We start from the raw sequence: 138,770 nt of genomic DNA, 5'->3' as shown, positions 1-138,770 counted from the left end.
CAGCACCTACTCTTGATAATCTTAAGACAAGGGCTCTCTTTCCTCAGTAGAAAGCTGATCTTTCTCTGCTCCACCTTTTGCCTTGTTGGGCCTCTCCAGTACCTTCTCCATATTATATGTTTGAACTCTTCCTGAGGTACCAAGGCTTACCGTCCAACCTCCAGATTGCCCTGTGCATGCTACTTGGCTGTACCCCCAAGCTACTTTGGATGTTTTGGACTATAAAAGCAATGAAACCCACCGCTGGGTTACTACTGGTGATCTGGAAAAGAGTCCTTAATACCCAGAGAGGGCACCTGGGGACACGACACCACAGGTGACGCAGAATTCCTAGGTCCAGAGAACAGCAATGATAATTAGCTATTTGGGGTTTCTATAGGCCAGAACTGACTGAATGTCTGCAGCTCTTCTAATGAGTATTAACATCACCTGTGGAAGGAAGAATTCTGTTTTCTGGAGGTTGTGACTGTGTTTTTGAAGTTTTTGGCTAGTGCAACTTTTGGCTTAGTTAAAATGGTGTCTCGCATATACTAGAGCTTCCCCTCCTGACAGTGAAGATCTTAGGAACAGCATAGTGCTCTATGCCAGCAGCATCCATCTGTGGTTAGTTGTTTATTTTTCACTGCTTTACCTGTTTGGAAATACCGGTTGTTATTGGAGGGTTGTAAAGAACTGTTTGCCTTATTGTTTCTTAAGAAAGCAAGCTCTGCTTCTCGCTGTGTTAGCTTCTTTGGTGCCCATAAGCTGTAGTGGTCTGCTGCAGATATCTGTTATTGAGGGTTTTAAGATATTTATGGTGCAGTACTCCAAATGTCTATGTGAGGACTATGTGAGGACCCTGCAAGACTACATCTCTTGCTCAACAAATTTGTGAGGCATTTTATGTAATACATATGGTGTCTGTGATTAAAGCTCTTCCTGATTCCCAGCTTATCTTGCGCTCTTGAGTACTTTGGTCGTTTGGAGGACTGAATAGCAAGCTATTGTCAAAGGTGCAACTGGATTCTTGAAGTAGCTATACTGTCTCTATGAATATCTGTTATTTCTTCTGTTTAGAACTAACTGTAAGAATCACTGTGGGGACTGCTTGTGCCCCCTCACATACAGTGAGGTACCCACAGAAAGGAGTGTGACCTGTCTGGGGAGAATTAACAAGTATATGCATCTCTACTATTGACTAGTAACTGGGGAGGAGGTAAGCACATTAAACACCTATAACTCGAATGGAAAAAGTCCAACTCTTCTATTGACTAGTTTATCAACAGCAAACATGGAAATAGGTTCCCTGGTGTTCTTTCTCTTCAGTCAAATCTCTTTTAAATGCGATTATATGGTCCTGAAATACATGCCCAAGTTCCTGAAAGAGCAGCCCCATAAGGAGAGGAAAGTATAAGGTATCAGGAAAGGGAAGGGCAAGGTATCTACAAAGTATCTTGTAGGATGGTGAGGTAAACCACTGCGTTTAAAACCTATGATCTACATGGCAGTTTCATAGGACAACTAACTGGGAAAGGTATTGGGAAGAAAATCACAGAATCACAGGTTGGAAGGGACCTCAGGGATCATCTAGTCCAACCTTTCTAGGAAGAGCGCAGTCTAGACAAGACGGCCCAGTACCCTGTCCAGACGACTCTCGAAGGTGTCCAACGTGGCCGAGTCAACCACTTCCCTGGGGAGATTATTCCAATGGTTGACTGTCCTCAGTGTGAAAAATTTTCCTCTGGTGCCCAATCGGAATCTCTCCAAGAGTAACTTGTGTCCATTCCCCCTTGTCCTCTCCATGTGACTCTGTGTAAAAAGGGAGTCTCCATCTTCTTCGTAGCTACCCCTTAAGTACCGGTACATGGAGATGAGATCCCCTCTGAGCCTCCTTTTCTCAAGGCCGAACACACCGAGCTCTCCCAGCCTACCCTCATATGGCAGGCTTCCCAGTCCTTTGATCATCTTGGTGGCCCTTCTCTGGACCCCTTCCAACCTGTCAACATCTTTTTTTCTATAGCAGGGACCAGAACTGCACACAGTACTCCAGGTGCGGCCTGACCAGCGCTGAGTAGAGCAGGATAATGACTTCTTTCTCTCTGCTGGTGATGCCCTTTTTGATGCAACCCAGCATCCTGTTGGCCTTCTTGGCCACAGCAGCACACTGTTCGCTCATGTTGAGCTTCCTGTCCACCAGGACCCCCAGGTCCCTTTCCACAGAGCTGCTCTCCAGCCAGGTGGATCCCAGTCTGTGCTGCACTCCTGGATTATGTTTTCCCAGGTGCGTGACCTTACACTTCTCCTTGTTGAACTTCATAAGGTTCTTGCTGGCCCCTTCTTCCAGCCTATCCAGATCTCCCTGCAGAGCAGCTCTCCCTTCTGGAGTGTCTACTTCCCCACTCAACTTGGTGTCATCAGCAAACTTCATCAGGCTACACTTAATGCCATTATCCAGATCACTTATAAAGATATTGAATAACATTGGGCCCAATATCAATCCCTGGGGGACCCCGCTTGTGACAGGTTGCTACTTGGAAAAGGAGTTATTTACCACCACCCTTTGGGTGCGGCCCATCAGCCAGTTCCCCACTCACTGCACAGACCACTTGTCTAGGCCATAACGCATTAATTTCTCCAGCAGGAGGCTGTGGGGAACCGTATCAAAGGCCTTGGAGAAGTCCAGGTAGACAATGTCCACTGCCTGCCCCATGTCAACCAAGCCAGTCACTTTGTCATAGAAGGCCACCAGGTTTGTCAAGCACGATCTGCCTTTAGTGAAGTCCTGTTGGCTTTTCCCAATCATGTGCTTCATTTGACTTGTGATGGCCCCCAGGAGGATTCGTTCCATAACTTTCCCAGGGATTGAAGTAAGGCTGATGGGCCTATAGTTACCCGCGTCCTCCCTTGAGCCTTTCTTGTAGGTAGGGGTAACATTTGCCTTCCTCCAGTCCTTTGGGACATCCCCTGTTCTCCGCGTCTTCTCAAAGATTATGGAGAGTGGCCTTGCGATGATGTCAGCCAGCTCTCTCAACACCCTCGGGTGGATGGTGTCAGGGCCCATCGATTTGTAGGGGTCAAGTTCCTGTAGTAATTCATGTACTAACTCTTCCTTCACCGATGGTGGGTCGGTGTGTGGATCAACCGGCTATTTCTTTCCCAAAGCCTGGGACCCAACAGTGTTGGTAAAGCCAGAGGTGAAGAAGGTGTTGAGGACCTCTGCCTATTCAGCATTTTTGGTGACAGATTCTCTTATTCTGTTTAACAGTGGGCCTATGTTTTCCTCTTTTTCTGCTTGTGGTTGACATACCCGAAGAAACCTTTCTTGTTATTTTTGACATCTACAGCCAGTTTCAATTCGAGCTGGGCTTTTGCTTTTCTAACTGCGTCTCTGCACACTCTGGCAATGCCCTTGTAGCTCTTGACAGATAATCCTCCACTTCTCCATCTCTGGTATGCTTCCCTTTTAGATTTGAGTAGACCCAGGAGGTCATGGTTGAGCCAAGGGGGCCTCTTGCTCTGCTTACTTCCCTTTCCTTTATGGGGGATAAAATGGTTTTGTGCTTCCAACAGAGAGTTCTTGAAGAACTCCCAGCACTCACTAGCTCCTTTTTCTTCCATGGAAGCATCCCATGGAATCCCTCCCAAATGAACCCTAAGTGAACTGAAGTTTGCTCTTCTAAAATCCAGAACCCTTGTCTTAGAACTGACCGTCAGTGTGCTCAGCAGGAACTCAAAGCCTCTAAAGTAATCTATCAAAAACTCTTCCTACTGAGAGAGAGATGTGAGAAGCAGTTTGGCTACTTAATCCCATTGTTTTGGCTGCATTGGTTGGGGGTTACCTGAAATACTGACACCAAATCCTGATTTGGGTGCAAAACCTGGCTAATCTATTGGAAAACTGCTGTGACTTATCTTGGGAAATGCTCAGAGCGGTGTGGTGAACAAGTACTACTTTAGTGTCTAAGTTGTGGGATAAAAAAGAAGAAATGGTAGTACCCTGCAGTGAGCAGTCAATTTGGCTTTTCAGTTATGAAATTCATTCTGAAACCACCATTACTGGGTATTGACCTTGAAGTTTCTCAGGTTGGGAAGGGGAGGGGAGAGAAAAAGAGTTGTAATTGTGATTTGTAAGAGTTTGTTGTAACACTACAGTTTTACATGGGTCACAAACAGTGCACTGTGTTGACAAAGCATGTCACAGAACAGGTGAAACTGCCAGTTCAGAAAGGTCCCATGTTGTGTTCAATCCTATGTGTGCTATTGTAGAGTAAGCCCTTATTTTTGAGCCTTTTAATGTGTAAAATAGAACTGGTCTCTTTATCTCAGTCTCAATGGCCTATATATAACCTACTGCAAGAGATGTTAAGTCTTAAAAGCTGCAATATAGTTATTAAGCCTTGAAAGCTCCAGTGAGATTTGCTAGTTATTGTAAACTGAACACCTGTCCTATTTACTTTTCTCTAGCTTAACATTTGTAAACTTCTATTAAGACGGCTTTCAAGGAAGGAGGGAGTATGCTGCTGACTAGTCCTCTTCAGCGACATCTCCCTGGATGTTCCAGAGACTGCACTAATTTATGAGCCTTTCAGGATAAATGAGATTTGTATCAAAATGTGAAGAAACTAACTTAAGGAGAACTGATTAAATGTCGGGAGGAGTTCTTTGATGTGGTGACATTATTTCAAATAGCCTAGTTCCTACATTTTCTGTGGTTATGACAGCAAAAGTCTGCAACGACATTTACTAACAAGAGTCTAGTAATGGAAATATCCTTGACTGTGGACAAATTCTCCTTTCAGGAGTTCAAACTGGGGACCATTCACTCTGAATAGTGAAGAACCCACACACTACAACAGAAATGAGGCGTAGCACTTTAGCAGAAACTCTAGCCTGCAGTAATGGTCTTGAAATGGTATTAAAGGCAACCTGTATGAAATCTAAGGTTTGTCTCAACTGTTGTAAAAAGTTCCAAAGAGTGAAGAAAGGAGCTAATGTCTTCCCTCTCACTGAAAGATATTATAGACGGTCTTGTCTAAAGTTACTCTGAAACACTGTTTCTAGAATTGGACCCCACTCAATAATGTCCAGGTTGTCACCTCTTAATGACTGCAAACTGCTCTAGAGTTTGCGCTGCTTTCCACTTTTTTCGAAGAACTGATGTTAGTACTACTTGTCTGTGTGGGAGGAGGAGTACAAGTATGATTTCTTTTGCTGTCACCTGCTCTTCTAATGCTTTTAGAGGTTGTCTTCTTTTTGCTTCTATGAGACAAAGTTAGCAAGGGATGGACAGCGTTGCTGCTCTGGAAAAAGCAATTCAGCTAGAATTGCCTTTGTTTATTCTCCTGCTTTCCTGTGCCCTCCAAATATGAACTATTGCAGTAGTTCTTTATGTGGCTATGTTGCAACAGCAAGGGTTGCAAGTGCACAAGGAAGGGCTCCTACACAGCTCCTTTTCCATTATGGAGTATGGAAAATACCCTTTTTTCCCCCAGTGCGCCATGATGATCTAAGAGCTGTACTCTTGCTGTCCTATAATACAGGAAAAGATATGTGGAGCCAAATGGCTTACATGTAGAGCTTTTATTATAGTATTTTTCGTTGGCCAATCAAATAGTTAGCTGGATGTTATGGCTTAGAGAAGTAGTTCCTCTGTTGAAAATACATATTACTAGTAAACAAACTAGTTCAGAGTGGCGTGAAGGCTGTCACAGAGCTGTGAGCTATCAGCAGTTGTGCCCCCTACTGTCACTGCATCTGCTCATGACTGTACTTAAAAAAAAAAAGTTTGGGTATCCTTAGCATACACTTCTGTTTGAAATATTTATTTTGTTTTACTTATATACTTTATACCTATACTCTATACCTATATGCTTTAAGTATGTATATTTTTCTAGATGGACAGCTGTAGGAAATAGTGGTATGCATGATTCGAGTTTACCTAGATTTTTTCTGCCATTGAAGCAATAGGAAAAAATCTTACAGTTCAAAAGGACAGACAATGAATTTAGGGTGGAGCTGGGACAGCTCAAGCGAGCAGAATTCTAGTTTCTTTATACTTGGAAGACAGTAATTTTGCCCCTGTCAAAATACATATTTATGCTATATTTAGTGTGAGAACCATAATCAGAGTTGGCTGAGAGACAAAATTTCCACATCATGCCAAAAAACTTCTACAAAAGCATCTCCCAAATAGAGACAAAGTAAAAAAAAATAAGACCTTTTGTATGATGAAACATGAAGATTAACAACCTGAAATGAAGTAAATTTGACAGCATCCTTGCCTATCAAATTTGTGTTGCCCTGTTCCAGATGTGTACATTGTACCTATGTAAGTTGTCAGAGAACAAAGTAGATATTTGCAAAAAGATTTTATGTGGAGTTTTTGTTCCACAGGATCATCACTTTGACAGTCATCGTATCAGAATAAATGATTCTATCTGCATCTTTTCTTCAAGAAAGGTGTCAAAGAGCTTGCTGGACCTGTATAGATGAAGAGTAGCAATGTTTTGGGAATGCTGGTACCCATGTGACTGACAGCACCCATCTCTACTGTTGCTCTGAAAGTTTGTTATAAAACTGGGACCAGTTGTATTTCTTCCATGAAAGCTGCAAAGCAAATACATAGATGTGAAGTAATGAATGTTAAAGGTGTCCTGTGAGCTGGTAGTACGTCTGATTTGGGAAGAATGTACTGCTGAAAGCTGTATGGCTGAAAAATTTGAGTGGGGAGACAACTGCTAATTTGATTGAAATTAAAGATATTAAATCTAAGAGAGCAAAAAGGAAGAAGGCAAATTCTGTCTTCCCCTCTACCCAAACAGCCTACCTTTTATTAATTCTCTTAGCTGCTGTCAGTGAGCTGCAGTCAGAATGTGGCTAGTAGGTAGTGTGCTTCTACTGGGTAGGAACAACTGTCAGTTATGGCGGATGCTGGTATTGATCGGAATTACAGGGCAGGTAGGGGAAAGGAAGGCTGTATTTCCATATAGTTTCTGTATAGTGTTTATTTTGTCTCATTAGATCTGTTTGGGGTGAGAAATGGATTTTACCCAACTAGGGGATGAGATGTGATGAAGTTTCTGTGGTAATCACAAGCCTGTTGTGAACTTGGGTTTATAAACTAATATCTATCATCTATGGAGAATGCTCCTGACTGTATTAAGAAATGAAGATTTAAGTTAGATGTTCTAAAATTAGTCATGTTTTTGACAGAGCAGGAGGAAGCACTAAGCAAACTCTAGTTTTGCTCGAATACTAAGTTGCCTCCAGGAGCCTGTGGATTTTTGTTTTGAGTGGCCATATTGCAGTCCCCAGTTCTTCCTGAATCCCTGCTTTAGATGAGAACTTGGAATTTTCTGCTTCAGAAGGGCAGGGTCTGCTCAAGGCTACTGCCAGCAATGGAAGCAAGGTAAAACCTCAGTAGTGTGACTTCCTAAACAATAACAGAACCCAAGAGACCTGTGAGAGTTCTCATCCTGGAAACCTAGCACAGCAGGTGAGGGTACCTCTTTAATGAAGTCCACAGGAAGAACAATTAAGATCAGTTCTGTTATTGTTTTTAGGAGTCCAGCCTCAGCTGTTTCACTTTTAGCAAAGTCTGGGTCTTGCAGTAAATACTAAACTATTATACCTCATTTGGCAGCCTTGTTAATGTGGTATTGCGTTGTTTTCTTTCAGCTGATGGAGGGAAGAATGTATGGAGAAGTTGTGAAAAGTAAAGTAACTTATATAAGGCCAATAGCGTTTTTGCAGTAATGCTTTGTGGTGAAGAAAGGAAGTAAGTGTGAGGCAAGGAAGGAGCATGTTATGACAGACAACAAAAGGGTGAAATTTGTCACACAGTAAAGAACTTATTCCCAAACTATGCTTGCCTTACCCTCTTCCCTAAATATCAAAATATTCCCAGGGTACCTTGTGTCAGCCATTGTGACTTTTGTTCAGGCTTAGCCCATTTGTGATGTTCAGTCAATAGTACTATTATCTATCCAAGACAACACTGTTACATTAACTTTAGTGTTAATGTGATTATTGAAGAAGTAGGTAAGATAAAATGGCGCTCTTGTTCCTTGCCATTAGGAACTGTCTACTACAAACAGTGGAGAATTGCAGGAGGAATGCTGGCAGGACAAAATGCAAAGCAGTAGCTGAAGTCTGAAGAACCTCATGGAATAGGATTTACATTCAGTGCATATGTATGATTGCACTGATGACTTGTTCTATACTTTTCATTACTAGCAAAATACCCCATTACTTCTCCTAATAGGAGTGTTTTCATTTCACCTGGAAGATCTCAGCTTGTGCACTGAATTGGCTAGATACAATTTCTGATATTTTAGACCTGCACGACTGTTACTTTCTTTAGCCGGGGAATGCACTGTAAACATCCACAGTTCTCAGAACAGCAGAGGTAAAATAACTGGTTCATATATTGAGTTTAGGGCAGCATATTGGCTTGCTCAGATGTTAGTAAGCTGTAAATGATGATAGGACTGAACTAAATCTAATTATCTTGTGAATCTGGGAAAACAGGATGCACTCCTTTCAAACTGGAGTTGTACATTTCAAATAGCTAGGATATTAGCCTAGCTACTAAGATATGAGGTCTAGTTCAAGAACTCTTCTCAAGCCTTCTAATTTCTAACCTTGGTTTATTCCCAGCTTACAGCCACTTGCTGTCCTAACAAAACTGCCCTTTAGCTTAAATAACTCTTCACCCTCACAAGCATTTTTGTTTCTGGTAATATGTATAGATGACAACAGAGTCCCATTGTTTAGCTTTAGTTCAGCTGTCTTTTCTAGGCTGGCAGAGGACAGTTTATGGTCTGTATCAGCTTAAAAAAAATTAACAACAAAAATGGGAATACTGACTTTACTGAGATCCTAACAATTGACTAGATTAACCTGGTGTGCTGTCTGGCATAACACTGCAACATGCAAAAGCAGTAAGCAACGAATCTGAGCTTGCAGAAGCTGACAAGATGGAAAGTTAAATGTTTATGTAAATGTCAAACTTGTTGATACACAAGTAGTCACCCAGCAAAGAGATCTGCTACAACCTTAAAAGGTAGAGTGCTCAAGAGTATGTCTTTGTGCCTCATTTATAGTGGAAAAAATTGCTTATACATAATTTTAGCCTGTTCAGTAAAAGCTATTGTTATTTGTATTGCAAATTGTGTGACATGCCATTGCTTTCCCCACATCCTCTATAACTGTCATAGAAGAATCATTGGAGGGGCCCAAAGGTGTCCCAGTTAAAAATTAACTTCTCAAATTCTGGGTATTCCTACAGATCTTTATATAGGCAGCGTGTGGGTCTTCCCATTCCACCAACTGTACGAAGCAAGATGTAATGAATAAAGGAGAAAAGAGGACAAGAGAAGTAAGAGATCTGGGTCCTAACAGTCAATGTGGTTTTTGTAAATGTTCCTGTCTAACCAGTTGCTGTAAGTACTAGAGGTCAACATCTACTATCTATTTAAATATCTGGAATTAGACTCACAGGTGACATGCCTATAGGAAATACCATTTATCAGTCCAAAAGAAAACTGAAAGGCAGTAGGGGTGCCCTAAAAATGAGACTTCTCAACTGCTTTTTGTATTTCATTTAGTTTTACTTCTGAGATCTTTTACTGCCTTGAGAATTGGTCTCGTGCTTAGGAGTTACTTGGCAGTTTGGAATGTCTCCATTGCTACTTGGGTAACATGGTTTGAATCTGACATACTACTGTTACCTCTTATTCCTCCAAAACCAGTTTTTCTTCCCCTAACAGTATTTACTTGGCTCCTGACATTTTCCTAACTTAAAATGTACCCCTGAAGCTCTAACTAATGCTTGTTTGGTCTTGTGTTTTGAAAGTGAAATGACCTAGAAATGTATTACCAGCCAGGTACTTCACATGCCACATTGTCCCAGAGAACTGTATGAAGAATAGGTGTGGCTGGAATGTATCCTAGCTAGACATTGGAAAGGAGAATACCGTATCCCATCTGAACTCAGGGAGAATCTCTAGAAAGGCAAGAAGCAGCCGCAGTTCCAGCCAAATTAAAATCAGGAAAAACAGCATCAGAAAACTGACCAATTAAAGAAATGAAAGCATTTCTGATGCGTTTGAAAATGCTTAAGGAAGAACTTTACCCAAAATTACCCAAAATTTAAGTGAAAATGCAGTTTTCTACCAAAAGTTTGTCAGGGAATTATTTATCATCCCTCAAAGATACATACATAATACTTGCCAAGTAAGTAAATGGATAAGTAAAATTAGACTGAAATTATGATGCTGCTGTATGTGGGGAGTGTTTGGAGTCCCTGTAAGAGCTTGTATTCTTGAATAATATAGTTAGGCAGAAGTAAAATAGAAATGAATTTTTTTCATTTTCACAATTTTTGAATTGTGGCTTTTTTTCCAAAGAACATAAAGGGAGACAAAGGTTTTAAATAAATCATTCCAGAACACCCAGCATTAGAATTTTGACTGTGGACATGGATTCAAATTTCTGCTTTTCTAGATTTGGAACAAAGAGAGGAGTAACTGTAAAATGACAGCCCTGCTGCTGGTTATCGTTGCTGAGTTAGTTTTGGCTTCTTTAATTTTCCTGTCTTTTAAAATTTATTTTTGAAGTTTTAAATTTTGGTTTGGATGCAGAGCAAAACTGTAGAAACTGCAACATTTTTGGTTAGAGGCATTATTATTTTTTGGGCCAGGCCTCATTCAACAAACTTGTTAGAATGTTCTTTTTCCTTTTTTACTGTATCACATTTTAGCGTTCTCTTCTAGATTTCATCCAGGCCATGAGATACTGTAAGAGAAGGTGCTTTTTTTTTCTTTTCCTCATTTTCTTTCACCATCCATGCCCTACCTTGTGAGATATTAGAAAGCTCATGAAAATGCCTGCTCTCCTGAGATTTCTAGTTGCTCAGATAAGCAGCAAAAAGTTCAAGCTTATGTGTTAAGTCAGATCCAGACTTTTTGAAGCTCACCTTCACAAATTGAAAACTGAACTGACTTTGCCATCAAAAAATTAACCTTTTTCCCCCCTTTATTTTAATAGTATTAGGGAATGTTTGAAGTTACTGAATCTTTTTCCCTGCTTTATTATGTACTATTTACCAGTTTCACTGTGTATTGGGCACTAGATTTGTGCCTTTTCTGCCTCACAGGAAAAAACGACATATTTAATACTAAAACTGTGATTATCTTCATTGTCTTCAGCCAGCTCACTTGCTAAGAAAAAAGTAGTGTTTCCCTGGACTAAAAAAGGTACTTATTAAGATACCTTGAAAATCCTGTAAAACTTCATAATGTCTTACAGGTGTTTTACAGTGAGATGCTGTCCATTTCTTCAACTTCTTAAAGTACAGCTGCTTTCAAACAACTTTGAAACAAGGAGTCTTGTCTACCAGTGGAAAATGGATATTTATTTCAGGTCATTGTTTTGGGAGAAAGGAAACTAGCAACTTTGGTATGGTTGCATAGTGACATTTCATTATATCTTGGTGTTCCATTGCTTGAAATCAAACCAGTCTCTGATATACTCACTTGTTACCCATAATATAATTTTTTCTTTCAAGAAAAAGAATGAAATTGGAGAACATGTCAGGTGGTGCAAACTAACATGATCCTAGGTCCTCTAAGGGAGGAAGTATTATCACAGTGATTAGGAGATCAGTCATTATTGAAATGGGATGTTAGAATGCTTTATGGTCAGTCTTGCCTGGGAGATGTGCAAGACCAGTGCTTGTAAAAATAAAATTCTCCTCCTTTCTGCTCTGTTGGTGGCAATCTAGAGTCTGTCTCTCTCCCCCAAACTGTTCACAGCTCTGTGAGAGTAAGGCAGTGGTAAGTTAGATTTTGAAGAAATAAAATCCTCTAGAAAGGACAAGGTGTAACCATGATGCAGAACCATTAAATGTGGTCTAAGATCTGGAGCATTTGAGACTCTGTCAGGCTTAGTTCCATGGCTGAAGATATTTCATGTTAGTTTATGAGGAAGTTGACTAGTATTCAGTAAAGGAAAAATTAAACAACCAAAAGTGAAAGCATTAAAGCTGTGATAGCAGCTATGATTATTCATGGATGAATGCTCTGAGCTTGCACGTGACAGGTGCTGTGTTGAGACACGGTCTTTTCCTTCACTGAGTGGTTTGTTGGTAACTCTCCCTATTGCTTTTTAGCTGGGAAGAGAGGGATAAGCTGTATCCTCCTCTAGAGTTCTTTTTTTATGGTGTAGTCGGACTGAAGATTGAGGAAATAGGATAGAAAGGGCAGTTAGAAGACAGTGCAGAGGAAGGTCAGATGCGTGTGAGACAGTGGGACTCCCTGCGTTAATTTTCCTGCTTGCTGAGCAGGGGTGATGGTGGGGCTCAAGACCTCCTCCTGAAAGAACCTCTTTTGAGGAAAGCATTTTCTCTGTGTCAGATTGAACACAGGTTTCGTTTGTTGACAATGCACAAGCTTGTGGCTTTTGTCAGTAGGCCTCTTTTTTTTAGCTAATACCAGTGCTTGTAACTTTCACTGTGTTTGAATAGTTGAGCTCAGAGTCAACCTTCATGCCTCATTTGTTATGGGACAACAGTTCCTGATAAGCTCATTTCAAATATTAAGTTATGTGGCTTTAAATACTAGCTGTGTGCCATGAAAAGCTTATATTATTAATCTATATTATGCTGTGCTGTCTTTGGTGCTTTAATTTCTGGAATGATCAGAAGTAACACAGAAGCATCTTGTAGTGACTTGGGCTAATTTTTAATAAATTTCTGCTGTGTTGATGTGGTAACTTCAATAGTTTAGAAAACTAGCTTGTGAAATGCTGCCATGTCCCCACTCCCCCGCACGCTGCAAGTTCCTACCCCTGCATTTCACCACCGCCACAGTTTTCCATTGAGGCTATTTTTCTGGGAACACCCTTGAAGCCAGATCACTAAAGTCATCAGAGTTAAACAAAAACTGAAATTTTTGTAGGACTGCAATCTGTGGAGGATACGTGAGACAATGACCTGCAAGCTTGCTTTACAGAAATAACAAATCCTGGAATGTGGCCTAGATTCCCCACTGTGTACTGACGGAGATGCTTCCAGTATAGTTGTTTCATTTGTTCTAAGGCACTGGATAAGGTTATCCTTATTATGACTGCAACTATGGTAAGAAGGCATAGCTACAAGCCTCAAACTTGTGTTCTATATCCAAACAAATATTTTAACTGCCAATCTGTGGAACTCAATGCAGTAAGGTGTAGAAGTTGGTTTGGTTTGGAGGTAAGTGTTCCACTGAGTTGCAGTATGTGCAGGGACATGTAAATTAGATGGATACAAGAAAAATCACATCCTCTTACAGCAAAAAGAAACTAGTAGATGATAGAGGTTAGTGGGAAGAAACAAGGCCCCTAACTGCTTATGTGACATATCCTGTGCTTCTTGCTGTTGATCAGATGGCAAGGGGTATCCTACTGTTGAAAGGCAGTTTGTTTTCTGTTGGAATGAATGCATCTCTCACTTTTTTTTTTCCCTCTCTCTCTCCTTAAGTGATATCAATAGTTTTTGCTGGCAGTAATATATTATCTAATATTGATCATGGTCCAGCTAAGGAGTTGGTTCTTTAAACATGTCCCAAACTTCAAATTATTTTCTAAGGTTTTGTTTAAAATTTTTGTTTCAAGTTCATATTTGGACATGTAAAAATGACAGTTACTTAGAAATTACATTACTAAAAACAATAAATGGGGCAATTATTTATTCTGAACAGGAGTTTATTATACTACTAAAAATTTTCAAATGCTTTTTTCAAATTGCTGATGGAATTTGGCTGCAGCCTGAAGTGTAGCTGCTATGGAAAATTCCAGGAAAAGGTGTAAAACAATGAGTGAAAAATGTCAAGGGTAATATTTGTTTAATGTGATTTCATTCATACGTTTATATCCAAAAATGTCTCTTTAGACCATCTGGGAGTTTTACTTTTGAGTCATGTTAGTCCTTTCCTTTTTCACATTTACTCCATTTTGTTTGTACTTCCCAAATCTATTTTATTTTTCTCATTTTCTTTTACCCTGCTGTTTGTTCTTTCTTGGCTTTATGTTTAATTAGTCAAACATAAGTGGCCTTTGACATAGCAAAGATTATGAAAACAGTGGGATGCTGGTTACTGCTTTGAAAGAGAAAGGCAAATATTTTTCTGTGTTTGTTCTCCTTTGTCTGTTACCTCTCTCCTGGGGTTGTACTGTCAGTGAGTGAAGTAAAGGAGCCACTTGAAGGGGGGAAAGGGAGTATATTTCGAATCTTACTTAGTTTTCTGTCTATTATGGGTTAGAGGCCCTAATAAATCTTAGTTCCATTGTGCTATACAAAGCTACAAATACGTCATGAGAGACTCTGAACTTTACAGCGTGAAGCATGATGACAGACCAGACCTGGCAGGGAGATGAAATTTTAATTTTGTGCATACAGAACATCAACCAAAGATTCGAGCAAGCATCTAATCATGTTTAAGATATCTTGAAAATCTGTCCTCCTACAATGGAAGCTTCTATAGGGGAGCTAGCCTAATGGAAATTTCTCCCTCTTTTATAGCAATTTCAGGGTCACCCGAGATGGCTGATTCTGTTGCAAATGGGCAGTGCAGCTCCCTGAATACTGAAGGCGTGCATACTGTTCCCTTGCCTGACTTAAAACAAAAGTTGTTATTGAGATTCTGCTAGTGAAGTAAAACTAAAATTTTGTCAAAAGGAACATGCAAAATAGTCACAGAATCCTGCATCTGTCTGTACCTGGGAACTGTCTCTGTGATGGGAACCAGTTAGCCTCAGAATGGTTCATGGGTATTTCCTTAGAGATTTATGAAAAGATGGAAGATCTCTACTTGTGTTGCCTTGCTAGAGAAAGTTGTTTGGGAATGAACCATTGCTACTTGTCCCAGGGGAGAGAAGTACTAAGTGCCTTGTGACTTGCGTAAAGGGCTCTTTTGAGGTTGCCCAGAGAGGTTGTAGCTGGCAACATTCGAGGTCCGGCTGGAAGAAGCTCTGAGCAACACTGCTCTAGTTGGAGATGTCCCTGCTCATTGCAGGGGAGTTGGACTAAATGACCATTAAAGGTCCCTTCCAACCCAAACTATCCTATGATTCTATGATCTTCTGAATTCTATCTGCTAAAACCAAACAGGTCTGTTTCAGGTGACCACAAAAAGACCATTTTTCTTTATACTACCTGTAAATCCCTCAGCTCTGAGAGGTATTACATTTTAAGCATTACTAATGGCCTTCCACAGTTTGAATACAGTGCAGCATGATCTATGAAATACTGGAAAAGTGCACATGCCTCAGAAAATAACAGGATTCACATGCTGTGTATGTGAAAACATGCATGAAATGTACAATGGATTGCTGAACTCTGAGTTTTTCATTCATGGTCAGCAATACATCCTAATCAGTTTTGTACTCAGTCACAGTAGTCATACCTGTTAATGTGGACCCTACTCTCTGGGACTCAAAAATCAAGGATGGAATTGGTGTTCTACTTTTGGGAAGGCCTTGAATCGTCAATGAACCAATAAATCCTCAGGTTCCTGCAGCTAGTCAGGAAGTTGAATTTGAAAAGCAGGAAACAGTCTGCTCTGCCACTGTAGGTAAGAGCTAGGTGGTGGTACACAGAAGTGGAGCAGTCCATGTTCAGCTCCATGGAAATATTGATATTCTTAAAAAGCATCATATCCTCCATGAAAGAAGGCTGCTAACAGAAGCACTGGTTTGACTGTAACAAAGCCACTACAAAGTTTCCCCTGTTATAGAAGCAGAGTTCTTAACAAATGCCAACCTTTAAGTTGTTTAAATAATTTTAGAATTTATAAAGCCCCAGACTTTGAAGATTACAGAGATCAGAGCTAAAAACAACATAAATACTGTCAGTAGGAAATTATCTGGGTTTTTTTTAGCAATGACCAACCACAATCACTGACACAATTTTTAGTGTATTCTAAGGTACTTGACAATGTGGGCTATGAAGACTGTAAACAAGGATTCAGAGATAATGAGCTGCTTTACCAGCCCTGTTCATGGTAGAACCTTTACCCAATTCACATACCTGAATTTCAGTATTTCAGCAGGATGACTTTTTTTGCTTCCGCTTTACAACTAGTAGCAGGGAGAAGTGCCAGTTTATCTTACTGAACTGGCAGAGGAGGCCCCCATTCAGTCTCTGTGAAAACATGATCCGTTCTTGCCCTAAACACGTATCAGTCATAAGAGAAAAGGTGGGTGAAGCTCAGGGGAAATAAGGCCAGAAAGACTGTTCCGGAGAACAATGTCTTGTCATCCAACTCTGAATGTACTGGACAAACAGGAAGAGGGGACACAGAAAAAGAGCTGGAGTACAAAAAGGTAGATTGTATACTATGTGTAACTGTGATCCATGCTTCAAAATCCAGTATTTCTGCTCAATATTTTATTAACTGCTTGAGTAAATTAACTCTGAAATTATCTGGAATGTGATTAATTTTTTAGTCTAAATGCGGGCCTGAAAGCGTGAAGTTTGAGCAGTGGAAAAGCATTGTTTAAAGTAGGGTAGTAAAACTACTGTGACTTGGTGTCTGTACTTTCTTTACATGATATAGTTGGATATTGGGAAGAAAGTTGGAATCTCTTTTTCTATAACTCAATGACATGCAGAAACTATCGTATTTCTTCTGTGGTGAGGGAATTACGTTTGTATGTTTATCTATTTCTGATGCCCAAATATGTAGCTCCTTGGAGTTAAAGCAAGCAAATGTGCCATGTGCATTTTTAACTGTCCACTCTAATGTTTTTGTCCACTGTTACCAGGAAATCCTAAATCCTTCTACATCTGCATCTAAAATATCATCTGGCCCTTGTTTGTTTAAACAGTGCTATTTTCCCCATTATTCTCCAGCCTAGTTTTGTTATAATCTGTTTAAAGGTGAATAAAATGTCAGCTTTGTAGACAGAAGCAAATCCTAATTACTACCTGGAGATTTGAATTAAGCATTACAGAAATGAAGGTAAAGATCGAGGCAGTGGGGGAGTTGCCAGAAACATGAAAGTGAAGGAGAGAGTTTGGAAGTAGCACTGGAAAGACGGAATGCAGCCTATAGCATTTGCCTATAACTTAACCTCACACCGAGCCACTGCAACTGAGGATGATCTTAAAGCTGCTCATTTAATGACGGTAGTTACTCCTGGAAATTAAGTTTAAGGCATTGTTTGTTACAGTCGAGAAATGGGGGAAACTAAGAAATGAACCTGATGCTGACGATTAATGTGGAACAGGAAAAATCTTCTAGTGCCTCTGTTCAGCAGCATTTATCCAATATGGGTTGGGCTTCACATTCTTACTCCTGGAAGATTTATTTTCCATTTTGGGTAGGAAGCACTTCTCTCAGGGAGTGCCTGTAAGCATATAGCTCCAATGTGTCCAACTGCCAGACGTGCCTTGTTCCATTTTTTTAGCAGGGGTTGAGCAAGGGCTGCTAGCTAGAAGCAGAGTGGGGAGAGAGAGGAAGAGCTTTAATGCAGTCAGCTGTCACTGAATTTTGTGAGATTGCAGATCTGTGCTAAAGGTACTTCTGAACTCTCAGAAAACTACATTTCCTTTGCATAGGAAGTGTTTTTTATTTTGTTGTTTTTGTTTTTAAGATAAGCAAAAATCACTAATTTTGGCTAATGTTACAGGTAGTTTGAGCACTCTTCTTGGAGGCCTATGGACTTCCTTCTATTCCACGAAACATATGCAAGAAGAGCTGCTTGTACGACCATAAGAATTAATTTGTGTAGTATTTCCAAGAGCTGTGCGTTGCTATTTCCCAAACTACCTACTTCAGACTGGTGCAGTTTTCAAGCATGGTTAGTATTGTCCTGTTTCTTCCATTGAAATGAACTGAAGGAAAAGAGAGGCTGAATTTGGAATGAATCCTTTTGGAAAAGTGGTGACAGCATGGTAAAAGGTACCAGAGGGGCTTTGTCTTGATTTGGTGTGGCTACAGTAAAAGGGGAAATGAAATAACCTATGTTTGGGGACATCTGTGCTTGAATTAAATTGTGTGTAATGTCTTGAATGAAATGATGAAAACTAAAGAAATTCCACAAATATGAAGTTTTTTAAAAAAAAAGACAATGCCTTTGAATGATAAAGGGCTTCTGCTCTACTGTTGGAAATACAAAATAGTTGATATTTAAAATGTCAATAATTTCAGCATTTACCATAGAGTTCTGACATTTTAATAGTGACCATTGGAGCTTTTATTTGTTTTAAATGCCTCACTGAAGTTCTTTTAGCAAATTATTGGCAGTCTGGTCATCTCTGAAAAGTGGAATCCTCTTTTGGGACTACAGCTGTTGGGGAAACAGCTCTTAATTTTGGTTACAGTCAATGAAATAAGGTCAGCCATATAAAGATGGGGTTTATTTCTTACTGCTTGCATTTGCATTTTGCTGTGGGCAGGAAGAAAAAATCAGCAAGAGGTTTTCTTTTCTGAAAATATGATGTGTAATAAAACCTTTCTTTAATGGTCAAAAACAGTAGACTTGGCCTTGGGAGATATTCTTCCTTGAATTTGACTGGTTGGCTGCCTTTTGCAAATCCTTTCCCTCTGTGCCTTAGTTCTCAAGGTTTAAGAAGTTAAGTGATAATGATAATTTTTTTAAAAAGCATATTGAACTTAGTGTTAGGAAGGAAATAATTTTTATGACTTTTGTAGAGACTATAGAGGCTTCTCAAACTATTTTAGAAGATGAGTGCTGTGCTTTCCCTATTGAGAACTTAATCTATACTAGTTATTCCATGTTTTATGGCCACTAATAAAGGGCTTGTATTGAAAGTTTTTCTTATGATCAGTGTCATTTAAATTCAACATTAAGTAACGCTTCTGTCAGGAAGATACTGGGAAAGCCAACATAACTAAACAAATAATTAATTCAGTGCCATTGACACTTCTAGTGCATATACACGTTTCACATATATTTCTAATACAGTATCTGCAGTATCTTTATATCTTCTGGGCACCTGAGTGCCCATTTTAGTGCAACAAAGTAAAATGTCTGTGGTGAGGATCCATTCCACAGAGTTTCATGTCTACACCGTGTGCACAGTGAAAGGAATCTCCGTCCCTGGTTTCGTATGGGGAAGTGAAGCAAAGTTCAAGTGAATGCCTTTTGGCTGAAGAAAACTGCATATCATGGCTTGCCAAAGTGTATTTATTCTACATGAAACTTTTCTGGGTTGCATCTTTTTCCGTAGAATGAGGAATTCCTGTGAATGCATAGTATATTTTGGTTGTTGCTATTCTTGGCTTTCTTTATAAAAGAAATAGCATAAGCTATTACTACTATTCATAAAAGCACTTTGTGACCCTATACCATAGTGTTGAACTGTAAACAGGTTGCCTGCCAGTTTTTTTAATCAAAAAATTAAGCATTACAGCTGGAAAAAACTGATAGTGGCAACACTGATTCTTTTTAAAAAATACCTATTTGGTTAAAGTTCATTGATGTAGAAATAGTCTAAAACCCCCATTATATTTCTCTTATAAAATGCTACATTTAAGTGTTCAGGGTTTTTTTCTAAAATGTGGGGAGGGTTTTTTGTGTCCTGGAGATTTTATCTATTTTGTTATAATTTACATTTTTTTCAGAGCCTGCTAAGGCTTTTGGAGTTCTGACAGTGACACTGCCAAACTAACTGATTTGCTTCATTTGAGTAGAATGTGTGGTGTAGGGATCTTCTGGCTTCTGAACCTGCAGAGGTGAGTCTAAGATTCTGTGGCTGTGCTCATCTGATCAGTTTACATTGGATCTTGCAATACTTCTGTCTTCAGAAGGAAATCCCCCATGAAATTTAGGTTGAGATTCTGTTGCTTTTGCGGTGAATGCTACTTAATAAAGGGCCTGTATAAGCCATTTCTAATTCCGTGAATGGAAGGATTTATAATGAATGATTCGTATTCTCTGGCATATCAGTTCATCATGTGTCTTAAATATTGCACCAGCAACTTGAATTAAAGGTGTGTGAATGATGGAAATAAACATGATATTTCAATTTTGCCACTTAAATGATGTCAGCAAATGGAAGGAAACAATGAAGGGCAGCAGCTGTCTACCTGTTTTCCTGTTCAGACTCAACTGAAGCACTTGTAACCCAAAATGACTAACAAGTCCTTTGATTCAAGGAAATCCAAATTTATGCAATGCAATGGAAGACTCGTTCAGTCTCCTCTCTTCTGCTGCTCCCATGTAGAGGAGCTGCTCAAGAAGATGAAAGACATGTACTTCTGAAGACTGGGTTAGTCTGAGCAATACCACCCATTTGTTTTGAGATCTTTGTTTCTTTACTTTTCCATCATCAGGGCCAAACCCTATACTGAACCCAAATGCATAGTCTATGGCATAATGTTTAATAAAATTTTAATTTCTGAGCATTTTGCTCCTGCAAAACAGTAACTACATTCGTGTGTGTGAGGATTTTATGTGAGAAGGGCAAGAAAGAGCTTGGCTAGCTTTACTGAGATCTTATCTTGACATAGAGCTGTTATCTACAATGAGAGACCTTACCAAACCCCAGTTTTGTATTTTATTTCCATCTTTCTTGTTCTGCTAAAGGAAGTGCATCAAGATTTTTTAAATGAGTTTGTTAAATACATGGTTTGTAATTTTGATTCAAGATGAAAAATTCAGATATCTGTTCTGTACTCCACACCCAAGTACAATTTCAGCTGGCATTAATAATATATATGTGCATATTTTTGGATGTAGTGCTTCGAATAATCTTTGTGGGTTAAGAGACACCACATGAAAGGCTATTATCTCTGGCTTAGCTGTGGTGATATTTTTAAAGCAGCGTTTACCAAACTTTGATCCATAGATTGATAGCCATGTGTTGATAACTTCTTGGTTTTGTCTGCTATGTTGCAAGATAAGAATTTAAAATCCTTTGGCTTGGCATAGTTTCTTTGCTATTGTTGGGACAGTAAGCTGTGCTGTTGCAAATGGGCATGCAGTCCCAGTTCTAACTATATGAAAGGATTTGAGACTCCCTGCTGTATAAAGTTCAGTATGAAATGTATTTGGTGACCAAAATTCAATGTTCAATGAAATGAAGCTTGCCATTGATGTAACTGGGATCAAAACTAGGTATTTTCTGTAAGTCCTGATAATCGGTATCATTGGGAAAGTACTCACTTGCCAGAATTCTTGTCTAGGGACAGAGGGGATGCAGGGAAGCTGTTATACAAAGTCCTGGAATATTCAAGTGTGCTAAAGTGATTGGCAAAACAGAAGGGTCTATGTGTGGTAGAATATGGTGGATGAGAAGAAAAATGTAGTGGAGACATCTGAATGGGAAAACAAAATGAGTATAGCAGTAGGCGAATAGTTGATATTCATGCATAAATCTTGAACGGGCTGAGGAAAGTGAGCTGAGAACTGGAGTGGGACAACAGCATCCTGGCTTATTCAGAAGAGACTGTTGGGAGGATCTATGTGATTGATAAATGAGAATGTAGATGACTCTGATTTGGTCATCTGGATGTGCAGGGTAAAATACATGCTGATGGTGAGCCACCTCTCTCTGAGCGGAACCAGTGGAAAGGATCAGAAGCAAATCTTGAAATCCATCCTCTAATTCCTTTGGAAGAAAAGAGGAGCTGGGCTTGTACCTTCCCTCCCCTTCCATATAACAATAAGCACTATGGCCTCTGCCTCTGAAATAATCTTAAAAATCTGTAGAGATATCAACATTTTAGTGCTATTACGTAGTTCCAGTTCTGTCTGAAGTAAGACCTAACTGGCTGTAGGATCCCTGAAGTGAAAGCAGTGTAACTTTGTATCTTTCTGGCAAACCCAATTAATCTGTCTCTTCCTTAAAGGAAAAAACCCAAATTGTAGCATGCCTTCTGCATAGACCACAGGGAGAAAAGGAGCTAGCAGAGGCACTCATGCATGAGCGAGGAGGGGCAGTCTCTGTGTGTAGAATGTCATGGGAGGAAGGTCATTCAGGCCCATTTCTCAAAGAAAAAACTGTAACTGAATCTCTGGTTTATGCTGTTTCTCCCTTGATACTACTATCCCATACCATTTATGAATTGTCTGGGAGCCAACACAGCTGTAGATGAGTGCTTTACAGTTTTAAAGGGAACAGACGTAGATGGAGATGAATAACTTCTGTGGACCACACTTTTGCACATGCTGATTAATTGTGCTGTGTCAGTGGCCCTGAAATGCTGTTGGAGACGCTGTGGTGCCTGCAGGTTTTCCCAGCAGCTTTAGTCTCTTTCTGTCATGGAAAGATTAATGCTGTCAGACACATGACATAAGGGTATAAGCTGACCTCATATGCCCCATGATGACTTTTGGAATTGGTAGATAAGGTTGTTCTCCAGCTTTCTTCTTTTTAATGAGCTATTATCTTCCTGCAGGGTCCTGCAAATAGTGCAGTGACTTCTCAGTAATGCATAGGCGCTAAAAAGATGTCCTTTTATGGTAATCTCTTAGATGCGATACAGTTTTCAGTAAGGAGTTAACATTGGAAGATTATTGTTACTGCTACAGTGGCTCACACAGGCAAGTTTACTTTTTTGTCTTTGGTTATGAAATCTAGAAGGAGAGCAAAAAACTCAAAGCAAAGTTCCTGATGTTATTAACACCTATGTGGCCCACTAATGCTGGGGAAAAGTGAGTGTCAGCCTATTCCTCCAGCCAGAAAGAAGTTAATACAGCAGCTGTAATTGATTCTTCTTACTTGTATGTTCAGAGAGCCTGACCCAGACCAAACCCTCCAGGGCCAAAGTTCTGGAGCTTTGGATGTTCACCTTTGACCAGAAGGCAAGGAAGAAGCAGCTTTTTCTTTGGAAGGCCCTTTTTATATACTAATGAAATCCTTCTGCAGGTGACACACAATAAGTTGTTTTCTCTGCTTAGTTTTCTCTGCTTCCTCCTGTTTCCTTTTGAGGGGGTGTTTTTAAAGATGCTGAAGTGGCTTCTTTGAGAATAAGAACTCTGAAAATTAAGGGTGTATTTTCTGGGAGCCCTATCTGTTGATCTTCAATAAGAATCCATAGCCTCCCTTTGTTTTTTTCTTTAAGAGAATGAGTGGGAAGGAAAGGGTTTGGAGAACTAGTCACACATCTTACCATGTTTTAAGCTGTCCTAGAATGGCGTTCCCCAGCAGAACTATTTACAGTCTATGTTTTAACAGATGACAGAATGAATTACTTTTATGTGGTGTGGGTTGTTTTTTTTTTTTTTCAGAAGGTGAAACTGCCAGTTACAGCTCTAGTTGGTATATAGCATGCAGCAGGTTCTGCTTATGAAGCCTCATAAAACTGAGGAAAGTTTCAATATGAGAGGATTGAATGTTGAAAAATCATTCTTACTTCAGAGAACATTTCTGTCTTGTTTTTGCATTATTCATTCTTTTGACTTGAGTTTGAACAAAATCAACCTGAAGTAGCGAGGTTTTTGCTTAGGTTTATGTGCATTTTTATAGTCATCTTATTCCATTAGTGCAAAAGTGCTTATCTCCATATTAAAACTAGGATGTAAGAACAAATCAGGCTTTCTTCATTCAAAAAATATTACAAAAGATTTGAAGGATGTGATTTGTTGTCCATTTATAAATGTCACGTGTCTTTGCAAATCTTATGACATCACTTCATTAGATTTTGTCTGTCTTTATGGATATATAGTGTTAAAAGTTCTTTCCAGAAATAAATCTTATATTTGTGTGACTGGTGCTATGGCTGCTTTTCCTGATAGCAACAACGTATGAGAGATTGTCCGATATATAAAATACATATTTAGTTGTGAAGACTTAAAAATGTTGGAGGTGGGGGGAAATTCCTGTAGCAATATCACTGAAACCTGAAAAGCTTTCCTTGCTTGCTGATGTCCTGTCACAGCCATCTTCTGCGAAGTATGCTGTTAATTGTCTGGTATTTGTCCTGGTAGTGAATAGATGCATGGAAAAGGGAGCAGAAAATGATTTAGCAACTCAGCCTTTGATTCTCCCTTCCTTTCCAGACTCATCTGTGTGGGTCTTTCTAACACTGGAAGAGAAAAAGTGAGGTGAGGTGGACCATAGCTGTTAGTTTAGTACCCACTCACCCACTTGAGCTGTAGTGCCTGTTCTTTCCTCACTTGTATGAAAGACCAGTGTCCTACCATCATGATGTAAATGGGTCTTAATAGTTGAGTGAACAAGCAGCAAAGTTGTGACCTACCTGGTAGTAAATGCGACTTCAAAACAGAGTTGTATGTTCTTTCCATAATAATTTTATCTAAAGTCTTGCAGGAATCTATCTGTCCTCCTACAATGGAAGCTTCTATAGGGGAGCTAGCCTAATGGAAATTTCTCCCTCTTTTATAGCAATTTCAGGGTCACCCGAGATGGCTGATTCTGTTGCAAATGGGCAGTGCAGCTCCCTGAACACTGAAGGCGTGCATACTGTTCCCTTGCCTGACTTAAAACAAAAGTTGTTATTGAGATTCTGCTAGTGAAGTAAAACTAAAATTTTGTCAAAAGGAACATGCAAAATAGTCACAGAATCCTGCATCTGTCTGTACCTGGGAACTGTCTCTGTGATGGGAACCAGTTAGCCTCAGAATGGTTCATGGGTATTTCCTTAGAGATTTATGAAAAGATGGAAGATCTCTACTTGTGTTGCCTTGCTAGAGAAAGTTGTTTGGGAATGAACCATTGCTACTTGTCCCAGGGGAGAGAAGTACTAAGTGCCTTGTGACTTGCATAAAGGGCTCTTTTGAGGTTGCCCAGAGAGGTTGTAGCTGGCAACATTCGAGGTCCGGCTGGAAGAAGCTCTGAGCAACACTGCTCTAGTTGGAGATGTCCCTGCTCATTGCAGGGGAGTTGGACTAAATGACCATTAAAGGTCCCTTCCAACCCAAACTATCCTATGATACTGGGATTTCTGCACTGGCTGAAAGGTACCTATTGCTCTAATAGTTGTTAAATAGACTGAACTGGAAGCTTTCCTACTTGACTGAGCTCTTGGCTTGCATGTCAGTGCATGCTTTCCTTAAATAAGAGGACCTTAACTGGTCTGAATCAAACCAAATTAAACTTTTGAGGTGATTGCAATATGCTTTTGGCTTTTGCTTCTTACTTGCATTATTAGAGGAGTCAGGTTTTCCTTTGAATAGAATGATCTTGGTCTAGTGTTATTTTCCTGAAAACACTATGTTTCCAGCATAATAAGGATGTCAGAAACACTGGGCAGAGGAAGGTTTCTGAATAATCCACCAGGATAGAGGCACTGATAAGATATGAGAATAATCTTATGTGTAGACCAATATGTAGGTGATCAGTGGACTTGGCAGAGAAGGCATAGTGAAGGATTGGAAGTTAGGAGTTAAGGCTTGTAACAGACTCAGTGCGTGTGTGCGTGTATATATATATTAAAAAAAACTGTCTGCTGAATTGCAAGGGGCATTTAAAATCTGTTTAGTATAAAATTTATTTGAATTCTGACAATCATGTTTTGTGTTGGTTGTGGTTTTTTTGTTGGTGTTTTCTTTTTTTCTTTTCTTTCAGCAGGTCTGACAGTCAACCTTGTGGGGAAATATTTGGAGGCCTCTCATTTAGGCCAGCAGAGTTGTTACTACACTTTAAGTTAGGACATAGCTTGTTATTGACCTAGTCCTCCTGTTCAGCTCCACACTGGCAGATAAGCTTTATCACGCATTGAGAGCCTCAGTATAACAGAGAGGCAAAATCATCCCTGAGGTAACTCCATTGAAGTCAGTGTGTTAAAATAGTCCACAGGAATATTCAGCACCAAATTAATTTCTATGTAAATAATGAGCTTTATTAAAAAGGTAGATTAATGGGACTTAGTTTTTAAATTTCATCGTCTATTATCTTTTTGTCTTCTCAGCCCTGTTTACTTCAACAAGTGCTGCCATTCTGGTCAATACTAAGTAGTGTGTCTATGGCAACTTCCAAAAAAAGAATGATTTACTTGTACACACACACATTTTGTACCTCACTTATAACTTAAGGGGTATGTCTGAATCACTGCAGATGTAAAGATTTATAGTTCTATCTTTCAAATAAATCAAACTCTACCTTGTTTTAGGCCCACCAAGGGAAAATACGAAGTGACTGAGACTTGTGCCCAGAAGAGGAAACTATGGTGCGCTGTAGGAATGTTAGATATGGATGGGTGATGTACACTGATCCTTTACTGAACACCTCTAAGTTCGGAGACTTCAAGCTGTGTACACTCTGTTTTTTATCTTTGGAATTTGAGGAGGAATTCTGAAGCTGAACCGATCACAGATGGAATTTGTGAAGATCAGCCCCACTGGCTTTCTAAAAGTATTAGTTATTAGTCATATTTCTCATTGCTGTTTGTGTGTACAGTTATAAGCTTGTTCCATGTGAAAATACATGGTATAAAACTGAAATACTTTTCAGTTTTTTCCCAGAGTGCACAATGTACGTGTCATAACTATATATAGTTGCATTTTATTCAGTTATAGTTATGTTAAACCTACTTTTTAATGTATTCCATTGCTTCTAAGAGATTTTAATCTTGGTATAAGTTCATTAGGCCTAAAACTGCTTTTGGAGCTAGTGTGATTTTCCATGGCTCAGCTGAAGGTAGAAGTAGGCTCCACAGGTTGAGTAGGCTTGCACTGGGGAAAAAAAAATTAGCTTAACAAACAAAGTTAAGATATTTGCATATGTATGGAAAATATTAATGTTTATCACCTTTGACCATATGGAGGACAAAAGCAGTATTACCCAAGTAACAGGCTGAAATGAGTCAAGAATAGCAGCTGTGTATAGTGTATCAATCACAAAAGGTGAGAAATTCTATTAAATTCACTGTTTTTCCTTTGGAAAGTTCATAGAACTTCTATGAATAAGCTTATTTCTGTGAGGGAATTGGATACCACAGCTTTCACTTTATGGGGGAAGAATAAGGCATGACAGGGTTACCTAAACCTATGCCATGAGTCTGTACCTTCAGGTAATATGATGGACCTTGGTGACATGCATTTAAAATTGCATAATACTCACTCTGCATTAAAAAAGAAATCTGGTACTGTTAGGTACTTCAGAGTCTTGTCTAATACCAGGTTTTGGTATGGCTGGGATACGCTACAAAGAAGTGCGTTCTGAGGCTAAAAGTTTATTATTGCTGAAGAGTTCTTCTTTGCCTCTAGATTTTGTTGTCTAAATAGTTTTTGTAATAAAAAGCCCTAGTAGGTCATGTCAGACTTGTTTATTATCATTACTCCTAAGATTTCTTTGGTGTTATTTTTATGAAAGCCAGGCAGTGTTACAAAAAAGCTGTGGAGCTCTATGGTGCTAAGAAACCCTGAAAATGAGTCAGCCTTAAATAATCTGTAGCAGACAACAATTGCTCTGTCTTCAAAATATGTGAAAACTATTAGCAGTTGCTATGCAAGTTAATTTAACATTTAATTGCATGGTATTTGTCTGTGAGCCAGAAAATATATAGAGTGGGCTTTGTTTATTGTAATGTTATGCCCCAAAAGCACGGGCATCAGCTTACCTCTCGGGTACGAACCAACTTGTCCAGCAATGAGTTTTCATTTGGGAACCTTACTCTGTGGCGGAACTGCAACCTTTGAAAATGCTGTTGCATAGGACATAACGTGACCTGGCTCACTTGTAGTTGGCAAGACATGGGGAAAAGGATGTATGAGTTGAAGTTAAAACTGCATATTGATATGTTTCTTACGCATTTGTGGTGCTGTGTCTTAAGAGGCAGAAGTCACAATGCTTGTGTATCTTGCACATCAACATAAAGCAATATGTGTTGTGTTGTGAGACTGGTTCTAATAGCAGTCCTGAAGCTACTGCTTTTCTTCCTAGTCTGGCCATGTCAGTTATACCCCTCAAGAGCTTGTGATGGAGACTGATTTTGAAACTGAATTACTGCCAGTGCTCCTTTTTGGGGATGTAAAACCATTCTGCAGCTCAACACAGCCCTTGGTAGTTCAGTTGTCTTCATGTCTGCATACAAGTTTTATTTATTCAGAAGGGAGTGGTCATTTAGTTTTACAGGTTATAGTTTTAATTGTGCTTCAGATTTGCTTGCCAGGTCAGAGGCTTGAAATTCTTTGCCCATGTATAGCAGGAGCACAGTTTCTTTCTGTGTTTCTAAACCTGTTAAACATTTTAATCTCATGACTTGGGAACAATTAATAATGTTTTGGTAATGAATTTTGATAGCTATTTGACAAGAAAAGTGCTATTTATAGGGATTGTAGCCCATAGTAAACCTTCCTAATACATGGCTGAGGCTTTTTTCTTGAGAATACAGTCTGATATTACTAAGATGGGGAGACAAAATCTTCCTCCTAGAGTTCTAATAATGCTTTTCAAGATTTAAAAAAAAATCTTAAAAATAATTCCAGCAACAACTAATAAAAAACTTTCATCTGTTTGTTAGCACAATTTTATGTCAATAATCTGATGCTTGTGTAACCCTGGAGACATTTTTCTTGCAGTTTATATGCGCTTTTTCTTTGGTTTGGGTGAGGTTATGAGAGGAGTCAATTCTTAGAGAAAAGGGCCATGTCACATCTCTTTCAGAAAAAGTAAGATAGGGTGTGTGATTCCTTTAAAAACATTTGGAAAACATTTTCCTATATCCATCTACCAAGGCCTGTGCTGTAGTTGACAAAAGTATGGAATAAACTACAGATGTTGTTCTACTACCTCTGCTACCTCTACTGACAAGCTAACAGTACAAGTTATTTTACTATTTTAAAACAGTATCAAATGCAAAATATAGCCACATTTAGTGTGAAATTATAGGAGTAAATATGGTTTCAGATTAAATCTTCAGAAATTCATTTACTGTTCTTGATGCCTTTTTCATGTATTTGTGTAAAATACACGTTTTATAATTAGTAAGATTCAAACAAAACAGGTGATCTAAAGAGAACAAAGTTTAAAGTTCTTAGTTAATAGAAAAGTATAATCATCATGAAGCTCATCTGCTTTGTATATTAGGTCGCAAAATGCAGCTGCCAAGCTTTAAGCGGCTCACACAACAACCCCTCCACCCGTCCTTTTATTCCTGGTTTGAAACTTCAGTTAAACAGCATGGTTTTTTTGGTTATTATTTGAAATGGTTAATTCAAATGTATGCTTATTTATCTGTGTCACTCAGGAGTACTTGTGTTCTCAGACTGTATCAGAAGATATGTCTACAAACAGTGCTTGTCTACACATCCAGCGTTTTCAAGAGAGTTGATGTTCGGGAAAGTAAAATTTTATGGGTCAATTAGGATGCTATTCTATATAAAATGTGAACCTATCATACCATAACTGAGACTCATAATGAAACAATCTAGTTGATGAAAAGCAAAGACAAAGTTTCCAGAAAGCAATTCAGGCGATATGGTCATCTAAACTTGTAACTGTGCTTTTACCAAGGCGTGTGATCGCACAGCTTTGTGGTCCTAAGTTATTCTGTAGGAGTTTAATATATGCTAATGGTAGAATGGAAGTTGCATTCTTGAGTTGTAATAGGGACAGGACTGGAATGAAGTGTTCTCTGAGATTTGGAGGAAGTTGGAACAGCAGCTGAGAGGTTTGTTTATTTGGTTGGTTGATTTTTTTCCGTTTTTTAACAAAGTGCATGTTTTGTGGAAGTCCTCTGGTAAAGAAGCTTTCTGCAAATTGGCACATTGCATTGGTTGACATCATGCTCTTCTGCTGTATTTTGCATGTCGTATGAATATGTACAAACTATATAAATGATAGTTATATGTAGAAAAACATACGGCAGGAAATTTAACTTCAGGAATTGCTTTGTTTTCTTGGATATTTCTTAACTACCCTAAATCTGGGATGGTATTTAATGTTTCATATTTCTAAATAATGGAAAGGGCTTTTCTGGAAGCTTGTACAAGAATGAAAATAGTATGCTTGCACGCACTTTTGCCTACTGGAAGACGTTTGACAGGTTTTTATACAGCTTGAAAACATTCAAATAAGATCAGTTACAAGTTTTTGAGAATGGTAGCTTTTAGATCAGGAACCAGACAGATTAATGTTTTGTGAATTAGATTAGAGTTGAAGTTGTCTGAATGAGTTTGATACCAGACAGCTAACTAAAATTTTTTTTTCTCTTGAATTGGATTAAACTGTTGTAATCACAGCAATTATGCTGTGGTTTGTGGGAAGTTTACTGACTTGTATTATTTAAATAAATTTGAAGGAATTTTGTAAGTTTGACCTTTTGTAACATCAGATAGCAGCAGGAGTTTGGAAGGAAACCAACTGGCTAAAGAACTGATGAAATGCCAGATTTTGTCAAGCATATAATCATTACTGAAGATAGATTTTATTAAAACTGCTGAAGATCTTTGAAACCTCTTGAGTAATTCTAAGGGGTATTTTTCTGATTTTTAGTGTTAAGTTAACATCAGTTTTTCTATATTACTGTGTTGGAAATGAAGCCCTGGAAATTAAGAAATACTGGGTGGTAATTTCTGTTCCAAATACTTTGAAACCCTCCTGATGCATTTGTTCTAGCTAGGTAATAACTACTTATTCTGTTTGCATACAAAAGCTGTTAAATAAAATTCTCCAGAAATAAAGGAAGAAAATCCCTGGGAATGCCTGACAACCTCTGTGGAACTCTTACTTATCATTTTGTCTCAAAATGGAAATATGACAAGTAGAGATTTAAATAAGGATTATGCAAACCCAAATTGTAAGTAAAGGGTTGTTTCAAACCCAGTACAAGTAGAGGAAAAATTAGTGAAGTTAATAAATTTCTACAGATTTGGTATGGACATGAACAAAATCTGTATAGAAGAGTTTTTTTGTATGTGCAATCTAATAAACAGCCTTGTAGGTTGTGATTTCATCTTTGGCTCACAAATGGGAATGCAGTATGAGTGAAAGGAACTGCAGGTCCAGTCAAAGTCATTTAACTTTATCATCTGTGCTTATTCTGAGGTTGCTAACAAGAAAATAATCCAAAAAGTCTGTTCTGGTTTAGCTACAGGACATGTAGCTGGGTTGAAGATTTTCCTGGAAATCAAGCTAATGTTGCTGATAAGTGCTAATCACAGACAATGAAAAATAGCAGTGAAAAATCCATTGCTGTGGACTAGAACTCAAAACCCAGGGAATAATATGTCTCTTTAAAATATGAAACTGAAATATCTCAGAAGTCTTTGGGCAGGCTTTATATAAGGCTTAAAAAGGTGTTTCAAGGGCTATTACTTGAAGCAAAACACCTAGAAGAGGTGGTAAGATATCTTTGAAGTTTTGTCATACATGGGACTCCTAAGTCTGGAAAAAAAAACTCAACCCAAAACTAAATACCTAACCCACAGTCTAGAGCCAGAACTGAACTCTTTCTGACCTGAACTTGCCTGCTTTCTGCATTTGTATTGTGAGGAATGCCAGAGCCAATATATCTCCAACAGGCCTCTGCACAGAAGGGGAGAAGGTGAGCAGAAATGGTTGATCATGATTCTCATTTTCTTTTCAGTTGCTTAATTGTATCTTAGCTTTGTATACAGTGACTTTTCTGTGCTGCCGCTTTCTTGATGGCAACAGTCCATGTACTTAAAAGGTAATGTCATTTGGGCTTCAGAAAGCATGGAAAAGTCAGTGGAAAATGTGAACTACTGAACTGGTATATTGCAAGGACAAAAACATCAAATCAGATGAGTAGAGAAAAGCTAATTCTGTTCTTGGATAACAATGTTCTACATGCCTAGGAGGGACATTAATATTTCAGGTTTATTTTTTAAATAAAATAAGTTTGAAAACAAAGAACGAAATAGTTCAAAGGATTCAGGGTCAGTTCAGTAGGTGCATTCAATTATTTGCTCTGTAACATGCATAACAAAAAACAAAGGAGCAAAACAGTGATTTAAAGATAGAGTTTGAAATTCCTAGGCTAAAGTGTTTCAGACTAGAGCAGGGCTGATGTGGCCTTCTGGCCTTTCAAGGTAGGTGTGCTAGCAGTCAATCAGCACCCAAGATTTTCTTGCCATTCTTTTGGATGAGAGAACTAGAAATTGAAAAACAGTTTATTCTTTTAAAAAACACGGGAAATCAGAGTTCTTATATAGTCAGATCTAAGCCTTATTTACTATCCCAATAGGAATAGGGCCATTGAAGCCCATGGAAACTGGAAGCCAAATTTAGTATTATGTAATAAATAAAATAAAATCAGCTCTTTCTAACATTCAGTTTTCAAATGCAGACCCTTATCTATGTTTCTTAGATGATGGAATGTCTTATGGAAAACTTAATGCTTCATTCTGTTTCAAAGGGATGGCAGGTTACCTTTCTCTTGTGCAACTGCTCTATTGTCCTAGTCCAAATGAGCTACAAATGGCTTAAATAGCATAGCTGACTTCAGTCCTTTTGAGTGAAGTGGATTAAGAAACCCATACACAGGTTGTATAGCTGGCAAGCCTGAGGTGACAGAGTGGCAAGGCAGTAACCTGTAGCACGGTGCAGTGCAGCTACAGGACAGTGTTAGTGTCAGCTAGCAGAGCAGATGCTCCGTCAGTATGTGCCATGGCCTTACTCTGTTAATGCTGTATGTTCATTTAGAGGGCTCTCCTTTCACTATGTGAAACTCTTGGTGATCTGTGTTTCTCACCACGCAGCCCTACAATGCCTTTGTCCCCTTCAGAATTTTCATTACTGATCGTGAAAACTTAGTGACAGCAAAATTAAAAATTGGCTGTAAAGTTAAATCAATATACTCTTTATAATCAGGTTTGTTTAAGGTTTGAAAGCAGAAGCTTAAGGGAAGCTGTGAGTGACCTCTTAACAGAACATGGAAGACTTAATGTTGTTCAGCTCTCAGGACCAAAGTTGTAATGAAGACAGTAGATGGCAGAAAAATCAATCAGTTCTGAGAACTAAAAACAGGACAAGACCCATTATCTTGCTGTCAGTGTCTGTTTCACCTCAGGCTCAAAAATTTTGGTCTGTGGTTCTTTTAATGGTGTTCTGGAAAGAAGTCAGGGAATGGTTTAGGCACGTGTGTATTTGATTGCAAGCATATCACCCATATTTATGTTAAGACTGGATTTAGGATAAGCCTCCCTTCTTGGGGAGGGAGGAGTTAGGCTAAGTTAAGTATATATTCACCAGATAGCTGCTTTCCCCCCCCCCCTTATATTGCACTTGGAGAAAGAACATAAACTTTCTGTATAATTGGAATATCCTTTGACTCAGGTGTTCCTCAAGAGCCACTTTAATTCTGTCTCTGTTTTGGTGACTCTTGCACCATAAACAGAGTAGGTATTTCATAGGGAATTTCACAGGGACACCAGTCTCCCAGGATTGTCTCATGCCTAATGGTTAATATCCATAATGAAATCTTTGATCTTTTATTTTAGGTTTTCTGGTTTTTCCCGTATACATATAGGAATGAAGCATCACACTTTTGTGGTACTACTTTAACATTTGATAAAGTGATTTTTCGCTTGCATTTGACACTTGATGGAACACTGGATACCCTGGCAGGTTTGTGATGTCTGCTGTCTGCGTGTGCAGCAGCAGTAATAGTAGAGATTTAGGCTTGCTCTGTTACGGGCTGGATTTGTCACAAACTTGCTTCATGAGGAAGCTGATATTCTGTCAGGTGGCTGCTGTATTCCAGTTCATGGGCTTTCGTTCCTCTCAACCTGTAGCAGCTTTGCCAAAACTGTAGTCTTATTTCCATGTCTTTTGTCTGCTCTTGGGGTGAAATGCCAGTATAAGTTTTTTGTTGATCTCCTTAGTTAACAATTGACTTGGAATTGATTAATGGTCGCAATGACATTCCTGGACCTTTTGATCTTGCAGAGGTTTTTTGCCTTTCTGTTCTTTCTGCACACCTGTATATACATGTGTATGTGTTGATATGCATTGGACAATGGGTGTCATTGGCTTGGAAGACTGTCAGTATCTTTCATTTTATCTTACTGACTTGAAACCTCTTTTGCAAAATGCACGTTCTGTGGTCAATTTTTTCATCTACTGAAGGAGAAAATAATTATTTGCAGGAAAACCCACTAATTTTCAGCAAGAAAAAGTCATGCTTAAACTTGACTATATTTATACCTAGGCACTCCCTATTAGGACTTTTGTGGCAGAAGATCAGAAGTAAAATACCCAGAGTTGTTATAGTCAAGCTTCGAATGATGTGTAGGATAGCTTTCCTAGTTGTAAAATGTTAGTAGTTTAAAGATAGATGCATTCATATTTTTAAGGCAACCTGTTGTTCATAAGCAGTAGTTGCTCAGCTGCAAGGCCTAATGTGAAAAGATAGATACTTGGCAATGAAAGAGAATGCTGTCGGCACATACATCAGTCTGCAGATTAGGTGTTTCAGCTGCTCTACCAGAGCTTTTATATGTAGATAAACTGTGAATAATGGGTAATTTATAATAAGTATGGTCAGCAGTAGTCAGATGGTTTTGCCTCTGGAGGTAAGCTGCTTCAGGCCTTTTAAAAGGTTGTGTCAACACCTGTGGATTTATTTTTTTTTTTAATTAAAACTTCCTTGACATTCCCATTCTTAGAATAGGCTTACTATATGTAACAGTAGTATGTGGGTTACTGCAGATTAAGATTATATTAATAGACAAGTAACACCATGTGGCTTGTGATGTTTCTCCAGATTGTCTCATCTGGCTACAATGTTGGTGGGGCATCCAGTGTGCTTCCATCAGAAGAGAAAGAAGTATTTTGACAGTACTAGCACAGGAATGCGTTGTTTCTGCTCTTCTAATATGTTCTTCTACGTTGGAAAGAATAATAGTACATTATTTTCTTAAATGTAAAGTTCTTACTGTATGGAATATTACATTTGTAATTTTTAAGAGTTCTTCAGAACATAAGATAACAAAGTAAATTTTGGGTAGATGTGGAATAATTACTTAAGGCTGCATGACAGAAGAGAGGGAACTATGGAGACAGTTAGATTTAGTTGCACATTTTATGTCTCATATCTTTTGAAACTTGGGAAACTTCTTCCAAGTTGAAGGATGGTATCTGAGCTTCTCTGCAGAGGTTTTCAGATTTGCAACTCTTACTAAGGGAGTCACTACTACCAGAGAATTCTGCTATTGCAGGGATAGAGATTCTAATAGAAACATCTTTTTTGGTTGTGAGGTTTTTCCTGTCTGATTTTGTTTCACTTTTCCAAATTAAAAAATGGCTGAAAACATGCAGTATCAGTTATGAAGCTTTCAATTTTGCAGTTGAATAGCTGTAACTGTGATTGTTTCCAGTTACAATGAATGTCAAAATACACAAATTTCTCAAAAGACTTGCTTTCATGGGCACCACAGAATGAAGTGTCAAGCATCTCTTCTTTAGAAGTAGTATTGTTTCTCTGCCAGAAATTACAGCTGTTTGTGATTTTTTTTTTGTGGCTATCTACATTTGCTTTATTTCTACTGTAGCTCTCTGGGAAGGTTAGGTTAAAGGTAATGAGTCATGAAATCCAAAATGCAATGGCAATATATCAATGTAGGTGAAACTTTCAAAAGGAATGGAATTTCCAGTCAAAGCTATAGGCAGGTGACAGTACCAAGTAACAATGACACTCAAACTGCATAGTCACTGCCAGGTTGAGAATGGGGTTAGGAGCAGCTTATTGTAATATTTGGGCTGAAAACCAGCCTGTGGCACTGAATCACCATGAATAATGTTCTGTAAATAGACAAACCACTGAAGAGTGAGATTAAAAGCAGGTCTACTTGAATTAGAATAGGATTTGGACCTAGATTTCTTGCATTCCATACAAGTACCTACCTATCAATTGGATACAGGGAGTGAGAAATACAGCAACCTCTTTCTTTGTGTTTAGAGTATGCACATGCATGAAAAATTGAAAGCAAGGCATTGTTAAAAAAGCGTTCTTGTTTTCCCTTTAACCCTATTCTATAATATACAGAAAATGTTGAATAAGCAGGTAACAAATAACACAGATTTCACTGTGTTGTGTCAGCATTCCCTTAAATATATGTTTTTGTTCATGTACCTTATCTAAGTTTTATTTTTACAGTATTTGGAAAGGTCGATGGGAAGCACCTTACTAACTTTGTGCAGGTGACAATTCTGTTCTTGATTTTAAACTGCCAGTCTGAAACTGAATTGATCATTGAGCAAATAGGACTGTGGCTTTTCAGATTTTGATGTGGACCCAAATGGACCCAAAGCAGGATAGTGATGCCTATGTGAATCCAAATTCTTCTGTGCTGTGGTTAGAACAGGTAGGAAATTAAGTTCATACAGATGTCAGTTTATATGAAAAAAAGTTTGCTAGCTGTTTTAATATGTATGGTTCGAATTTGAGTAATTCTCTGTACTAGGAAAAAAAGAGCTGTGAACAATAGATTTAACTTGTTCCTCTAGAAAATCTGGTGGTTAGATGGTTGAAATTTGAAGCACCGAGCTTTTCTATACTCTACTGGGAAATGCAGTCATGTATCCATAAAGATAACCTCAAATACACAGAAAATTACTGTTTTATTAAGTATTCCAACTGTAACTATTTGAATATTTTTTCTTCCATAATAATTAAAAAAAAGAACAAAGAAAAAGAACAATTTAGCAAAGAATTTAAAATGTCATTGATTTTTGTAAAGAAAAATGCATGAATTCTTGAAGACTAAAGGTGTGTATAATTTACCTATCTTCCACTGACCAGTAATTTTTTCCTGGTATAGGCTAGCTGAGTTTTGAATGTCAAGTGGGCTTTGGATCTATCTGGCTGAATTTCTGCCCAAGCCAATGTGAATTGGCGTTGTGTAAGATGTAATGATCTGAAAAGGTTCAGCCAGTATTATGAAAATTGAAACACATACAGTAAGGATAATACTTTTACAGAGCACTTTTCATCCACTGATTTTAAGGTACTTTACAAGAGAACAGCTACCTTGCCCTGCTTAGCCATTCTGGATACCTGAATTGGTAGCCTGTAAAGCATTACTTTGTTATTTGTGACCCCTTGTGTTATCCTGTTTGTGCCTCTTATTCTTTTAATCCTTTTTATGTTTGGAAACACACTTGCTATTAGTGTTTCTTCAATGTGCAAGATTTATTAAGCTTCTGAATTGCTGAAATATTTGGTAAGGAGCTGCCCTGACTCTAACCATTCATGTTTTCACTTCCAAAATACTTCAAGTTTTCAGGAGAGGTGAGGACCTGTTAGCTATAGAATCAATCCTGCTGTTTGAAAATTGAAGCTATTTGTAGTCTCTTCAATTCTGCAAGAACTTCTCTAGAATCTTTACATTCTCTAGAATTTCCCAGTTGTTACCTGTTCTTTTCATTTCATAAGAAGCTGTGCTTTTCAAGTGTTTCACTCCCATAAATGAGGAGAGGGCAGAGCAGCGTACGCCTTCAGCCTTGTAAAAGCTGAAACAGTGGTTTTCAAAGTGGCAGCACCTACAGATTGTTTGGGTAGACTTCAAAACTGGTTTATTTTTGTCTTTCATGTATTTTTAATCTGACTAAATAAAGAAACTCTTTTGATTCATAAATGCTGAATACTTTGGTTTTATTCTTTTCTGTTTTGTTCTTTCACCTCTGCTTGTGATGAAAGGCAGTCAAGCTGGAGATTCTGTTTGTTTGTTTTTTTGTTTGTTTGTTTTGAAAGATGTTTATTTTCCTGTAGAAATGTTTGGTTTTAACTCTTGTTTTCTATATTTTCTGCTTTGTCCTCAGCGGTATGAATACACAATTCTGTACCTCCAGGAAGGAACACTTCCATATTTTAAACAATTTCGTATGTATTTCAAGTGTTTAGAATGGTAATGTCTGGCTATGAGACTTCCTCTGTAATTTTAAGACATTTAAAATTCAGTGTTTAAGTCAAAAGAAAATGAATAATCTAACAAGATTATCCTGGAAAAGTAATTCTGAAAATAATCTAGCACAATAATTTATTCAGTCGTGGCACTAGCTGGGTATATTTCTGTCACATCTCACTACATTCTGTTTGTACACCTGCCCACAACTGATGTTTTCCAATCTGAAGCAAAAGCAGCCATGCAGATTATGCTTGGATTTGGCGTAACGGGTTTTTATTGGGGGGGTAGATATCAACTTTATGCAGCTTGAGAATGTGTCAATTTATTTGGAATGTGCAAGTGGAAAATATGATGGCTGTTCTCTTCAGCAACCTATTTGTGTATGTTTATGTAAATTCTATTGCTCCTTTAACTGGGGCCGTGCTGGCTCCAGATTTTTGTTGTTGTCTGAGGTGGAGAGTTAAAACTAATGAGTTTCGTATAAGACCAGAAGATTGGTTCCTTGTCCTGTAACTATGAAATCTGAGAGAACTGTGTGCTTCAGAATGCTAAACGTCACCTGATACTGATGAATAATTCAGTGGAACATACTCAGTATTGGACGTACGTGCTGCCTGGGACTATAAACTTACAGTGTGCTGTCATTCCTGTATTCCATAGGAACATAGTGAGCACTGACCTATTTTGCCATGCCAAAGCATTATTAATCTGATGGCAAGAGTGTAGAGATGATTTTATGGGAAATGGATAGACAATAAATTGTGATAGCATAGGAAAAGATTGTACCGCTGTAAGAAGAAAACTGTAGCAGTCACTCTAAATGTGACTCTTGCTCTAATTCAATTTAATCTTTTATATTCACAACACTTTGAATACAGAGGTGGATACCTGATCCAATTTTATGTGTCTCTTAACTTGCATCTAGAAGCATAATGAGAAACAACAGAATATAACTTGGAAGCTGCAGTTGTCCATTAGCTGAAGAGTTGTGACTGGCCATTCTTTTCCTAGTCTGCTTTCCACAGTGATTTTGCAAGTCTGTCACAGGCCTTGTGAGAGAAATTATCTCTTTGGCCAAGTTCAAAGGCAGGACGCACGAGGGAGCTTGGCATCCCAAGGCATAGTTCTTCAGTTCTTGACTCTCAGGCTGGAATCACAGTACTGAGTTAGGCAGTAAGCTTTGTGTGTGTGTATGTGTGGGCAACCTTCTCGGACAGGAAGGTCTCCAAGGAGACGATGATCTTCTGAGATTGTGGGCCAAGATATATCTTGTGGGTCTGGACCTTTGACTGCCTGGAACTTCTATAAGTGGCACTAATAACATGCTATTATGAGGATGTTAGGAAGATAAAGGCACAAAGAGGCTACTTCGTAGCTTTCAGGAGGGTACTAAACCCCCCATAAAACTCATGGGTGGCTGAAGAAGATAGGAGTAAGAGAAGCAGGCACGTGGCTGGACAGGCAGAAGAGGCAGCAGGCAGCAGCAGATAGTTTTGGCAGAAAAGATTGTTGAAGTTATTTTCAGAACCATGTAAAATGCAGACCCTTTCAAAGGCTCGGCTACTTGCACGATTTAAAGTCCTTAACTGAAAATAATATTTTCAATGCACATGTGAAAGAAAACTAAGGCAAACTTCTTTCCAAAATATAAGAGAGTTTATAGGAGGTAGGTAGTTTGTAGGGGCTTTTCCCATGCTTTAATAAGTTTTCATAACTGTAAGAGTGGAGGATTCTGATATTTAGCTTGTGTATGCCATTGCTTTTGTCTGTCTAAGATATTGCAAAACTTTATGGAGATATGCGGTATTATCACTGGTTTTACAGCTGAGGAAGCAGAGAGCCTTTCTGTCCTCTAGGAATTACTTTTGATTTATTACTGGAATTACACACTGGGTGGATTATCTAAGTGAGCATTTCTGGTTCTCTCTCAGTTGTAGCAGTACATTTTTAATTTAAAATAAAAGGCTAAACTGGTTTCTTTTTGAACTTTTTTTAAAAAATTATTTGTAACTTGCAGTTACTACTTTTAAACATATCACATCTGTTTTTCTCTCTTTCTCTTTGCATTTACAAGAGTGTAACATCTTAACTTTTTGGCAGCACTGTTGATTTGTGTTATAATGAAAAAAGAATGGGATGTATTCTGACTTCATTCCAGCCTTCAATTTTCTTTTCAAAGATAAAATTTTTGTTGTGCTTCTGCATTCCAAATTATCTTAGGTTATAAATACTAGCTTAGGTAAGACGGCAAATTACAACTTCATGTTTACTTGTACAAATCTGAGATGCTGAAGAATCAGGGACGCTGAAGTGGTTGTCTTTACTACTAGCAGCATTGGTACCTAATCTGCCTTTTCTGGTCTGGGTGTTGGAAAAGGATGTAATTTAACTTCCTGCTATTAGAGTAAATTAGGGAAATATCAGAAGAGATTATGTAGTTATCCAAAAGCAGACACGAAACTTGGCTTCTATAATACTTCCAGGATGGCAAAATGCCTCCCTTATTTTAAGTAAGCCCTGCTTAGTTTTACTTTCATAATAGTATGCTAATGCTGACTCTAAGAAACTTACAAGGTGACTGAAGCTTGGTGAAAACGGTAAATGGGACAATAAAGAGTAGTGAAAAGTGAAAATTTTGTAAACAGGCTTAAAAGAAACTTCTGTGAAACATTTAAACTATTTTGAAATTAACTTTGAGTTATTTTAATACTATTTGGTTTTAAGTATTTTACATTATTAAAAACTGACATAGAAAAATTTCATTATTAAGTTTTGCAGACGAATTAAAAATAATTTAAACCATGTTTTTTGTACTTGCTTGAAGGCAGTAGAGGAATATAAACAACTGAAGGCTGTACCTTGATACCATGAAGATATGTTTAAAAACAGTGCCGAGGGAAGTAGATTAGTCTCTGCACGTGCCAAGTATTAAATTTGTATGTAAATAATCGAGACCGTCTAACAAAACGTACCTTTGGAAATAGTGCATCACATAATTTTGTGATGTTCCATGTGGAAATATAAGAAAATGGTTCAAGTTTTAATTAAAAAAAAAAAATCATTGTTCTTCCTTTGTGTCAGGTAAGAATAGCCTTTTCCTGATGGGTCCATAAATTAAGAATAATGCTTTTATGGCTATTACTACTTATGGCAATGTTAAGGAACCAAAAGGAAATGGTTGTAAAAAGGAAAACTATGTAGCTTTGGGGAGTTGCAGCTTTTGTGCTCTGCATTTTGATTCATGCTCCTAAAAAGTCTTGATTATTTCTTTTCAATGTGTGGTTGTGAAAACTTCATTGCACTACTGTAATTACATTCCTGAAAGGAGTTCAAATGTAGAAATGAATCCATTCACTGCATCCACTGGACACTGAAAAGGCGTGAACTATCTCTCGAAGGTTGAGAGCTGTATAGGGTTCTTGCTTTGGGGCTTATGTTTTTAGTTGTCTGGTAGTCTCTAAAGTCAACCCAAGATGGGCTTCTAGAAGACCTTTCCGTGCTGCTGTTAGGCAGTCCTGCTGCAGAAATGCCTGTTCCTGGGAGGAGAGCGTGACACTGCTGGGGAGATGGCTGCAGAGCTAAGGACGGGCTGTCACTGTGAAGCTTTAGCTGGGAATAGTACTGACAACAAGCCGGACTTTCATTTCAGCTTTTAATTGACTGTCATAAGCAAATTCCTGGTACATAAGACTTTTCTTTATATTCTTTTTATGTGCATATTTGTCAGATTTTATTTAAATAATTTTATACACAATATTGGAATAATGTTACATTAATGCACAGCTTAAAACAGTTCCTATTTACACTGATCACAGAAAGACAAAGGAATGAGGACAAATACTTTACATTCACCATCTTTATCAGCATTTTAAGTATAGTTAACCAGCACACATCACACACATCCATATCTATAAGAAATGTAGTTGTTTCTAATTACACGCCTGGGCGTGTAGGTGTTTCCCTTTCACAAAAAAAAAAAAAAATTGAAACGCCATTTCCCTCAGATAATCAAAGACTTACACAAAAAGGCAAATGGACCTGCAGGCTGCACAATTAATGGAATCAGGCATGGAAATGTGGTGGCTGTGCTTGGACATTTTTGGTCACTGGGGTGCTTTGGAGAGTATTTTTACTAGTAGCAAGTTTCAAACCATGAAAACTTACTCCTGAAAACTGCAATGTGATCTCTTGCTTTGGAATTGGACCTACTAGACACAAACGTACTTGGTTTAAGTTGTCTAACAACACAAAATTGCAGCCAAAGGATGCTCTGGATTTTTTTGGCTTTTGAGAATATAAATTAAAAACACATGACTTCCTTTTATGAGATTAAGGCAGCAGTGGAGAATATTGTGCTACAATGTGCATTTAGCTGTAGATAATGTTTTATTCTCCTTTATCACATTTTTACATTTATAATCAAAGGCCAACGTATTACTGAACTAGACTGTCTGACTACAAAATCTCATAATTGAGAAATAGGTCTTGTGTGATAACCTTGTTACATCAAAGTTGAATTTCTCGCCTTACAATATACACTTATATTCTATGAAAAATAAAAAAACTGGTAAAAATATTAAAATATTTCCTATACAGAGGTACCCTTATCTAAGGTAAAGTCTAGTTGCTGCTATAAAAAGGTATTAAAAATTAAGCAAAACACTGGTGTAAACCAAGTAAATGCTCACTATAAAGCTCTTATTTGTAAGGCAAATCTTCATCAGACCTATTAGAAGTTATTTTCAGAATGTACTATTTGGAGATTCTCCCTTTATAACTGATACTACCCACAGCAAACAAAAGTGAAGTCTTGCAGATAGGCTCACAGAGAGTGCAACATAAAATAGAAATGCAGGTCACCTGTGAGTTTGAGGCTTCTTGGAAGCGACCAAGAAAAAACACGGCACCTTTAAAAGAGAGCCAGCTTAAGGCCTAGTAATTTTCTTAGTTCACTGAATTTGTTCTGTTCCCTTACTAAAGAAATTAAGTGACTTTTGTTTAGTAGGGCAGCTAGAGAAACACCTTTAGAAAGGAGGAAAGCAAAGCACACAGGTGGCCCAATCTTGCTGTCGGTGCTTAAGCAAAAAAGGCCCGCTGTTCTCAACATGAAAACTAATGGCAGTACTAGTTAACTTACATGATGGCTGGACTGAGACTTAAGCCTCTTAGTTTCTCCCCTTCTTGGCTCCTTCTCAACCACTTGCATCTAGATACCTACATGTTTTTTTTAAGGAGGACAGTTTCACTGAATACAATCATGATATCTGTGCTACTTATAGTCTTCTGGCTGTCTTCTGTTTCTTTGTGTACTTCTGCTACGTTGGTCATACAGAGATTGCAATTTGTCTAAACATATTCCTTTTTTAAATGGCAAAGGAAAACGGATCAAATTCTGTACTTAAAAAGTTATATTATACTGTTGGGGTTTTCTGCTGGTTGAAATGTCTTTATCTGCCATCTAGTTCCCTATAGTAGTCTCTGATGCACGTAGATGCATCTAAATTCAGTCTCAGGCAGTTAGCAGTACCACTGTTCAGATTAATCACCAGCTGAGGATCTTGGCATTGATTTAATTGTTATTAGGAACAATGCACAAAAATTTGATTTTTTTTTTGGCCTAGGAAGAGTTTCTCTGTGCGTGGAATAGCTGACAAGTCTTGGCATTCCCCAGTAAGGTTTATGCATGCAAACACAAGTAATTGTGCATCTAGTCATAGCTAAGGAACACATGCATGCCTGCTCAGTCAGTCTTCAGTGGTTTTGTCTGACTGTCAGAAAAAACTGGCCTTTGAGAATATGGGTTAGAGGGGGGCAAGTGCTTGGTGAAATGTTCCAGTTGAAGTCTGAGTTACAACAGACTGAACTTCCTGAACAAAAAATTATTTTCCACAGCACAGAAGCACTCAGATATGGATGTTTGAGATAGAGTATTCCCTGTATATGATGCTCTTTGAAACTCTGTGATGCAAGGTCACATATGTAACAGGGCTTAACTGAAGGCTTAGCTCCTGTACCTGAAGTTCTAAAAAGATTTCCCGACTGTTTTGCAGTTTCGCAGTATGCTGTACTACTAAAGGAAGCCAGAATGTGGCTGGTTTTGTCATTTACCAGCTAATATTAGTTTAGTAAATGAAGATCTGTAATAATTCAGGCGTCCAAGCAGCTCACAGATTCAGTCCTGTATGGGGATTTCTGGCCAGCTTTACTTAAAATAGTCCATATGCTACTTTCAGCTTGTTTATAGATACAAACCTAGTAAAGTCCCTTCAAGGTCCTGTCTGACTTCTGTAATGTATTATAAACAGTTTAGCTTCATATTCTAACAGCTTAACTTTCCACTGCTTTGCTAGGTCAGCCTACAGTCACCAAAAGGAACATGGTTATGAATCAGAGGAAGGTAGACTGAAAAAGTGTTTTCCTTTGGAGGAGACTTTCTGGAAGTGTTTCCAGATCTGTCTCTCTGTACTAAAGCCAATACTCCAAACTTACTCAAGGGTCTAATCTGAAACGTCATGTTGGCCTTTAAATTAAGGAGATTGAGTTCTTTCATGTGAGCTGATCTGTGGACCATAAATATTCTTAGCCCTGAGAAAATAAAGTGTATTAGAACAAACATGTCCTTTTTTACTGCTGGGAGGCTCAGAAAGTCCACATCATTTCTGCAGGTAGATTATATACTGTCATTAGTTAAGCTGTGGTAATTGTCTTATGTCTGAGTCCCTCAGGCCCATTTTAAAATGTTTTAATGGGGCATTGCAAATAAAACATTTGTAGATCTCATCTCTTTTGAAATTGCTGATCTAGGGTTTAAATTTGGTTCTTAGGAAAGAAATTCTTAAACATTTGCCAATGCTCATGAAACTTAGTGAATCAGCCTGGGATATGAATGAAAGCTATCTACTCCCATAAAAGCAAGTATCCACTAATTAATGCTGTATGTATTGGAAGAACTGCAAAAGAGATATTAGAAGCAAAAGAACTTTCTACGTGGCCTCCTACAACCTAACAGTACAAAATAAACTTAATTCATGTCAAAACAATAGTGTAAGAAGTGGATGTATATACAAAACATTTGGGTTTGACCTTTTTAAATAATAGCATTTAAATGGTATTTTGCTGAGAAGAAACGACCAATTCTATGGAATTTCCTCTGGGAAAATTACATACAACATACATTGCACGTGCAGTTAGGGAACATGTACAAACAATGTACAAATAACAGCCAAGTATTTCTCCTGCATTCTATATTTAAAATATCATGTTTGATCCTGTATTTCCTGCAAAGTCCCCCACTATGGTAAGATGTCTTTCAAGTGTTGCCAGGGTGTATGCCTCAGGACATGACAGAATACAAGAAGGACTGACAAAAACTATATGGTTCAAACAGGGGCTGAACACTAAATAGCTCTAGTGCTTTTTGGACTGCTGCTCGTGAAGGACCCACTGTTTCTTCCAGAAATCTAAATCTCTGGCATTTTAGTAATGTAGCTTCAGAACAGCACCAAATATACGAAGAATTATTCTGCTGAATGACAGCAGGTGGAGTACAAAGAAAGTGGAGGATCTCCTTCCTTGGTGCTGCCTAACTTTCTGTGGCTGGATGAAAAAATATGGATCACAGGCAGGTCTTTTTCACTGACAGGAAGGTCAGAAGAAATACGTTAATGTGACAGCTGCTTCCTTTATCAGATTACAAAAAGGCTTTCAAGAAAATATTTTCTAGGACTGTCAAATGAGCTGTTTAATTGCTTGACTCAATTCTTCCCGCTGGCTTGTTACCAAAACAGCCAACGTAATTAGCTAGCAGATGATACTGCATCTTGAATAAGCTTGTATCAAAAATTTTCTTTGTTTGGCAGTGTGCTGCCTACTCCATCAGCATACACTTGCCATCTCACAGGGATATCTGGGAGAACACCAGTCCGCAGAGTGGGTCTGTTCCCACAATAGGAATAGCTGAAGGAAGGAGTGGCCTGCTTGGGTGGAAATTCAAGACTGAGTGGGAGGAAGACTTGCAGCTAAACCACATGAGTGATAAGGACCTGACTGGGTGATTATTTAAAACTACAAGTGGTTGAACCAAGGGAAGTAAGTGGCATCTTAGCAGCAATTGATATTTTCCATATTGAAAATGTATTGGGTAGCTCAAAGCAGGTGCCTAAGAGGAGCCGAGTGCCAGAGCTGTGGCTTCTTATGTGACTGTCTGTACCATATCACTGAGTCAAGCAGTCTAGAACCTGGTCTTCACAAAGGTATTTGTCATTTGAGTGGATGCTAGTTTGTGTCTAAGGGCATCATTTATCATCCAAGAGGTATGAGGTAGTTGAGCATCTTATTCTGTGGAGAATTGAAAACATTGTTCTTCATCTCTGGGGCAGAAGTCGTATGATTTTTGGTGAGGCTTGCTTTGGGCAACATCTTGGACTTAAAGTCTAGCTGTGGGGTCATACAATGTGTATTATCTTTCTTTTTCATTCGGGTTAGTCCTGGTAATAAGATTCTGCTTTCTCTGATTTGCCTATTGTCTTCCGTATAGATTGCAAGTTCATGGTCTATAAAACCAGAACAAGATGGCAATAGTGCAATGGAATCCTGAGCTATAAATACTACACTAAACCTAAGAACTGATGCAGTAATAGAAATAAAAATAATGTAGTAGGTAATTGCCTTGGGAGTTGGTATTAAGAATACAATCAAATCCTAACATGCTGGGTAAAGCTGATTTCACTGCCCTGTTAAGACAGCTTTGCTCCTATTTCGGAGTTGAGTGCTGATGAAACGTAACTTTTCCTGCATGGATTTGCTGTACGGATGGTGGTGATGGGGTATGTCACAAGCGAGCATTTATGCAGGTTGTTAGCATTTCCAATCATGAGCCAAACAACGTGTAATGTGACAAGCTATTAAAGCTTCACCTTAAAGAGCCCCCAGGCATTTCAAAACTTGGTAATTACATCTATGCTAAGAAGCTTTTGAGCCATGCCAAGCCAGTGACTGAAGCAGCTGTATTATTGAAAAGTAAGCTTTATAAGAATGAAAAGATTCTAATGTAGTTTAGCAAACAATAAAAATTGGATTAACTATGAAGTTGGTGGGATGGCTTTTTTTGAAGTCCTCAATGTATTTTCACTGTTTAGCCTCTTGTGTAATTACAGAACTAGAACCACAACATTTGAAATTCCTTTATTATTGAAATATATTTAACATTTTAAACAGGGTTTAAACTGCTATTGGCAATCAGCTGGGCCAGAAAATAAGACTTCTTTTATAATTAGAAGAAAGTATCCTTTGTGTTTAAAACCCTGTTTAAATAAAACTACTATATGTCACAGAGACTCTTTAAGAAAAGGACAATACTTAATATGTTCCAAAGTATTGATTATGTTGGAGGAAAACTATAAATAAGGAGAGAAATTTCCTTTCCATTATTTTGAACAGAAATCAATGTTAAATGGAGAGGGCCAAAATCACTTTGGACTTATAAATTGGGCTATTTAAAAAGAAAAAAAAAGGAAAAAAAAAGTCTCACAAAAATTGTATTATAAATAAAAAAGCCCCATTCTATTAAATGGTCTTTTTGAAAAGAGGAAGCAATACATACCTTTAAAAGACAAGCTGAATTGAAAGTATAAAGGCAAAAAAAATTCAGAGGTAAGGTCCAGAGGTAAACTCCAGGCTGGATTCAGCTGAGGAGATACTGCCTCTGAAAATTACTATAGATAGATCCAGTGATAAATAAGAAAGAACTCAAAGCTACCAAATCTAGTGATCACTGGGAAGATACTACAGTGATAAGTGACCACAGAATAAGAACAGCACCCAAATGCAGAGTTTGTTCTGTATCTTCTACCTTACATAATGCTACCAGAAAGAAGAGCTGGAATAGGCTTAGAGAGTTGAGTGTGCCTAAAATATCCTTCTAAATTATTCAAAGCAATCTTACTATGTTTTGGTAGGTGAATCCAGGTTAGATTATAATAATAGCATGTTCACAGCAGGAGAATAAAGCCAAAGGTTGGTATTTTGGTGCCTCTGGGTAGCTTATTTCTAAATTCTAAAAATCATTCTCCCTTCCGATGTATTTTACATTCTTTATTTGGAACAAAATATACCAGAAAGATGAAAGCCTATTTGCATGTAACTTTCATACTTAGCTGAAAAAGTCTGTGCAATATGGATCATATCATACTGCCATTTTAATTGTTGATATAAGGGAATATATTTTTAATGAAGTACAGTGTGGTATTAAACTGTATTCTGTACTTAGCTATAATAGGAATTCTGTTCCTGCTGCTCTTGTATAATTAAATTTGACAGAAAATGGCATAGACATATACAGACAGCAAAGACAACTTTCTTCACCAAGAGAAGAAACTAATAACAAACTACTGAAAATGAAGCACTGAGTCTTCACTTCAGAAGGATGCAAACTCATACCCCCAAAGGATAGTATGGCAAGAAAGCTAATGACATTAGTACATAGATAAAGTTGTTCTTTTCTCATAACTGAGATGTAATCTTTCCTTAGACCTAAGAATGTTCAGGTGTTGTTCATTTAAAATAGGCCGTGGCATGAATATCTGAAGTAATTATTACTGTCAGAAAAGTTTAATTCACTTCTTCACAATAAAAGAGCATTTAACTTACGTTGTTTGCTTTTTTTCTCTGCTCCCCCCTCCTTCACTTCTGCCAATAGCAAAACTCACAAGTTTTGGTCATGTAGGGATCTCATGGCACCACAGGCTATTAGAAAAATTAAATAGAGTCTTTAAAGATCATTTGAAGCCAAGTAATAGAAAGGAGGCGTTGAGAACAAAGAGCAGATGTCTTCTCTCAAAGAGTCAGTAGATAAGCTCTGAGCCAGCCTGGTCCAAGCATAATTGAGGGAGCTTTGAACTTGACTTTTCTGTATTCCCAGTTTAGCTTGAACATCTTGGCTTTTTCCTCAACCTGTTGGTTTTCATATTGTTAGCCAGTGTTGAAGCTGTAAAGGAACAGAAGTAGTTGTTTAATAACATTATCGATGCAAACGAAGATAAAGATGTTTTAAATACATTAGTTGACTAATCTAGAGTTACAAAGAGGTTTCAAAATAACAGACAGATTACATTTCTGTGGATTCCAGTTTGCAGTGAGAAATGTGCTGAATATAAAGGCTATTTAATCAGCTCTCTGTTCAGTTTTAAAATTCAGTACTGCCGAAAGTAAATGAGAAGAAAACTTTTGTGCTTGTTTGGTTATGGTAGTCAGTTGTTTTGTTTACAAACTGAAATATCATGAACAAATCACTGTGTTTAGCAAAAAGCTATTCCTAGCTGCTCATTGAAGACAGCGACAAATTAATATGGCCTAGTGTTTGACATGGTTTGAGGTACCATTAGGAATTTACTTCTGAGTACAATCTTTTTTAATTTAAGTGAAACTCATCTGCTTGCTTTTTGCTGTTATAGATTTGGATTCAGAAGACTGTTACTGTGTAGGAATGGCTGTTTATAGCCCATTCGCACAGAATACCTGCCTCTGGAAAAATCAAGTTATTACTTAGAGATGGAACATTAAGTCTTCAGATGACTGAGGGCAGAAATAGGGGAAAAAGAAGGCACAAAGAGGTGCTGTACTTCTACATATTCTTGGCCACATCAAATAAATTGTGGTCATGAAACGGGAAGCCTTTTCTTCCTGCTTCTATTCTGCATCCCATAAATCTACACTTGGATTATTTCCTTGAAAATTCAAAATTATACTTCAAACAATATTTTTCAAAGTAAGCAAAAAGCAAATTTATTTTTTTCAATACCAACATACAAACCACCACTATAAAATCTGGGTCATGTTTTGAGGTGGTGTGCATAATTCTAGTTGCTTTCAACTTTGAAGACAGAAAGTGGTCTGGCATGAATGCTGATAAGTGTAACAAGCTTCATATTTGCATCCTTTTTATCTTCTACAAAAAGGACTTTATTTCAATAAGCTCATTTTATTTGCTAAAAGGAAAGCAGTGTTTGGAATCCTATAGCATATTTTTCATGGCTGCTTAAGAAGTCTCCGGCAGTGTTTTCAGTCAGCTGTAGGCCTGTGGGGAAAGCCTGTTCCACATAAAGTAGCACATTATTTCATCACGGCCATCATGTCTAAGCTCTGACACTGGATACTTGTTTTGCTGTTTATCATGTGATGTGGTACATAATTGGAGTTTAGGAAACATGACTTCAGATTGCTGTGCAATAACTGAGGGAGAGGCCAAGACCTGTTCAAATGCATGTGATAGTTTGGAAATATCTTCATCTCTTGGTGAGATCTTGCTGTATTCAGATAGAAGCTAAAATACTGGATTAAAATGGTCTGTTATGTTGTGGGTTCCTCTTAGTCAAGGAAAGAAGGTGCCAAAAGCCTTCCAACAGAGTTGATATGTATGGTACTGAGCCTCCTGCATCTTGTCATGCTGGTAGAAAAAAAGAACCATAGACCTGCAAAGGTATCTGCTATGAGGAGATTGGTGCAAACCTGTAGTTGTTGCTAAAACAGGAAAGGGTTGGTATCAGGAGAGGAAGCATGGTGAAAGGAGTACAAACCTTAAACTGCCTGACATTTCCTTGGGCCACGAGTTGGTGCTCATTTTCAGGTGTGATGCAGTAAGCTAGTCTCTAAACCAGATGGGAAGAAGAGGAAAAAGTCAGCCATATGAAGTGGGATTATGTCTGTAATCCCTGATCTATAATGGGGAAGCAGCATGAACTTTATTTAAAATGGTAACTTAAATCTTTAATATCACTGCATCATGTGCCTTTAACTTAGTCACTGAAAGAACAAGCTTATTATAAGCCCCTTGGTATTAGTCTTTAATATAAGAAGCAACAGTAGAAAGTTTATGCAAATACTAAGTCCAAATATTTAGCAAGTGCATATGGAAAAGAACATCAGGAACAAGTTGGTATCACGATATCCCCTTACATCCCCTAAATTCACACTTCTCTGTTAGTGCTGTAATGAGGTTGACTAGTCCCAGTGGGAGAGGAAGGAGTTACTGACTTTTTCCTTGCTGCTCTCCCTTGTCTAACCTGTGCTGTGCCATTTGGGATCACACGTAGCTTTTGGTTTATCATGAACTTTCAGCCATCTTAAGGAGTTTCCATTAGACTAAGAGCATACCTTTCCCCATACTTTTAAGAGCCACAATTTAGGACATCATCTCTTATGATAGTTATTGGGATGTAATATAATAGTCTTTTGCTATATTTCTCATGGGGAGACTGAAGATTTGCTGTCTACCAAAGCTGTAAACGACAAACGACAATTGCTAACACTACAAAATGAATGAGCAAATGTGGTTTTGGGCAAAGGCTTCTGCACCCCATATCAGTAAACCTGTGCAAGATGGCAAAAGCCTGTTGGGCCAGTACAAATTATTCTTTGACACTTAGGTGCTACCAGAAAATGTGTTTTAAAACCCCCAGGGATGGAATAAAACAAAGAGCTTATATTATTTCTGGAAGTGAGAGCTAGAAGTTGTACACAACATTGAGATGTTGGAGCTGATGAAAATAGTGCAGGTAAAGAGGAGTTCCCACTTTGGGGTGCCTTTCTGAGGTGAATGTAGCGGTGACTGTAATGCACCGCATTTATCCCTTTGGGCCTGCAACATCGATGCGAGGTGGATGTGCCCTGTCTAGGTAAAGGGTGAGATCCTATTCTCTGTTTAATTCTCTGTGTGGTGGTGGTTCACTGATTTTCAAAGAGCATCAATATCTTGCTGCACCATTGTGTAACTAGCTGTAGGAAAGGAGAGCAATAGAACTAAGTATAAGTCAGAGAGTCTAGATTAGGTTATAAAATTGACATGGGACGGGACAAAAATTGATGCTGTATAGTGGTGAGGAGTCTTCTGAGCACCATTAAAGTTTTTAAGGCTATAGAAAATTTACTGTAACACTGATGGTAAAATTAATATGATAATTGAACCTTAATCCTGTGCCATTTTGAACTGATAAATAAAGAAAACTACGGGGGAGCGAACTGTAAGGAAATACAGATGCATCTTTTCCCCCATAGAAACAGGTTCTATTCTATTTAAACATATAAATGAAGTTAAAAGAACACTATTAAGGTTGCAATGGTAAACTTCTTGCTGATATGCAAATCATTAGGATAAGACGGCCACTAATTATTTCTTCCTTAGTTTCTGCTTTATTCAGTGCACTGACCACACATATTATGCATGAAGTGGGTTTATGTAGTGCAAAATGCTGCTGTGTAGTACCCTGGTTCTTTTACTGAAGCCATTAAAAAGCAACAGGCTAGATGAGACCATAAGAATGGTTTCTTGATTTCCAGATCTATTGCAGCACTGTGATCTACCTTGAATGTTAAGTTTCTTCATGTATTCTGGTATTAGTGCTAAACACAATAGAAAGATCTGCATTTATTCTAGCCTTGGCAGAATGTTGAAATAATTCCAGGAAAGAGAGGATCAGGATACATTTTTGACAGAGAAAATCAAATATGAAGCGGTTGCTGTTAAAGACAGAATACTGAGCTAAACTGAGCTATTGTTGTGACCCAGTAAAGTATTTCTTCTGTCTTTTCTGGATGCTCATCAAATGAGCAAAGGCCATCCTGACCACAGGGCTACTTTGGGGGGCACATCCCACCCTCCCAGGATGTGGATATGGGTTTAGAGACTCTTATAATGTTAAGATAGGAGAGGCCTGAATTAACTTTGTACATGTAACAGTTTACAACACTCCAGTATAGAGTGATAAAGCATACCTCGGACTGAATTCAGTTTGGGTAAACGTGTGTGAAGACCATACCTCAGAGCTGAATATGAAGTTACCATAATTTGTATATTTTTTTGTTAATAAGGAAAAAATAATCTTATCAATCAGATTAATTACATGCATCAAAAATATTCTTTCAGAATTATTATGGTGCTTTCTGGAAAGCTAATTTCTATCTAGAAACTCAAACAGCATGCAGTAATCCCACCTCAAAACTCCAACCCATCTGACGATTGGATCCAAAAGGTCACTCATAAGCAATAAGTTTCAAGAGTAAGAGAAACAAACTACCAACTTAGATCCAGCCATTTAATTTTATAGCAACGTTTCATGACATTTTATTAATGGTCCACTTACTTCTTTAAAGGTCCCACGCACATTCATAAATTTATAGATAATATAGGCAGGCACAAGGATCATTGAAGATAATGCTATTCCCCAGCCAATGCGATTTGCCCAAAGAGGGAAGGTGTAGTCATCGTAGGTCAGAGGTTTGAAATTTATTATGCTGACTATCACAACAAACTAGGGAAGAAAGAATAAAATGAACCACAGGTTTGGGATGAAGAAACTTAGTGGAAAACCGATTTAATGTCTTTTATCAGACAGCCACCCTAAGGGGTATTTCAACCCAGCTTTACCATTTACCTTCATCCTGTTTACTTTGTGCCTCATACTGCTTGCTCTGTTGCAGTTGTCAATGCATTTACTAGTATTAACAGTTCATTTTAGCTACTCTGGACACAGATTCTGTGATATTTTGGTGGGAAGGTCAGGTGGTCGTCTGCTACTGCCTCATTTAAACTAATGTTACCAGTATAAAAAAAGGGATTCTATAGTCAAGAAAAACCCCTGCAGGATCCATTGTTTTTCCCTTTGTTTCCCAGAGGCATTAGGCTTCATTTAGAAGTTTTGTACCCATTTTTCCATGAGAGGCATGATGCAAATTCTAGCATGATATGTTTACTGAGGAAAGGTCAAGCAGCATTAAGGCCTGGAAAACAAAGGCAGGGGTTTTTGTGTTGGTGTTGGTTTTTTGTTTGCTTGTTTGTTTGGGGTTTTTTGTTTGTTTGGTTTTTTTTCCTGCTGCTGTTACCCTGTTCAGTACTAAATGCAAGAAGGAAAGAGTGGGGCACCACCCTATTTCCCTCCTGTTAAGTCCATATGGGTTGTCTAATATGCAGAGTTCCTTGATTTGGGTCTCTGGACCTATACATTCTGCTTCATATAGCAATTTCAAATTAGAGTATTTTGAGCCTAGGGTTTCAAAGGCTACACAAGGAAAGTAATGGTGCTGCAGGATATAATTCCATACAAGCTCCTTTATAGAACAGTGTTAATTAATACATGCTTGGTAGGCTCTTACTGATTAATTGGGGCCAGAAACTTGTATATTAAAACAAAAAAAAAAGTTGTCCTGTAGGCTGTCATAAAACCCTACCCAGCGTATCTTTGGAATACCAGTACTGCTTTAACGCAATTAATAGCCTCCTAAAATCATAGCGAGGTCAAATTCCCATATTATTCATCCTGACCTTTTGATTTACAAATATGCATAGGAAAAGATCCCAATAAACAACTGTAGTTTAGTTCTGAATCTGTCCTTTACACAAAGTAACCAAATTCACACTCTGGGATTTTTTTTTCCTCCAAATGTAATGAAGCACTTATTTTCATGTCAAGCAGCTTACAAGGTATATTTAATACATCTTTTCAGTGTTTCACATAGCTAATTACTGGGTGTAGTTGCATATTAGCTATTCTAAGGTGTTATTCCACAATTCAGGGATCTTGGTATCCTCCAATGAAAAATATATTCTTGCTAACACAATCTCTTATCCCTGGTTAGTTTATTTTCCCAACAGACTGATTTGTATTTAGTATGCATAGATGCTGGGGGGCAGGAAGAACACTGCCTAAGTGTTCAGTGGTGCCTAAGAAAAGCTTCTTTCTTTAAATCCTGCTAAAGTGAAGTAACAGAAGATAACCACAGGCACAATTAGCTTCTCTCTCACAATAAAATATATTATACAAAATATAACCAATGCCATTGAGGAGAAAAAAGAATTAAATTTGTGTGTCTTCTATTCATCCTGATCACATCAGGCATAGCAACGACTATCTCACTCTTGGTATCTATTGTATATTATAGGAAGCAATATAGTACCATTCTTTCCATGATGAAATAATTATTAACACTTACCAATAAAAAAGCAGGGCTAACAAATTTCCAGCACAGTCTCCAGTAGAGGCCTGGCTTGAAGCCCATCATTTGCTGGATATCTTCACTGAATCTGTCCACACCTAGAAGGAATGTAAACATCAGACTGGCATAAATCTAAACTGATGAGATGCTGGCATACCCAAAACCATCTGCTTTTTCAGAAAGCAGACAATGATGACTTCCAAATCATAAGACATATAACACTGATCACCTTTCGAAGACTAGATGTGTCTTTGACATTACTATAGCCAAGAATTAAATGCCTATGAGCAGTTAAGGTCTGTTGCAAATAGCGTTACCATTGAAAAGTGGCATTTCATAAATATCTTGAATTTAAGTTGTGAATGAGGCACATATTTGTTTTAATAGTTGTGGACTATTGTAACCTAATTACTCAATACCATTATGAGTCACTGATGGAGAACTCAGACCCTTACTCACACAAACTGCTTACGATAATGATGTGGGTCGTATGATTCTTAATTTATCAAAGCAGGCCTATTTGTTCTGCTTAATGGCATACCTTACTTATCTTTCAGTGTTTCACTAAATACCATGGAAATGCTCATTATATCTATGAAAAATGTAATTTCATCTTTTGTCACCTTTCCAAGGAACTGTGTAGATGCTTCTTATGTTCAGTGTAAGTATATGCAGCACTCCATCAGCTAGAACCAAGTGGCCTTTTTTAGAGTATCTTATGTGTTTTTGAAGATCATAATACCAATTAAAATTTTCTAAAATTTATCTAAATATCTAGTAATGTGGCTGTTGTAGATAACTTAGAAGATACATGGTCTCTTCATGTGAATAAAAACCAAGAGTAGTCAAAACTTTTTCCTGCTGCAGTAATTAAGACAGCAGAGGATGACATGAAAATCATTAAATGAAGACATATATCAGACATAAGTCCTGCTAATTGTACCAGGCGTATAGAATATGGGTTTAAAAACATGGGTGGCTTGATTGCTTGGTTATTATTAAAACTTGGCTAGTGACATACAACATTTCAGTATAAGACTTTGTATATTAGCATGCAAGAAGTAATGTACAACATATCTATTGTCATGAAAACTATATAACAGTATTCTATTCAAAATACACTCGAACATTAGCTACCTGCAGTGGGATTCACTGTGGTGCAGAGAAATGGAAGCACCAGAACAAAGTGTTTAGCAAGTGACATAATGGCCAGAGGGGAGAAAAGCTGCAAATACCTGTAATATTCCTTGAATCCATCTAGTCTGAGATTTTGTATGTGTGTGTTGACACGTGTGTGTATTTAGTACTTCCACAGAATACACAGAATCGTATAGGTTGGAAAAGACCTTTAAGATCGAGTCCAACTGTAAACCTAACACTGTCAGTTCACCACTAAACCACGTCTCTGAGCACCACATTCAAACACCTTTTAAATACCTCCAGGGATGGTGATGACCCCACTTCCCTGGGCAGCCTGTTCCAATCCCTGACAACCCTTTCAGTGAAGTAATTTTTCCTAATATGCAGTCTAAACCTCTCCTGACGCAACTTGAGACCATTTCCTCTTGTCCTATCACTAGTAACCTGGGAGAAGAGACCGACACCCACCTCGCTACAGCCTCCTTTCAGGTAGTTGGAGAGCGCGATAAGGTCTCCCCTCAGCCTCCTCTTCTCCAGGCTAAACAGCCCAGCTCCCTCAGCTGTTCCTCATAAGACTTGCTCTCTAGACCCTTCACCAGCTTTGTTGCCCTTCTTTGGCTGTGCTCCAACACCTCAATGTCCCTCTTGTAGTGAGGGGCCCAAAACTGAACACAGCATTTGAGGTGCGGCCTCACCAGTGCTGAGTACAGGGGCACGATCACCTCCCTGCTCCTGCTGGCCACACTATTCCTGATACAAGCCAGGATGCTGTTGGCTGCCTTGGCCACCTGAGCACACTGTCAGCTCATGTGCAGCTGGCTGCCAATGAACACCCCCAGGTCCTTTTCCTCCAGGCAGCTCTCCAGCCACTCCTCCCCAAGCCTGTAGAGTTACATGGGGTTGTTGTGGCCCAAGTCCAGGACCCGGCACTTGGCCTTGTTGAACCCCATGGAGTTGGCCTCAGCCCATTGATCCAGCCTGTCCAGATCCCTCTGCAGAGCCTTCCTACCCTCAAGCAGATCAACACTCCCACACAACTTGGTGTCATCTGCCACTTACGTCAGTTGAACTATTAATGGCCATAAAACCAGCGTAAATAGTTGCAGTAGAAATGTCTTCCCACAGCTAATGCATAAAGGAAGATCCTCTAACCTTGTTGACTCCCCTTCAGAAACACTATCTAGACAGTGCCTTCAAAATTGGAGTAAGTAATGCTGCGCAGACCAAGGTGAAAACAAAAAAAATTTGCTGTCCTGGGTTCCTGAGGATATACCAAATTCTCTGACAGTGAATTTGAATGGCAGTGTCTTCCCAGTTTTTCTTATTGATTCTATTCTGGTTGGATTTACCAGTATGAAATATCTTGCCAAAGTTTAATCTAAGCCCATGCTACTTTCCACACTGTATTTTAGGTTGGGATGATTATTGCTGGTGTAAAAATGGGGAAAAAAGGTCCTTCTCAGATTTCTTTAAAAAGAAAACAGTCTCTGACTTCATGCCTTAGAGACACTGACTCACAGCGAAGTAGTTCTCTCTAGTGCGATCTGTCGTGTCGGACTACTAGTCTGTAATTTACTATACTTGATGTGTTCAGGAACTTTACTTTTAATCCTGAGGCCTATTAGGTAAACGGTAGAAATAAAGCTTTTTGCCATACCTATTTGTTTGTTAACGAGGATGTATAGTTTACCATAATAATTGTTTCTCTTCATCTGGGTCAGTTTAGTAGGATTTATTTAATGTATTTAAGGTAAATAATTAGGAGAGCTTGAGTCAGTCCTTTACATGCAGCCATGCAGCCAGGGCGTAATGTATTTACAAGGTCTGGACATTTGAGTGTAAACTTCTCTTTGATTTCCAACCCCCACCTCCCGCCAATATCATGCGCAGGTGAAACAAAGTAGCTAAAAAGATCTGCAAATGCTCTTTAAATTTAATCTAATTCTATTTGCAGTGCCTTCTGTGAACTTTAAAGTGACTGAATTTCAACTGCTATGAATACTGAGTGAAATTTATCATTGTGCAGAAAGTCAAAGAAAGGACTAGATATCTCCAAAAATTTTATTCATACGTTTCCAGACAAATGTACCCAGAGCTCAAATGGTACTTTGTGTTCAATTTCTACTGAAAATGGGGGATAAGTACTCCATGCTCTCAGGCTGCTTTTTCAACAGCATGGTTTTTCAATACTACACACCTTCAAGTAACCATTCTAAGAATCACCCTGTAAAGTAGAACATAGCTATAGCTACAGACAATTGTACCTGTAGGACTTGTTTTTTTCCAGTTCTTGAAAACATTTATCCAGTTTTTTTGTGATTCTTTAGGATAAGCTGAAACTGTGAGTGACTTGTTTAGTTACAGGAAGGAACTGGTATACCACAAACAAAACCCTAGATTACTTGCTGGAGACCTGGTGTTGAATATAGAAGTAATCGTCTTGTTTTTCCAGTGAAAAACAAGTAGGAGACACAATTTATTATCAGATCCTGATAAATATACTGAAACTGAAGAGAATTTCAGTGTAACTTCTGAACTAATAAACACTGCAGCTGCCTGAGAATGTGTCCACTGTAATGGTCTATTAAATGGCACAGAAAATTTGTCCCATTCACTATGTACAACATATTGTGTTGTCACGGGAATTAAATCAATATGCAAAAAAACCACCCCAGATTAGAAATAAAGTGAAAAGTAGGTTAGGCTATAAATGCAAGTTACCCCTCTCACATCAGGACAACCTTCTTTCATCTCAGTGATGCAGAGATCAGAGTTCAGACAGAATGAAAGTCTCCATGTTACTGGTACCTCCTGCACCCACTACCTGCTAGATCTTTGTAAGTTGTTTTGCTGTATAGGCTCAGCTGATGGCTTCAGAGCCACTCACTTGCACAGAAGACCTTGAGCAGGTCCTGGCCCTGAGGTGAAACTGCTCAGTGGCTGTAGCTGAAATAATTTGTGGCCATGTTTCCAAAAAGTAGTTTCACAGCTCCAAAAATCATTCAGATCCCTACAAGCAATCTTTGTATGTGTTGTCTTTCCTTTCTGTCTTGTTTAACTATGTGATGTATAGTACTTTTTTACACACTTGGATTTTTTTTTAATTTGAAAAGTAAAAATTAGTAATAATGCCTTTAATCCCATACATATGATTTAAATGAATCCAAGAAAACAAGAGAACTACAGTGAAATAATATAATAGTTAGAAAAAACGTATATTGAATCAACCTCTAAGTTATTTTGCACTTAATTCTCTTTCCCTGTGAATGTTGCTTCATTGTTGTTTTTTCCCCATATTGAGTTTTACTTCTGCAGATGTGCATAGCAGTGTACAAGCTCGCACAGTTTGCATGCAAATGAAGAGTTGTAGTGAAACTGCTTCATTGATCCATCCTATATTTTGGCCTTTGGGAATTACAGTAAATCAGAGAACCATCAAATTATTCCTGTTGGAGGAGTTCTCGGGAGATCTCTAGTTCAGCCTCTTGCTCAAATCAAGGTCAGCACAATTCAGAACAGCTTTCTCATGGCTTTGTCCAGTTGGGTCTTGCAAACCTCCAAGAACAGAGTCAGCAAGCACTCTCTGAGCAAACTGTTCCCATGTTTAATTATCCTTGCATAGAAAAATTATTTTACTCCTTTCAATTTGATCATGGTCCTCTGTCTTCCCATTGTGCACCTCAGTGAAAAGCCTGACTCTCTTTCCTGATAACTTCCTTGTAGGTATTGGAAGGCCACTATCTGGTCCTCCCTAAGCCTTCTCCAGGCTAAATAAGCTCAGTTCTCTCAGACTTTCTTCACAGGGCATGGCTCCAGCTCCCGAATGTCTTGGTGGCCCATTGCTGGACTCCCTCCAGTTTAACACCACCTTTTTTTACTGAGGGTTAAAAACAGGACACAGTATTCCAGGTGCAGTCTAATAAGTGCCAAGTAAAAGAATAATCACTTCCTTAATCTGCTGGTTATGTGTCTGTTACAGCTCAGTATGCTGTTGGCCTTCGTGTGTTGGCAGGTCACTCTTCTGACTTGCTTAGCCTTCTGCCCACATCCCCAGGCAGCTCATCTTTCAGGGCAAGTAGCAGATCCAGAAAAGCATCACTTCTGGTTTGTCCACCTAGCATCTATGCTAAGAAGTTGCTTCTGATACCTTTATCTCAAAGAACCAGGGTCTGATCTGGACACTTCTTTAAGTTGCCTAAAGAATGCTTCTTCCACTTCCTGACCCTGATCAGGAGATCTGTAACAATATTCCCCACACCGTCACTGCTGCTGACCTCTGCCCTGACCCACAAGCACTCAGCCATGCTGCCATCCATTCACTGTATTTAAGTTGCTCTTCTGCACATGAAGGTGACACCTGCCCCCTGCTTCTGTCCTAACAAGCATGTGTCTATCAAATGCAGGACCCCAGTCATACAAGCCCTCATGCAGGAGAAGATCAGGAAAAACTTTGTTTTTTCATGCAGTTCAGTGATTGTTGGCATTGGGAACATGAGAAAGAAGGGATAAAAAGAATATGAAAGCCATTCATTTGCAAATCCTGCAGAGCCCAGAACAAGTTATCTGTTGATTAGCCATGTAGTGAAGTAACAAAAACTGTCCCTTTTTGTTCCTGAGCCTCCTTTTTAACTCTGGAGCAGTATTGATATTCCTTGGTGGTGACCCTCACCTGGTGGCAGTAAGGGAGTAAGCCATACCAGTACCACTCCCAAAGAAGGGCAGCTGTGCTAGTGTAAAAGCAAGCAGAACTGTAGGAAACATTTCCTCACCACAGCAGTGCAGTAAGCTCTCCAATTTGGTTTGCTCCATCTGCATTTTAATTCTATGGAAATGTGTGCATTCATACTTGGTCTCTCATGCCAGGCACACATCCATACCCAACCATCTGTGAGCAAAGATGAGTTCCAGCAGTCAGTAATTTCTTTCCCCTTTGCAAAATCAAACAGCCGACCTTAGATTCTTTTTTTCAAATCAGCTTTTGGTCTGAAATTTCAGTCTAATATTTTGGAAATTATTTAAGTAAATGAAAGCAATGATATTACAGGTGAGGATGAAGATCACTGTTAGCTCATACTGAGCTTGTTCTAGACATTCAGGGAGATGTTCACATTAAAATCTGACTGAGTAGAGATTTTCCTGCAAGCGAAATCAAAGAGCAGTGTTGTGTCAGTGGGAGAGGTGTCTGGCATTTCTTAGAATATCAGAGGGATGATATCCAGATTGCACAAGAGGAAAATTGGTAACAAGCTAGCAGTCATAATGAAAAAACATCTGCACAGTAAAACAAACTAGCTCTTCCTTCTCTTCCACATACAGGTGGCCTTTGCAAGAAGAAACTTCACAGTAAGTGGTCATAGGTATAATATGAACTAAGTTTTCACCCTTTTGGTCTGTGCCAAAATGTCAATGCTTGCTTCAGGCTGGCTTAATATTCAGCTGGGTCATTAAGGCAACTGGGGTCTATGAGAAAAAAGAGGTAGACGAGACCATGCCAGATTTAATCAGTTTAAATAGAACCCGGGGCTGTAATAAGTTCTTTATAAAGCAACAGGTCATGCTGTGTCGGTAAAAACATCTGTCAGCTGCTTAAGACAAATGAGTAGATGTTTTCCCGGTTATGGGGAGGCAGGAGGGAGGAAGGACAGGATGATGAATTACAGAAGGTGCAACAAATAAACAAAATTTGACTAACCTTGGCTTAGTCTGTGAACCACACACAAAGCCTAGCTATTGTAAAGTGCAGTAAATCCTATTTTAACAGCAGCAGATCATAACTTGCCCTTGCTGACTGAAGAATACTTTTATGCTTCTGCTTCTGAGCTAAGCTATGATCATTCTTCTGCATTCAGCTCTTTTACAGGGATTAAAGACAGAGCTGTCTGTGAAATCTAGTGTCTCTGCTATTTTGAGATGGAATGACATATGAGCTGCTAGCTCCATGCTGCTGTTGGGTGACAGAATTAGTACATTAAAGCTCAAAAATATTTCTTTATTAGATTGAACAGATTTATGTATGAATGCCATTTTCACCTCATTCACTCATCAACAGTTTTTAACTGCAAGTGAGAGTTTGTTTGACTAGAAGAGTATGGTGGCACAGCATGGATAGATAAATAAGTGACTGAGGGAGGTAAATGGCAGTAAGAATGATAACGTCTAATAACCTTCTGAATCGTACATTAACTATAAACACTATCTCTGAATAGAAATGAAGATGACTTTCAGGGGAAGAACAATCTTAATGGGAATCAGGGCAGATAGTTCAATACAGACATCAATGGGAAGAAGATTTGCAGGCTGTTATGACATGGAAACCTGGTAATAATGAAGAGCTCTGACCAACCAGAAAGTGTAACATGAGAGTTAAGAGGAGATGAAGAAGAAAAACTAGAGCTCAAGAAACTTGATTAATCTAGCAGCAATCAATTTCAGATATAACTGAAAGTTTGGACTATTGCAGTGAGATGACTTGTATAAGACCTAAGATGCAGAATCCTCTTGCTTTACTTGGATAAAATGAGATATTCTTTTTGGGGTCCTTAGAATTTTACTAACCCTGTCTGTGTCAAGATAAAGAACTGATAGCATTCTCCCCAAAAGAAAGGAAAAATCACTTTCACTGTTTCTTTAACAAGATATGCCTAATTCAAATTAAATTATTACTTGTTTTTTTTCTGCTCGATTTGGTGACTTAACAACATTTTGTAATTTCTGCTCTTTCGGAGGCAGCATCTTTTCTAGTGAATAAGCTTGAGTCTATGAATTGCCCTACCTTCCTATATGATAGGGGAAATATTGAACTCTGGGTCAGTGCTAGAACATAAAATGTACTCCTTTAGGTTGGGGGCATAGGGGAAAAAGGAAATGCTTGAAACACTGACTTCAGATATTTAAAAACACCTCATTTATTAAATGCTGAATTAGGAATGGAGAGAACACCTGCCAGCCAGATACTCTCTCATAACTTTATAATCAGAGGTTTAGCGAGCTATATGTAATTGAATATTCAAATATTTCTACGGTAAATGATATTCAGTTTAACCTTTTTGTTTCACTTCTTTGAAAGTAGTAGTAGTCAACTTCGTCATTTATAGCAGAGGATTGTTTTTCCCCGTGGTCAAATTAGGCAACCTGGGACACTTCACAAGACTCTGAAGTTCCTAGAGGCTAAGGACTGAGCTCAGGCAGACTCAGTCTCCTGTTACGCTGCCAAAGACAGTGTTGTGGCGGAAAGCACAACTTCAGTTTGTTGGGTTTTTCCCAGTTAAGGTTATCCAAGTGCATTTGTATGGGTTTAGAGCAGTGAATGTGGCTGTTTGCCATCATTGTGGTCACTTAGATAGTGGGAAAGAAAAGAATGTTTTGCTTCTTTCTTATGAAACTTGTGTATCAAGCTTTTTATTTATGTTACTTTAGGGAGGAGAAAAAAGTTAAGACCAAATAAGGCCACGTAAGTTATTTAATAAGCTAGGCACATCTTCTGAGACCTGACTTAAATTGTGAGCTGTACTTTTTTCAAGGTACTGTAGCACATCATTTCACTCTGGTTGGCACACAGTGATTCCAGCCTAGAGCCAGAGTTGAACAGAATATTCCTAAAGCCTGCCATATTGAGGATAAAGCAAATTACTGCATGCTTTCTGTGGCATAAATTAGTATTTTGGTATCTAGGATGTTGGGTATTCCATACAATGCTATGAAATAAGATAATTTTTAAACTACTAGTGCTTTTGATTAAGTAGAATATTGTCTCAAATGAAAGGGCCTAACAGAGGAAATGTTGTAACCCTCTCAAGACAAACTACCTTTATTTGTATTGCATGGGAGGAACTTGAGATTGGCCCTGGGAAATCATGGAAAGGAGGAGCAGGTGAGCCTACATTTAGGCTAATCTACTTGCTTTGAAACTACCATGTATAAACCTGCTACTGCAAGTCACCGGCTATGTTAACAGCTGCAAAATACTGGCAAAAGTAGCAACATTTCCATTAGACTGCAGTCTCCTTCACAAGGCAGTTTTCTTTGGCTTTGGGCAGGGTTTCAGAGTTTGGCCCACTGAACATCTGCAGTCCTGTCACTATTGATAAATCAGACAAGAATCACTGTATGAAACCTGGCCTGACATGGTTTCATGTGTACAAGGCTGTGCTGTTTTCCCTTAAAGCAATCTGTAAGCCTGTCATAAGTGCTTGGAATTTCAAAACAGATTTTGCAGGTGCAAAATGAAGCGCTTACCATAAAACCAGGAAACTCCAATTGCCTCCATTAGAACAGCAAACAATATCGAAGTCCCAGCAGCAAATGTGTCCAGGAGTGTGAGCACATAAATCCCACCCTAGGATAGAGGTGTTAAAAGATGCAACAAAACGAAGTTACAAATAAAATCATCTTAGTAGTTTAGTATGTAGTTAACGGAAATCTGCTGTACTTGAAACATTATCTTAACCCAAGCAGTTTAATACGGAGCTGATGCTGCAGACACAGGTTCATATTTGCATGCAAAATAGACTTGTAACTCTCTAAAAAGGGGCTTCCTTTCACCTATGGCCTCACTGAACTGGGAAACAGAAGCGTCAGCTTAGCATGATTAATGGGAGCTCTTGGCACTTGGCATTTTCAGTGACAGTTGAAGGCACCGGCTGTTCAGGGGAATGCTCAGTAGTTTGTAGGATGCGGCCTGTCTACAGCAGTTAATGAAGATCTTCCTAAATTACTGGCGGGAATGGAATGCTGCAAGGGTTTCCCCAAGCCATTATCACTCAATTTGTTCCTATGGACAATTATTCTGTAGTCCAGGGAATCTGCAGTCTCAGACTGAAGTCTCCTTTTCCCAGAGTGCCTGCATCTCTCTTTTCCAATATTCCTGCAAAGGGAGCATGTAAATCTCTGTTACCAGTCCAGTGTGGAAGGAGCTTTGTCATCTTTAGTTTCTTTGCTGTAGTATTACCAAGGCTTTGCTCAGTGGAGCTGGCAAACCAGATCATCTTCCTTCACAATAGTGCATCTCTGTTCTTCAGTGGTTCATGACTGAGAACTGTAAATGCATTTACTAAAGCCTTGTTTTGCTGATTTTTTATTTTTTGCTGCAATTTGACTACTTTTTGCCTCAGTTTACAATGTTGTATGAGTTTATGTAAATTACTGCTCATTTTCTATAGTTTGGGCTAGCAAGAAATGGAAGACCATGGTATGTTTGCTTGTTTCAAAATTAACCTGAATAATGTGTTTCAGGACTTTTTGTCACACGTAAAAAACTGAAATGCTTGCAGATGCAGTAGATCTTTGTTAAAAGCTTTCTTTACATAAAAAAGTAAAAAATTTCAAAACTTAAAAACTTCATCAGGCTATGCCTGTTCAGAAGACAAGAAATAAAGGAATTTTTTGTCTATTTATACTAATAGTATAAATAGTACTTTTACTATTTAGATCTGTAGGTGATTTTAGTCTCTGCAATCAATCAGTTTTCTTTTTTTCTTACAAAAAGATGGTTTTCTGAAACAGCTGTGCACATTTACAAAAATAAGGAAAACAGTACTGAGGCCTTGTCTAGGTTTTTAATTCTGTGGGGACTTGTCCGGAAACTGAATGAACATTGGTTGTTGTATGAGAACAAAAATGTTGCTCATTGAATGGCATTTGAGTTTGACCTCTTGTTTTTGCTCTACTCCTGCTCTAAATGAATGCCTTTGCTATCAAACTTAGTACAGTGAATGACAAATATGGTTTTATAAGAAACATGTTTTGAAAATACAGCCTTAAAATTTCAGAGGATAAAATCAAACAGGTTAATGTGATGGTATCACAAGGGTTTCTCCTTGTATTTTGTACACATTAGGAATGGACTTTTTTTTCTGTTACGTAAACCAATACATTTGGACAAGTCTGAGCAGTCTTGTGCATTCCAGCTGCTGGGGTGACCTTAAGTCTAAACAGGTGCCATTATTTAAAAGCTAGAGCTAGGTTGTTAGCTTGAAGTGCATTAGCTCACTTGAAGACAGTGGAATTGCACCCACTGGCACTTGTTCAGATTCTTAACCAATGAGTTTGTTCTTATCTTGAACTTCAGGAAATTTTAGTGCGGTTGAAACTTTGAATAAGGACAGAGCATGTTCAATTCTTTAGGTAACAATGGTATTAAAAGGATAGGTATTTCAAATGACATTTTTAGTGTCTGAAATGTTTTCCACTTTGAGGAAAGTAGAGTAAAAATATTGGGGTATTCTTTTAGTGTAAAAAGAGCTTTGTTGTTGATAAACTTATGCTGTTTCAGTGATCTTAATAATAGATCTGGAAACAATTTCTAGGGAAGGAGAGAGGTTCAGCACATCTACTTTCATGGTAGCTACCTCAAATTTCAGTTCTTTTCTGACACGTTTGGGATCTTTGTTTACAGGGCTTTTTGCCTTTTTGTAACACAAAAAAAAAAAAGAAAAAAAGAAAGTTCTTTCTAAATGAGAACACTGTGGTTCTCATCCTTTAATTAATTGTCAAAAGCCTGGTGAGGTAAATCATTCAGGATGATGGTAGTGATAAATATAGGTTACTAGATGTTCAGGGTAAGCTATCTGTGTGCTTTTTACGGTGGTAAGAGCAAGAGGTAAAATCTAGGTACATGAAGGAACAATAAGAAACACACTGGGGACACAAGATCATTACTCTCAACTCCTTTCACTAGAAGTGAATGCTGCTGAGAATAGCCAGGTGACTGAAGGTCTGGTCACTTGAAATCCTTAGTTCCTCACACAGGAATAAGCACTCCACACAGTTCCATTTAATGTAATTTAAATAAAAACAAAAAACCAAACACCCCTCTCCTCACCCAAAACGCCCCAAAATAAACCCACAGAAAACCAAACAAAAACAACAGTAGCACAGATAGTTCTGTGGTAAAAAAGGCTTGCAGGTTCGATTGATAGCTAATGATCTTGGGCAAAAAAGCAGAGAGGCTTCATGTAGATGGCACTAAAAGTAATGTTCTGACCATAAAGTTGTTTAAGAATTAAAATTTGTAACAAAAGTAGTCACTGGAGCCCATTCATATTTCTATCTGATGAGGTTAACTGCATTTTTAAGGAAGCCTGTTGATGGAAACTTTTGTTGTACTTACATTGGTGATGCAAAAAAGGGCAAGTAGGAAAGTGCCAAAAGAAACACCAAAAGTGAAGAGCTTTCTGTGCTGCTTCAGAATTTGGAAATCATCTGCCAAGCCAGTGATGACAGCCTCCATTCCACCCATCTGAGGAAGGGAAGGCAAGAGGTTAAATGCTACTGACTGTTCTAAATACCGATGAAAGAATGTAAAGCTGCTTGTGTAATTAATTCGCAACCACTGTATGATTTCTGACATTTCAGCTGTAAATCACTGGTGTTCTGCGGTATAATTTATTTTCTTGTGGTAGAGAACTGAGTCACGGAACTGGGCATCAAGTGCCATGGTTGGTGGCTTGATAGCCATATCCTCTGCAGACCCTTGGCTGACTAATGAGGATAGTACGTAGACAGTACTTTGGGAAAAATTATACACATTTTAATATACTTTGGGGAAAAAGCTGGTAGCTTATGTAACCAAACTCCTTAAGAGATTTCTAATATAAAGACAGACACAACAAGCACCTAGGGAAAATGTACTGAACAAAGATTCAGTTTAGCCATTGATTAACCAAATACAGTTTGACAAAAATCTTTACAGACCTGGAAGAATCATTACATAGGAAGCTTGATGTAATATTTTTTTCTTGACGACATGAAAGAATTTCACTTTTGTTTTCTAGAAGTTAATGCTGAACATTAGCCATTGTTTTGTAACATAGGAAAAGCACTTCCCAAATTTTCATTGAAATTGCTGGATTATGTAAGTTGTTATGAATTTTAATTTCTTTCCACCAATGAAAGCATCCCCTCCCTGCTGCACCAAGAAGTTGTGAAAATTAATTCCAATCTCCTGTCGCAATATATTTGTTTAAAGTTTTGAGGAGGCTGGATTATATACTTTTTCTGATGCTGAAAGATCATGGCGAGACCTGGAGAGCTTGGTGTAATACAATAGTTGGTTAGCAGGTGCTGACGTAGCCTGGCCCTTTCCTGTTAGAATCTGATGAAACCAACACCTCGGGTTGAAATCAGTAGCAGAGAATTTTCCCTCTAGAATTTGAATGATCCCTGTCTGGAGCCAAATTGCTGGGGACAGTGGACCTATTTTTTTTTAAAGGGAACTATCTTTCACAAGTAAAATGTCCCAAAACCTAGTGTAGGCTTGTATTTCCTAAAGTCTGGGGGGTCATCAGTGAGTGCCCTGCAGTTAAGATGGGTTAATATTTGATGCTCTCAGAAGTGGTTACTGTGTTGGCACTTAAATGTTCTTGGAGAAGTTGAAAATGGAAAGAGACAGCTTGGATTATTTTGGCTAAGGACCACTTCTTAATGTATCACAATTTATTCCCCTTGTTAATTCCCTATGCCAAGCTAGATAACCACTCTAAGAAATGTTTGCAAACATTTGTTCCAGTTTCTTTCCTTTTCATTGTTGCTTACTTAAACCTGGGTGATCAGATTTCTCTTCACTAAAATATTTTGACAGTTCAATTTTTGTACAGGTATCTGTATGTCTGTGCCAGTGCAGGCTTATATGCATGAATAAAACTATACATATATAATTCTCTTGAGCTTTGGTGTTATTTGATTTTTTTTTAAGCTTTAAAAATTTTAATTTTCCCTTTAGGGACTTGATCAATTAAATGTGAGGGGAGAGTTGAGAAGACCACCATAAAAAATACTGCATGACCTGAGTTTTCTTAGGTAGATGATGAAAAATCCTGAATGAAATATGAACAAGCAAATCTCTCCCCTTTCAGAAGGAAACAGCTAAACTTGGCCACAGTTTAACAATTCGTAGTATTTTAATTAGCTCCACAGGAAAGAGCTTTCTCCACTGGTAGGAGAAGTATGTTCCGCGATCTAAAGCTCTGTGACTTTGTCACTCAAATGTTTCTTTACATTGCCTTACATTTACTGCTCTTGCAAAGTTACCTGTTTTGGATCTAAACACTTCTGAGCATGTACTTTCTTCTTAATTCTGCCTTGTTCCTACTGGTCATTCATGCCTTCCACTGTGCTAAACCCTTCCTTTCCATGCTTCATGTTTGCTTACATTTGAAAAATGGACAAGCTACAAACCCAGATATAATGTTGCCTCAAACTTTTGAATAAGGATCCAGATCTTAGTGTATAAAGACAAACTTAATTGAACCTGAGCTGGAATCCCAAAATCCAAACACTTCAGAAATATTTAGACCCGAATCTGACTGTTACAACTCAGACCTCACTCACAAGATCTTGTTCAGCTCTTTGCCAATGAAAGCCCCCTGCTGCAACCCCATTTTTATTAGCTTTGCTCTCCTCCATGTCAGTTCATTCTTTTCATTCCTTGTCCTTGGAAATGAATGAAGTTTTCTGAAGTTGTAAGTAATTCAAACACTGTTTTTTGCCATTTCCAGCAAGAAATTCCTAGATCAGCTCTGTACATTTGGAACTACAAAAGAGACTTCTATGCTTTAGAATAGTAAGAAATCCCTACCCTACTAAAAATGATGAATGTTTGTTCATGGTTCACTATTCCTTAAAGACCCTGTTTTTCCCAGAAATTAATCAACCTTTAAGCTAAATATAACAGGATGTCTTGATGCCTCTTTGGCAAGAACAAAGCAGTCCAGAAGTTTTTAGGGAACTTGGGATATTTTCTGGGCTGAAATTGCTGTGATCCTGAATATCATAGTACAGTAAAAGTCATCACATGATAGAAAGATCAAATACACTTGTTAGACTGAACATTTTACAGTAGGATAGTAGTAAGATTAAACCACTATGAAAATATACTGGTGTGGTTTTTAAATTGTGACTAAATTTACAGGAAATTCTGTATCATTGCTTGTAGGAAAAAATCAGACTCCCTTCAGACATTGTATATCTTGAGCAGATTAATGAATTTCAGCACATGTAAAAATCTCTTCTAGAAACCACTCTACTCAATGTCTTACGGTGGCCTGTGTTTTGCAATTAGGGTTCCAAAACCTTATTGCAGGTTCATAGTAGTAATAGTGCATAGCAGTGATGTCAGGTCACACCTTCAAATAGTAATAATTGTTGATGAACAGCCCCTCTGTAAGGTCATAAAAAAGCAGCAGTGAGTAATTATTTGCTGGCTTGTAAAAGATTTGATCTTTTCCTAAACGTCTTAAATAGTGTGAGTCTTTGAATATACTGCCAGGAGTAACACTATTGGTAAGTTGGCTGTGACTGTGAAAACAGATTCAGGGAATGTACAGAACGTTTATTTGAAATGTAATAAAGGCCCTGTTTAAGGTTGACACCTCTCCAGTTACAGAGTGTAACAGTAAAGGAAAAATGTCAAGGCTAGAAGGGAAAAGTACTCACAGAACTGTCAATGCCAAGAGTAAGGAGCATGATGAAGAATACCACAGCCCAAAAGGTAGATCCTGAAAGAGTTGAAATTGCCTCTGGATACAGGATGAAAACTAAACCAGCTCCTGAAATAGAAAAGAAAAAGGAAAAAAAAAAGTATTTCTAAAGGATGTTTCTTAGCTTCACAAAAGTGTTCATTATAATAAGATAAATTGTGAATAAGTGGACTTTTACATCAGTCCACATCACACGCTAGTAGCTGTTTAAAACAAAATTTTCATTATACCAAAAATATATCCCAAATACTTTAATAATATATTCACGACAGTTTTGTGTTAAAACCTCCCACCCCCACCCCCCCGAGCTATTTTGTTCTTTTTCATGTCTAATAATCTTTTATGGGTTTCACAACCTCACTAGCTATTTTTCAACTATGTAGTAGAGAAGGAACCCTGTGGATGTGGACTCCACTGTTTGGCAGGAGAACTTTCGGACTGGTGAGAGATACAGGAACTGAAATCATGTGTGACCTGTTACCAGTGAAAGGACTCTACAGCTAAGCCTAGCAGAACCATCCAAAACAGTAACCTATGGCACTGAACAGCAATACTTTCACAAGGTACTGTGCGGTGGTAAATGCCTGTTTGTTGCACAGGCTGAACTTGTCAGGGGCAAGAGGCTGGGGACCCTCAGTTTGGTAGAGGTGAGATGAATCAATATCATCTAGAGTTCACATTTCAGGAACACATGTACACACAGTTTTAGTTCCAAGTAATTTAATTCAGGCCACTTCCATGAGATTTTCACACATTTGTTTGAAACAAATATAAACACATTTGCAAAGAAACTGTGGACAAAAAGTGGTAAAGCTAGTATGAAATTCACTTCCTACCTTCAGTGGCTACATCCTCAATTTTAACTTTGTGCTCATGAGCCATGTAGCCCAATATGGAGAAAATTGCGAATCCTGAGATGAAGCTTGTGACACAGTTAATGGTACTAGTCAGCAAAGCATCCCTAATGATGGAGAGAAGACAGCCCAGTGAAAAAAAACCAACACTTTAAGAACTAGATGGGAATTGTCTTATAGTGATAGGAAGATTCTTGTTGAAATGCTAATTGTGCAATTATCCTGATGGTCAAAAGCTCGTATCAGCATACTATGCTAGGAAATTACCTGTTTACTATTTTGATTTAAAAATGAGTTTTGTTCAAAAAAAATCAACAAAGCTATATTAAATACTAAGATATTAAAGAGTAATGTCATCATCCTAGTTGCTAGCTGTAGCATAGCAAAAGCACGGCCTGAAGTGAAAGAGCCTTACTGTTCATCAGTTAATGTGAGCAGATGTTCGGGGTATTTTCAGTGCATTTTTTAGCAAACTGTGCTGCCATTGAGATAGCACCGGATAACCATCCTTAATCTGTAATGAGGTCCCTTCATCTACGAAGTTGACTTGGCTTTTGTAAAAAAAAATACAACTCTTGTTCACCAGATTGTTACAACAGTGAATTTAGTTTAAAGGTTAAATATTATACAGTGTGCATCATGTAGTAATGATTGTACAAAGTTGTGGTTTTTAATCAATCTGCCATGGTACTATGATAGATGCATGAGTTTTCCTGGGCATTACTAATGCCTATTACCAAACTTAGTTTGAAGATAAGTAGACCATATGTCTTTAGATGTCTACCTAATCTGCACAGTGTCTTGCATGTAATCTTTTGCTACATATGACGTTTAGAACAGAGATCATGGCTCTGTGAACATCAGTAATGCCAAATAGTGCTTTAATAAGCAGAAAGTAAATATGATTTCCTTTTATCAGTTACACTACCCAAAAACGTAGGTGCCATAAGCCAAACTTTATCCTCTTCCTTATATTACTTTATTTTGATAACATTGAAGAATTTATGTAGTGCAATTCTTACAGTGTTTTCCTGGGGGAAGGCTGCAGGATCAAGAGAGACCAGGTTGGACCCATAAACTCAAATTCTTTTCAGTCATTAAAGGAGAAACTTGCTCGATATTTCTCACTGGTAAGATGACAACAGTATTTCTTGTTTCCCACACTTCAAAAACATTTTTATGCAAGTGAAAAACGCTTCTTTTCACTTAGGCAATAACTGGATTATGTGATGCTTATCTCATTATAAACTGAGCTGAGCTAGCTCTCAGCATTTTGCATGTAAAACTAGATCATAATTTAAGTACAGATTCTCATATTTTCTGGCCCTGATTTTCAGTACTGTTACCCTACCTGACATTACTGACACTATTCGTCTCAAGGAAGGTGTGTTGAAGAATAGATAGGACAGTACAGTGCCAAGTCATGGCCTTCATTTGGAAACAGTGCTATTTTCATTTGTTCTGTTTAAAGAAAGCCTTTTGAACAAAATATATCATCGCATTATGGAACTATTTGACCAAAAGAAGGATATTTGTAAGTGTTGTAAATGCTACTGAATTGAAGCTTGCTTTTATGGTTAGAACTAAAACACAGCATTTAATAAAACTACACATTACTCTTAGAGGGAAGGCAAGGCTTTTGAAGCAACATGAAACAAATATAGTAAGGTAGGAACTAAATAATATGATTTCACATAGAGTCTGAGTCTGTGGTGCTTTCTTAGTTTCAAGTGGATTTTTTTCCATTTCAGAGCAAAATTAGAATACAGAAGAAAGTTATATAGGGAACTGCTATGAGATTAATGCAAAATTATTTGCAGAAGATGGTAAATATTATTTTGGAAGACTGCTATGGCTAGCATTTTAACTGAAGGGTTATCAAACCTGGTAGTATTACCTACTGCAAATAATCAGCTGGCAACCTGATGTCGCTCTGGGTTTAGTACAAAACTCTCTGAAGTCAGTGGAAGCATTCCATGATTTTGTCTTTCAATCTGTTTAAAGCAGTTCAAATCTATATATTTTCTTGTACCTTTTCACTTCAACATTTTTTTCACCATCCTTCAGTTCACAATGTATTTATAATACATGTACTTTCTGAATTTATATTTAGTGGGAAATTTGTAAGTGATGCTTGTGTCCATTCCAAAAGGAGATGTTTACAAAACTTCTAAGTGTTGGAAGTTCTCAGAAGGTGCAGAGCACTTCTGGCTGAATTTCCATGGCGGTGACTCAGCAAAACACTTACAAACTGACTTGATTTAAAGTGCATTCCTAAATTGGAGCTCAACATAAAGTATCAGAAATACAATCCCAAAGCACAGAAACACTTCTGGAAACAAATCCTGCTTTCGTTTCTGGACCACTAAAATTTCATCTGGTATTCACTGCTGCTCTTAATGGTACTTTTGAAAGGCAAACACAAGCATGGTTTACATAGCTGTCTAAAGTCCAAACCTAATGCCATTCTCTTTTGCTGTACAGCAGATCTCTTGGCAGGTTCATGTTGCTAAAATTCCAGTAAGAAAGACAGTGTTTCAAGATTTGTCTTGGTCACTATGTCCACACAACTCTGACCATCATTAATAAATGAAGATAAAGAGATACCTCAGTACTTAATCCAGCTGCAGTTAGAGTAAAATTGTATAATCCTGAAGCAGTAAAGAAAGAAGAGGCTGTCTTACCTGTAACAGTTGTTGTCAAACTTGTTGTAACTGGCAAATGCAATTAAAACACCAAACCCGGCTCCTAAGGAGTAAAATATCTGAGTAGCTGCATCAATCCATACCTGTATAATGACACCAACATTGTCAGTGTCAGTTCAGTCCAAAAGATACATCAAGGAAATGCAAGAGTGTACAAGACAACTGGCTTTTGAAAAATGATCAACATTCACGTTTATGGGAGTATAAGTGCTTCTCAGCCCCCGTGAGATGCCACATGGAGCACAGTCATGGTCTTGAATGGCTTAACCCAAAATGGTAAGGGCTGAAGCAGTGGGCAAGTTCTCAGTGCAGGCACACTGCTGCCACGGTGGGGTATACCACTTGGGTCTGTACTTCTCAGCTTTTACTGAGTACTGAAATGATTACATGATTTTTCTCCTGGGTGACAGAAATACACTTCTAATAGTTCTTGTTCCAAGCTAGTTTGGAATGTACAACCAGAAAACTAAAAATAGTTAATGGGTCCAGAGTTACAGGATATTTTTTTTCCCATAAGAGAGCTTTCTTCATGGGACTGTTACTACACTTTACGTGATGCTTTCTTGTCTCAGAAGCTGAAGCATGACGGATATGCTGTCAGCAGAACCCTGCAGGTTATCTGTCACCTTTCCCATTTACTCGGAGATGGAGTTATTCCTGTGATAGTCATTAAATTTCAGTTTAGATGAAGCTTGGTCATTTTAAGAATTGTCCACTAGAGAATACATGCTTTTAATACCACAAAATTTTCTAAAGTGAACCCTTCAGCCCAACATCCACTCAAGATGTGCAGACAGCAGTCAGGAGCAATGCCACAGTGCTGGTCTCCTGAATCAGAAGCCTGAAAATAGTTTACCCTGGTTAATGAAGGTTTCACTTATTCAGTTGTTACACAGAGATATTTAAACAGTCATTTTCAACAAGGGTAATGAAGTCAGTGGAGTGAATAGTACTCGACATTTCTCAAAATGAGATCTTCAGTGTTTGATTAAACCTGCCAAGCGCTAAAGACTGTGAAAAGCACTGAATTTCATCTCCGTCCATATCTACAAAATCAGATTCAATGTATCTACTCATCTGCGGCTTTCTAACAGATCTAAGAAGTTTATGAGCTCCATTGCATTGGGATTTTAATGTTAAGCTTCCACATTTGGCCCAGTCGAAAGAAAGAGCTCATTATCCCATCCTAACATGCTATGTGAAAGCAGTTATGCTAGTGATCTCTTATTTTGCTTAACACAGATGATAGATGCTTCCAGCTACTGCCTGCTGAAGACTGCGAGCCATTTATTTGGCTCTGGATTTGTAAAGAAACTTAATTTTATGAACTGTTGAGAGTGAATTAGTTGAAAGATAATATGAAGAACAATCTATCATGCATTTACTGCATACCAGTGGATAGGTGGATATGATTTTTTCAAATTGCAGTGCTTATAGGGCTTTTAGGTATTATAGATCACTTTTACTAAATAGCAAAACAATCCTGTAAAATGAATTCCTTGCTCATTCCTTTTACATACCCAGTTACATCTTAATGTTCTATCTCCACATAATGGTTAAGATCAAATACGGTTGTACTCTCTGAAAAGTGTGTATTTGGATGCCAAGCCTCCTAATGTTTTTCTTGGTTTTTAAAACTTCCCATAACTTGTGTGGTCATCAAAGTTCCTGAAATCTTTTTAAACTATGTTTTGCTTAAACTATCACTAGATATGCATGCTGCCACCATAAGGCATTTGATTTTAGTGGTTCTTTAGCTTGTTTGTGTCTTGCCAGTAAAGTTGTACTCACACTTCCCCTTTCTTACTATTCATGCACCATTAAGCGTTAGCTTAAGTCCTATCAGTTCAAGTAGGAGGTTAGCACCTGCTGCCTGCCAAAGGAGTTATGCATATGCTTAAGTATCTGTTGAGTAAGAGTCTTGGCTCATGGCAGCTAATTAGGAATCAAATTGAGAAGATGAAGGTGAAGGGGAAAAAAGAGCGGAAACCAGAAATTCGTTTAGAACTAAGATTAAATGCAAAACATTCCATTTGTTATAACAAAGCAGGATGTGAAACAGACAGTGGGGCTGGTTCTTCTGCAGTTCATGCTCATGTTCTCCGTTCACTTCAGCTGAATGGCTTCTGGTTGGTGCATAGGCAAATACATTTTATGGTAGCATATTGGTTTTATATGCATTAAAAATGAAACAACAGAAACATTTTACAGGAGGCAGTCATCAATATTTCCAGCTTTCTTCATGGTTGTTTATGCCATTATAATCTTTGTGCATATTATTTCTTCTGTATGTGGATTTAAAGAATTACAGTGCTGTATGGAGAGGAAACATGTGCAGCCCCAGATGTTATATAACCTTCAGGAAACTTGTTAAGGTGTATGAAAGATTGTGTGTCTTCTCATGTATGATTTAAGTCTGTATTTAACACCAATTCCTTTAGCAGAACAGAACTGTAGCTGCTGTTTTACACAGATATTTAATGTATCCATTTGTGCAGTAGAGATGAGTATTATGGCTTTGTAGTTTTTGGACTTTCAGCAAAAAATATAGCTAGGCATTGGTCTAATTAAGAGGTTCTAAGGTGAATATTTTCCTCTCCTTTTCATAGAGATGCCCTTTGTGGATTCAGTGTTCCAAAAAACTGAGGTGTTTCAGAGCTTGCTCAGTGCTGTGCAGTACGTGGCCTTGTAAATGAGGCAGCCCTTGACACTGATTAGGATGCTCTAGGGTTTTTTAGAAGGGCATTGGCAGAGCCCTCTGTAGGTCATTCCTGTTTGTGACTTAAAATGTTTCTTTCTTAGATTCTTCATTTGGGAGAAAAAAAATCATAAATCAGAACGATTCAGGGACACATTGACACAGAACCGAAGCAGGAGTCTGTCCTTTGGAGCCTGAGGACAAAGATTAAACACACAAGCCTATTGCAGCAGCAGGTTCCCAGTCTCCAAGCAGCAGACAGGCTGATGTGACAATGCAGTTTGTGAAACTTCTTATAAACGATCTTTAGCCTTTTATTATTCTAGAGCAACGTTGTTGTTGTTGTTGTCTGAAAAATTTAATCTTTGAAACAAATAACTTTAGGGTCACCCAAAGAGCAGCTGCATCCAAATAGCAGCTGCATCCAAATAGTAAGCCAAAAAAAGAGCAGTGCACAGAATATCCTTCCAAAAGCAGAAGGCAGCTATGATAATGGAGACCTAGATTCTGAACTGATGCAAGCTGGCACAGGTCCATAGACATCTAGTTGAACTTGTGATGTTTTTTTTCCAAACAGCACTTAAAATATGTGAGAAAAATTTAAGCACCTCCTGTGTTCATCCTTGCATCTTTGTATTTATGAGTACGCATAAATATGAACTGCTTAGGTGACAAAGGTTGATGAAAGTCCCATATCTGAAGTTCAGTTTGACTACTCCAAAATGGAGTGAGATGGGGTCTGGGGTCTGATGATAACTTCTGTTGTTATCCAGTTTCCAAATTTAGTATTACAAAACCAAGGAAGGATTGTTTTGCTAAGAGTATATAAAATAGGTCTATATTAGAATACAAGATCTTTGTCTGCCTTTTTAATTATGCAGGAAAAATCAATATAGGATGCATAGGAAATGTACTGTGCAACTATGTACAGACTATGGACACCTCTGAAAGCTTCACATTTTCAAGACCGTTCATTTCCCTCTAGTAGAACTAGGTCCTTGTTTTTCAGTTTTGTAACCATTTGAATGGCCTTGTGACCCGTCCACAGAGATAACAGTCTTATAAATGATTTATGATATTTTTAGAATAGCACAGTGGTAAGATCAATTTGTAGTCACCAGAACATTGTCTTCATAGGTCTGAAATACTGGTGATTTCACGAGTTAGTGACTATACTCATAGACATTGCTTTACAATGGATGAAATAACTCTTAGTTCCAAGGTAGTCCACAATTTGAGTTGCTTTGGATATATTTAATGACAATGTCTTGTAGTGTTGTTAAATGATACAGGGAAACGTACATTACTTTCAATAGTAAGGTAAGAACTTCATATTATTGAAGATCTCATTTGTACGAAGGACCGTGATTAGGTGAGTTAGTCCTGACTTAGTATGTTTAGCAAGGTTTCCATAGGCCAGGATCTTTGTTTACCAGGCTAATGTTTAACCTAGTGTTTCAAAAAGCAAAATTTTCTTCTTGACGGCATTCTTAGTCTCTTAAGAATTAAATTTTTGTATAACTCAGTGTTCATGTTTAAAGGATACCACAGTTTACAGAGCGCACAGTCAAAGCATGGACTTGAATTGACTGACACACCTGAAAATGCCCACGTACAGGGTTTTTGTTGGTTTTTTTACAATGATGATGATAATAATAGTAATAATAATAACAAATTATTATATATTGATATATTTATTATTATACATTATATATTCTTATATATTATATAGAATTAGATAATATATATAATTATATAATATATAATTATAATATATAATTATCTATAATTATCTATAATAGATTATGATTATAATTATTTTGCAATCAGTACAATTTGGGTTCAGGCTGAGATAATCCTGTTATGGAGTGTTGGAAAGTTAGACTATCAGCAACAGTGGACTAGTGCTTATGCAAAAGCAGAAGTGTGGCTATATGAGTTGAGAAATTAGCTCTAATATTTTCAGTTTTAATAACAGGGGCAACAGACTTAATAATAACAAGGGAATGAGAGCAGAAGAGTACGCTTACCGTGGCTTCTTTCAGCCTTCTGAAATCTATGTGCAGGTATGCATTTATTCCATTGTATGCACCAGGCAGGGTTATTCCATGTATTAACAACACAAATAATACAACATAAGGCAAAGTGGCTGTTATCCAAACAACCTGCAGACAACAGAGATCCCAAAGGTTAATCAGCTGTTATAGAAGACTGAAGAATGTGTGAAAAATATAGCTGGCGCTTTCTTGGTTTTGTCCATTCAGCTTGATGGAGAAGCTCTTTATAGGACACCTTGGGGGAAAATGCTGTTACGTATCATGAGTCTTTATGTGTGTTTACAGATACCAGTAGGAGGCAGTTTTGACAAATAGAAGGCTTGGAGTGCTTATACCTCACTAGTGTGTGTTAGAATGCTGATTAACTGTTCAGCTATATATTTGTTAAGTAAACAAGTACAGTCATTGCCTGATGTTACGTGATTCTTTCATGAACGTGTACAAAAACATCTCAGATGTATCCAACCCGAGAATTTCTGTTGAGGTGTTTTCTGAGGGATGCCAAAGAGTAATTTCAAATTACTTTCATCAGATATTCCTTCTTTTATGGCATTTTATATCATAAACCCAAAGTATCTTAAACCATTGAAACATCAGTACATTTGGCTAAGAATAGGAGGCACATTAAAGACAAATTAAAGTCTTTCAAAATATTTTCTGGATGAGACCACTAATGTTGAATTGAAAATAATATGCTAATAAAATTTCCAGTTGGAACATCACACAAGCAAAACTTGTCAATAAAATAAAGGCTGAATCTGGATTGTGTATTTCCACTGTACATATATGAAAGCCTCTTGCATGGTTTGGTCCCCAGAGATCCCTCAGAAGCAGTGATTTAGTCTCCTGCTTTCTAAAATTAGGAGGCTTCTTAAAGGAGACAAAGAACATAGTTGAGATAGAAGGACAATATTAGCTCTACCTTTCCTGAAGTCTTCACGCCTTTCCACAGACTAAAGAAAAGAATGATTACCACCACCAAGAGGCAGAGGGAAAGTTGCCAGCGAGGCAAGCCAAGATCATGGATTCCACGGCTTTCATGCAGGTGCAGAACTCCTCGCCTACATACCAGATACACAGAAACAAAGCAGAGTCACTGGGGGAAAAAGGGTTTTACATATCTCATCCTGTGGGCAACAGAAATGGATGCTGCACTGCAATAGTAGCTGCCCTACTGACATCGCTAACAGTGAAATCTGTTTCACGAAGCCATGTATTGTTCTTCTTCCCACAATAACTTTATGTTCTCACTGGCCCATCAGTGCCATAGTGCCATAATGACAGCACTCTCTTCTTTCCTTCAGTGGAAGTGTTTGGGGATTTTGGCAGTCATTTGTTGATTCTTGCTTGAATATTGAACAGATCCCCAGAGAATTGCCATCCTTGGAGATTTTAAAACTTGGCCAGTAAAGGCCTTGAGCAGACTGATTTACTTTTGAAGTTAGCCTTGCTTTGGGTAAGGAGTTGTATTAGATGGCCTTCAGAGATCTCTTTCCACCTAAATTATTTTGTGATTCTAGATAAGTAAACAGCTGGCTTCCTGCAACTTGGGCAGTTCCAAAGTTACTTTCAATTTCTTTTTGAATAAGCTATTGTGAGGCTTCAAAAACGTGGTTGGATAGGAAGAGCAACAGTTGGTAAATTTAAATTGGATATAGTGCTCTGTGTTGTTCACTGAGCTAGTGGCATGGTAGCAGAGGAAATTTTGTTGCTTACCAGGGCACGCTAGTTCTTTTGAGATCTAAGTAATGAAATAGATTGAAATGGAGAAAAGCTACAATTAGAGTTGTCAAAACACTTTGTATGCAACAGGCACAGGGATATGGGAGAGATTTTGTAGTGGATCTCCCTTGCTTTAACTCAGTTCTATGCTATTGAAGTGTCTCTTGCTGCTTCTTCAAACCTAAAAAATGCAGCAATATTTTGCTTTACTGAAAGCTGCAATTGCAAAGAGGAATGGCATTGTGGCTGGAGCCCTGCAAGAGAGGAGAATTGCAGAGCTAACCCCTGGTTCTGATCTACAGGATGCTGGCTCAGGGATTCAATTTCTTAGTGTTTCAGTGCCCATCCAAATAAAATGGTCATGACCTTCCTTGTCTCCTCCTCTTTCCCTATCACCTGTTATTTGCTATGCACTTTTTGGGGAAAATAGAAAGCTGATCTCTATTGTCTTTTCTTAGTACCATGATAGTACAAACAAATTAAATCAAAAAAGCCCATTTCACTGGAGGACCTTAATGAGTTTTATGAAGATAACTACTTTTCAGAGAAACTGAAGTACTGAGTGATTTGCCCTGCATGACTGCAGACATGTAGAGACTAAATCCTGAGGAGTATAATTCCAGCCTTACTGGCTGTCTGCATACAATCTCTTAGCAGATAGATGGTTTTTCAGAATTAACTGAAGCACTTGTCTTATCAAGTCAGAGATGCGTGAGATAGTTGAATAAGTTCCAGGACAGGACAAACCTGTGTCAACTTAAATGGGGAAAACAGAAAAATGTCTCTGAGGTGCTTAAACTGTGGAAAGATGCTGGGAAAATTAAGGCCCATTAAGAATGATCCATCTAGTAATACGAAAGAGTTGCATACAATTCGCTTTTGATTCCTAAAGCATCAAGATATGATCAACTAAGAATTATAATAGTTCTGTTTCTGTAATTTCTCATGTTTATAAGAAATGCTGTATTTTTGGATGGTTCCTGTGATTTATCCCAGGCTGGATAAAAGCTACTTGTAGAAAGCATCCTCCTAAATTAAGCAGCTGATCTGTTCCTGTTGCACTGTAAGGCAAGTGAGGCATCAAAAGGGTAGTGACCATGTGCTTGTGGCATATATTCGAGAATGTTCCTATTTAGAAACTTATGCATTTAACTCATTATACACCAATATAGCTATGTAACAATATAGCTGTTACCTGTGGAAACAGTAAAACATAGAGGTAGGCTTCTTGGTGTCTAAAAACCTATCCTCTTTAATTAAATGTAAATAAATAAGTAGGTCTCATTCAACTTTTGCTTAGAGTGTGAGTGAAAGCTACTTGTATTTCTGCTAATAAAGCATAATTTGCCAGAGGATCCCCAGGTGTAAGTGAATTCTGGGCAGGGATGTCTGATTCCATTCTAAACTTACCAGCTTGGGCAGTGGTATCAAGCACACAGCGGAAGCACCACAGGCTTCTGATCAGAAAGTTTGTCCAGAATCTTGGGAGGGGTTCGGCAATCCGTGCTATCACACTTACACTGCTATCGCTGTCAGGGCTGGATGTTGTAAAGTCTTTTGGATTATGATGTGTAGATGTCTACTCAGAAAAATTGAATCTGATCTTACGTTCTTTGTGCCCATATAACTTTTTATTCTTCTTGCCCAGATATTCGTCTGGATTTGTAAAGAAGCCTGCTTCCTTGTGTGTTTGCTTTCCAAGAAGTAGCTAGCAATGTGTCTTAATGTTTGGAACGCTTGCCAAAACCGCCATTTCAAATGTGGGATTCCCAGGATTTTCAGGAGAATGTCCATTCCAAGAGTTCTGCTCCCTTAATCAGGGTTAGGGATCATAAAATAGGAGGAGAAAAATACTTTTTTAACCGGTCAAAACAGCTGTGTAACTGGGCAGCTAAGCAAGGAAATCTTTGTGACAGCTGCTGTTTCTGAGCTGTAATTCTGGTGGGGTTTGCTTTCTTTTCCTCTTTTCTTTTTTTGTTTTCCTTTGTGACCTTTGAAGATAAGTCACAGAAGCTTTCTGAAAGATGTCCTTTTAGAGAGTTGTTGGCAAGTAGTTTGTGAATATTTACCTATTAGAAGCTACATTTCTGTTCCAGAGGTACCATTCATTAAGTATGAATATCTAGTGCTAGACTGCTATTTAGGTTAAGATGTGCTGACAACTGAAGAGACGGAGGAGAGAAGCAGCAGCCAAAGTATTAGATAGACTAAACCTTCTTGGTTTGAAGGCCATAGCTCTGTAATGTTCTTTGAAAAACAATCATTTTTGGAGAAGGACAAATATAAAAACAACTTTGCATTCATCATATTCGTCCAAGTTAGCATACATCAGTGATGCTACAGAAAATCCAGTTAGCTCAATTATGCCACAGATATTCTTGTTTCACATCAAGGATTACTTATTTCAGGAGGAGCTGAGGCTGTTTTTAGCCTGTCTCTGTTAAGGCAGGTTGAGTCATAAATCCCTGACTGGCTCCTTTAGATGATACTCAGTCATTACCCTTATACTGGCCACAAGGAGGAAAATGTGAAGAGATACTGCAAGATTCCCCATTCAGGAAGCTTTGAGGTCAAACACCTGAATTTTCAGCCTTTTGGTACTACAGCAGAATAATACAGTGTGGCCAGCATCCATTCCTGAATTGAGGTTGCCTTCACTAACTCCAGGATTGTCCCATTTTCAAATGCTATAGAGGTATGTACAAAATGGCATAAACTCATCTTTCTTAAACCCCTAAGCCAGGGAACCAGAGGAGATACAGAACCAACTAGTGTCAGCTTCTGTTGTCTGTCAACTTCTTTAAATTATGTCTAAAGCCATGGAGAATCTCTTAAGTAAAAGCTTCTGAAAGTGATCCTTGTTTTATAAGTATAGTGAAGTTTGTCCAATTCTGCTAACAAAATAAACTCTCATAATTCACAATTCTGAGTCAAAGAGAAAGGAAAAATCAGAGGCAGTATGACAATTAGAATTAGTATTTTCCCTGCAGAGTGTTGTTATTGAGAGAAGAATGAAAGCAGATGAGAAATACGTGCGAAAAAGAGAAGAAAATGTTATGGGGGAAACATTGAGAATAAACACTAACAGATGGAGCTGACAAAGTAGAACAGGGACCTATTATATTATGCTGATCAAAATACAAGTGGTGCTAATAAATTGTTTAAGCTTTCTACTCAGTGTTCTAGCAATATTTAGTTAGTACAGCACTAAGAATCAAAGAACATGCGCTAGAGGTAAGAAATTAAATATTTTTTTTTTATCAGGGATTTGTGCAAAGGAGCCTGATTTATGCTAGGACCACTTTCCATGTAAGGGAGTGTAAATTACATTTGCAATGACTTTGTGACTGTACCTCACTGTAAATACGGGTCCCAAGAGTTCCTGCGAGAGGAGCAGGAATGTGAAGGAATTTCAGACTGAAGCTGCATTAAGAGATTCTGGTTTCTCTCTTTGGGAGACGACTTCTGGTCCTCTCCTCCCCTGTGCTCTCTGTGGGAAGATTCCCCTAGTTACCCAATAACCCTGGCACCAGTTCTTGCCTTACTTCCCCACTGCATTCAGCTAATGGGAAGTAGTTCACCTCCACTGAAATCAGCAAACAGCAATTTGTTTGCTGGTACCACTGTCTTCTGTTTTGTCTTTGTGCAGCACTTGGGTCCTCTTTGATTTGGTGTCAGATTGCAAAGAGCTAACAGGAAGCCCAGCTGTTTGGTATTCACAAAGAAACCCTACTAAAGATAAATTATTGAGGAAGCAGGAGGGAAGCTGCTCAGTGGGACTCAGTAAATGAAGGATCCAGTGATCATTCTGATAATAGGAAATGTTGGAACCACTAAATTCTTCTCTGTGTTCCCATCTATGAAACAAGGATTATTATAAACCTTTGCTTTGTCTCCACCCTGAGCAATTCAGATCATACTCTTTATGGAAGTGGTGAGTATTTGACTATAAACAGGGAACAAAACCAAAGGACAAAGAAATGCCAAGGGTCATGATCTGAAAATCACTCTGTATTTTGTTCACTCCAAAACATTTAATCCATAGCCAGAAAAGAGGAGGAAAGAGGTTTGGGTGTACAGTTCTCCTAGATGTTTTTGTCAGACTGGTTCTTTCTGAGGAACTTCTATGGAGCCTTTTGTATTATTCATTGCTAGGGAGATTTACATGGTTGTATTTTGGAAATTTAGAAGTTTTGTACAAGCAGATCAAGTTAAAAAGTCTTGGAGTAGGCCTTGTTTTTCCAACCCTAAATCAATTTTAATTTTAGGTTTCAATCCAAATATGATTACACAGCTCTATAGGCTCATTCTTTCTCTTTTTATTAAAGGCAGAAGTTATTTGTGTAAGTCTGATATGATCAAGAGAAGGGTGTCATTCATCTAAACAATTTTTAGATATGTCGTATCAGATTTGTTCGGCTTGCAAAAATGTCAACTTATCAGCAAATTAGTATGTCAACTAACAAATACATTTGTTAGTTAACATATTAAGTACTTCTAAAAACTTAAGTACTTCTAAGAACTTCCAAGTACTTCTGAAGGTTAGTACTTCTACAGGATCACACCCAAATGGCTTGCATAGAGTAAGTATCAGCAGATTGGTGAAGATATAAATAGATATAGACGTGGTCTCCTGAGCTCTGTTCCCTATTCTGGTAGTTAGAATAGTTTTTTATGATTTAAAATTTAATGCAAATTGTAGATTGAAGATGCTAAAAGGACTGACAGTGTATACAGTGTGCAATCTATAGAAATTAAATTACATACTTGATTTAGAAGGCAATTTGAAGCATGATAATTGTACTTAATTAGAAGGCTCTCCTACATGCATCTCTTGTGTTATATATTTGGGCAGCCATAGTTCAGTTGTCATTGCTGCCAGTTTCCTTCAGAGAATACAATCCAGTTGGTTCATTTATCCATGGAAGGTTAGGTTATCGGCTTTAAGCAGCTGTGGATGGAGTTCTTTTTACACAGAGTTTGCCAGTCTCTCCAGGTATTTTCACATCAGGTACAGCACTGCTTAAATTCAGCTGTACTGTTTCCGCAGCACTTTGCACCTACAAGGTGAATATCCACAGCAGTGTGGGGTGGAGCTTGTGGTACAAACCCTGCAGACTTGAGCTGGCTCCTTGCAGACTGAACACCAGTGTCTCCTCACTGTAGTTCTGGGGCTAGGGGTGCAACGCAGAGATGGCAGAGTGGTTCCACATGAAGTCAGCAAAGTGCAACAGGGTTAGCCTGGTGCAGACTCAGCTCTGCCACATATACAGCTGCTGTCTGAGCTGCTTGTGTGCCTCTGGGTGCTCTGTAAAGAGCTCTGGGTATGGCAGCTGTGCAATGCGGAAGGATAGCCTGGCTCCAGGAGAGTGCTCCTACAGCCAAGAACACAGGAGGGTGGTGCCGAGCCATCTGATGTGCAGTGCTACAGGCGCACTGCATACCTCTCCCTCGCCCTGGAACGCTGGGCACGCTTCACAGGCATGCCGGGGGCTCTGCAGCAGCCACCTTGGGTTCAGCTGGACCTAGTCGCTCCAGCTCTGTTGGATACTGCATTGTCTTTTGCCAACACCTTTGTTGTCTTGGTTTTTTGATTCTCAAGATATTTCAGCTCCCTCTTGTGTTGGAGAACGGAGCTATGTAATGGGCTTAAAGCTACATTTTGGGAATCACAGGATAATTATCAGTGGCACCCTGGTTGGCATAGTTATTATTTGTACCAAATGAATTGGAGGTTTTTTTGTCTTTTTGTTTTTCTTTTTTTTTGAATCATGATAATCCTGAAATTATATGTGGCTGCTAGGACTAAACTCTTCATTCATTGAGAACATTTATTTTAACTCACTTAAGTCTTTACCCAGCTTAATTCTCTCATTAACTCAATAATTCCGATCTCCCTTGCCATTTGTGCCACACTTCAGCACGCTGAAGTCTGCAAAGCACTCTGAAAAACGAGATTTTCAAAATCTGCTTTAAACCCATTACATTGAGATTTGCAGAGAGAATGGAAATACTTGAATTTAACCCCTCTGGAGATCTAATGAATATAAACTCCTGAAAAAAAGTTTATTGTTTGAGGATACATGGCAAAACAGTTTGAGCACTTGTGCTCCCATCTGGCCCAGTCCCTAGTCAGCAGGTTAAACGGTGCTTCAGTCAGCATTCTCAGTGGGCCGTGCACTGCCCTAGACAGGAGCTTCATGAAAGAACAGCCCTAGACTCTCCAAATAAGCTGTTGAGATGAATCTTGACTGATTTCAGAACAGTTGCATGGGAAGACACACAGTTGCCAGAAGAAAGCCAGCAACAGGAATAGGCCCATGCACCACAAACTGAGGACCACTGACACATTCAAACAAATTAATGCTCACTTTATGGTCTGACATTGGTTGTAATGCCGAGTCCTTTACACAGTGAGGTTAAGTTTGTAAGCTTTTCGTGAATTAATGCTTCGATGTGAGAGTTTTGGATGAGCAAACACTTCACCTATAGGAAGCAACACATAAAACACTAGTGGTGATACTATGTCAGTACAGTGTCACAGAGGACATTTGATGAGAAAGAGGTGAATACAAATGAATGGGTGTTTAGATATGTGCAACAACTTTATGGGCTTTGCCTTGAGCAATATGTGCAGGTGGAGATGTTCCACAGAGAAAGGCTCTGCTTCTGCTTGCTAGGATTTGAAATGCAAGGTAATATGGGGGGGTGCTGCAGCACTGACCTCAGCTGCTGTAATTATTGCTCAGACCCTACTACCACTATACGATTCTGTATGTAAGCATAAGCAGTTAGAATTCCTCCTACAAGTTAGCACAAAACAAGCCAATTGTTTGGCTTGTGTGCAGCATAATATGAAACTCTTGACATTTGCAATATCTCATAATCACCCGCTGCAAATTTAAGTTGGCAAAGTGGCCTTTCTTCCAGACTTCTGGACTTGCTACACAACGGTGTGTTGTGGTTTAGGAATAATTTCCACGATGCTGTCCAAAGCCTAAGAACATGTGTATGCACTTATATGGGTTTACTTCCACTGTACTTGCATTTAATTTCTTGTCTTTGTGTGTAAATAAATGGTCAACAAATGTGAAGATGTAAACATATGTGAAAACTAAATTTCAAAGCTGCACATTTGTGTAATAGCTGTCTTTATTTTATGCACATAAATACTTGTACCAGAAATTTCTGTGCATTGAGTCAAAAAGAGAAAGATTGAATTACTTAGCCGAGACCAAAAAGTCAACACAGTCAAAAGGTAAATATATAATGTCTAGTGATGCAAATACGTTAGTCTCAGACTATGGATATGTAAACAATGCACCCGAACACTTTGTAGATACGCCTGTGCAGTTAATATAGAATTGATTTCTAAAGCAGCTTGCTTATTGCTATTTCAGGAATGTGGCCATAAATTTCCCACATAAAGTATTTAATAATCTACCTGATTCTAAGCCCACTAAAATCGGAGGAGTTCTTGTGTTACATTCAGGGGATTTTCTAGGGGTGAAGGTACAGAACCGGGGTAGAATTACTGTTAGTCTTTGATTGTGTGATCTCTATGAAGGTAAACAGACGACTGCTACTCAACTTCAAACCTGTCAGAAACATTTGACAACTTTTCTTTCAATTAAGATGCAAAAGAGTAAGTCTAGATATCTAAAGAGGTTCTTAATTTCTTGTTGCTTACAAACTCTCAAATTAGTTTATAAGGTATGAATGTTGCATGAAGAAACCTCTTAAAGAAGCTTCAGATATATTCAGTGGAGATTTGTTGTCCAGGGAAGTGGTATATCATTGACATCTGCTGATTTTGTTTAGCATGAGCTTAGAATCTTTTCCTACCAGATCTGATCAGCAGGATATAAGGCTATCCACTCTCATTAGTTCTTGCCTGATTCAGTTCTTAAGCATTTACAAGCAGAATTGCTTATGCTTACTTTTGAAACGATGTTTGCTCTCTTGTGGGTGAGGTTGCTTCGCAATCGTTTTATGGGGATAGGTTCCTGCATCTTCCTTTGGAGCACATAGTGTTGATCACACCAGCTGATGTGCTGCTGAACCATGTGGACCCTTTGGTCTGTGGTGGTATTGCCTGTGAAGACCCATACCCCAAAGCACAAACCTGTTGGTCTATAAAAGTTATCTTTGTTGTATAGGGTGAGGGTTTTTCAGGGTATTCTTTGTTCACATACTCCTTATAAATTTATGTTCATAAATTAGACATAGACTTCCATGTCTGAACATTGTCTTTATTCCTTGTTCCTAGGTAGCTTACTGCAATTACTGACATCTGGGCAGACTTGTGAATTCTGTGAATTTCCTTTACTGAACCTGGCATGAAAATTTCCCTGCAAAAAAATGTCTTATTTCTTACACAGAAAGAATGGATTATAGGCCTGAGAAAAAGTACTATCAGAAGAAAATAGCCATAGCTCAATACAGTTGTTGACAATTTTACTATTTTGTTTAAAAAATTGCCAGGATTTGTTCCTGCCATGTTAATGTTGATGTTTTTTTACAGGCACAGTACCTCATGAAAAGAACAGTGCTTTTATTCTTCCAAACTGGTATTTTTTAATTGTCAGCATAAACGAAAACAAGATGGTAACAAACTTTTCCCAGACAAAAGAATGGAGAGAACAAATATAAAGTGTGCCTGAACTCAGATAAAGTATTTAAACAGGAGTGATATGGGTAGATAGGGGAACTTCTTTTTCAGTGATGCACTTGTGTTCTTCCAAAAAAATGTTTATAATGAATTATTTTAATCTACATTAAAAGGATAGAAGGTCCTTTGCATTTTGTGTCTTTAATTCCAAACCACTGAAGAGGGAAGCCACTAAAGTAATGTGTGTCTCCAAAGAAATGTGGAATTGACATTATATTCCTAACTGGATTACTCTTATGACTGACTGTTACTAGCAGAAAGGCACTGGTTGTTATCAGATTTTGGAGTGCTTGCTTTGCTAAGTTTGCAGTGTACAAATAGTTTCTAACTTATTTTAACCATCTCTAATGAGATATTGTAGAGGTCCCATTCCATCCTGTATTCCTGTTGTAAGCAACTGTCCTGCTGACGTCAGTGGCACCTTGGCCTGAATTAAGCCTGAATGACTGAAACTAGACTTAGTGAAATTAAATATTCTAGAAAGCCTAAGTGTAGAACCACTTCAACCTGAATTATTGCCCAGCTCTTAAGGCTTGAAAACAAAAGCCAGATATGTTTGTCAAAGTCTGCCTTTCACTGCCTTCCCTTGGAAATTGTAATTTGAAGCGATATCTTCCATGTCTGAGGCTTAGATGTTTCTCCCTGCTTTCCCTCCCCACCGAACACCGGACAGCTGAAAGATTTGGCCTAGATTCTAAGCAAGTTTTCCCTTCTCTCACTCAATGTAAGTGGTGAGAATCAGCATACTTCTGTTGAACTTAGAGGTGCCTTTCTTGAAGTATTAGGTGAACTGCCACATCAGAGTACTCCTGACCTCTTCCTACAGTTTATTCCTGTGCTGGTAGAGATACAGTCTGCTCTGGCAGCTGTATGGTTTTAGGAAATAACCTGCTCTAAATTCATGGTCAGGCCAGCTTTGGGTGAAGGAGTCAAGTCCCAAAGAGGAGAAATGTGTGTTTCTCTTAAGGGTAACCATAGCAGCTTTCTGCTTGTGGCCTGTTTTTGGAAGTACCTCTTTTCAGTCATTTTCCAACTGCAAAATAGATGTTTGGTGTTTCTGGTCTCCCTGCTTCCAGTTCAGCCTGTCCATCAGAAGGAACAAGTTTGCATATGTTCTTGATGTAAATATACAACCTAGAGAACCAAGTTCAAGCTGTACCATGTAGTCTTGAAGCTGGCTTAGGTGCTTGGGCATTTAGCATGCTTAACAAGTTTTCCATAAGCTGCAGTGTATCCCACTAATACACAGCAGCAAGTTCTTGCTATCCTGGTTACTGTGGTTGAAAACATGACCCCAAATACTCCATATTGGATGGTGTCCTGTATGCTTTGGTAGTACTGAGGAGAAAAATGGAACTTATTTTAACCTCCACTAACAAAATCACACCCTTTCTATGATATTTTTACAGTGGCCACCAGTACTATTGCTGTTTTCAGTGCCTGCTTTAATAATGCTAATTATTATACCCTATGTTGGTGCAGGGGCTGGGATTCCATAGGTATTCCACTGAATTTTCAGTGGCATAGTTTGATTACCCTCTGGTATAAAAGTGGCTGCTCTATTTGTTTGTTTTCTATATAGCTGGTCAAAAGTCAAAGTCTGAAATCTGCCATATTAAATCTATTGCCCAAAAAGTAATTGTTTCTGTTATTGCTAATATCTGGCAACACTGGGCAGCAGTAAAACCTTAAGAAAGTAAACATGATCATAGGATTTGGAAACTGGTGTCTTCATGATGCTGTTACTTAAAAACTCTTACTCATCCACAGTATTATCGAGGAAGGATTAATTAGCTATCCAAGTGATAATTTAGGATTTCTGGCTGTAAGGAATAGACTGACCTGACACAAACTATTCTGTCAGGAAATGTAGTCTCCCCTGGCAAAGATTTGTTGATTAAAAATGACTAATGGCAATCCACCAGGATGAATTAGGTGCGATGCCTACACAAACACTTGAGTCAAGTTCAGCAGTCATTCAAGCAGTAGTGCACTATGGTGTAAGGACGCCCAATATTCTTAAAGGAATATTCAGCCTTTACTTGAGGGGGTTTTCAGAGGGAGTGTGGCCAGTCAAGACCCTTACTTGAACTATTACTTAACAATATACTGCATCCAGAAGTGATGCGTCATGTTGTAAACTTATTATACTGATGCAAATTTAACACTACATCTTCACTTCTATTTCCTGACCCTGTTGCATATAATATGAAACTTTACAATGAGAAGATTTGTCTCTCCCTGTTATAAAAAGAACACGGGAATGAGATGGGTTATTTGGTATAACAGAAGAAGCACTGCTTTCTGAATTGGGCTGTCGTTATTAGGTTGCATTGGAATACACTAAAACTTTGCACAAGTTTGGGTCAACACCTGAGCTTTACAGCTGGATTTGATGAGCTAATCCAAATACTGGATAAGTGAACACAGTGTCCCTTGTGAATCCCTGTTTTTACAGCTGGGGAAGCAGATGTTATAGATTGTGTTACTTGAGTGGTTATTCTTGTCACTTTTGCAATACGACCTAGTTGCTAATAAGTACAGGGCCTAGGGACTTAATTACTGCCCCAAAATTTGGGATCAAAGCATAATGAAATGTCAAATTCCCTTTTTATTCTTACCTTCTAAAAACTGCACCTCCAATCTATTTCATGGTAAGGAAAGAACCCTAATATTTCAAGTTTCAGTGTACAGGCAGAATCACCACTTGAGCTGTTCCTCAGGTCAGTGGAACTAAATCAAAACATTGTGAATAGATTCTACCACTACCTCATCTGCTACAAATTCAAAATCATACCCCAAGCATGATGTGATAACAGAAAATGCGTAGAACCGCTTTAAATCATAAAGGAGCAAAGCAAGAATATAGGCATTGCATTTTGCTTTACAAAGTCTTAAGCACACGAAAATTATAAAGAAAACCTTTTTTAAAATGCTGTTCACACGAAAGTTCTGTAATAATGCAGTTCTTTCTTTGAAGATGCTGAATGTGTAACTTATAGTTCACTTCAAAGTTAGGTTCTTTAACTGTCTACATGTGTATATAGCATTTTGCTATAAATGATCTCTCTTTGCATTCGAATTATGAACACGTCATATTGTCTTCGTAAGGGCAGCAGATTTCTTAGCTGTCATTCTTTGCCACTGTAGTGAGTTCCTTTGAACTCAACCCCCCTTATTGTTTTCAAAGCACTGAGTTCAGTTTACCCAACCCCCTGCCAACAGTTTGTGTATCACTACTGATTTTTCACTGTGCTGTCTTCAGAGGAGAAATCGCAGCCACAAACGCCTTGGAGCTATAAACACAGACCTCAAGGTCCCTAATGTAACCAGGCATGGTGTACACACACAGGTTATTTATGGTAACAGTGGTGTCCCTTTATTTCTACAGGGTAGGACTTGCTGCTCAGCAGGTGTGTGCCCTGATATCCTTCTATTCCCAGCACAGAAATATTAATTGATTATTCCGATTAATTCAACAGCTGATTCAATTAGCCTGATGCCCACCCTTCTTTATCCTGATCAAATTCCATTTTCCCATGGAGATGCAATTATTTATACACAGACTGATATCTTTGTTTTATAGTTCAGTTGTTAATTTTAGACCTTTTTGGTTTTGATTCCAAGTGTTTGGTTTGAGTGTTTTGCCTGTTTTGGCCCATATTGCAGAATGCTCTTTTGCTTAGGAATCAGAAAAAGCCCATCTTTCTACAACTATGGTGCTCTCCTCCCTCCTCAGTGCTTCACTTCACTTCATTGAACTATTGAAGCAGATGAGCAAACAGAGGTCTGCTCTGAGATATTTTGCAAGCGGAGAAACAGGCCAAGTCTCTTGAACAAATGATTATTTTAAAGCCTTAAAGTCAGCTAAGTTTGGCAAGCAGTTGTCTTTGTCAGAATATTGCTATGTTTCCTTGCCATGGCAAAGTTGGTGCAAATAAAAGTGGCACATCAGGGAAGATTTGTGTCTTGTCCAATTCCATATTGCTCAGTGGCAAGTATTGCGTTTGTACTGGAAAATCCAAAGCTTGCAGAGTCAGGAGTCTTAACCACACAGGAATACAGATCAACATTGCAACTGCATTTTAACCTTAGTCCTATGGTTATTTTACAGGCTGAATGCTAACCTATTTTACCTTCTGCAGGAAACACTCTTAGACATAGAATTTTGTATAAATAGCAAAGTCAAGTCCACACTTACTCATAAAATTCAGCTGCGGGAGTGAGCTTGTACTTCGAGTATTTGGTACCATTGCCAAGCACTGATGCATTGAAGAGTTTGGGGTCTGTACAGTTTGGGCTGTTCCAACTGTTGTCACAGTTTGTCCAGGGGAGTTCAAATGTGAATGATGAAAATAGGTAATAGAGAGACCAAGCTATGATAACGTTGTAGTAGAAACCCACGTAAAGAGCTATGAGTATCACTGCGTAGCCTACACCTAAAGACAAAGGAAAACCAGATTATACATTGCATTTTACATGCAACAGTATATGCAAACACTGTAGTTACACTGAGCCATCCGTGGCTGCAAAATAATTTTAGATCTTCAGACCAATAAAAGGAATTTTTGACATTTACATACACACATGTGGACACAGTGTCACTGACCTTAAAACAAAAAATACATTAATGATTTTGGCAGTTGTTTGTCAGAAAAAAGAAATTAAGCAATGCAATGTCAAAATCTGCTATTGTACAACTCTGTTGCTGATTTTCTTCCAATGCAGATGATTGCAAGCCCACGTTGCGAGTGAAACTCACTTCACCTTCATAGTGTCAGAGTCCTTGGCAACTTCTTGGAAAAGTAAACCTCGGGACTTGAGTGAAGTTTCCTATGCCTCACACTCCCATCCTGAGCTAGTTTGGAACAGACACCAATTCCTCTCCTGTTTCCTTCCCGTTGTTACTCTCCAGATTGGCTTCCATCAGCTTTTAACTAGGTCCAAACCATGCATCAAACAGTCTGTGCTGTTCCACTGAGGGGCTCAAGTGGTTCTTGAGCAGGCCAGTAAATATTGGTGAATATCAGGCTTGGGGATGAACTGTGTGTGGGCCTTCAAACCATTTCATTATCTCCCCAGGATTACAGAATCCCCACTGTAAGCATTCTCTTTTGACTTTTAACTTTTGTTTGGTATTTTTGCATACTGTGAAATGTGCTTGGAGAGTGCCTTCAGCAAGAGACCCCCAGAGAGTGCATGTCTCCTCATGAAAATGGACACAATCCAGTGGTTTGAGAGGAAGCTTTGGTACTAACATCAGAGCAGAACAAGTTTGTTGCCAGAATTGTAGAGGAAGCTTGCTTTACCTTGGCTTATATAATTCTTCCTTTACTCTGTTCACAGCATCGTTCTCGGAATCCTACCCCAAAGTTGTTCACATTACGTATAACAGGTACAGCTACAGCTGTTTCATGACTATCGTCACTGTACTGTCACAGTAACCTGCACTGTAAGTCTTTAATTCTAATTTTCTTCAGGTTAGTTTTTTGGGGACACTGCATCAGAGGCCTAGCAGTTGGGGGTTATTAGCCTTTCATATTTCTCAATAGAGCAAGGCAGTAGCACACTCTTTGAGTATTAATCCTTGGTTTAAAATTTGCATAAGGAACAGATGCGGACCCTGAAGGAGTAGGCAGTTCAAAGACTGCTGCATATACCAAAGTTACTCTTTGCTCATCAGGAGGATTTTTATACATAGACCAGTTTGCTCATCCCTAACATTGGGGAAAAGATTGTGAAAGTAAAGATGAAACCGTATCTTCAAATCCGCATGGCTTAAATGAATCCAGTACATCAACACTCAAACTCTAGTGATACATTACGATCAGCAGAATGGAGCAGGGGGTGAATCACCCAAGGGGATAATTCTTAAATATTAATGTGACTGTTAAAATACTAAGTACGAATAATATATGTTGCACTGAAATTGGATGATTTCTGCTTAAAAAAAATGTTCCTGAAATTCCTCCAATTCAGGAGGACAATGATAGATATTTAATACCAAGATTAAAAAATACAGGATCAAATGTATCTTAGATTCACTCCTCTGAAATCATAAGAATGTTCAGGAATTAATTTGCTCTCCTCTTTCTAGGTCTAGCTTTTCTTAAAAGTAACACTGCACCACCCACACTCTAAAATAGACCCTGGAAAATGCAGACATGGAAACAAACTGTGTTGGAAAGGTTACAGGGTATATTTTTAATTGCATGCATTATGAGAGCATCTTATTAGAAGTAGAGTCCTTAGAGTTCATAGCAATAATATTTATAGCTAAAATCAGTACTACAGTACTTTTCATTTACAGAAGCTGTTATATATTTGCGTAGACTGTGTACTTTTCATTTGAGTGACAGATTTGAGTTATCCCAGAAACAATTCAAAAGCATTAGCAGTAAAATGTGTTTGTATGTTATCAGAATATTTGGTCAAAACTTTAAAAGCACTGAGTTTATACTAGTGCCGAGGTGCAAATACAACTCAATGCTTATTACTTTTTGAGAATCAAATAACGTGTGCTATTCTATATCCTAGTAATAAGAACACTTAAAAATCAACAGTAATATACGTTTAGTCCACCTTGAAAATGTCAGCTTAAAAACACAGCTGGAATGTCAACAAGACTAACATGAAATAAATTCTGTTTTCCTTTCTCATCATCGTTTCAATCCTGAAGTCAACAGAAAAAGTACTTCTGAGTACGGTGGTATTTGGCTCAAACACTTTGAGATCCTTAAGGTCTAAATTTGCAGTTAGGTTTTCAAAATCCTCACTGCCATCCAAAGTTATTGACTGATATTGGCAGGAATTTTGACTGAGCGAGGGTCTTTAGGTTCCCGGATGCTGGGATGAATTTTGTCTCCTGTGAAGGGATTATAGAAGGGCTAGGCAAATCTATATGAAATAATTTTAAAGTTTTGGGGCATATATTTTATTAGCTCACTTATACATTTTTTAATTATATCTCTAATTTTGGTGTGAGTTTTTTCTTTGACTGATAAGAAGAAAACCTGCAGTTTTGCTATTCTGTGTCACTAGTCTCCTTGAAGGGGAAAGCTGTATTTTGAGAAAGACAACCAACATTTACTCAGTATAACCTATATCCAAGCACTGGACCCGCCAAGTTTGGATTGCTATTGTTAAGCTCCTCGGCTTCTGTCAGTCATGGGATGAACATGATCTGAATTTTAAGTTTCTAAGATCAGCTGAGCTTGAGTGATTTCATTTCAGATAGCTCTGTGTTGAAAAGGCTTTTATGTAAGATTTTAGATATAACCTGGTATAAATATAAGGGAACTTACAATTTTTGCTGGTAAGCAATGCTTAAGAAAATTCTTGAGGCTTAAGAAATACTTGTTTGATGTACAGAAAGCATATGGCTTCTTTCACCCAGGGAGATCCCTTTATCTGTGATCAATGCCAAACGCCCTGAGCAGTATCCAAACACCTAACCTCGGCTATTTCTTCCTTGCAGAATGATTTCAACTCAGTGCACAAGGGAACACTCCACAGCCTTTTATTGAGAGGTGCTGGCGAGTTAACCTACTGGAAAACACTCAAAAGTAATAATAATGTTCAGGTTTTAATAAGTGCTTTTCATCATTGCTAGATTTGCAAACCACTTTACCAAGTCTATTGGAATCATTGCTCTGATTTCACAGGCAGGAAAACCGAGGTACAGAGCCCCAGATAACTTGTGTGATGTTACAAGTCTAGTTGCTGAACGACCATCTTCACAACTCCATTTTAGTGTTCTAGCCACTGTGGTACGCTGTCTTTTGCAGAGAAAGCTCCACACAATGAACTGAATAGAGTCAGTGGGTGTGTTAGTCACTGGGGGAGACAGGGCTGAACTGACCTGGATGGGATTTGGTATTCCTAAATATTTGCATTGCCAGCCTCTCCATCCACCTAGAGACACCCAGTTCCTCCCACTCCCCCGTATGCAGGGGAAAGGGAGGACAGGGCTGAACTGCTCATTGTTCTCTGCTGCACTCCTCATCAATAACCCTGAAGATGATTTCTGTGGCTTTTCCCTTTTTGTGCTCCACCTGTGATAACAAAAAGGCTTCTGACTTCAAGGGTTGGGGAAAGGTCAGCAAATATCATGCTGTCTGCAGAAAGATGAGAGACCTTTACTTTGTTAGTGATCACCAGTGTGTGGCACCCTCATGGCGCTATTTAAGTGAGCAGAGGGACACTTACCTTTGAAAACTGGACAGATTTTCCATACAGTGGCAGCCCCTTCTCGGTTATACTGTCCCAGTGCTAATTCCATATAGAACAGGGGCATTCCAGCAATGATTAGGAAGAGGATATAGGGAATAAGAAAAGCACCTGAAAGGAGAATAATTAGACATTGTAGTCTATGTTTTGGTTACATTTTGATTTCTCTATTGTGTGCTTTTACTGGCTAAAGACAAAGCCACTGCCTTTGGGAAGTAGAAAGGATATATCAGAAAGGAAGAACCCATGTTCTCTTGTCCCTTTTCTGTATATGTTTTAAGGTGTCAGAGACAGAACCCCTGAAAAAAGCTGTAGAGCATGGCTCCTTTCCCCCCCTAATGTTTCACCTCTGCTGTTTGGCTTAAAAGGTAAAAAAATGTATCCCTGAAAATTAATCCCTAACTGAAAAAGAAGTGATGCCAAACACAGTTGCAGAGCTAAAAGGAAAAGGGACTATGAAAAATTTTGTTCAGTTTTTTTTTAGTGTAGTATGTTCAAAAGGGAATGCGGAGGCCAGCAACAGAAGAAAAAAAATGTCATGCAACTTCCTGTAAGTTTAAATCACACTGTGTGCTTGAAAATGTATCAGTATTGGTCAGTCATATGGAATTTGGGCTTCCATGGCATGTTTTGGCTTTTGTTATAATAAATTCCCTTATTCCTCTGAAATGTGTTAGACAACAGACCCCTTCTCCAACCTAATAATACTCAATGCCGTTAATGTTGAGTATGTACTAGGGTTAGTCTGGTTTCATGGCTGGGCTCAAGTACAGCATCTTTATATTGCAGCAGGACAGTGCTGGGGCTGCTTGCACCTTCCTGGAATGCATAACCTAATGTGATTGAGGATTCTGCCGTGAGTTCATACCACAGAAACTGTCACCTCTGGAAGAATCCTGCTGTGTCAGTGCTACTGTCATAAGGAGTATTGCCAACTGAAATACAGAAGGATCATCTAATGTAGAAACTATCTGAAAAATTCTTAGCTGTTTTATATGATCCAGGTCACAGAAAGAAGACTCCCCCAATGCATGGTTACATACGATACTGTAAAACAAATATAGTTGGTGTCATGTTTAATAACCGGATGCTTTCCCAGTCCTCTGCTTTGTGGTACCTGTAAATTGTAGTTTTTGTTTTATTGCATAGCTTGCTTGGTCCAGCACAGTTCAATTAATGTAAAATTTGTATTGAAAATTATTAGATTGTTTTGCTAAATAAGGAGCTGACAGAGTAACTGCATAATAGCTACTGACAGCTCTCCTTAGGAATTACCTGTGAAAAAGAAACTAGATTATGAAAATCATGTCTACGTTGTTCAGGGGGAAAAAAAAAAAACCCCAAACCCCAGCAGCAGCTATTTCTCCCAATAGCAAGTAGTAGGAACTTTTGCACACCTCTAAAATATGCTGTACTGGTTTAGTAATTTGAAAACTTCCCTTGCAAAAGGAAATAAGTTTGCACTGCTTCTAAATACATAAACTTAGAGAGGGCAGGTGTAGTCTATAATATAAAAGCGTGACTATAGCTATCTAAAACATGCCAGTAAGCAGAGTGAACTGTGTACTTAAAAAGTACTTCTGAAAGTTCTGTTGTGCTTTTAAAAGCCTGGATAGTCATTGCTCCTTTATCTTTCATGTTTGCTTTCCACAGATACCTCTAGTGTGAGCTGCCCAGCGTGGCTGTTCAGGGAGGGGAATTTGAGTATATACTGGAGAATAAGACTGGAAGAACAAACTCTGTTCTCTTAGTCATACCACAAATCTACTTCTAAAAGTAACATGCTGTACCATAATGGTAAGGACAATATATTGAGCATTCAGTCATAAGTTTAGGCATTTGAAAGTTGAAATCTTGCAGTGAAACAGAGAGACAAGGTATATCAACAGAAATAAAGAATAGCATAAATCTTTGAGAATGTATGCTAAAAGCTGAAATATATTGGTTGTATCACTTTGGGAGCAAGAATCTTCTTATGCATGCTGTTTATGTGGAGTGTAGTGTGAAGGCAACCTGCATTCCCATCAGCTACTAGAGTACCAGTGATACATGTTTTAATAATATTTCAGTATTGTTCATAAGCTGCTTTCTATGATTGTCATGTTGAACTGTCATATGTTTGAATATTGCAGAGAAAAAAATATTCGTATTCAACAAATCCTTGCTAGCCTGCAGTTCTGAGGAGCTCTGTTCAGCGTTAAAACATACTGAGCTAAATCAATCTGGGATACTACATATTGCTTTCACTATATCTAGTATCTAGAAAAAATCTTTTATGTGGTTTTACTGTCAGATTTCTTGTAAGTGACAGCCTTTGAAGTGCCATACTTGCTTTGCTTCTATAGTATTAGAGTGTGTGGAGCTGACTCACAGATCTATCTTGTACCTGGGAGGTGCGGAGTTTGCACAGAGTGCTGCTTGAATAACTTAACTGTCAAGAGACGGTGCAAAACATGATGCCACAAATTGAATAGGGAAATCTGTGTTTGAGAAAATGAATCCTGGAGATGTGTAGTGGACGTACATATTAAATGCTAGCTTAAATTACATGTTTTCTAAGTATGACTAATACCATGATGAACTGTGAAGTGTACTGTACTTAGGCATGCTTGCTTATGTGTCATCTATTTGGCTGCGAGTCATTCCAGGCTTTAGTTAAAGGAGGTTTCTTTCTTTTTTTTCTTCCCCCGCCTTGCCCCCGCAAGGGATTAATAAATTGTGGTGTAATTTTCAGCAAAGAGCAGTTACGCAGTATGGCAGGGTTTCATAGCTGGGTTACTTTTCAGGTAACTGAATGATTGAAGTATTTTGAAATTGAGATAAATATCAAAGTAAGAGTGCTTAGTCACATCAAGTTGACTTAATGTTTTGGAGAGTTCTGGAAACTTCTTGTTTAGCAGCTTCTGATTAGGTAAAAAATACCCAAAAGACAGATATTTTGTAAATATCTTGGTATTTGCTCTTCTTTTCCTAGCCAATACCCAGAATCAAACTTCATGGTGTTCACTGAACCCTTTCTTAGATCATGGGCACTTCAGCAGAAAATAAATGATGGTCAAAGTATTATTAAAATTTCTGCCAACTAGAATGGTGTGCAAATGCTTCTAAACAGCATATGTGTGATGTATGGTCAAACCGCACTCTGTGTTTGCACAGGGTCTCTGTTGTAGGGCTGGTTTGTGTATAGTATCTGATGAACAAGAGGTGCTGTTTGGAGGGAGACTTCATACCGTCCTCTGTGTGTGTGACTAACATCCTGTGGGCCAGGGAGAAGGCAAACCAGCATCCTGGTGGGTCTCTCACTTTAGGTCCACTGGTGTGAATTTGAGCATCACACCAGACTTCTCTGAAGGAGCAGCCTCACTGTTAATGCCTACCTGTTCTATGAAGTCAAAATGTGTTGTGACACGATGTCAGCTGTGCTGCTCCCGCCTGTGCCACTGGCCACAGAAACTGCTGTGCTTTAATTGCATGAAACTAGGGGGCCAGTCAGATTTGTATAGCCCAGACAGCTGAACTCTTAGGGAGCACACAGTTTGGCTAACACTTCAGACAAGCTTGCCAAGACCTACCTACCTCAGAGAGCTGAGGGAATGCAGTCTGTGGGATTGCTGCATTGGCAGTAACATACTGGTAGCACTTTAGGGAATTCTACTCCCCCAGTGTGTGATGGGAACGGGCTGAGCACAAAGCTGCATCCTACAAGGCAATACTGGTTTCAGCAATCCCTAATGGTTCCTAATTTCCCTTTACAGCTAAAAATCTGAAGTAATTAGCATTTGTAACACAGCCCTGGCATAGAAGCCATGCTTGGCTTGCTACTGAGACACATGCAGCTCAAAAGCCACAGGTCAGCCTTGGCTGCATCTCTCTGTTAACAGATTTCATGAGATCCATATACATCCCTTAAGGTACCAGTATATACCTGCCTTGTGTCTTATACAGAACTAGATTAGGTCAAACACTCAGCTTCTACAAGAACCGTCTGTGTGAAACTTTAACTGGAAGCATACACAGAGGGGTTCTTTTTAGGGAAAAAACCCACAAACCTACTACATTTAATTAACGAAGGACAAAATACAAGACAGGCTTTGCATTCCTGTGTTCAGTGCCAAAACAACTTCTTAATTTTGGTATAACAGAATCCATGCAAAGTGTGTCTTCTCTGATATTCAGCATTCACAGCATCCTAGGGGGTGGGAAGCAAAGAGGAACACAGCTCTAAATACTCCTCTCAGTCCTACAAGGAGGTCTCATCTCGCTTTTATATACCAGAAAGAAAGAAGCATTAATTTATTAATGATTGAAGAAAGATAATTTAAACAGCTGCTGTTACCCTAAAATGATTTGTTGATGCACATACAAGAAGCAGGCCAGGGCAGGGGTAGTTGAAACAACTTTGAACTATTTGTGCTCATTAGCCTTCTGCGCTTGTTACCATGGTTATTGTAGTCAAAATGTTAACTGGCGGGGAAGTCTGCTAAAACAACAAACTTTGAGCAAATATTGCAGTATGTTTTTAGATAGGAGTGTTTCCAGTACTTGTGCAGGAAAAGAGTTTAAAACCAAAGATCTTCCAGTCGGTGAACTGAAATAGAAGTTATTCTCTGTATCTGATCATCACTGCTTGTTTTTTTCACACAGAATAACTAGTACTTCAAACAATATCAGCAAACAGTTGATACTGCAGTATGCTTGCTCGGACAATGAGGATAATGGGTAGAAACTCGAATCTGTGCAGACTTGTGAATGAAAAAGGAAGTCCCCGATGCAGAGATCTTGAAATCTAGCTTGTACGAGGTCACCCTAGGTAGAAAAACTGGGTAATCGGAAAGGCAGGCATTTCTTAGTACATGAATGTTAGTTCTGGCTCTTCAGCAGACTAGCTACCAGCTGGCTTGCACAGCCACCATAAGCACCTCTGAAGGAGGCGAGCTTGAGCCTGCTGCCTAGTCCTGGGAAGAAGGGGAGGAAGGGTAGATCTTTACTGACCTCTGATTAAAAGCAATAAGGGCTTGTGTGGTACAGCAAAGAGAAGTCAGAGATACAAAGGAGCATGATGTAACCTCAGTGTCAAAGCCAAGATGACGATTTTAACAGCAGCTGTATGATGATGTTGAGCCCAGCCAGCAATAGATTATAGTAGTCAAAAATAACATTTTTCTGCAAAACAGATCGCATGATATACTATAAAAACTTCAGCAGCACTTTGCACATATAAAATTCTCCAAGCATGCAATAAAATCTTCCAAGTATGCAATCTTTTTCATGGAAAGTATTTCTGAATCATAAAACTAGTGGAGCTATACCATGGTGAGTGACATGTTTCTTTTGAAGCTCTTATATTTAGCTATTCCCCCTAACAAACCGTTCCTAGATTTGAACCTATTTATATTTCTACTCTCAATTTGGGCTCAGAGCCTTCAGTTTTTCCAGAATTCCAATTTTAATAGCATTCCTTTCACTCAAAAGAAAGTGAAAACAAATAGTTTCCAGAAATGGTTCGATGCTGTTCATGGGCTGAGGCCAACTGAAGCCTGCATTTTTTGTCTTGAGCTGTTAACCTGCTACTGCCTTGAAATCATGTGAAGTGCAGTATATTTATAAGCTGGTCACTGGGTTGTAACAGAAAGGGTTACCCAAGCCCTTCCATACAAACCCAGTCATCTCTCTGGGTTTTTGTTACAAGGATAATAAGCTAAAGAAGCCCATTAATAGCTATTTTGAACAAATTAATGAGAGTTAAATATACCCAGGCACTCAGAGCAGCATGATTCATTCATAAATAACACCCAAGTCATTGGCTAAGGTCCTATTTACATAAGTTAATGAAATGATCACATTTACAACAGTGTGATAGTTGCAGGAACATGCAAGAACAGAACCCTAGCCTATGTTGTTTGACAGGAAATTAAAGAATAAATATAGAGACATGGTGGGTTTGGGAGACTATAAATCAGGTTGGTCCAAGATGGCCAGTGTGGCTGTGGGAGCTCTGGAGCTTTGCAGGGGGTTCCTGCTGCTGACCTTCACAACACTCTCACTGGTGCTTAGGAATTTAAGCCATTCCTATCTTCTGCCATAAAAAGTCCAAAAATCTGCTTAACAAGGTTGCAGCGTTAGCTTTTGGTTTTATGTCATGTATCCTTATAGCAGAGGTACTGTTGGAGCTGGCCCCTTTGTTTCGAAATAAAAGAAATAAAAGAATTAGTCTCAAGGTGAGTTTTGACAGTAGTTTGGTAAGTCAGTAACCTGGAGTTTGTAATAATGTGGAGGTCTAGCTACTAAAATTCCTGCCCAAATCCATCTTGTTGGTTTTGTGCCTTCTTCTTCTTGTTTAAACAAGAAATGAGAGAGTGAGCGAGCTGGAATGTGGAGCCAGCTTTTAAACTGTTTTGTCATTTATGAAATCCCTATTACTAATGTTCAAAAGGACAGGGTTTGTAGGAGTGGCAGTATCCTCTCCTGGAACAGCTAACACTGTTGGGAACAAAATGGCAAACTTTCCAGTTCGCAAGCTCTTCAGGAGGTGCTGGTCAGGGTAAGTGCATAGTATTGGACTGCTGGGTCAGCGTGCAGATGCCTAGCTGGAGAACGCTGCTGCTTCACAATAGTCATGACTGGTAGCTTAAGAGATGCTAAATAAAAAGAAAAAATATTATTCTATCATTTTATTAATAGGAGTGTTCTATTCGTGTTTTATCCCCAACCTTGCAATTATTACAGGTGGCATAAGGATACGTTCACCTGCAGCTGCGTATCAACAAAACCACCCATGTAAGGCGTAGGCTGTACTTGAGATGTACAAAATCAAGTGCCTGTCAAAATGTACCCTGATTTATTGGTGGCAGAACATCCATGGCTAAAAATATTTTTGAATTAAGACATCAGAAGTTGTTTGCTGTGACCTTGTGGATCAAGATAAGCAGGTTTTGCTGGAGTCCAGTACTAGAAAATCCATAATAACATAACCTCATGTGATAAGTTTTCCTCAAAAAGTGCATACTGAAAAACTGTTTTCAGTGATGTATAGAATACAATCACGTACATGAAAAGAAAAACTACTTCATCAGCTTTAGCTGTCTCTTAAGTGTAGGGAAGTCCTTGCTTCGTGCCAGGGAGATTTTGGCAACTACAGTTTTACTTCGGTTCAGATACAGGCTGTTAGTCATAGTTTTCTCCCCCTTCTCAGAGAACTTGTGTGTTCATTTGTGTCCGTTTTATCTGAGTCAGCTGTAAGCTAAAATGAATGTTTTCAAAATTCATGGATCCATCTGATTTTGATGCCAGAATGGATTATTAGATACTTTGATCTAAATTCCTGTCTAACATAAACCAGAGTTTGAGACAGAAAAACATACAATCCTGATTTGAAGATACCAGGCAGGTCCTTTGCTTTTTTTTGGTAGTTTATTTCATAGGTTAATAACTTTGTTTTTACAAAAAATAATTTTAAAAAATCATTATTTCTAATTTGAATATATCTGACATTTGATTGTGGCAGTGCATTCCCTGATAAATTAAAATACCCTGCAATACTTTCTGTTTCCCTCCTGTGAAGATGCTTAAGCACTGCAATCAACTGTTTCAGCCTTCTTTTTATAATCTGAAAAGACTGAGTGAACGAAACGGATGACAGTGTAATAGTGATTCCTGCTTTTCTGGCTAAAACTCCCACCTTACAAGTATTTCTTGGTGTAGCAGGTTCATATAGTGGCAGGTTGGAGAGTTATGTGGGCACTTTTTGTACCCACATTAGGTTACAGTCCCTGCTTTCTGAGCTGTGCATTTGATGCTTCAGGAATGCCAAGTTCATATCCCTGAGATGCTCCACCTCTCTAGAAAAAAGCCTGGGATGAACCCTCTGGGCGTCAGTCCCTTGTTTAGGCAATGTTAGTCCTTACTTTGGTCTTTCTACTCTTTCTAACATTCTTAGGATTGCCCTTGTGGGAGCTGCTCGCTGTCCTGTGTAACATTGTACAGGGTATACATGGGAAGACCTGCCTCCTAGTTGTGCCACCTGCGCTGGGTGCCTAATACAAGGTGACACGACTGCCCTGGCAGAGCTGATGAGAGCCACGGTACTGGCTAATGTACACAGCGAGACAAGGTGTGTTAGATGTGCTTTGTTCAGTACATGTAACAGTGTAATTTCTGGTTCACAACACCACCTCAGATGGAGGGTGTTTCTCTTAAAGACTGCTTTTCTTTTGCAGGTTGCCAAAATAAAAAACATCCCCAAAGTTAAGCACCCTCTGGGGAGGACACAGTACCCATTTTAGGCAGCATGAGGCTCATAACTGTGCCAGGGTAAAACAAAGTGCTTAAGACATCTTAAATCAGCTCTAGACAAGTGCCAGGTAGCTTTCAAGAGGATTAATGTACAAATTAATGGGAGGTAAATGCCTTGAAATTCTGCTAGAGAAGAATCAAGTATAAACACACTGAGGTACACTTAAAACTTGCCTTATCATTTAGTGATTAATCCAATTTTAAGTCGCAACTCCAATTTTTGGACTCAATGACTAAAGCAAACATTCCTTTTCCTTCAAGGCTTCATTAGAGATTTATAATAGTGTAATACTTTCTTTACTATCTTGATCTTTACACACTCTTGTACAGCAGAATCATCTAAAAATTCTTCCTATCAATAAAGGGTTATGCTCTGTCACAGAAGAATGAGACAGTTATGTACTCCTATCTATAAGAATTCTAGTAAATCTAACCTTTACTCTCAGTCATTATAAATGAAGCCTTCAGGGTGAATGTTCTTCTTGATGCCACTAAAGGAAGCAGAATATCTATACTGTAAACTACATACCATGCATGTTTATACAGGACTTTAAAGTGTAAGGCAAACAGTTACATATGCTATAAAGCCATTCTCCGTGTTTTATCAAAACCCACCTATGTTTTCTGTCAACACTACTGGAAAGTTTTCTTTACATTCAGTATTCTGGTACACCCATACTTCTTAAACATGCTATATAAACTACAAAGTAAAGATCTGACACATATTTTGAAATTGATAATATGCTATCTAGCCATAAATAATATTTTCTTATATTAAAAAAATGTTGCATCAATTTAATTTATTTGTAAACTTTAATGGCTGTGTGGGATGCTGTTAGCAACAATTTTGGCAAATTTACCATTGCGGTGATGGCTACTACTGCATAATTGCCTAGAACAATGCAAACCCCTATATTCTTATCGAAGATCATAGTTGCTATTGGATTGTACTAAAATTTTGGAAGGTCTGGGCAAGGGTAGCTTCCAAATGGCTGTGGCTTCTTTACTTTGTACCCTTCTATTAGCGCTGAGCACAGGAATTTCACAAAAACTCTCACAGCATTCTTCACAGACAACCTTTCCATTTGGAAAAAAATCTGTGTTTGGCCTAGGGTAGTGCTGGTAATATTCTGTATGCAGTGCAGAGCCATCAGGTGGGGTCTCTTGAGATTTTAGGGATTGTGGGCACAAAGCAAAACTTTTCAGTAGCATCCCTACAACAGGAGGACTCTTAAGAACCACTTCTCTTGATGTTGCCTTGCTGTGAAGGGTAAACTGAGTCTCACCTAGACCAGTATGAAACCACAACAGTGGTGTATCAATCTAGCCATACTGGCTAGCAACACCCTTCCTTCATTTTCTGTCTGACTACTCCCCCTCTTCTGTGGGAATTAATCAGACAAAAGTTTTAATTTAAGTTTGAAACCTGTGCTTTATGTTTGTTCTTATTTACTGAACTATTTTCTTCACAGGCTTCAAGCAATGAAGTAAATTTTCCCCTCCGTCCAAGCTGGCCAGTACAGACCTTATCACTGCCATTCTGCACAGGGCTTCCTAGCTAGAAATGCCATAAAAGAATGTGAAAATTGCCTCAGGGCCCATCATAGCTCACGGCCAAGATGAAGCAGAGGGCTGTTAACACTTCGAAGCAAAAGTGCAAACTTTTCCTAGGGCAGGTTGTGGGGCAATTTTGTTCACTGATTACTCAGACCTTATGATAAATCAGTGTGGCTGAGCTTGGTGTTTTCAACTTATCACAGAGCTATATTATTCTTCATATTTCTAAACAGCTTTTAAACACATAATACCTCATGAGTGTAAAATGGTATTTGGAAGGAAAATGTAGGTGATCTTGAAGATCTCCAAATCTCTTAATTTAGGGTTAGACACAGCACTTTTGTCATCAGCCTCTGTATGCATCAAAGAAGGATTAACCTGTAATTAAGAAATGGCCTGGTAACTGTTTTCTGTCTTTTCTTTCTTTCTTTAAAAGAAAAAACTTTCTTTCAGGGAAGAGTCAAGGGAGAGGGAGTAACCAATGCCTACAACTGCCAATTTCAAAAGTTCAAAAACCATGGGCTGGGCCCCAGAATATGCCTGCTGGCTTTTATTCTTGTACTTGCTTTGTATTTTCCCAGCATTTCTCTTTAGCCTTGAGAACTAGAAAGCAATTCTTGCCTAATCATTTGTCTCTGTGAAACTGTGACAGTAAAAAGCACTTCTTAAAATAGTACTTTATTTTGCTGCTTGCGCCCTACATAGGAGAATGCCGAGGTCATAGTCTAACTCTCACAGAGTAGATTCATTTTGTGTAATAATGACCATCATCTATGTAAGTTCTGACATATTGCTTATTAGGTAAAGTACTGAGCTATTGCACTGAGTGAAGATCAGTTATTAGTCAGTGGAAGTCTTCTGTATCAGTTTAGTCTGAAAGTTTTTTATGACTTTACTTTGTTTTTTTTCCTCGCATAATTTTTAGTCTGGAAATTCTGTCTACTTAGGAGTCCTTAAGAGAGACGTCTGTTGTTTGGGTTGAAATCTTGGCTCTGGTGACGTCAATGGAAAAAAACCACCCATTGACTTCAGCTGGGTCAGGATTTCTCCCTTGTGGTTTATGAATCTATTGATTTTAACTAAGGCTGTAGAGCCACACATAAGTGAGAAACAAACTGCAGAAAAGGAGCAAATGATCAAACTCTTCCCCAAAACAAAATCCTGGAGTGTCTCCGGTCTCAGCAGCACCTGCCTCATGATCTCATTGACACATCTGCATTTCTCTTTAGAGGAGGCAAAAGCACTGCACAGCACAAGCTATTCCTTAGTTTTTGATAAATCTTATAAATAAGATGCCTATGCACGGTATAATCACCCCTCAGTTGGGAGCATGAGCTTTTGAGCTTTCGAGCTTTCTTCTAGCATCAGTCTTATTGGACACCAGAAGACAGATCCCATCCTGCATGCTGACAGTCATGTAGCAAAGTTACTTCTGAGTAGCTTCCAAGCTGTGAACTTGATGTTTTGACAACACTTGGCCTTGAACTTTCTAATATCATAGTTAGTCAAATATACTTCATTGTTCTTGGTCACTGAAACTCTGCTTTCTGTTACTGGTGTTGTGAAATAATGATGCTTCTGCCAAGAAGGCGAGGCGCTGAGACCTGCTGGAAGGCGGGTTACGTTAACATTGAAGAAGAAGAAAAAAAGCATGGCTCTTTATGGTAGTGAAAGTCTGTGTGGAGCCTGTTTGTTTTCCAAAGGTAAATTTTTTGAGAGGACTGAAGAGAACAACCTCCTAAACTTAGTATTCGATTTTTTAAATTATTTCCTCCTGTATCACTCCTTGGGGGGGAAGGGACTGTATCTCCATTTTAATGTTGCACTCATTTAAAAAAAGGTACGTTTGGGGGTAACATCTTGTTATCAATGGATTGTCTCCTTGCTGTCATTGTGGCCATGCTGACAAGTGAGCTGCTTGATGAGAATTAGGCATCACGAAAAGCTGCCACTCCTACAATGTCCTAATAAATTAAATGAATCAGGAAATCCAAGAAGGGTCTGCTTGGGAACAATCATTGCTATTACTGGGCAGCTCTGTATTTGAAAGTCATGAGACACCCTGTTAGGTCCTCCAGTAGTTTTTGGTTTTTTCTGTAAATGCAGTAGGTTGCTGTTACATTATCAGGTTAGGATCTACTGAGATCTATGAGGATCTACTGCTCCACCTTGTGGTCTGGAAAAAGTTTTTGTTATTCTATTCTGTAGAGTGGTGTGTCAGAAAAAGTCTGGCCTCTCCCCCTTTTCTTATTAAGCTGGAATTTGACTGGAACCAGTATTATACTTTTCCTTGAGATACGGATCTTTTGGGCAAGTATTGTGTTGTCACTTTTGGCATGCTTCAGCATAGACATTGCAAGAGGTGTTTGATTACAGAAGAGAAAAAGAGAGAAAGAGAAATAAAAGTTAAATCAATGGAGAGTGCTATTCAGTACACGTAGTGCAGAAGGTGCAGAATAAATTATAAATAGCTAGCAAAAAATAAGATATGCAATACTCAGCTGCTTTTTCCAGTAAATACACTTGGCCCATGCTAACAGCTTGTTTGTATGGTCAGTGAGGCAATCAGATAGGGTGTATTCTTCCATGCTGCCAGTAGGCCAGAAAATCAGTGGCTTCCCACAGTTCTGCAGATTTCAGTAACGATGAATGCTATGCAATTACCCAGCCACAATCCTTCCTGTACATCAGTGCCACAAAAGCTGTTTCTCAAACTAACTAGAGTACCATACCAAGACATGGCTTTTTACTCACTCTGTCACTAATTGCAGTGCTTGGAAATTATGTGATATTTTTCTCCAGCTCTGAAATAAAGACTGTAAAGGAGTAATATTCTTCTGCTGTTGAAATCAAAACTCCTGTGTACTTCAGTGGGGTGGGATCAAACCAGTACTGCTCGTCTGATGCTGGGTTTGCTCTAAGGAAGCAGTCTATAGCAAAGCAGTCCAAGAAAGGCTTTATATTTGTGAAGTCTACCACCACCGGTCTGGGAGTGTTGATTCTATTTTGGACTTAAATTGGTGTATATTCTTAAACAATTGTAATAGCCAAACAATAACAACCAGTTAATACCTACATGAAGAGCACAGATTCTGCAGTCACTTATGCTTTTGGAAGTGAGTGGCTGTGCTCATAAAGTCTTAAAGAGTAGGAGCACTGGAAAAATTACTGTCTTCTATAAAAATACTTATTGTATAATAAGGGCAGCTTGTCTTACTGCATACCTACAATCAGAACAGTAGTCATAAAAACATTAATTGACTGGTAGAAGACAACTGCCTGACCAGTCCTGTCCAAGTTTTGTTTAGTAATATGTTATCACGGAATTCCATGCCATTCCATACCAACTGGAAAGTTGGTAGTGTGCTTTGGATGAATATGAGTGTAAAGAAGTATGTGGCTTGTGTCGTCAGACCTCCCTGCTGACAGCTTCTGTTTCTGTTCTCCGAGTGGTGTACTGTGCTGTCACCTTTGTCATGCCTCAGGAGAGAGATTGCAAAACTTGTTTAAATAGAGAATAGGGGAAAGGAGAAGGAAGAGTGAAAATAAAACAAAGGATAGCTTTGGTAAGTAGTGTAGAGGTTCTTTCCTATGGTCTCTGTGAAGAATAATATGCCAGAAAGCAAGGAACTGTGTCTCTTCCATTCCCCCCACCTCCTTCCCCCTTCTTTACGTAATAAAGGTTTCAAAATCTGTATGGCTAAAATTAAGTCTGTTGAATCGATACAGAAGTTAAGATGCTGAGTTATACTGCGGTTATCTCTCCAGAATTTCCATGAGAACAGGCATTATTCCGCATTACTGGGGGTCTAGGCAGTTTTGGTGCCGATTTCCTGAAAGAATCAGATATCCATCTTTAGGAAGTCAAGTTTCGAGTGTCAGTAAAGCCTTTCATTTGAAAGTATTCTGACCTGGCAGCAATGCATAAGATCTGCACAATTAGGATGAAATCTTGCCATGAAAGGTTCAAGACTTAACTGGGAGGCAGGGAGAATGAAAGGGGAAGATTAAGGAGCTGTAGCTGGAGAAGGGAATTACAGGTTGTCAAGACACGGGTAACAGGCTACTAACATGAATCCTGTGTCTCGAAATGCCCTGAGGAAGGGAAACAGAAGCTTTATAATCAGTGTGTTATTCCTGGAATCTTTATGTACTCTTCAGTGAAACTGGATTGGGGCAGTGGGGCTGTCCTGAATACAACTTATTTCAACTTCATGAAATAATAATAATATTATTTATAGTAATAATAATGATAATGATTATATCACATTTCAAGTCAAGAAGTCAAGAGTCAGTTGCAAGATTCCCCCAAATCCATTGTCACGGTTTTGTATATTCTATATGAAGGGTATATACAGAGAGAATGGAAAGTACTGAAAGATCTAGAACTGTATTACAAAGACACTCCATTTAAATTTGTCTCCTGCCTTCTGAATTACAATATTTTAAGATAAATATATCTCTACATATAGAATTTATTTCATTATGGTTTATTATTTTGTAATAGTGCTAAGAGCAGTTAGGAACAACATCATCTAGTAATTACAATGTGTGTAAAAGCTATTGGGTTTACAGTGCAAACTGACATTAGAGAGCCATACTACTGTTTGTAACTATTTAATTAATTGGTTAACTTGGAACAAAGGCTTTAGGACTGGCAGCTGCTGATCTGCTTCCCATTAGACATAGCAAAAATGAAGGCATGAGCTATTTGACGTTGCTCCTGAGAACTGCTCAAAATTCTTTAAACCATTTGTTTCCATTTTAATTCACAGCAAGAGGTTCAGTAATTTGTGGACTGATCTTAATCATCACTTCCCTCACAGCATACCTAAACACTCACTAAAGCTGTGTGTTCCCTCTGATTTTATGTGTAAGTAGGTGCATTACCATTCTGTCCCGTATTGGTCTAAGTATCGGAAGAAAAGTATCTGTCTTGAAAAAACATCTTTAGACCGCTGGGGCTGTATTCACGTATTCACTGGACTGACGGACAGGTTTGTGATATTTTGCCAAAAGATGACAGGGAAATTCTGCCCCAAACCCATGTAGACCATGTCTCAGTCTCCCTAGAGATATTTTGATTTCTTCAGTAAACAAGGGCTGTTGGCTGCTACACTCATAAAGCGGCCTTTCTATTTTCCATTGCTCCCAGTAAATTTAATAAAGAGCTTAAAAGATGTTAGTGAGAAAACAGACTAGAAACAGAAGAAGCTTAAGTGCCTGCTCTTTCAGCTTGAATGAGTATCCAAAACCTGAGATCCCTACCCAAACTATAAGAAACCCCTGTATCTGTTTTAATAGGTGTTACTGTGAACTTAGAAGGATTCTTCATGTGACTTTCAGGATTTACTTGTCCAGGAGGGATATATATCCTATTGGAATGGCTTTCTAGGGATATTTCAGTACTTCAGTTTCCTGGCAGAATGGAGAACAGCAGGAATGAAGGTGGGGGGTGGGGGGTGAGGGGAAGGGTGTGGGGAGGTGTAGAAGGGGGAGGAAGACCTTAGGCAGATATTTTAGATTTCCAAACAATGGAACTAAGTTTACTACTTGATGTCTTTTCTGCCTGTTACTTTATAATGAAGTGTTTCTGAGTGGTAATCAAAATGTGTTCATTCAGCATGCTTAGAAAGAGGCATCTTTGCTTTTGTCAGAATAGCTCATTTGGTTTACACTAGCATTTTTATTGTCTTGGGAACATGGAGAAGCAAAGGCGGAAAACCAGTTTTGGTGACTGATTAGAGCACCCCTTAGATCCCTTCTGAATGCTTGACCCGCATTAATCACAGGATGGTTCTCTTAAGGTGGAACATCAAGCTAAAGGCTAGAACCTTTCTATGCTTGTATATCTCTAGAAACTTTGTAAAATTATCAATCTAAGTGTTGCTAGAACTGTTCAGGAACACATAACCTTTCTCCTCAGCCAGGTATTTAGCTGAGAGTCCATATAATGTACCATTTATATATTATTTCATGGCACCTTACCAAGTCTGAAACTAGAATTTTAGAATTAGTGAAAGATTTGGGTGAGAAAGATTCAGTTCTTATCAACTATTCATAATGCTTTGTAGGTAGTAGGTATATGACATAGTACCTTACAACACTGCAGACATGCCAGTTCTGAAGATTTATTTTGCGCAGCCACCAAGACATGCAGAGGAGCACAGGGAATTCCAGGGAAGTAGCTGGCAACTGGCATGTGAGCTGTAGTGCTGGTGAGCCTAGGTGAATCTATGCTGTGTATATTCCAGGTGATTAGTGGCTGATCAAGGGAAGGAAAGAGGAGCGATGAAGTCATGTGGGAAAGGGAAGAGAGCAACTGTGAGTTGGCCACTGAATCCAGCTCCAGGGAAGGAGGTACTGTCACACCACACAACTGAACATTGTCCCCAGTGTCACATGATGCCCGGGAGCCCAAAGCTCCTGGCCACAGTGTGGAGATCAGCATAACAGTTTAACCCCCCTGAGGCCACTGGTTTGATGTGCTAGCGGGAATTGCAAACCCCTTGTTAGAAAACTAAAATCACTAGATTTGCATCTAAACTTTGATTGATTGATGAGTCAAACTCTTGGCGTAGGCTTTGCAGTGAGATTACTTCAAAGCCAATTTATTATTATCATCATCAATGCTATTTTGGAATGTAAACCTTGATAGTACAAGGCAAAGGTCATCCACCCTTGAAGGGTAAAGTGCCAGTTTATATTCTTTCTCAAAATAGTGATTAAATTTGGTGGCAGACACTTTGCAAAACACAGGGGGCAGAGCCTAGTAGACAGGCAGGGTGCTGCTGGTCAGCATCATAGCTGGCTTTTGGAGAAGCGGTGCGCTAGGCAGGCTCACAGCTCTGCGGGAGGTGATCCTTTCACAGGTGCCATTCTCACTGTGCTACAGCTCTTGGCTCCTGCCTTTGTGCTGGCCCTGTGTGGGGATATTTGGATTTGGTTGTATGCTGCCTTTTGTACCTCTGCTGTGTATTGCTAAGTCCTGCAGTACAGCTTGTGGAGGCATGAATAGGAAAGGGAGCATTAGGATAAATTGTAAAATACTACTGTTCTAAAACGTACAGATTGCTCTAGGACTGTTCTTTGAAGCAAACAATTTCTTCTACAAATACTGTGGTCTAAAACCACTTTAAAATAATGCTTTAGAGGCAATTAGAAGTGTATATTATGATAGCTAAAGAATTGTTAATATTTATCTGCAGCTACTTGGAAATTCATTAAAAGCTTAATCTGATTCTTCTGATACACCAGGTCTCCAGTGACTAATCTGACAATGACATGCTTCATAATGATAATCTGAACATGACTGACCTTGCAAATTGGCTCACAGAAGTACTTTATGTTGGTAAATTCTTTTTCCACAAATTTCAATGGGAAATATTAATTTTGCCTATGACTGTGCAGGCAAACAGAACAAAAATGAGCATTACTACTGAAAGTATCCCGTACAAAAACTACAATAGCTTTGTTAACTGAGACTGAGCATCATCCTCCCCCACTGTGAGCACATCAGTTAATCATACTAGGCATTACTCAACTTCATTTGACATCAGTAAAATTTTAGATGTAATTCAAATATCAGGGTAAATCTTTCCCTAGGATGACGAGAGTCTAATTTTAATGCTCTTCTTATTTTTTAATTCAGCATAGCCTCTTACAGAACTGGGGAGCACTTAAAAGGTTGGATGTGTTATAAAGACTTGTTTTGAGTACATTGATGTTGATCGCTTCCGGACAGAGTCATGCAGCTGGGGAGTCTCTTTTTAAAAAAAAGAAAAATGGGCTTTTGCCAGAAATGAGTTATAATGAGGACACAGCACTTGTGAGAATAGCCAGTAGACATGACCGTAGTTGATGATTTCTCCAGTGACATACCCTGCTCCTTGAAACCCTCTCAAATGAACTGCACAAAAAGTATTTGATTTGCTGCAAACACTGCTTTGCCTTTCTGCTGTGAGAAGCAGTCAAATACGTGTGAGTTGTGGTGCTTATTGATCAGCCAAACTGATGAGACAATGTTTGAGAATTTCCCTCTTCTGGAGTATTGCATTATCTGCTTCATAAGAGCTTGCAGAATTTTACCATCTGTACAAAGCCTTCCTATCATCTTAAAAGTAGTTTAGAGCACATAGCGGGCATATCCTGCTTCCAAGAAACCAGTGAGGGCAAGATCTCATCCAGTCTGTTCATACTAACTGTCCTGAAAGTTTTCTGTGGCCTGTTTCATAGTATAATACAGCCACTAGATCTGTCCCTGCCCTTGTAAGGCAGGCAAGTCCTATGGAAGTAGGTAACTGATACAAAAAATAAACACTCTAGCTTTTTAGACCTTACTAAAGATTGGGGATTTTTTTTTAATAGGAGAAGAATGTTTCCAAAAATCACAGTTGTTCACAGAAGGGTTACATTCTGCCATCTATCTTTGTGCAGAAGTCCCACTGGGGTCTCTCAGCAGGCTACTCCCAAAACACAGATGTTTCTGGCTATTCATTCAGCATTTCAGTGCTGCTGGATGCTTCTTTCTCTCTAGCTTTTACTGGGAGCTTGTTAAAAATACAAATAGGTTTTTTTTGTTAACACAACTGGTGCTGTCTCCAAAGTTACCTAATATAAAAAAGACCATCTAACTACCACTGGGTGGTGTATGCCTTGTCTAAGTGAAACTCACTGAAGTAAATTATCAGGAGTTTTGTATGTGGTAATCTAACCCAATAATCTAAACCGAGATCTAACACAAAAGCCTGTATGTCTAATTTTTAATCAGAAAATTTCCCCGGAGTTTATCAAAGAAAGAAACTCAAGGGTTTGGCTAGTAAGAAGGTGGGGGTGTATAATGCATCCATGTCCTTGAAAATTCAACTTAGAATGAAGGAATACAGTGTGTATTTATACTTTCCTTCTGAGTTCCTGTAAGTTCTCATGCTTTATTGAGAACCACCTATTTTTACAAGCATGGAAAGGCCCTTACTGTGTCTGCTGGCATCTTAAATTAATTGTAGCCAGTCTTAGGAACATAACAGTCCACACGTCACCCATGTCACTTTTTTCAGATGTAAAAGGCAATGCCATTTTCTACCACTTCCATATCCTTCATGCTGTTGTTCAACATTTAAAGAGCATTTGTAGAACCTTTGTGGGTGTAGATTCTGGAAGGATAACAGAATTTCTTTTTGCTAGATAGCACAAGCTATGCTGAAAACAAGTGCTAAAATACCTTAGTGGCTTAGGACTTACGGCGTTGCAACATGCTTCCTTTCCACTGCCAATTTTGTATCAATCTCTTAAAGATATACAGGTTCATAACCCAAATTTTACTATCTTTGTCTGAAGTCAGCTCTAGTTAAGCTGCTGAGGCTGAGTAATTGATGAGACTTTCAGAATAAAGAGAAACTGAGTGAGGAAGAAGAAAGGAAACCTTTTTCCTTCCACTGATTTACTTTATACATGCCATCCAAGTTTAACCTGTTTTGGTTTTTTCCTTTATCTAGTAGCTCCTTATAAATACCAATAAATATTACAAGCACCTTGTAAAACTTTTTTAAAGAGTCTGAGCATGCTATACCAGAATAGAAATGCCACCAGATTTTGTCTCTTTAGCTTGCTTGGCAGTCCAGCAAAACTACTAAGATAATGAAATTAAATTTTCTCTATGTCTATTGGTACTTTAATTTTATTATGTTTTCCGTATGGAGATACATAAGCCAGCAGCTATATGAAACCCATTGGATTATTCTTTTGAGGTAGCAAAACTTGTTCTAGTGCTAAAAAGGTTCCCTCCTGCAGTAACTGTGTGGGGGAAAAAAAACAAAATATGTTTAAGAACATCTGTGATTTAGGACTGGAAAGATAGCAACAAAATCCAACAATATCCCATAGCTCTGCCCGTTGCCTCATGTTCTTCACTCTTGTAGGAAAATTTACCCATAGAGCAAACAAGCTCCCAAACCCAGTCTGACAGAGGAAAGGGACTGAGTTGGCTTGAAACTCAGTACTTCTACAGCCTGAATCTCTTACAGGAATTTCTACTAAATGAAACTGATATATACACACACATATATATATATAGATATACATACTTATATATATATGTCCAACATGGGATGCAATGGATGGAAATATTTAAAGATAGCATAGAGGCAATTGTAAAGAGAAGGAAGAGGGCTGTTAACCAGTTCTGAGCTGTATTTCCATTCCCCACTCCTCAGCACAGGGTCTATCCTGGAAATTCTGTCATGACTGATACGCTGATGGCCATAGTCTATCAAACAGCATAGAAAAATAATCTCAGTATCTAGATATGATTAAACTTCATTAAGCCAAACACAATCAAGTTGTAAAAATTAGTTTGCCCCCCTATTAGCCACAGCTGATGTGTCTGTCCAGCTCAGCTAGCTGATGTCCTCCATGAGAACACCTCCTTAGGAAAAGCCCATTGCTGATGCTTTCTGACCATCGGGATTATCCCATCCTGCATTTTATGGTAAAATCAGCCTTTTAAGCACCAGTAAAGGATGTTGCGATATTATGTACGTTTGGGAATGACATCCTAGGTGTTGACTGAGATGCTTCATACTGCAGTTTGTTCTATATTGGAGAGCAGAGTAAATGAGTTTTATAATCTCTGTATCAGCAAGCAGTTGTCAGTCATTCTATAGACTTCGATAGCACAGGGCCTCTCTGCCTTTGCTTGTAAAGGTCTGATTTCATTTTGATGGTATGGAAGAATTGGTGCACACTTTCCACTGAAAGGTGCCTCTTGTAGCTGCGAGGTAGGTTAGCTGTCTCTCCACTGCAATTTGGAAGTATTTGAATTAAAAGATGCTAATGAAGACCTAGGTTTCTCTAGCTGAACTGACACAAGGTAATACATGGAGACTAAACAAAATGCAAGAGAGATGCAGACTGTCACCTCCTGTGCCTGAGCTAGCAGCAAATTACAAAGGAAGCAGGTTAGGAAATTAAGTGACCCAAAACATGAAAGAAAAGAGTTCAAGCACTCTGGGTGTCACCTGGTGCGATGTGAGATATCCCTTTCCATAAAAACTGCGAGATGACCTGGCAATGGTGCATGTGTACTGAGTGGCATGAATGATACCCCTGCACCTGACACAGTGGAAGCCTGCTGAGTTCACAATGCATTGTGCTCCTGTAGCATGAATTGGTAGAATTATTTTTGGACATAATGAAATAAGTACAGAGGTTATTCTTCAGTGCTACCTACTTTCTTCAGCCTGCCTGGGTGGTGAGCAGGGGGATTTTCTGATTCCCCTCAGAAGTTTTGGAGGTAATGAACTAGACCAAGTGTTTCAGTACCAGACTTTTCTAATAACCTATTAAGTTCCAAGAACGTGTGTAATTCCATGTTAATTGGTAGGGGTTTTCCCATCCTGCAGTCCTCTTGTCCCCGGAACAAGTATTCTATGCTACAAGTGTGAACCATTAGCCTTTATCACCAGGCAACCCAATTATCAAGACATACATAACTATCTTACAGAACATGCTTTCTATCTCGCAGCTCTCCTCTCTGCAGCGTTCACCAACCGCACAAACAGCCCTCCATCTGCTCGGCAGGGTCTGGTCTTCCTCCGTGTGGTTTGAAAGCACCCCAGGCACCTGCCTGGCTTGCAGATGGTGTTACTCCATCCCAGTGGGGAGTCAGCGCTGACAACAGTGTATTTCAGGGAGATGAAAGGGGATGATGGAGTTAAGGTCTTACTGAAGATGTGCCAGACAGTCTCAGCTAACCGTAATCAGTGTGTGTCTTTTTTTATTGTTGTTGCTGCTGTCATAGCCACAGTGTGCAGCGGGTGAGGTTTTGTTTGTAGCAAGACTCCCACCTACCTGGGGGGGGGGGGGGGGAGAACCCCCAAACTGCGGAAGGGAGGGCAGAAATCCCGATCACACGTTAAAACTGCCCCCAAGAAACCTTTCAGCGGTCCAGCGCTAACTTTTCCGGACGCCGTTTTTCTGCTCAAGTGTTTTTGGTTTGGGTTCCCCCCACCCCCCCGCTGCTATTTTTCTGCGAACGAAAAAAGCGTTAAGCGGGCTGGAGCGGCAGCAGAAGGCAAATACGCCCGTGCTCGAAACTAAGTTAAACTCCGAGGGGTGTGGGAGCAAGCCTGACGGGGACGCGCCGCGCCGGACGGCGGCGGGAGAGCGAGGCTGGGCGCCGGGCTTTCCCCTGGAACTGCGGGACGGAGGAGGGGATGCCGCCCTTGCGGCGGCGCGGCCTTGGGGTGGGGGGTGGGGGGCAAAGACCTCGCTCGCGGCGCTCTTACCCCCTCCATTTTTGTAGCAGAGGTAGGGGAATCGCCAGACGTTGGCCAGGTCCACGGCGAAGCCGATGACGGAGAGGAGGAAGTCGATCTTCTTGCCCCAGGTCTCCCTGTCCTGGGCGCCGCAGCGCGGGGCGGGGGCGGCGGGCAGGAGGCTGCTGCTGGTGTACTGCACCCCGTTGTGCTCCTTCACCAGGATCAGCTCCACGTCCTTCCTCGGGGGCGGCGGGGGCGGCCCCGCGCGGTCCGGCAAGGGGGCCACCACCGACACTTTGCGGTCGGGCTGTATCTGTTTGTTCATCCTTGCCTTAAACATCCAGAGAGAGCGGGCTGAGGAGGGGGAGCGGGCCCGGCGGGCTGCGGGAGCGCAGATAACGGCAGCGCGCTTCCCGCTGGAGGCGACGCCGCGCCCCAGCCCGCCGGTGTCAGCGCGGCGGGAGCCGGCACGGCCGTAATAAGAGCCATGCAAATGAGGCGGGAGAGGGGGGACCGGGGTGCCCCCGGGGAGCGGGGCTTCCCGCGCCCTTCCTCCGCCGGGGAAGCGGCCGGCAGCCGGGCGCGGCCCCGCCGCCCGCAGCCTGCGCGGCCGCCGCCGCCGCCGCACCTGGGGCGCGCCGCCCCTGCCCCGGCCGCCGCTGGAGACCGAGCTGGAGCCTCCCGGCCCGCGGAGGCAGGGGGAGCGGAGCCCGCACCCTCCGGCCCCAGCCCCAGCACCTGCTCCGCTAGCGGCCGTTTCACCCCAGGGTTGGACACCTGGGGCTCGGCCCGCCGCAGGGCGCGGGGCGCTCGGGGCTGCTCCGTCCTTCCCGCGGGGCAAAACGCGCGTCCCCGGTCAAGCAATCTGAAAGTGCTGTTAGCAGGCAACAGGTAGAGCTAATTTCCATCGCCCGCTTCCCTTCTTTCGCGGCTGAACTGCGGTACAGACGCAGCTTGCCCCTGCCTGCTAGCGTGGCAGTAGTTAAACAGTGGAATTTGGCTTTTGACATCAGAACCTGGTGGGGTGCAGGTTGAGTGGCAGAGCTGGACACTGCTAATACTCCTACACCAGGACTGATGGATGCCTAGCTTTTTCTTTCCTGGCAAGTACTGGGCTGGTAGGATTCAGTTGGCAGGTTGAGGTATTTGCAGGACAGTAACTATTTGCTGCTATTCCAAATGGGACCTGATTCTTTTACACGTAAAATGAGCAAAGAATTAGCTGGCAGAACAACAGTGATTGGTGCCAAAAGTTGGCTAAATACAGCTGCAGAAAGGGGTTTTCAGGGGCTCTCCCTGTTACAGCTGAGAGCTGTAACTCTACCTTCAGTCTCTGTTACAGGAATAAAATTTGAATGCAAAAAGCAGAAATTGGCTCCCCCTCCCCAGTGGTAAATAGCTTCCCTTCTGCCTGGCGTCAATGAGAATAGGTCAGATCGCAGAGGATTCTCCGTGGTAGTGCAGACTACCATTCTTACTTGCTCTGCTAGGGCTGGTAACAGTATTATAATCGTAATATATGAAGAAGTGCTAGTCAGAGTTTGCAAGGAATACCAGGTTCCTCCGCAAACTTGGAACATGAAGAAGAATCCCAGCTCAGAGTTAAAGCTCTCACATTGGCATCTTCCCCTCCTCTCTGTAGTCCACAGACTACAGAGATGTTAGTAAGACAGCTATTGACAATTTGAAAAGTTTCTGCCTTGACAAAAAGCTCTTGGTTCAAGCTCCAGGATCCAAGCTGTGACGTGGAACCTAAAGCCCTCATCTGGGTGAAGTATTTGGGCAGTGGCTATACAGTTTCAGAGAAATTGTATGCTTAGAACATGCAGCTTGTATGTTCTCTTTTGGTTACTCCGTGATTTCCTGCCCTCATCTTCACCAAATACACCACATAATACCATTTTCTCTATTCTTTTTGACACCTCACGCCATACATGCTGCAAGTATGTCCCCTGTGCACGGTCATTATATAGTACCCTGTAAACACTCAGTGTTTGCCTGTGCAGAACAACCCATGTTTCTACACTTATGCACAGCTAACACTGCTGCCTGCTCCTCATACCATCCATCGGTCACTGCCCGTGTTAGATGCAGTGCCCCCAAGTATGCCCATGCTCCCCTGCATTTCAATGAGCCTGCACACCCATTCTCCCATAGCGAACAAAGGACAAGCTCTGTTCTGGGCCTAAGGAGAGCCTCCACTCCCAGCTGCAGAGCCCTGAAGCCCTCCTGCTGACAGACTCACCAGGTAGCACTGAGGATGTCTCTGTCCCATTCCCTGGTACGTATGGGGAAGGAGAAGATGACTGAAGGGGGATTCCTCCTTCTTGGTTCCACCACTCTGGGACTGCAGTCTCTCTGGGAGTTGAAGCTGTAGCCTGGCCAGAAAGGAGCTTTTTAAACCTGGTTCCCCTCACTCCACGTGACTATTACTGCCTTAATAATCTGCACAGACTTCCTATGCTAGGCAACAGCACTCGCATGTTGCTTCTGGAAAAATAGGGCCTTGCAAAGGAATACCCTTTTCCCCACAAGGTCTCAATTAGCTGAGCTTGATCATTATGTCTATGGTGGGAGGAATCTAGAAAGCCCCCACTTATTTCCTGAGAGAATTAAGTCACTGTACACATATATATATATATGCATTTAGTTCTTGCATGGGAAGTGTGCACAATCTGGTTAATGTAATAGATGCTGCACCCTCAAGGTAAGAAAGTCCTCAATTGGATTTTATAAAAAAGTTGCTTAATCTTGAATCTGTCTGGATCTTGTTATGCCTAATGGAGCCTGACAGCGAGTAGAGTTGAAGTCAGAGAAGGGACTATTGTATTTAGAAACCTCAATGGAGTCAGGCAAGATGGCAGGCTGTTAGGGATAGTCTGCCTTTGATGGGGCAACAGGCTATAATTTACCTAGAAAATAGTCAGGTGTTGCTAGGTTAGTCATCAATTATTTAAATTCTTGTCTATCATTCTCTTTGCAACATATAGGAGAATATGCTGTAACAGAAAGCTGGGATTATCACTCTGATACATTAGTGTCTATGAAGAGGAAAACACCCCAGTGAAGAACAACTCAGCAGGTGCTTCCAGATCTCCATTTGCTGCTGGTGTGAAGGCTCATTATGCTTGTTGGGAGCAGGGTTTGAATTCTCCACCTTCAGCAGCACAGCCCTCTGCCACTGATAATATGAACTACAGGAGCTGGCCACTGTCCTTCCTGTGAACCAGGTTTTGAGAAGGGCTGTATCAGTTTCAAATATGTTGGAATTTGCACTTTACAGTTGGTGCATCTGGAAAAGTCTTGCTTCGTGTTATGTCTGATACACTTGATGAGAGAGCTTGGCAGTTGAGCCAAACAAAACAGTGACTGAGAGGGGAAATGATTCTTTATAAATAAATAGAGGTAAATGTCACAGAGGAAAAAAACCCAGCACCAACGATATTTAAACCAAAGGACAAAAGAGTCATGATAAATTTAGTTGGAAAATAAGAAGAGTTCTAACTATCAAAGTAACAAATGCAGTGGGAACTAGAGGCCTGGGTTTTAGGGTATTGTTTTATGAGCAGGGTTCTATGATGAAGTTGCTCGTGGGAGCTGGGATTTGGACTTGAAGACCCAGGACATCACTTTCTTATTATAATCCAATATGTAATGAAAAGACCAAAAATGGGCAGGGGACATATACACCAACTATTTAGTTTCACGTCCTGGTACATCCACTGAAACTCTGAGCTCATTCTGGCCATGGGGTCACCGACACTGAAGGACAAAACATTTTTCAGATGAAGTGCATAAGCTGAATAAAGTTAGGTTTAGTTAGTCTGTGATAAAAGAAACTTGAGGAATAGCCAGTTGCTGTAGGAACTGGGAACAAAGAAGACAACAGCCTTCTGACTGAATCAATGTTAAAACAATTTCACAGTGATAGGAACATGGCAGTGGCAGGGGTGCTCATCTTTCTAGGTTAGCAGGTAAAGGATACCGTGCTGTAAACTGTATCAGATACCTTTTGATGACAGTAGATATGTCAGTTCCAGCTTCTTGTACAGGTTGGGCAGGTTTGCTTCGTAGTATCTCTATAATCATATTGCTGTTGCAGATGTAGTGTTTACTTGTTATTCAAAAGCTTTGTGTTGTGTTGTTAGCAGGCTGTTGTCATAGCATCTCTTCCCTAGAGCCAAAGAAATGCATCTCTTTCACTGGGAGGGCCCATTTGGGTTGGTCCAACCCTTCATTTTGACAGTCAGTGTCTTATGCTACAAACTGTCTTCAGACTGAAAACATGTCACAAAAGCACTCCACAAGCTTTTGGTATTCCATTTATGCAAGAATGCCAAGTTCAGAGGAGGCCTCTCTCTGTTTTTTACAACAATAACATTTGTATCAAGTTGCTTGAGATTCTTACAAATACATGCCTCCCAAGCTCATTTTACCTGGGATCTGTTACCCCTGGCATCAGGTAGATGCCTTCTTCAGGGGAGCCATCAGTGTCACGCAAGCAAGCGATCCTGTGGCATCTTTATCATTTTATGACATATAAAATGTGTGTGCGTGTGGAGAGGATGATGTTGAAGTCTAGGAGGTTTATCCTTCACAATTTCAATACTGCTTCCTCTCCATAGGCACCCCTTCTTCACCTCACTTTGGCCTCTATCTAGCTTACGAGCACTTACTGTATTCAAAGTTTATAAATATACTTTGGGACATTTCACACCAGGAGTCATTAAGTTTCAGCTTCAACAATACTCTTTCTCACTACCTGTTTTGAATTGCTAGCTCTTCCTTCTGCTTTAGTGTCAGGTTTATTCTGTCTCAGAGAGAGTTGTATGGGAGCAATTTGCAAAGCTGTGTATAAGTGGTGTGAAACTGGGAGCACTCCCAATTTCAGTCTGACTGTGCATGAGGTGCGCTCCGTCCTTGTCCCTTCATCTAGGCTTGTGCAGAAGAGAATCCAGGTACAGGGTCAAGAAGGGAGCAAGGGCACACCCTGACCTAGTCCCTACTTTGAACAGTAAGAGAACCAGAATACTTGGGACCCACATGGGTCATCTTGGTTTACCATGTCATGTGTCCATGTAATCTTTCTCTTTTCCAGTTGGAATAAACCTTTCCTGAACAAAAATGTCCTAGATTTCAGATGAAGACTTACCAATGTTTAGTGGAACAGTAATAATGCCAGGATTATCAGCCAAGTCTTCAATGAGAAGGGGATCTCACTTGCCTTTTTCACACCAGTATTATATGTTTGTCCACAGACAGGTTATAAACACCTAAGTCATTCTGCGCTGTCGTTTCCACATGACAATCCTGTAGGTTACAGAAGAAATTCTTTTTTTCTCTGGTCCTTAAAGACCAGATTTAACATTTAATTCTCTTTGCCTCCATGCCATTTCTCTTACTCTAGGATTCCTTTTTTTTTTCCTGTGTGAGTCCCGTTCTTCACTGATTTAATATTGCCTGCCAACTTAATAATCTCTACATTTCGTTAGCAAACAGGAACATTTGGGTGCATATTATTAATGCAAATATTTAATAAGCTCATTCCCAATAACAGATCTTTCAGGATGGCTAATCTCACTCCAAGTCTGTAATTATCCTTGTAGCACAACATAGTATTACATCCTCTTCAGTCAGTTCCTTTCCTGTCTTAATAATTCTATTTCTCTCCATTTCCTCTGCTCAGACTAACAATTACAAGTGTCATTGTAGCAGCTGCTTTTCTGAAGTTGTGATAGATTAATATCTACCATATTTTCCTTGCTTTTATAAATGGCAGTTATCAGAATAAGGTTCCGGATTAATGTGGCTTCCTTTGGCAAGCTCGTTTTTGCACGGTAGCAGTCTTCTCTGCCTATATGCCTATGAGCAGAATTTGTGAAAAGCGTTTTAACTCGGGAACTCCATGTGGTCACAGGATTGTACGCATCTCCCTGAATCAAGTCTTTTGTAAGGTACGTCGTAATTTCTGTTGTCTAAAGACCCTGAACAAGACACTCGCTTGATGTCCAAAGCTAGACTGAGAAATGACCCAAAATATATAATGATATGAAAACTCACTGAATTTCAGTTGATCCTAAGATTACATTTTTTACCGCACAGCTCATGGCAAGGTGCTGGATATTATTTTCCTGCTTTCAAAAAGACTGAACAAAAACCCAGAAGCAATCTGTCCTTGCGTGCTGGGAGGACCTGTCTTTACTCTCGGTGCCAGTCTCTTGCTGACATCTCTGCTTGTACAGGAAGTGAAATATGTCCAGTTGTGCAGGCTGCAAAAAAGACTGAGAATGAGCACTGATACCTTGCTTAATTAGAAATAGGCTTCTGGCCTTAAGTTTATGTACTACACTGATTATCAAACACATTCAAAGCCAATCTTTATGTAGTCTCATTCATTTTAAAAGGCATCGTGTACCTATATCTGAAGGCACAACAGGACTGAATCTTTTTCCAAATGCACACCAGCTGATTTCTCTGACTCCACTAAAGCCCAAACAAACAGTGAGAACAATTACATTGTTCACTGTTGGTGCTTTCTGCTGGGCCTAATATTAACATTTGGATGAAATTATTTGCTTTGGTATGGAAACAGAACGCCCTTTGTTGCCAGTGAGAATGGTATGCACAGATCTGGAGAATAGATGTGGAAATGAAAGCCTCACTTATCTGAATTCTGTTTTGTCATTTTTGGCTTTTCTGAGAGTACTCAGAAACAAGTGAATTGTGCTCGGTGAAGTTGCCTTTTCAATAAGGGATGGTGTGCAAGCAGCAGCTCACGCTACTGTTGCCCAAGGCTTACACTGCAGTTATACCCAAGTGAGAGTTCTGTTGTGCTAGATGCTGAGCATTCCTAAGCACAGAAAAGTCAGATTCACCTTATCTACCTAGAAGCAATTAGCTTTCCATTGCTGGTAGCTGGAGAGAAAGTGCTGATATGTCTGTCAGTGGTCCTAAGGCAACTGATTTCCTTAATCTTTTGATATCATGATTCCATTTTTTTGAGACGCCAGTAGCTAATTGAAAAGAGTCTCCTCCAAAGCACTGAACAAGACCACTTCTTTATTTCTTTTAAAAACTAAGTGAATCTGTAAAATTATAAACATTCAAAAGGATCCAAGTCTCATCACAGATATTAGTTGAAGAGTCAGAAATAGTTTAAGAACTTTTGTATATGTTTTGCCTGATGTAATTTTACACATTCATCTTACAGGTGTTTTTACCTGATCATCTCATGTGTAGGTTTGAATGAGTTTTACTTATTTTTGCTGTCCAAAGCCTCTGAAGTTCTACAGCAACAGGTCCATATAAGTACTTGAAGTCGTGAACTGATTTAGCACTTGGAAACCTCCAGTTGCCCTCATTTGTAGCATTTGTCCAAGTGCAGCACCCAGTAGCAAATTAGCTTCCCAGCTAACATTGACTAGTTTGGACAGTTATAAGTAAATTGTTTTTGTTGAGCTGATTGTTTTAAAATTAAGCCTCCAAGCACTGAAAGAATCGGCAATGCCGAAGGAGGCTCAGAGCCTGTCTTCAAAGTTATGACAAGTCAGGCACTTGGCAGTTTTCACAATGACCTATATTTTAATATGGGCTATTGGATTATTTCTAAAGAGGCTTCTTAGCCATAAAAGAATTATGCTCATTGGCCAGGCTGTGGCAAAAATACAATTGAATTAAGGATTGAAATAATTTAGGATCCAGCTGGACAAGTTGTCCCTGCGGCTGAGCAGTAGCAGATGTATTAAGCATTGGAAATTGCACAGAAAAAAAGGTATAATTGATCTAAGGTAACCTCACTACTTTGTATTAAATAAATCAATGCTGATAAGCTGAAAGGTTAGAAGCAAGAAGCTGAATTGAAGGAAGGTGGACCTGGGAAAAAGCAAGCCTAGGTAAAACAGGTAGGGCCTGTGGCCACTTGAGCTGTGTAAGTACACTGGCTATGAGTTTCCAAGTCAGCAGGAATGCTGGGGAGTGTTGGGGGAGAGCGGAGGAGTGATACCAGACTGCACATCCCTGCAGAAGGGACACATTTTCTAAGTGGGAAAAAAATTTATAATTGGCCATCTCTATATTAATTTGTGCATCTAAAATAATTTGTCACTGAAAACCATAGGTGACCCACAGTCCTCACTCTGACAGACGTACGTACCTGTATGTGTCGTTGCATTTCAGCTCAAGGATTGAAAGGGAAGGCTGTGCTGTGACAGCCACATTACACAGAGCAGTTGATCCTCTAGGAGTGCAACATGTGTCTGTGTGGAAAAAGAAGTAGGTAAAACCAAAATGTTGGCCAGTTATGTAGGACACAGTACAGTCCTCTTGGGGACACCCAGTGCCTGAACACGAGCAAATGGAGCAGTACTGGAGTGGGAGGCTATAGAATGGAGTGAGGAAAAAAGTATTTTTCGAGCTATATCTCTTCTTCAAAAAGTCAGAGACAAACTTTTCACAGTGAGAGCAACTTCAACTAATCTCATGTATGTATTTAATATAGATAGAACTACTGAAAAGTAGTAGAAGAGAGGATTTCCCTGTTGTTACTCACTTCTAATGCCTTTTCTGTGTTTCCAGACTAAGCACAGATGGTTTCATAGGCGTTAACCTTGTTTTGCAAAGAATGAAAGGGTAAGTACTTGCATTATTGCTTTGAGTGTGCCTATATTGAAGTGAACTTATACTTGCATGACTCCTGTTGCTTTGGGTGTACATATATTAAAGTGAACATATCCTTGCATGACTATTGAAACTGAGAAAGGGAGGCACACAAGCTGGCCGAGCTGGTATGGTCCTGATGAGGGTGTTGTAGCAAGTGCTGTTGCCGTGTTTCCCGCAGAACAGATAAAACAGGTGCCAGGATGGGGTGGCGAGCGGGGTTGTTAAGTGGCTAGGGAGATAACAATTACAGTGCTTTGGCTTCTAGTTTCTGAACGGCTCAGCTTTTCTGGCGGGAAGCCTTGCGTGGCTGGCGGGCGGGGGGGGGTGGTACAGTAAGAGCAACTTTCGAGTAAATGCTGTGGGAGGAAAGGCTGAAAGTCTCTTTTTGGCTTGCCCTAAAGCTCCACCTGCTGGTTGTCCTTCACTCCACCTCCAGGGATTAACGGCGGGGCTGTGGTGTGTAGGCAGCAGGCTGCGCAGCGGCTGTGGTTTCTGGTACTGCCGGACCTGAAACTTCAGAAAAGTCGTTAGGGGAAGCTGGGTCTGGTCTTATGTGCCTGTCCTCTTACTCCTATCAAATACTGCAGAACTCTAAAAAGACTTGAGCTCCATGGATTTCTACAGAAATTAAAGACACCTGCTTTGGATATGAGGAAGACACAAACTTCCTTAATGATGAGGCAGATATGCTGATTTAAAGCATGTATTTGAGACCTATGAATGCCAATGTTAAAAGCCAGTCCCAGCTCTGAGGTCAAGCAATCAAAGTTTAGGAAATGTTGTCAAGATAATGCCTTTAGTTAAGACTTTGCTGTGACACAAGCGAATGGAAGAGCTGGTGTTAGATCTTAAAAACATGGCTATGCCTCTGACATTCCTCTGACAGCTAGCCCTCTCGCACACTAGATGTCTTCGGTTTCTCTCCCATTTCCAGGAATTGAAACTTTTGTGACCTACTAATTCCATGTAGGTTTTATAAAGCTAATACCAATTTTTGCCTGATTGCTCCTTGCCCTGAGCAGACAAGAATCGTTGATGTAAAAGGAAGGGGAATGAAAATGCTGATTTTGAAGTCAGTTATAGATTTGAAGAATTGGTTTTTCTTTGTTCATTTCAAATAAATGAGCTGAGATGTTACCAGCAGGTAAACATGCAGTCATTCCTCTTTGCTGTGATTATTTCGTTTTCAAACTGTTCTTAATCAAAGTGCATTGCTTGCATCTCAGTAAAACAGAAGCATAGAAATGGCTAAACATGAAATTATGTGATTAAAAACATGATGATACTTTGCCCAGCCAAAGCTGTTTATGTACTGAAAGAGAAGTAATACCAGAAGATTATTCAGCATGAAACATTCTTTGTGAGACTTTACACTCCGAAGGAAAGATGGGACATTCAGATGTATTCTTAACATTAAAAAATCTCTTTTTCTTTCAGAAGATTTGCATGTTGTATGTCCAAGTTATGATGAGAGAGTGTATAATTCCTCATGGTCAAGGTCAAAATTTATCATTCATTGGAAAAGTGTGATGGCGAAGTTGAATATACTCACCGCTATACTGTCGTTAACAATTTCTGTGCTGTTTCTGAGTATTTTGACTTGTTTGATAGCAGAGTCTATAACCTGGTTGTAATAGCAAGTCAACAGTGAGCTTCGTCCTGTGCTCATGCACAGTTGGTGACAGGGACAGAAGATTATGGAAACAGATCAGAGGGAGAGAAGAAATAGATAAACAGTGGCTCAGATTATGCTATGGAAGAGGTCATCTGCTAGTCCATCAACAGAATCAGATCCTCCAAATATTAATTCTTTTCTGTAGACTGAGGGTACATCTGCAGACTGTACGGTCTCTGCTCTACCGGAAATCCATCTCCTGGGTAGTGTAATATTGGGATAATTGCTTTCCTGATACACATTAGAGTATAAAGTTGTTAGCATTCCCAGGAGGGATCATGGTGGCCAGTATGATTACACTGGGGTTCCATGTTGGTAACTGGAATGCCATTGTACTCCATGAGGTATAAGTAGACCTTTCTTTGTTAAGATGTGCTGACAGCTCTGCTCCTTCCTTTTCTTAGTGAACACCTGTATATGCAGTCTCCCCATTCTCTGACCCACTGGTGGTCTCTTATATCCATTTGCAGATCATCGTTATTAACTGATTAGTCTTGTAATCTCAGCAGAGGAGTATTCTGCCTACCTTCCCTGTGTCTGCAATTCGGATTTTTCAAATTTAGGTGTAGAGAATATGACTGTGCACTGGAAAGGCAAAGTAACTTGCTACACAGTTAAGCTGCAAGCATGGCAGACCATTATGCTATGCACCCTCCCACCCTTCATCTGTGCTTTTGGCTCTGGTGAACTGCGGACGCTGTCCTTTAGGATTTGGGTACGGAATGGGAACCCAAATGACACCATTCAGTCTTGTTTTAAGTGACATTGTTTACACACTAAGGACAGCTCAGTGGGAGTGGGATGGGACCTGGACCTGTCTTCACTGTGTAAGGGGAGGAACTGGGATGGTACAAATACAGTCACTCTTCCGGACATAGAGAGGAACCCAGAAAAATCAGCACAGGGTGGAACAGCAGTGCATGCTCTGAAAGGATCTTCTGCAGCAGGGAGCCTCTTTTAAAAGAGAATCTGAGAGAGTGCCAGCCCTGGGGAGTGCCTGGCAGCGAGACTGAGTTGGAACAGAACTGTTGGAGGGCTGGTGGGTGGTGTGGCCTGGTGCAGATGGGCTGCTATACTGCAGCTCCCCAGGGATCCTCTGCCTTTGTGGGTGGGCCCAGGGCTGCCAGCTTGCCCAAAGCTCACAATATTTAAGGTATTTTCATGAAGTCTCACCTTCTGAATTCATGTCATTCTATTAGAAACCTAGCTTCCATTCAAGAATAAAAGGTTATATTTCAGGCTCGTAAGCTTGAAAATGTGAACCGTAAGGGCTCAAAAATGCAAAGATAATAAAAATAGAGATGTTACTATTTTTTGGAAGAAAACAAAGATGGTTTTAGAAGGCTTTTTCAGTGTGATTTTGAATGTATTCAGGAGAGGGAAACCACTTGAGCCAATTCCTGTGCATTTGGGGAGACATCTCAGAATCTTTCTAAGATACTTCACATTCTGCAGGTCTGTTGTGGTAGGGAGGTAGAGGTAAGGAAGTAAATGGGATCAGGCCTTAATTACATAATGTTCCACTCAGTTGTGCTGTCCTGCAGCTGTACAGTCCAGAAATTTCTTGCACAAAGGAGCACATGGAAATCTAAAAAATAAAAATAAAAAAGGGGGGGGGTGGGAGAGTGAGCGGAATGTGTGTGAAAGGATGTCAGATCAAAAGCAAACTAGCACATTATTACAGAAAATCAAGACATACTAGCATACACTGTGTGAGCTACTGAGCAGCATAGAACAGTGAGTTGTTGTACATGCTCACTCCTAATTCCTCAAAGCAGCTTTTGCTGTAAATGGCAGGCTGTTGTTAATTATTTGCCTGCATATTGTTGCTGTAGGCAGTGCTATTTCTTAATATATTCTTGTGATCCTAGTGTTTTCTGTGGTTTTGTTTGGTTGGGTTTTTTTACTTTCCAAAGTTTGGGCAAGGATCTGCCTGAGCTTCCATGCATGCTGCAGAAGGAAATCTAAGGGCCAGTCTCATCCTGGCTTCTGCATCTCATTAGCAGTTTGCAGATTTTCTGGAGGGGGAGGGAGTGCCACATATATCCAGTATATTCAGTTCAGTGTGGTTTGCCTTGAGTTCAACTCCAGCTAGGAGTTCAGAGTCCTTCCAGCGAGGGTTCTGAGCTAAAGCAGTCTGATGCAGATGAGTTGAGTAAGACCCAAAACGTTCAGAGGAAGTTGGGAAATGTGGTTTCTCCTTTTTTCTTTTATTGTTTTCTTTATGAGAGGGAAAAAAGTAAAAGAAAAAAGATATATATATGTAAGATATGAAAGATATAAAAGATACATATTGGTGAGGACTTGTATGTGCTGGCAGCTAAGAGCTTATTTGTTTATTTAGGTTGCAAGAAGGACTAGGCTAGCATATTTGCTGCACTCTGAGCTCTGGTTGGTACAGGAACCCTTTCAGTAAATTAACAGGTACACAGGAAATTATGGGGATGTTTGAGCATGAGAGGATGAGTTATTTGAGTATGGGACTTCTCTGAAGCTTCCTGCGGTTCTTTTTCATCAGGGCTGTGCTCCAGGAGACCCTAGGTAAAATCTGGAAGGCAAACTCTACTTTGAAGAATTATTGTGTGTTTAGTTATGTTAGTATATGCTGACTTAAGAAGACTAGAAGAGAGAAAGTAAGAAGATATACACAGAATCGATAGGTTGGAAAAGACCTTTAAGATCATCGAGTCCAACTGTACACCTAACACTGTCAGTTCACCACTAAACCATGCTCCTGAGCACCACATCTAAACACCTTTTAAATACCTCCAGGGATGGTAACTCCCCCACTTCCCTGGGCAGCCTGTTCCAATCCCTGAAAACTCTTTCAGTGAAGTAATATTTCCTAATATCCAATCTAAACCTCTCCTGGCGCAGCTTGAGGCCATTGCCTCTCATCCTATCACTCATTCCTTGGGAGAAGAGACCAACACCCATCTCACTACTGCCTCCTTTCAGGTAGTTGTAGAGAGTGAGGTCTCCCCTCAGCCTCCTCTTCTCCAGACTAAACACCCCAGCTCCCTCAGCTGTTCCTCATAAGACTTGTTCTCCAGACCCTTCACCAGCTTCATCGCTCTTCTCTGCACACTCTCCAGCAGCTCAGGTGGTATGGTCAATAACTTCATCACACAGAGGCTACTAAAGGCAAAACTACCTATACCTTCCTACATCTAGGTCAATTACTAGTTCATGCTTCTTTTGATTCTAGAATTATTGCCGTTATCTTCAGCATCTCCCTTTCTTAAGAGCTTCAGCCCCCACACCCCTTGATCTGAGTGTCTGTAAGGAGGCATAAGCAGGGTTTAATGCAGCAACAGCACTTCAGTATTCTCCTTCTCGATAAATTAATCATTAACATTGACCACTGACTCACATATTATTTATCTTATACTTTTCCCTGTTTTCTCTTACCCTCATTCTTTTTTCCTCTTCTGAGTTGATCTCAGCAAAACTTGGTTCCAGGCCCCGCTGTCAGGTAAATTTCTGCAGCCCCTGCAGGGAGAAGGAGAAAATGGGTCAGAGCTACAGAGGCAGCAGCAGGGCACAGTCGTCTTACTGGAATGAGTATGAGGCCAGGAACAGAGAAGTGCTGGAAGCTTCGTGCTGTGTTTCTGTGGTATAATAACACAGCTCTGATGGCACACTAATTCAGTTTTTTTACTTTTAGGAACCACTAAGGCAGTATTGATGCTTCCTTAACTGTGCTAGTTCATTATCATACAATGCAATTATCTGATTCTGGTATACAGTTTGTAGGACCTATTTTGTGGGGCCTGTTTCTTGGCAGATATACCTGATAATGCAGCTTCCAAAACTGTACATTGAAAGGTCAGATTGCTGTGCCCAATAAATTATTATTTGTGTTTTGGTGGGATCTGGGGCCCTGATATGATAGGCTCTGTAAAATATCTAACAGAAGGCCAGCCCAAGCCCTAAAGAATCAAAGTTAAAAAAAACCCCAACAGATAAGAATATGTAATAGGCTCAAGTCAAAATCCCAACCTTTTGGAAGGAATTTGTGTGTAAATTGGAGCTTGGCAGCTCTGGAGGGTTTATAATTAAAAATGCCAAATAAAACTTTGGTAGGAGCCTTACCATGTCATTGCTGACATTAGTGTTAGGCTGCCTTACTGGGATTGATAGAGGCTTTCTTCCTTCTTGTTTAATAATGTATTTCCTCTTGGAGGAAAACTGTGGTGGTAAAACTCAGCAAAGCCAACAATGTGTCTCATAAACAAATTCATTTCCTTCTTCAAACATTGTTTCATTCAAGAGCAATACATTTAAAGTTCCTTTTAGCACTGGAGCTTTAATTGGTTCCCTTTGCAGGAATGAAGCAGCCATTCTTTGACTCTTCCTTCAAGATTGCTGAATTTGTTAAAATCTACTCTTTTATCTCCTGTTGGGAATGCACTCTTTACTGAATTGCAGCAAGGGAATGACCTTGATAATCTACTTGATCTATGACTTTATTTGGAGTTTCTTAGGAAAAACGCACTAATTTGTTTTTAATGGTGAACATTTGCCTGTGATATGTAAAAACTCACCCTTAATGTGTGTCTAGTGGGATGCAGCTGAGTTTCAGGATTGTTTAATGATTTTTAAAACAAACAAATGAAGGAGACCTGTTCCTGGAGTGAGGAGATATCATTTCATCTGTCTCTGAAAAAGCCTCAGCGGCTCTGCTTCTCCCAGAAACTTACTTAGCACAGTCCAAGGAAGGGGGTAATAGGGCACTTCATTTGTTTAACATCAGGCATAGCTTTTGCTGCATTTTTTTATTAATTAATTTTTTTATTTTCACACACTACTGTGATGTACAGATGTGATTTGAATGCAGTTCTTTTTATTGAGACTATACAGTCTCTTTGCCTCCAGTTAATAAGTGTAGTTATGGGAAATGCAAACTGATCTGTGTTACTTCCAGTGTTGCATGTTCTGTACAGAGAAGAGACAGAAATAAAGCGGGTGAAGGTAAAGGAGAAGTGATATGATCTAAATGATTTTGTGGCTTAAGACTGAGCACTGACTACATCTGGGAGGAATAAACACCTATTTGGGAACTGTTTCAGCAGTTAAAAGAATTAAGTTCAATTTATTATATGGACAAGATGACCTCTAAAGGTCCCTTCCAACCCAAACCATTCTATGATTCTATATGCTGTAGGAAAAAATGAAATTCAGATTGCTAGTTGCCAGACATTCATTGAAACAATTATGCAGCTGAAGTTACCTTGATTTTAGCATTAATATTACCTGGAAGGTCATGAATTTTTTCCTCGAAGGCTGTGGTTTAGATTAGTGGTTTGTATTCCCTCCTTTTTTGGGATGGTTTGGAATGTTTAAAAATATTTTTATCCAATCAAGGAGTAGGGGACGTACCACGTGATTGCAATGGTGCAGCAGAAGTTGTAAGGAAAGCTAAAGCTGTGGAAGAAAGTCTGTGGTATAACCCAGGGCTGAATGTATTCCATTAAAACTTCCTTAAATGCTCTCTCATGTTGATGAGAGATTCTGAGAAAATAAGCACTGGCTTTTGAATTATCATTTATCAATTAATGAGAAAGCAAAGTTGTAATGAGTATGGTGATGAACATTGAGTAGTTATAGTAGAATATTGTAAGAAGAGGCCAGAGCAAAATATGGCACCATGGCAATGTTCCCTCACCCAGTCCTGGATAATGAAGGACCAGAAGTTGCCTTTGTTGGAAAAAAGATTACATGCACAGACCCGCCTTGTGAGCCAGCACCGACTTTCAGTAGCAATAACTAAGTCAATGTGCTATTTTGCCATTACAAATGAGATAAGCTTCCTTGTGCATAAATGAGGCTTTCGGCAAAGAAAATACATGGGGCTTGTTGCACTGGGTGGCAGACATCTTCCATTATCCCCATAGCATGCTGACTGAAAAGTACTTGGCGTTTGGCAAGACGCAATACCTGTAAGCCAAAAGGGCTGTGTCATGCTGCTGCTCTGCCTCTAGTTGCAGTTGCCTCATTACCAGGATGAGAGTTCTTCCAACAGTACCGTGAATGCTGCCTGGCTTCTCGTCAGTCTTTGTTTGCTCTGACACAGCAGTGGGGAAAGGCTGGCTTGTGCTTTTTTTACCAGGCGTATGCTTAGGTCCTCCAGACAGCTTATTTTCACAAGTAAAAGGGAGTTAACAGGAATTTTCTTCTCTTCTATCACAACCTCTTTGTGCCCTGTGCTTGACTGGGCTGTGTTTCTGAAGAAATAGACTGAAAATGTATTTTAATGATACTTAGTCCTCTAAACTATAGGTTGCTTTTGGAAAATGGTACTTTAGCCACAGAGGTATCTTTGAGCTTTAAACAACATGACTTTCTGTCTCTGAGCACTTCCACGCAACATTTATCTGGATATCAAGGTAAATTTTTACCTGAGATGCAGCCTCGAAGTGACTGCTTCTGAAGAAATAGAAAAAAGCTCTTGATTTTTTTAATAATTCCCCACTGTTTGAAAGGGGGTGCCACCAGTGGGTCACAGACATCTGTCAACTGGTAACTTCTAACTCAAAATGAATATTCTTGTTTGATGGCTCATTTCACCACTAAAGACATAAGCTATAGCATTCTAGTAACTGAAGACTCTACAGCTGTATGTGTTTTATTCCTTAAAAGTTTGGGTGACCTGATTGCACTAGAACTGTTTTTAGGAGAGGCAAGATGCTAACCTTATCATCCTGGCTTGATTATAGTTAAGGTTGCATCTAAAACAATTGCCAAGGTGATTTCTTTACTGATGTTTTTAATTGGGAAGCGCCACCAAAATAAATTGGGTTCAGTTTTGCTACATCAGTATCATTTATTATGGAGAGCACTGTGAGCTTCAATACATGTAGATGGCTAACATCTTAATGTCATTACATTATTTTATATTTTGTCAGTTAAAAGATGGAGGGATACCCTGATAGGTATGCCTGATATAGGATCAGAATAGGGGTAGAATATATTTTTTCATCTAAGAATAGTGTGGGAGTTTGAATATTTTAAGGAAAGGGATGAAATGCTTAATATTTGTTGCACAAACGACTTTCAGAGAAACATCCAGTGATGAGGAATGATTCAGTCTTGATGAATTACCCTGCCTTACACAATGATATAGCTCGACACTTCTAGCTGACTTCGTTTTGTATGACCGGTGTGATATATTCCCAAGAGACTGAAGCACATTCTAAGGAGGGAATACATTGTCCTAGTCTCATCAATAGTCCTTTCTTGGGTACATTGTGACATCCTTTTTGTGGGGTGTGTTTGCCAGCATGCTGTATGGGAGATGTCTGCGTAATGAATCCAGTGAAAATAAACAGTGTTTTCCCCCTTATGAATATTTGATCTATGATTTATTTATCCACCCAGACTTGGACTAATAGCATGTCAAATGTTGCCTGTTTGTTTTCCTGTTGACATTTTTCTATCAGCAGTGTCTTCTGTATTATGGACAGGAAAAATATTAGCAGACTTGTAAAACAATGGCTTAACGAGACCAATTCTTTGATGTAAGCTAGATGGACTCCACTTGGGAAAATAATAAGAGATTAGGTGGAGGGGAGGGGTTTCTTGTCTACTGTGAAATTGTTCACATTAGACTGGAAGAAGAGTAAATTGCGACTGACTGACTCCACCAGAAGGTCAGACACTGACTGATGGTGGCAGGCCGGAGTCTGCTCAGGCAGAGCTTGCCCACGTACCCCTGTGTAACTCTATGGAGACCTGAAATCTCTCTCTTTTGCACCTTAGCATGCTCCAAATCATGGTCGAAAGAATCGGGCTTGATATCACTGAAAATGCCTAGTGACAGCAATCAAGTCAGAGATAGCTGCAGGTAAGAAGTCGAGTATTCTGATAGGGAAAAATGTGCTAAAAGAGTCTAAACACACCATCTTACAATAAATGATAAAATCTGTTTAATCTGTGCTTTTCATGGTCTGATGCTGAGTTTGCCTTCTTGCATCTGGAAAAAAAAATCAGTGGGAGTGCTAAAGCAAAGAATGCCAAATTTGATTACAAGGTTTGGGACACTGTGAGCACCCACGGGTAATTCACTTAATCAGGAGTCAGAACTCTTGTATTTCTAGCTCTGCTATGCTGGTACCGTCCTGTGTAACTTTTGTCAAGGTAGTCACTTTCCTTTTGCCTTGTGTTAAATAAGCAGTTAAATATCCAGGAAAGGTAGGAACTCTTATTATGTTCTTTATAAAATACTTAGTTCAATGGCTGTTTCTTCTGCAAAGAAGAGTTGCAATGAGCTGCAAAGTCCATTGTAATAAAATGAATAATTATGGAGAGTTTTGTCAAAGGTGTCTCCTATTACTTTTCATCGTCTGAAGGGCTGGTTATCTTTGGTCCACAGAGTATCTTTTCTACTAAAAGAGAAGTTTCCACTATATATAGACTTTTACCTTTAAAACAGGCAATAGCAAAGGTAGAAAGAATGGCTCCTGCTCCTTATTTCAAAGGTTGTTTTAGGCTTAGTGTAGCTTTGAGTTAATAATAGCTCAAACCTGCATTCAAACTGCATAGGTGAAAATGGTACTGTTTCTCTCTCCCCAAGGTATATTGACAATACACTTTTCTGCTTACAAAAGACAGGCTGCCAAAGACATGTAATTAAATAATATTATGGAGGTCAGCATGCTTTCACTCAGGAGACCAGTTTACAAAATCTAAACATTTAAAATTATTTCTGCTTTGAATGGCTGCTGTGGTTCATGGCTGGTTATCTCCCGTTTCAAAGACTTCCGGCACTGAGGAAAACAGCTGTCCTGAAAGCTGTTGGCAGTTCTGGTATGACTCCTTCTAGTCTCCTACACTTTTTCCTGTTCATTTCTTTTTTACATTTTAAGAAAACATTTTGAATTTTCCTGCAATCTTTGATATCAGGAGATATGGGCAGAAGCACAGACTTTCGTATCTACTTGTGCACTTGGCCTTATCTTTGTCTGCAAGGCTGATGTTTACCTTTGAAAAGGAAATTGTTCTTTTTGAACAATTATAGCCTCTAAGCTTTCATCAC

General features: G+C 39.3%; 1 protein-coding gene across 1 annotated transcript; it reads right to left on the bottom strand.

Annotated features, from left to right (window-relative positions):
• Positions 1–47,846: 47,846 nt before the first annotated feature.
• Positions 47,847–119,889, bottom strand: SLC6A2 (solute carrier family 6 member 2). Its single transcript, XM_075101633.1, is given in 15 exon segments — positions 47,847–48,745; positions 50,334–50,405; positions 52,896–53,063; positions 54,742–54,842; positions 64,120–64,219; positions 66,992–67,120; positions 70,315–70,427; positions 71,195–71,319; positions 73,897–74,000; positions 78,646–78,780; positions 79,595–79,733; positions 93,267–93,504; positions 97,274–97,405; positions 119,428–119,865; positions 119,868–119,889. Coding segments are annotated over 15 exon segments (2,040 nt in total). The 3' UTR covers positions 47,847–48,721.
• Positions 119,890–138,770: the final 18,881 nt, after the last annotated feature.

Source organism: Phalacrocorax aristotelis, chromosome 8 (genome assembly GCF_949628215.1).
Source record: "Phalacrocorax aristotelis chromosome 8, bGulAri2.1, whole genome shotgun sequence".
Classification (NCBI taxonomy): domain Eukaryota; kingdom Metazoa; phylum Chordata; class Aves; order Suliformes; family Phalacrocoracidae; genus Phalacrocorax; species Phalacrocorax aristotelis.
Note: the sequence above shows the minus strand (reverse complement) of the source record. Positions and strands in the feature narration are given on the sequence as shown.